This window comes from Pristis pectinata, chromosome 13 (genome assembly GCF_009764475.1).
Source record: "Pristis pectinata isolate sPriPec2 chromosome 13, sPriPec2.1.pri, whole genome shotgun sequence".
Lineage (NCBI taxonomy): Eukaryota > Metazoa > Chordata > Chondrichthyes > Rhinopristiformes > Pristidae > Pristis > Pristis pectinata.
Window position 1 is genome coordinate 38,946,009 of NC_067417.1, and position 121,717 is coordinate 39,067,725.

Here is a 121,717-nt window from a genome sequence, read left to right on the forward strand (position 1 = left end):
GCAGATATTCAGAGACTGATAGCTGGCCATTATGTGGTGAAGAGGGTGTTTGAGGAGGAGGTGTTAAAACAGTTTCCTGGCAGTGAACCAGCGATTTCTGAGGCACAGGTGCAGCTGGCAAAGATAGAGGCCAAACGAAGGAAACTAGAGTTAGAGGCTGAACGGGAACGGGAACTGATTTGGTTGAAGTTTGAAGCTGAGGTGGAGGAAAGGAAGGCCCAGATGGAAATGAGAAGGATGGAGCTGGATAGGGAGGAGAAGGAAAAACAGTGGCAGCATGAGTTAAAAATGAAGCGAAAGAGTTTGGAATCTGATTCTGATGATGGTTTTTTAGCCAGCAGGGAGGTTCGATTAGTCCCTTCTTTTGAGGAAGATCAGGTTGATCAGTATTTCCAACATTTTGAAAAGGTTGCTGTGAGTTCAAACTGGCCAAAGGAAGGATGGGCTCTTATGTTACAGGGTGTAATTAAAGGTACAGCTCAAAAAGCTTATTCTGCTTTGTCTGTTGAGGATGCAGCTGATTATACAAAGGTAAAACAAGCTGTGTTGAAGGCCTACGAATTAGTACCTGAAGCTTATAGACAAAAATTTAGAGACTTGAAGAAATCTGCAGTTCAGACATACATGGAATTTGCCAGTGGAAAGAGAATATGTTTTGAACGATGGTGCATGGCTAAAAATGTAGTTGGGGATTATGAGAAATTGGCAGAATTGATGTTAGTGGAAGACTCTAAAAGATGTGTTCCAGCTGAGATAACAACATATTTAAATGAAAAGGAAGTGGAAACATCACAAGAAACTGCTAGGTTGGCAGATGATTATGTCTTAACCCATAAATCCAAATGGGGACCACCTAAAACCTTTCAAAAGAGTTATAGGGACAATCTGGGTAAATTGGAGATTAAAGTGGGAGGTAATCAAAAAGGGAAGGATGAAAAGAAGCCAGTGCTGGAGAAACCTGTTGAGCGTACTTGTTATTACTGTAAGAAATCTGGCCATGTATTAGCTAATTGTGCCCTTTTGAAGAAAAGGAAGGAAGCTGTGCCCAATGCTTGCTTTCAGGTAATTAAAAATAAAAAAAATTTAGGAGATGTTGTTAAAGATCAGTCCTTGCCAAAGGTGAAAGCTGAAAAGTTGGAGGAGGTGAGAAAGGAATTCCGTTCCATGTATCAGAGGGTTTTGTTTCACTGAATGATGGGTCACCCCAGGTGCCAGTGAAAATCCTTAGAGATACTGGGGCTTGTCAATCTCTCTTGCTGGACAGTGTTTTAAATTTTGGTGAAGAAACTGACACTGGTGAGGTAAATCTAGTGCGAGGCGTTACAGGTGACACCATGTCTGTCCCTTTGCACAGGGTGATTTTAAAGTCAAAGTTCGTAGAAGGACCTTTCGATATAGGGATACAACCTAGTTTACCAGTGGAAGGAGTTTCTTTGTTATTGGGGAATGACCTTGCGGATCGAGAATTTGTCCCTGTGGTACGGTTAACGACCAAACCAAGGATTGATGAGTCTGAGGATAATCCAGATGTTTACTCATCCTGTGTGGTGACTCGAGCTAGAGCTAAAAAATTAGCCAAGGCCGACAGTCCTGTGCAGTTTGATGTGGTTCCTTGTGACAGTCCTAAACAGGAAGAAAATTATGATTCCTTGTCTGAGACTTTTCTGTCTTCACTGGAGGATCAAAATCCTTGTAGTGAGCCTGAATTTAAAGATTTGTCTTTGTCGAGGAAAGAATTTATGGTGGAACAGACGAAGGACCCTGAGCTTACAGAATTGAAAGAAAAAGCACTCTCATGTCATGAGATTGAAAAAGTACCAGTTGGATATTATGTCAAAAATGGAGTGTTAATGAGGAAATGGAGACCTCCTCATGTTCCTGTTACTGAGGAATGGGAAGTTATTCATCAGGTTGTGGTTCCAAAAGTTTGTAGGAATGAGATTTTAAATCTGGCCCATAGCATGCCTTTGGGTGGTCATTTTGGTGTGAATAAAACTGTAGGGAAGATCTTGAAACAATTCTATTGGCCTGGTTTGAGAAAAGATGTGGTGATGTTTTGTCGAACGCGTCACACATGTCAGATGGTAGGTAAACCAAATCAAAGACCCCCGTGGCTCCGCTGAAACCTATTCCTGCTTTTGGTGAACCCTTTTCGAAGGTGATTGTGGACTGTGTTGGCCCATTACCAAAGTCTAAGGCTGGAAATCAGTATTTGTTAACCATCATGTGTGCAACTTATAGATTTCCAGAGGCAATACCATGTGATGTGAATGTTGCTCCTAAGATATCTGATGTTGATATTGGGGAAGGCCAATTTAGACCAAATATTGTTCCAACAAAACTAAAAACCAAAATATCCTGGAGAATCTTGAAACAAAGTTGGACCATTTACAAGTTTCGCACAGACAACAGATGAGAGAATTAATTTTAAAATTTAAAAATTTGTTCCCAGATGTTCCAAACAGAACATCAATAATTACCCATGATGTTGATGTTGGGGACACAAAACCAATCAAACAACACCCATATCAAATGAATGTGGAAAAAAGTAAACTTGTTGATCAGGAGATTGAATACATGTTGGAAAATGATATTATTAGACATTCTACTTCAAACTGGAGTTCACCCTGTGTTATTGTACCTAAACCTGATGGAACTGTTAGATTTTGCACAGATTACAGGAAAGTGAATGCTGTAACGAAGTCAGATGCTTACCCTATTCCTAGGGTGGATGATTGCATAGACAAAGTGGGAAAGGCTAAATTTCTTACAAAGATTGACCTATTAAAAGGGTACTGGTGTGTACCATTAACAGATAGAGGAAAGGAGATTTCTGCCTTTGTAACCCCTTCTGGATTGTATGAATATAATGTTTTGCCATTTGGAATGAAAAATGCTCCGGCAGCATTTCAAAGAATGATTAATTCAGTGATTCATGGGTTAAAACATACAGATGCCTACATTGACGACTTAGTGACAGGGAATGACACATGGGAGGATCACATCTCTGCGTTAAAAAGGTTGTTTGAAAGACTTTCTGAAGCTAACCTTACAGTTAACTTGGTTAAAAGTGAATTTGGCCATGCCACTGTGACGTATCTTGGTTATGTTGTAGGTCAAGGCAAGCAAGCTTCTGTTCAGGCAAAAGTTCAAGCAATATCTGAGTTCCCTGTTCCCACAGGTACGAGGACTGTTTGAAGATTTTTGGGAATGGCTGGATATTATCGGAAATTTTGTAAAGATTTTGCTGATGTTGCTCTTCCCCTAACTAATCTTCTGAAGAAGGGAGTAAAGTTTGTTTGGACAGATTCTTGTCAAGAAGCATTTGAGAAGCTGAAAGCCATTTTGTGCTACCATCCTGTGCTCAAATCACCTGACTTTGAAAAGCCATTTTCATTAGCAGTAGATGCCAGTGATGAAGCTGCAGGAACTGTGTTGTTGTAGAAGGGTGACTTTGATGATATTGACCATCCGGTAGCTTACTTTTCAAAGAAATTTAATGAGCATCAAAAGAGTTATTCCACCATAGAGAAAGAATTATTGTCGCTTGTTTTAGCCTTGCAACATTTCAGTGTATATGTTTGCACCGCTCAGAAACCATTGACTGTGTATACAGATCATAACCCATTGGTGTTTTGGAGTTGAGTCAAAAACAAGAACAGAAGGCTGTTAAACTGGAGTTTAATTTTGCAGGAATTTGATCTCATGATAACTCACATTAAAGGCAAAGATAACGTGATTGCTGATTGTCTTTCCCGATGTTAAATGGGAAACATGTATGGTTACTAATCTGATATTCTGCAATTGTGTAGCATGACAATTATTAACATTACTAACTGTATGCGCGGCTAAATATTTTTGGGGGAAAAAATTCTTTTTAGGTGGGAGGTGTTACGGACTCAGTGAATGTCCCTTTAAAATAGAGTTAGTAGTGTGTGTGTGTGTGTGTGTGTGTGTGTGTGTGTGTGTGTGTGTGTGTGTGTGTGTGTGTGTGTGTGTGTGTGTGTGGCGTGCTTACATCAACCAAAGATAAAGGACGTAATGACGTTGTTGAAGAAGTCAGTCAGAAGAAAGAGAGAGAAAGGATAGAGAGACACCAGCCTGCTAGTTTCTCTATCGATGGATGAGAAACAATAACTGTGTCTGTCACTACAATCCATGTATGGAAATTGGAAGTAATCCGGTGGAGTTCACTTTGTCGTTAACCTGCAGAGAGAAACAGGTATTTGTGTGGACGGCCACGATTCGGATGCTTTTCAGGGTGAGGAAGTCACTGCCGAGTAAACACTGAGGTGTCATTTGGGTTCCATCGTGGAACATTTGGATTTCGTGATTACTCTCTCTATGTTCTCTATATCTACATCTTATCATCAGACAATGGCGGTTGTCGAAGAAGCCTTTGCTCATGTTTCACCTTATGGCTTGCTGAACTGAACTTTAAGAACCATTCCTGGACTTGGAGTTTGGGACTTTGCCACACACACACGAAGAATTGTTTTTGGGGTTAATGTTCAAGGTTTTACATTTTTACTTCTAACATTCTAACATTTTTACTTTTATTTTTCTTATTATCATAAGTAGTTATTAATAAAGTAGTTTTTAAACACTGAATCATGACTCAGTGTGTTTCTTTTGTTGCTGGTTCGTAACACCGACATTTAAAAGGTACTTGGTCAGGTACATAGATAGGAAAGGTTCAGTGGGATACGGGCCAAATGCAGACAAGTGGGACTGGTTTAGACAGGAATCTTGGTCAGCATGGACCAGTTGGGCTGAAGGGCCTGTTTCCGTGCTGTATGACTCTTAACCAAAATATGAATGCCATCCTTTATCTTGTAATCCACAGAAAATTCCAATCAGTGGAGTTGGTGATTTGATGTAGTGGGTCTCCTCTGTATTTTCCCCTTCGTTGCATCCAGGAATGGAAGTATTCTCTGGGAGCGGTGAACTAGATAACTCAACATTTAAGTCCACCTTAATTACTATGAATGCTGTAAGGTCACTACATCAGCCTTTTCAACACTCACAATTCAATGTTAGTGTCCTTGGATAAACCAGCACTCTTGACAACTCGTACAAAATGACACCTTCTACTTCCATTTGCAACACAGATTTTTGTTCTGTAGGGAAGGCAAGGGCTACAGGGATTAGAAAGGAAAGTGGAGCTGAGGCAAAGATCAGATCAGCCATGATCTTATTCAATGGTAGAGTGACCTTGAGGGGAGGGATGGCCTACTCTTGCTCACATTCTTATATAAAGTTACAATGCCTACTTTGCAGACATATTTTAGAACATAGAACAGTACAGCGCAGGAACAGGCCCTTCGGCTCACGATGTTGTCCCCAACTAACTAAATCAGTAATCAAATGCCCAACGAAACTAATCCCTTCTGCCTACACAATGTTCATATCCTTCCATTTTCTGCACATTCACGTGCCTATCTAAGCGCCTCTTGAACACCGCTATCGTATTTGCCTCCATCATCACCCCATTTTACATTAACATTCAGTGCAACATCAAACCTGATTGCACCAAAGCACAGGAACACAAGAAGCTACAGAGGGGGTGGACTCAGCCAGTTCCATCATGGGTACAGCTCTCCCAACCATCGAGGACATCTACATGAGGCGATGTCTCGGAAGGTGGCATCCATCATCAGGGACCCTCACCATCCGGGCCATGCCCTCTTCTTGATGCTGCCATCAGGCAGGAGGTACAGGAGCCTGAAGACCCGTACCTCAAAGTTCAACAACAGCTTCTTCCCCACTGCCTGAACTGACCTGAAAAACCTTAACAGTACCTTGGACTACAGTTTATTTTCTCTCTCTCAATCTAGCACTAGTGTCATTGTTTATTTTGCTAATGTGTAAGTTATGTATAATTTACATTAATTTAGGTTTATGTTATCTTATGTTTGTCCTCATCTTGTAACGTACTGTGCTGCTACTGCAAATAGCTAATTTTTCATGGCATTTATCCCGTGTATTGTTAGGTCTGGAGATGATGTTGTCCAGAAGGTTCTTTGAAAATCAGCAATGAGGCAAAAATCTTATGGTTACAGCTGTTTTATTAGGTGTTCATCAGAGGACAGGTTAGACAGGGTCAGCCTGTAGCAGCCAGCAAGGTAACAGTAACGAGAAGTAACAAAGGAACAGGAGCAAACACCTTCCTTTCATACTGCAAACCAGTCTGGACAGGTTTCAATAAGAAACCTGCTTACCAGGTACTGACCGAATCACACTTCAGCTTTGCAGACAAAGAAACTACAGAAGTATAGAACCAAATGTAATACAGGTTACTAAATGCTTACAGACAAATGGGTGATTATGCATACAGTACATATAAGCAGGCATGAAGAAAGCTAAAACTACAAGGAAAAACACGATAAAAACAACAATCTGGACCCTAATCCAACAGTATGTATTCCAATGCCAACAATAGACTTGAACACTTATATTGCATGTAAAAGAAGAGAAAATTAATTAGCCACATGAAACCAAAACAATAACCAGGTTTCCAAAATTAGAGTTCTACTGGCTGATATTGCTTGACCTTACACCTTTTGGTAGAAGTTTGTGTGCAATAAAAACCTCATTAAGAATAACATCACTCATGAAGGAAGGCAGGAAATAGTAAAGAATTTTTAGCACATCAACAATATACTCAGTGGTGTATCTAGGCTTAGGATGTTGTACTAACAAAGCAGTAACAATTGTTTCAATCACTGGATCTACATGCTGTCGGAATAAAGGACCAATTGTGAGAATGGCTTGCTTTAATTCAGCAAAATATTCTTCTCCGTAATCACGCAGAAGAGCTGGAGAGAGGTTCTCCACAAGTTTTCCATAATCTTGCTCCCAGACTTCAGCATTCCCAACTTGTCCTTAAATAGAAAATGTGAGAAAGGTTTACATTCTGTTATTATTATTATTATTATTCATCCTTGATATCACAAGGACCTTCCATGTCTATAGTTGTTAATGAGAAAACCTGCTTAGCAACGATCAAATCAGAGAGAAATATTCATAGTCAAGCAAATGTAACCGGAGCAAGCAAGTTGGCACTAAGTCACTGTAATCATAGTGTTCTTCAATTAAGTACTGAGGAAAAATAAATGCACTGTGCTTAATACCTATCAAAAACTCTGTATTCTTGACCTAGGATCCATGCTTCTCATAAAAGATCCTTGAAGCTCATGTCAGGTGGGGCTCAGTTGGTAGTAACCCTGCCTGAGTCAGAAGATTGCATATTCAAGTCCCACTCCAGAGGCATGGGCACAAAAAATTATACTACCAAGGGAGTGCTGTGTTACTTCAGGTACCATCTTTCTGAGGAGATATTAAGCCAAGGTCAACCTGCTCTGTCATGGAAAAAAAACACCGGCATTCTTCTGAAAAGCAGTAGGAAGGTTAAACTGAAGTCATGAATTATTCTTCAATCAACGTTGCTAAAAATGTCCTTGTTCCTACTACATTACTGTTTGTGGGAACTGGTTTTGTCAGGCCTACTCCCACAGACACCTCCCACCCTGCACATGCAGGCATCTCCCAGTCTCCACCCAGCTAATAGGGTTCACCTGATGCTCATTCCAGACTCATCACCTGCAGCCTATTTAACCCCAGTTCTCATCCACAGTTCTTGTTCACTTATTGAACCAGCTGGTCCCAGCCAGTTGCTCCTAGCTTTACTCTCCCTGCCTAAGGTTGCCTGTGGTGTTTCATTTCTATTCTCTCCTGTTTTGGGGCCCCTTGTGGCTTGTTATTTTGTGGTCTATTATTAAAGTCATCATACACTGCTAAATGGTCTCCACTGCTCTGCTTTTGGGTCAAGCTTCCTCTACAGTCATGACAGGTTTTGTAAAATTAGATGCCATGTTTCTTACAGTATACAATCTCAAGGAGTACTTCACTCATGATGAAGTGCTCTGGATGGTCAGAGGTTCTGAAAGGTGCTATAATAGATACAAAGCTTCATTTTTTGCATAAACAGGATCCATGAAATGATATACAGTCCATCACCTCTATCGTGGCTGACATCTACCAATTTTCCCAGCACCATTCAAAACATTCAACTCAGTTTACAAATTTCTCTGCAAAATTTCTTCTCACCTTACCCCCCCCCCCCCCCCCATCCCCTGCCTTGCAGAAGGAATACAATTGCTCCATATTTATTTTCTGCAACCTCTGTTAGGTTTGCAACACTGCTCTTCAGTTTTCCTGTGCACACCCTGATTTCCTTGGTGTTGAACTTTCAACCATATTAACCAACACTCCATATATCTTCACTTAATTACCTATGAAAAGCCTCTTCATTGAGATGTGAAGATCTTCCTTGCTGGTAACTATTTTGCAAACCACTTGGGATAATGTGGATACTTTATGAACTCAAGTTATTGTTGTTAGCCATATAAAAAACCTCGGCGGCTTCACTTTGGAGCAGATAAGTTTTTCTTTATCTTTTTATCAGGGTTTTAAGTTTAAGGCTTAGTTTTTTAATAGGGTTGTGATTTAGTAGGGTTAGTGTTTTAATAAGGTGTTTTTATAAGGGTTAGTAAAAGTTTAAAGTGGTAGAGTGGGGGCTGGACTGCGCAGGCACGGCGCGGGCAGTTTTAAAAAGCCAACCGCCACATCCAGTGGGCAGCGTCAGAGGGAGCAGAGTGTTCTGGGCTTTGGCTCAAGGGGCTTCGGCGTAAAAAGGTGAGGAAAGGTAGGTGACTTTAGTTAAGGAAGGAGTATGAGTGCAGTTTCCTGTACTCAGATGTGGGAGTTCCCGGAGTCTCCCTGCCTCCGGGAGGGCTACATTTGCGCCCGGTGTGTCGAGCTGCAGCTCCTGAGGGACCGTGTTAGGAAACTGGAGATGCAGCTCGATGACCTTCGTCTGGTTAGGGGAAAGTGGGGAGGTGATAGAGAGGAGTTATAGGCAGGTGGTCGCGCCGGGACCATCGGAATCAGGCAATTGGGTCACAGTCAGGCGGGGGAAGGGGAAGAGACAGGTACTAGAGAGTACCCCTGTGGCTGTACCCCTTGACAATAAGTACTCCTACTTGAGTACTGTTGGGGGAGACAGCCTACCTGGGGGAAGCAACAGTGGTGGTATCTCTGGCACAGAGCCTGGCCCTGTGGCTCAGGTGGGTGGGAAGGAGCGAGGAGGGCACTAGTGATGGGGGACTCCATAGTTAGGTGGCAGACAAGCAATTCTGTGGACGCAGGAAAGAAACTCGGAAGGTAGTTTGCCTCCCAGGTGCCATGGTCTGGGATGTTTCGGATCACGTCCAAGATATCCTGAAGGGAGAAAGAGAACAGCCAGAGGTCGTGGTACATATTGGTACCAATGACATAGGGAAAGGAATGAGGTCCTGAAAAGAGACTATAGAGAATTAGGAAGGAAGTTGAGAAGCAGGACCTCAAAGGTAGTAATTTCTGGATTACTGCCTGTGCTAAGCGACAGTGGGTATAGGAAACAGAATGAGGAGGTTAAATGCGTGGCTGAGGGATTGGAGTAAGGAGCAGGGATTCGGTTTTCTGGATCATTGGGGCCTCTTTTGGGGCAGGTATGATCTGTTCAAAGAGGATGGGTTGCACTTGAAATCCCAGGGGGACCAACATACTGGCTGGGAGGTTTGCTAAAGCTACTGGGGAGAGTTTAAACTAGAATTGTTGGGGGTGGGATCCGTATTGGAGAGACCGGGGAGGAGGTGTTTGGCTCTCGAGTGGAGGAGACTAGGAGTTGGTGCTGTGGGCAGGTGATAGAGAATGGACGTGTTCAGACAGGCTTGAGATGTGTCTATTTTAACACAAGGAGTGTTGTGAACAAGGCGGATGAGCTTAGAGCTTGGATCGATACTTGGAGCTATGATGTGGTGGCCATTACAGAGACTTGGATGGCTCCGGGGCTGGAATGGTTGATTCAAGTGCCGGGTCTTAGATCCTTCAGGAAGGACAGGGAGGGAGGCAAGAGAGGTGGCGGAGTGGCACTGCTGATCAGAGTGTCACAGCTGCGGAAAAGGTGGACGTTGTGGAAGGATTGTCTATGGAGTCTCTGTGGGTGGAGGTTAGGAACAGGAAGGGGTCGATAACTGTGCTGGGTGTTTTTTATAGGCCACCCAATAGTGACAGGGTTATTGAGGAGCAGATAGGGAAGCAGATCCTGGAAAGGTGAGAATAACAGAGTTGTGATGGGGGATTTTAATTTCCCAAACATCGATTGGCATCTCCAGACAGTGAGGGGTTTAGATGGGGTGGAGTTTGTTAGGTGTGTTCAGGAAGGGTTCTTGACACAGTATGTAGATAGACCTACAAGAGGAGAGGCTGTGCTTGATTTGATATTGGGAAATGAACCTGGTCAGGTGTCAGATCTCTCAGTGGGTGAACATTTTGGTGATAGTGATCATAATTCTATCTCCTTTGTTAGCACTAGAGAGGGATAGGAACAGACAGGCTAGAAAGGTGTTTACTTGGAGTAAAGGGAATTATGAGGCTCTTAGGCAGGAAATTGGAAGATTAAATTGGGAAAAGTACAGAAGATATGTGGCAAATATTCAGGGGATATTTGTGTGGAGCTCTGAACAGACATGTTCTGATGAGACAGGGGAGTCCTGATAGGATACAGGAACCGTGGTGTACGAAAGCTATAATAAATCTAGTCAAAGGGAAAAAAGTATACAAAGGTACAGAGGGCTAGGTAATGTTAGAGATCTGGAGGAGTTCAAGGCTAAAAGGAAGGAACTTAAGAAAGAGATTAGGAGAGACAGAAGGGGACATGAAGGCCTTGGAGGGCAGGATCAAGGAAAACCCCAAGGCGTTCTACAAGTATGTGAAGAGTAAGAGGATGAAATGTGAAAGGATAGGGCCTATCAAGTGCAGCAGCAGGAAAGTGTGTATGGATCCTGAAGAAATAGCGGAGGTACTTAATGAATACTTTACGTCAGTATTCACCACGGAAAAAGATCTGGGTGATTGCAGTGGGGACTTGCAGTGGCCTGAAAAGCTTGAGCATGTAGATATTAGAAAAGAGGTGGTGCTGAAACTTTTGTAAAGCATCAAGTTAGATAAGTCGCCGGGAGCGGATGAGATGTACCCCAGGTTGCTGTGGGAGGTGAGGGAGGAGATTGCGGAACCTCTGACGATGATCTTTGCGTTGTCCATGGAGACGGGAGAGGTTCCGGAAGATTGGAGGGTTGTGGATGTTGTTCCCTTATTCAAGAAGGGGAGTAGGGATAGCCCAGGAAATTATAGACTGGTGGGTCTTACCTCAGTGGTTGGTAAGCTGATGAAGATCCTGAGAGGCAGGATTTATGAACATTTGGAGAAGTATAATATGATTAGGAATAGTCAGGCATGGCTTTAAGGGCAGGTCCTGCCTTATGAACCTGATTGAATTTTTTGAGGATGTGACTAAGCACATCGATGAAGGGAGAGCAGTAGCTGTAGTGTATATGGATTTCAGCAAGAGTGTTTGATAAGGTACCCCATGCGAGGCTTATGGAGAAGGTGAGGAGACATGGGATCCAAGGGGACATTGCAGTGTGGATCCAGAACTGGCTGGCTCACAGAAGGCAGAGTGGTTGTTGGAGGGGTCGTATTCTGAGTGGAGGTCGGTGACCAGTGGTGTACTTCAGGGATCTGTACTGGGATCCTTACTATTTGTGATTTTTATAAATGACCTGGATGAGAAAGTGGAGGGGTGGGTTAGTAAGTTTGTGGATGACACGAAGGTTGGGTGTGTTATGGATAGTTTGGAGGACTCAGAGGTTACAGAGGGATATAGATAGGATGCAGAGTTGGACTGATAAGTGGCAGATGCAGTTCAACCCAGATAAGTGTGAAGTGGTTCATTTTGGTAGGTCAAATATGTTGGCGGAATATAGCCTTAATGGTAGGACTCTTGGCAGTGTGGAGGATCAGAGGGATCTTGGGGTCAGAGTCCATAGGATGCTCAAAGCAGCTGCGCAGGTTGACTGGTTAAGAAGGCACATGGTGTATTGTCCTTCATCAATCGGGGAATTAAATTTAGGAGCCAGGAGGTATTGTTGCAGCTAGAAAGGTTCCTGGTCAGACCCCACTTGGAGTACTGTGCTCAGTTCTGGTTGCCTCACTACAGGAAAGATGTGGAAGCCATAGAGAAGGTGCAGAGGAGATTTACAAGGATGCTGCCTGGAATGCGGAGCATGCCTTATGAAAGCAGGTTGAGGGAACTCAACCTTTTCTCCTTGGAGAGGCAGAGGATGAGGGAGGACCTGATAGAGGTATATAAGATGATGAGAGGTATTGATAGGGTAGATAGTCAGGCTTTTCCCCAGGGCTGAATTGGTGGCCACAAAGAGGACATAGGTTTAAGGTGCTGGGGAGTAGATATAGAGGAGATGTCAGGGGGTAAGTTTTTTACTCAGTGGTGAGTGCGTGGAATGGGCTGCCGGAGATGATGGTGGAGGCTGATATGATAGGGTCTTTCAAGAGACTGTTAGGTATATGGAGCTGAGTAAAATAGAGGGCTATGGGTAAGCCTAGTAATTTCTAGGGTAGGGACATGTTCAGCACAGCTTTGTGGGCCAAAAGGCCTGGATTGTGATGTAATTGTTCTATATTCTATATGTTGCACTAACTAATTGAAATGCATTCTACCTGTTTTAGTGGCACCTGGTTGGATGATCGATATTTGTACTTCCCAAGGTTTCATTTCTTGACGCAGAATATCCGCAAAAAGCTCCAGTGCTGCTTTGGATGTACTGTATGGTGACAATCTTCCAAATGGCAGTTCCCCTGTTGGCCATGAGATCATTAATAAGGCAATCTATATATACTTTTATTCTCAAATTAATCAGAGTGCAAAGAAATAATGATCAATGATGTATGGTTATACAAATGCATCTATGACTTTCTAGTTCTTTTGATACCAAATATTATCTCTTAGTGTGATCCTTCCAGTTTAGTGAGAGCATACAGGCCACCCCCGGGTTATGAATGCTCAACTTATGGACAACCCTACATATGAACAAACTCCCATAATATTATTAAATTCAAGTCTAATGTAAGTACATACATTTGTTCCTATGGACTGTAGATCTCTCTGTTCTTCCTCATCAGTCTTATGTGCTTTTGATACCATTCATTGCAATACTGTGGAGGTATGGTTACCATATTGAGTGATTTCCAACTTATGGACAAAATAGTTTGTAAAAATGGAATTGGTCCATCACCCAGGGAGGGTCTGGTTTATATTCATAGCTTGTTGAACTCAACTGATGGTAAAAAGCTAAAGAGAAAAGTCTATGCTGCCACACCATTCAAAATAAATTACCAAGATATTTCAATACTAATTGCAGTGGCCAACTGTTTAGATTTAATATCTTATATTTCCATACACCACAGAAGCAGGTCATTTGGCCCACTGAGTCTATGCCTGGCTCTCAGAATAACTCCATCAATCCCCCTCATTTCTCTGCAACCCACTACGTGCCCAATAACACCTCACTGATTCACCCAATAGCCACCTACATTATGGTTAATTTACAGTAGCCAATTAACAACAATGTCTTTGGGATGTGGGAGGAAACCAGAGCACCTGGACAAGTCCACAGAGGAGAATGTGCACATTCCACAGACAAGCGACAGAAGTCAGAATTGAACCTGGGTCACTGGACCTGTGAGGCAGCTGCACTACCTGTGCCACCCACTCCCACCCCATGCCAGTCTGATGCCAAAACAATAGTCTGGGGCTGGGGAGAAGGACATAGAGCATGGAAGCAGGTGGATACCACATGCACTCTAAATTAGCATCATCAGTTTTAATTAAGGCAGCAGCCAGGTGGTAAGAGGCAGCATTGCCAAGAACAATCACGGCAGGCTCGCATATAAAACAACTCTTCCACCTAGTTAAGACCAATGGTATTCTACTTTTGAATTTTATGACTGCCAGAATGACTGAAATTTCATGCTCCTGTGTTAAATTACAAAGTAGCAACAATTTAGAAATAAATCACATCAGAAATAGAGCATATTGATACAAAATAATGTAAATGGTTAAAGCTGGCAGTTTGCCAGATTTATTGAGCCTTCTCTTCATTGGGTCATGAAGACTGTTCCCTCCCTTCCACATGTCTGTATCAAGATTGTTGCTTTGACCAATCCAAAGATTTTTTTTTATATTGCAACTTGGTAGAATAATTCTACTATAATTAGAAAATACGGTGGGCTACAACTTCTATTTGATGCTGGTGATACTCAGAATTACAAGGTAAGGACTGCTATTTTAAATTTCCGGGTTTTGCCATGTGGAGGTGTGTGAAGGTTTGCTGCTCACCAGGGATCCTGCTCGTTATAAAAAGCTGTCACTGAGGGGCTGGAATGAGAGGTTGCCTGAGGCTTCCTGGATGTATTCTGGCTGAAATTTTCCACCCATGTTTTCTCATTATGACTTGGTGACAATGAGGCTCTCACTTGTATATATGAAGCACATACATCAATCTCCCTTCTCCAAGACTTCTTTCTTGATCACATTGGATTGCATAGAATTTACTTCAGGGAAACCAGCCAATCTCCTAAACTGATATTTATGCTCATCATGTGGCTGCTTCCTTCCTACATCTAACCCTATTAACTTATTTTTTCCCTTTCATATACTTATCTAGCTTCCTTTAAAAGGCAACAATGTAGCTTTCAATTGTTTTCATCCAACCATGTGCACCTCCTCAACATCTTCATGGTGCTGCTATATTGCATAAAAGTTTGGTGTATGCTTGGAATGAGTTATCAGTACAGAGAATGATAGCTCCTCATACCAAGAAATTCAACATAGTTAACTCAGTACCTGAAGTGATAAATGTGCATAGTAGATGGACTACAATAATCATTGCTGGACCTGTGCCCCCTCTAAGAGGCAATAAGTTACAATACTGTCTGGGAAACCATTTACTCAGTGAACCTTCTTTATCTATTGTATAAAAATACATTGTGGTGCAGATGTGAATTGGGGTTATTGCTTGTGTTGGCATATAATGCACATCTAAAGTGCTCATGGTATTTTTATTAGAAGCTGGACAGTTTATTAAGTGACTAATTTCAACATACAAGAGTTGTAAACAGAAATTTTTAATAGGTGGAATATTATTGTAACATTAAAAAATTGGCTTGACAGTGTGTGTGGCTTCAAATCTAATAAATATTATACCCAAAAGGTTAATGTAATTTATTTGTCCAGAACACAAGAATTTTCAGCTTTAATAGACAAATGCATTCAATATATGGCCTATGGCAAGATGATCTGCCAATCTTAGGGCCATAAAGATTCCAGACTTGGAGGAAATTCCTGTGCGTTGTGTGTCTTATAACGCATTATTTGTACCTAATGTTGTACTTGAGGGAATAAAAACTATGAACAAAATAAACCAAATTAATAAATTGTTTCTGCTGCAAATGAACAGATTTTGATGCATGATCATATGAATCACCTGGGACTTAATGAAGACAGGAATACAGAAATGTATTTCATTTCTGTGATGTATTATACTTGTTGCTATTTTGTGCCACAAATTTCATGTAAAATCCTGATTTTCTTTCCAACAACAACTATGCTCAAGGAGAGGATAATAAACCTCCCACGTTTGTCAAGAACAGGGCATTATAAGTTAAAATAACAGCACTGTATTTCCTTCCCGTTAGTAACTTAGTCCTGTCAGCTATTATTTTAACCACCAGGAATTATAAAGGCCCTTACTATGGGAGACAACAATGACTTGCATTTATATGTACACTTAATTTAAGAAAATATTGCCAAGATATTTCTCAGCAGAATTATGAACTTAAAGTTGACAGGCAATCAAGAGTTTGCATAAAGAGGCAAGTTTAAAAGCATACCTTAAGGGAGGAACTATTAACTCAGACATGGAATTACAGTCGTTAGGGATTTGTAAGCTAAGAACATGGTTGGCAATGACAGGGTGAGTAAAATTGAGGATGCACAAGAGGCTAGAATTGCAGGCGTACAGAATTTGAGAAATGTAGGATTGATGCAAATTTACAAAGAATAAGGAGGTAGGCTGATGAGGTGTTGAAAGCAGGAAAAGGAATTTTAAATTCAATGCATTGTTGAGTGAGGAACTACTGTAGTTCAGTGAGTGTATGTGTGGTAATTGGACAGGACTTGGTGCATTTCAAGACATGGGCCGATGAAAAACCTCATAAATATTCAAAAGATAGTAACGTTCTCTGGGTTCAATGAGAAATTTATGGGATTTCCATGCCTTGGCTTTCATTCTCCTCCTGTGGGCTGGAATTGTCTTAAACCTTTCTCAATCACTTGTCCCAGCTGTAGCCTCATGCCAAGTAATCTCCTGTACCAACCTGATGGCCATCCTCATTCCTACCAACCTTGGACAGCAGTCCAAACTGAAAACTTAAAGTACAATCTGGGAGTTAAAGTGGCGTGGGCTGATCGTGCCCTCACCACATGCTACACTCTCAACCACCCCAAACCAACTTCTTTTTCTCTGGAACATACAATCCAAGTCAGTCTGGAATTGGAGGATCCAGGCTTGGATCTCTGATGCTTTATTTCTGCCAAATGGATTAAATTGCACTTAGTATACCATCAATATACTTACTTGGTGGTCATAACGTAACTGTAGGGAAAAAGAACAAAGTGGTGACTGGCGACAGACTGCTGAAATAATGCCAGAAGGGCACAGGCTGCAACTGTTAAAATAATGTAACTGATCACATGCAATCCTCTTACTAGACATTAAAAAGCCAGGTTGTTCCCATTGAAAACGTGGGAAAGGAAAGGTTTTGTCTGTTTGAACCAGTGCCAATCCTGGAGAGTAAACCAGAGTTAACTATAGTTTATCACTAGAAGGCATAGCTCTATGCTCAGACTCTTGCTTCTGAATCAGATGACTGTGGGTTCAATTGCAGCTCCAGAGATCATTGAAGATTCATTCTGTACAGTACTAAATGAATTCTGCACTGTCAGAGGTGCTGTCTTTTGGAATGAGATATAAACTTAAGGTTCCACCTTCCACTCAGGTGCATATAACACCTGTGCAAAACAGCAGACTTCTCCCCTATATCATAACTAATATCTATGCCTCAATAAACATCACCAATACAGATTGTGTAGTCTTTATCTCATTGCTGCTAGTAGGATCTTGTGGTAGACTGATTTATAAATCCCAGATTGCAACAGTGACTATAGTTCAAATGCATTTTACTGGTATTAAGCACTTGGGAATTATTTTTTGTTGCTACACGTCTGCTGTTAAATGAGTGGACATTTCTAGTCTTCAGATAATAACAATAATGGCAGAGTTATGATTAACAGGTTCCTATCACATTTTGCACTCCACTGGTTGGAATATTGACAGGAAATCAAATTGTGTTGCTGAGGAGTTGCAAAGCAGAATTGAACATTGTGCAATCATCAGTGAACATCCCCAGTTTCTGACCTATGATGGAAGGAATGATCACAATGAAGCAACTGAAGATAGTTGGGCTGAGGAAGCTGCCTGGGGAACTTCTGCAATGGTCCCAGGACTAGGATGGTTCACATCCAATACCTATGCAATCTTCCTTTATGTGATGTACGATTTCAACCACTGGAGTGTTCTCCCTTTGATGCTCATTGTCTTCAGTTTTACTAGGGCTGTCTTGATGTCAAGGGCAGTCACTCTCATCTCACCTCTGGAAATTCAGCTCTTTGGTCCATATTTGGGCCAAGGCTGTGATGAGACCTTGAGGATAGGAGTCATGGCAAATCTAGGCATTGTTGAGCAGATTATTAGAGAGTAAATGCTGCTTTACAGCACTATCAGTGACACCTTCGATCACTTTGTTGATGATTGAACGTAGATTGATTGGAAAATAATTAGCTGGAATGGACTGGACCTACCTTTTGTGAACAGGACATTCCTGGGCAATTTTCTATATTGTCAGGTGAATGCCACTGTCTGACTGTTGGAACATTTTGGTTAGAGATACAATTGGTTCTGGAGTGCAGGCCTTCAATATTACAAGCTGGGATGTTTGTCTTGCCCAATTGCCTTTGCTATATCCAGTCCTATTGGTTGTTTCTTGATATCATATGGAGTGAATAAAGTTATCTGGAGACAATTTTCTACGATAGGATCTCAAGAAGATGCAGAGAAGGATTGTCTATTCAGCACTTCTGGCTGAACACGGTTGCAAATGCCTTAGTACCCACAATGCTGGGCCCTACCATCATTGTGGATGGGATATTCTTGGAGCAGCCTCCCTGCATTAGGTGCTTAATTGTACACCAGTACACTAAATCTACCCAGCAGCTTTCAGTAATTTGTGTATATGGATAGGCAACCCACTTTCCTCCTCCATCATTCCTGCTTTCCCACCTTTATCCTTCTTGGATCTAAAGTGGATGAACGTGCTCTTCTTCACATTGAACTCCATTTGTTCCAAATTACCCACTCACTTACTCTGTCTATGAACCTTTGTAACTTTCTGTTTCTAGCTGCACAATGAATCACAGAGTGTGTATCCTTTATCTCTATTATCTAGGGTAGGTGTCTGACTTTATATTTGGTGTAAAATGGTGACGTTGAGTTGGCAGGCCCCTTTTCATCATTCCTGTTTATAATTCTCATTAGCTTTTAAAACACTGCACCACTTTCTTCCAAGTAGATGACATTGACCCCCTGACTACTATCCTAGAGAGCTGTAAACTCATAAATAGACCTTCTCAATGAAGCATGACAGTCAACTCATATAGAATTGGTGGGTTGTAGAGGAGAAAGAAATTTGTTTTTTTTTTGAAAAACACAAGTGCTAAATGCTTGCACCAATGTTGGCTGCTGGTTGTACTCATGTGCAAACATTTGGTTTACTGAAGGTAAGCATTAGTGGCACGACACAAACGTTTATCACTGGCTACGCAAGATGAATATTCCCTCTCACCCCTTCCCTGCATTAAATGTTGACCAGGTTATTGGCTTTAGAAATGTTGCTTGATGTCTAAATATTGGACAGAAGACACAGAAAGATTGCATGTTTTTCTATTAATGCTACTATTGGGCCAAGGATAACACAGTAATGCAAAATCAAGCAAAAGGGCACTTAAAACACACTGGCTGCAAAAAGCCATGAGATCATTTAGACTGATATTAAACATTCAAATGCGCTATTTTTATCCATCTATTTCTTCTGGCTCCAAGCTTGCCATAGCTCACTCACCTACTTGTGGGCATTGTCTTGGTGAAATTCCTTGTGTTGCTGGAGCACTAGGCTGAGAAGGAAACTGAAGATTAGTTTTAAAAGGTAGTTTTTTGCAGCAGGCTGGAAGTTTAGAAGGTTGGTAATGGGTGTTCTTAGAGACAAAGTAACAAATGGCTTTGTGTCTTAAACAAAAATCATGCACCAGCACTTTTACGACACATCTTCACATGGAGAAACTGCCAAATAGACCAAGGTGTTGGATTCCACTGTTTAATTAGTTTTTTTTTAATATGTATAGTGTTTGATACACCTCGAGTGGTTGTACAAGGAATGGCCACTTCCTAGCTTATTGGTTCATCCATCAGGTGAATATGTGTTTTCTCATTGGTTGGTTTGGCCACAGGTATCTCATAGGTTTCCTGATTGGACTATTGTTAGCTAAGGAGTACCTCTTATCTCAGAAACAATGGAAGGAGTTGAGAACAACCGCAGCATCTCCAACTGAGAGAGAACTGATAACTGGGGTTTAAGTGCTTACTTGGATAAAGTATATGAATTTGATGTGATTAACGAAACAATCCTGAAGAAATGTGCTATTGATGCCGAGTCTAGTGAAGATTGGCTTATGAGTGATGTTGGAAAGATATGGAATAAGATTCAGAAAATGTGGTCAGGAAAGGCAAAAACTGGCTGGACGATTGCAGTATTAGCAGAGCTAAGAAAGCGTGAGCGTGCCAAGCTAAGAAGCCAAATCACTGAATCTGAGAGTGAGCGTGCAGAGCTATAAAGCCAAACCTGTGAACTAAAGCGAGCACATGGTGAATTGACTGAGCAAGCAAATAAATTAACTGAACAATTGGGGAAGAAATGTGTAACATGCTGAAGGAACAGTATGATAGAGACAGCAAAAAGTGTGAAGAACAACTTTCTGCATTAACTGAATGAGTGAGAAAACAAAGCAATATATGTAACCAACTTAATGCAAAATATGGGGAACTCCAGGGCAGACTGAATCAGCTTCAATACACAAAGTCAGGACTTTCAGTGGGCGGTCCTTCCAGAAGAAAAGGATCGAACAGACCCCAGGAACAGTGCCACCTTTGGAATTCTAAGGCACTGCGGAATGGATGTAACACTGACTCAGCAGAAAACCTCTGGTGACTCAGGTGATGACAGCAATGAGAGAATTGGTCTGGCAGCCACGTCACGACTTGCCCCAATAAAAAACGAAGGCAATCAAAGCACGCAAGAATGAGAATGGAGATTATGAAAGGAGACAAGAGGTTTACCATCAACCAGTAGAACCCAGAAAAGTTGACAATGGTCCAGAGAAATTCCACATCCTAAAAAAGGAAACTTAAGGACTTGGACTGAACTTCATTGAATCAAGAACATATACCAACTACATCTGTATGATGGCCTCCAAATTTTGGCCACTATGTGTTGTCTCAGCAAACCAGACAGTTGAGTGAGAGAATTGATGATGGCATGGGAGATGACAGACAGGACAGAAGAGGTGGTTGGAATGCAATTAAGAGGTGTGTGAAAGAACAGGCCCCAACACAGATCGATTGGAGGAAAGTGGCCGATTGCAAACAAAAGGCTTCAGAGGATGTTTCTGATACGAAGACCGGTCTAGGACAGTTTGGATCAGTTATTCAGGAGTTCAAGGAATAACTGAAGATAATATAGAGGAATCCAAATATGGCCCCCTCAAGTCAAGTCGCCATTCATGGATGGCTTGAAACCAGATGTTGCCAAAATGGTGAGGCTAACGAAAGCAATTGAGTGAAGCTGCCATTCCCTACAAACTGCCAAACAAGTAGAGTGAGATATCAGAACTTCAAATAAGATCGGTACAAATGAGCCAACTTTTCCACACCTGCTCACCAACAGGACAAGTGGGACTGCCAATGGACAGCAATATCGGTCTGGGTCACGACCACAAGGTAATAAAATGAGATGTTAACTCTGTGGTAAGAAGGGACACAGTGCAAAAAAGTGTTGGCATAAACAACCTCAACAACAACAATTCCAACCACAGCCTCAACCGTAAGTTCAGTCCCCTACCTCACAAAGAACAGGGCACTTTGATTGGATGGAGCAGGTTCAAAGTACAACTTTGGACACAGTGGACACGTGGACAACATTGTATGATAGTTTGGTCAATTATTGTGTGAAATTAACCCAAGCGGTTCAGTCTGCTTCCCAACAGGTTTTCTGTTGCTTGGGGTGGTCCATCGGAAGGAGGACACACCCTGATTCCTGGTGAGTGGGTCCTCGTCAAGAAACCACACAAGGAACCACTGTGAGCTCAGGTGGGAAGGCCTTTACCAAGTTCTGTGATTACCAATTCAGCAGTCCAGGTAGAAGGTAAAAGCAAGCGGATACACACGCCAGCCACTGCAAGCAGACTAAAGTGGCTCCAGACAAAGACAACAAGTGATGTGGTTAATGTGCTGGTAACCTCTTGGTCACAGTGCCTACGCTGCTGGTCGACTACAGTGAGCAAATCACTAACCAGCCAGAAGACTTCAAGCAAGACAACTACTAGACATCATGAAGTCTATTCTAGTATTAGTTGTAGTTGTTGTATTTTAGTCATAATGTTCATACTATAGGTCTTATAATAATTTATATCTTTATTACTTGTTTAAAGGTGATCATTAGTAGAATTATTCAAACTCGTGCAAGTGCATCCACTGATCTGCCTAACCATGACATAAAGCTACAAGTGCTTTGAAGGACACGTGTATATTATTGTACATATTTCAAGTCTTTTCTGCATCTGAATTTTCAGAGGTAATAATCCTAAATGGGTGATTTAGAATCAAAGGGGGGGATTGTTGGATTCGACTGTTTTAATTAGTTTTTTTAATATGTATAGTGTTTAATACACCTCGAGTGGCTGTACAAGGAATGGCCACTTCCTAGCTTATTGGTTCATCCATCAGGTGAATATGTGTTTTCTCATTGGTTGGTTTGGCCACAGGTATCTCATAGGTTTCCTGATTGGACTATTGTTAGGTAAGGAGTACCTCTTATCTCAGGTAATAAAAAAGTGTCATTTTTTGTTAATCTCTCTCTTGCTCTCTTCCCCCCCCACTCCCCAGATCATCTTTAGTTCCTTCTGTCTTGGCTCATCTCCTAGTAGTAAAGCTAGTGCCATGTGCTCTGTGACTGTTTCTTTGTTTTAAACTTTTCCAATAAAACTTTGTGAAGCACCAAGTTGTTTTCAACTCATTCCTGGACTCCTGACAAGAACCTGCAGATTCGAAAATAACCGGATCCGACAAAGGCAAGGAACAAGGTATTGAAAAGGAAGAAAAGATCCTGATATTTCAACAAAACCAATCTATAAACACGTCCAATGAAGATGTAGCAAAAGTAGGGCAGGAGTGGAATTGGATTGCTCATCTGGGAGCTGGAATGGATCTGATGAGCTGAATGGCCTCTTTCTGTGCCTGAGAGAGCGAGAGACTGCTTGCCCATTGGAAAAAATAGGTATTACCCTTCCAAAATATTCTTTACCACTAAACTGGCCCTACCACTGGCCCACGTAACATGCTGTTTCTGGGAGTACCTTTTTTCACATTTACATGGATACTGACGAGTCAGGGGCCATTTAGTTTTGCAAATGACAGTAGACCTTTCTAACTTGGAATTACAGTAGATCCCTATCTACATTTTTAAAGAAAGACCCTGTCAGCTTTGAGCAGGTACATCTTTAACCTGCTCAGTAAAGCAGGCCAGACTGATCTCCTGCAGGACTGATGGGTGATAGTGGACAGGGATAAAATTGTGGAGACACAAAAGACTGCAGATGCTGGAACCTGGTACAAGAAACAAACAGCTGGAGGAACTCAGTAGTTTGAGCAGCATCTGTTGGGCGAAAGGAATTGTCGAAGAATCAAATCAAGACCCTGCATCAGGATAAAATTGGATCCTGCGCTCTATGTACAAAACCCTGGGAGATCAACTAGCACCTGTCACCTGTAATCATTTACTGCCAAGTTCAAGTTCCCAGATAATTATTGTAAAATTACTGTGCAAATTTGTCATGCTGCGATAATACCATTCTCCAAAAATAGCAGTAAGTACAGGAAATGGAGAGTGCACTGGTGCCAATACTCTAGTCCATTGTCTCCCAATATCTAATCCCTCCTTACCTTGAATTACAATTATCTGCAATCCCATGGGAAGTTACTTAATCATTTATTATTTTCAGTACAATACTCAGATGCATTGGTGTCAATTTGTTTTACAGATGTCTTTTAAAACTGTTGTTCCGTGCTCTGTTAATTAAATGCAAAACAGAATGTTTTGGCAGAAGCAATAAGAGGCAGAATTGCAAGCTGGTTGAGTGCCAAGTCAGATGTTCCAGCAGGTGTTCTGTATGTTCATAGTCACTTTGGGCTGACACACCAATCCTACAAACTGCTTCAGTAGCAAAAGGAACATGTGCTCCTGGTTCTGATCAAAACAAGCAGTGTTTAAACTTTCAAATTACTGGCTGTCATAAACCAACTTATTTATGAGTCTGTCACAAAGTGTTTGGTAATCTTAATAATGCACTGTGTATATCTCAACTCCAAAATTATTTCTCTTTACTTAAAACCACTGGCACAAGCACTCTGAACCAATAGGATGTTGGAAACTATATTATACCAAGGAGGCAGAGCAAGACCAAGGTGAAACGAGATGTGGGACCAGTAATTTAGCTCTTGGTTGTTTTTTCTAACCTTCCAAATACCTCCGTGTTGCACAAGTCTTTTTTTTGGACATGCATATTCCTGGTTCAAATGAACATTCTACACAATTCCTTAGCAGCTTGTTACACAAGAAGATCAAACCAGGTGAAATGAACCACCCACTTTCAAAACACAAATCTGAGGGAAAAAAATTCCATGGAATGTTCTGCCACTCACTACTCAGTCCCAAAGTGACAGTTAACCATTTCATTTTAGTTTCATCATGCCTGCCCACAAAGACATCCCTGGAAGTTTTTTTTTACATCAGTCAAAATTTACTGTAAAGCAGTATGAACTCATGTCCCCCTTGTCTTACTAAAAAGCTATACCATGCCATAAAAGTAGTGCACTGATAATAAATCAATCAATTTAAACTTTAATAAAATATTCATTTTGATAGATGAAAAAAGTTTATTAAAATTTCCAATGAATCAGTTTACTTGGAAGTGGAGTTAACTGCCCACTGCGTGGACTGGAAAAGTTACCCCCATTGAATTTTGCTGTGCTTATTACAGTGATCCAGGATGCTAATAAGTCTACCATATTGTACAGCATATGTACAGCATATGTGCAGGAAACTTAGGAACACAGAAAGCCCAGAAGGCAAATGGCTAGCAAAACTATCTCAGCCATGGATCTGTTGAACAAGGTTAACAACAGGTAAAGCTAACTGCTAGGGAAGGTGCTACATGCGCCTTCTGGTAAACAAAGACCTGAAGGGAGAGTTAAAATGATTGGTGAATTATAAAGAAATTTGCGGTTCAGGAGCAATAAGTCATGGGTTTAGGGGCTCTCAGCATGCACCAGCAAGTTGTCTGAACATGCTACTCCGTGCCACTGAGTTTAGGTGAGGAGTAGCTGCCAGGTAAAAATAGTGGAAGAATGAAATTGTGGGCCACTCACCACAAACTATATTACATTTTAAGGGATCATTTTCAGAATGTGCGCTTCTTGGAATTGTCACTTTGGATTTCAAGTTGTGAATTCAAACTGTGCTATGCATATTCTCTTAGCCAATGAAATTGATTGGTGGAGGTTGATTGGTGATCTGCTCAAAATACCCCAACAGGCAAGATTTCTTGTTGAACTGTACCTCTTTACTGTCCTATTGTGAAAAATAGTTCACATTAAACTTTACATATGTCCAAGAAACATTCCCCAAACCAAAATCAAAACATACATTTTGATTCTGCAGACCCTAGTAACAGCAGAACTGATTGTTGAAAGTGAAAAAACAAATTAAAATGTATTAGTGCCAGAAGAATACATTATGCACATTAAATAACAAAAAGGTCTTGGTTGGCGATGTGTGTTCCAATTTCACACATAGGAATCTGAAAACTCCTTTACCCAGAGTTTACAGATATAAAACTTTAAAACTTATTTATACAGCACAGTAACAGGCCCTTCCGGCCCAACGAGCCCACACTGCCCAATTACACCCATATTAACCTACTAACCCATACGTCTTATGTGGGAGGAAACGGGAGCACCTGGAGGAAACCCACACAGTCACGGGGAGAACGTACAAACTCCTTACAGACAGCGGTGGGAATTGAACCCCGACTGCTGGTGCTGTAATAGTGTTATGCTAATGTGCCACCCTGCCTATAACCTTACTCACAATATCCCCTGCACCCACTAGCATAAATGCCAAAAATTTCAACTGTATGCCTAAGGAAAGGAAAATCTTCAAAATTAACATAAGAGAGACTACTTATCTTCAGGATAACTCATGAGGGTAAAGGAGCTCCAGACATTGGGCTGTGGACCTTATTTTCACACCAATAATGGTAAAAGAAGAGCCCACCCATGAGCGGAGGTAAATGATAGAAGTTCAGGCTGAAGCCATCAGCAACTCATCAGGTGACAGATCCACGAGACTCGGTGGGAAGTGAGGGTGTGTACATGGCTCACAGAGAAGTTACTGCTCCGGGAGGGATCACGGAAGAGGGAAAAACATGGAGCTGGAGATCATGCCCCCAGTTAAAGCAAGTCACAGGACTGGGGAATGCAGGAGCAGACATGCCACAAGGCACAAATCCAGAAAGGTTAAATAAATAATAAAAATTCTTCATCATCTTGAAGAAAAAACTCTCCAAATACAGCTCGTACACATTTCACTCAGATACACAAAACAAATGGAAAATGCCTGATAATTAATTGGGGGAATTGTGCATTAAAGTACAATCAGTGAGGTGAGTCTACTTGTGAGAGGGTGACATTTCTTACTGAGCCATAATAATCTCAGCAAGCCATTGCAACTGCCTGATCTACCTCACTGCACTAGATCTTAATTACAATCTTAGAGGTCTGTCAAGAGAAAATTACACATTTTAACCGCTTGACTGCACGTTCTGGAGCTACCTTTACAACCACTCAGCCAACCTAGTAAAGTGCTTTGAAAAAAAACCAGCCTGGTCAAATGTTCCTGAGCTTTTTGCTTAGATAAAAGACATTTTGCTGAAAGTGAATTTACCACTTTCCCTCTATCCTCTCTGACAGTTTGGCAATGTTTGCTTTGTAGCTAAGTGTTGATGATCTTATTGTGCTCTATTATTGTGGTGCAAGTATAAAACTGTGAAGGTAGTGGTTACTTTAAGGATGGTCACCTTAAGGACCATGTCAGGTGAAACATTGTTATACCGCTGTTGAAGATTGACAGTTACAATATGTTCAATTGATGACAGTCCTTAAGTGAGTGACCGAGTTAAAGTGATACTCAGCTCTAGACCATTTCAAAAGAAAACTACAGGAGCCATTTAACACAAAACATTAGAAACCATCCATTCTGAAAACAGTGGCACACAATAACCACCCAGATGGGATTTAAGGAAATCCCAGGTTATAGAAAGTAAGATTGGGTGAGTTTGTAAACTTGTAAAGGTGTAGTGAAACAGAAGGCTTTCGTCAAAAATAAAATAAAATTATCATATGCAAAAAGGGAGCTTGAACAAATGGAAAAGAATGAAAAACTCAGGAAAAGCACTAAAGCATAGGAGGTGTTTTGTATTTACTGAGAATATTTGAGCATGTTCACCAGGACTCATGGTGTGGTAGAGGCCACAAGTGGCAACGTTGCAGAGGAAAATATGGGGAGCCACGACCATATTATTAGCAGAGGCAGGTGTCAACTCCTTATGTGATATTACCAAATTTGTTGACAACAGAGTGCTATAGGCATCCCATTTGATGAAATAGTTGCAAAGTCAAAAGCACACTATGCTATGCTATGTTGGCACTGGAAGTGTGGCAACACTTGTGGGCTTGTAGTGTAAAAGGTCATGGCTGTCATGTGACCGTGACAACACTGACCCCTCTGGCTGGGATGACACCATTGAGCACATGGCCAAAAGTGACACCACTGTCAATCAAGGTTTGGCTCCACCCCATTAGGTAAACACCTTTGTCCTTGCTGGACCACTCGGATTGGTCTGTGCAAGCACCTTTGTCCTGGGCACACCGATCATTGGTCCGTTTAAACACCTTTGTCCTTGCTGGACCAACCAGCCACGCAGCAGTATAAAAGTGCTCCATGTTTGGTTCTCTCCCTCTCTCAGCGTTCGAGGATGTTGAGGTAAGCTGTGCACTACTTCAGGGCAGTTAGTTAAGGACTTCCGAGACCAAAGAACCAATGTTTGTCCAGAATCAAGGTGTTCAAACATTGTATTGTTTATTCCTTGATCATTTGTACCCAGTTATTTTTTGTGTGTGTGTGTGTGTGTGTGTGTGTGCACGCGCGCACCTCACCCCTGTTGCGATTCCCTTCACATTCGCGATCTCCTGCTTGAGAGTGTGTCAGTGTGTATTTGTTCCCATTCATTCCGTCCCCGCGTTTGTCTTTGTTAATAAACCATTTTTAAATTACAAAGACTGTGTCCAGAGTTCCTCTACCTTTAAGATGTCAAAGAACCGTTTCAGGGCTGCCCCCAGAACACTCTACACAAAAAGATGCATTTCACTGTGTTTTGATGTACATGTGACTAATAAAGATATCTTATCTAACTTGGCACCATCCATAAACATTCAGAATTACAGGTCTGGTACTCATCACTCACATGCCAGGCATTACATCGCGGATTACCTTCAGAGACTTAACAAGACATTATATTTTCAGGACATTCTTGAACAGACCATTAAGGAATGGCTACCATGTGGGTTAAGTGATAAGCAAATGCACACCAACTCTTTAACATTAAGCATCGCTAGTTTTGAGAACGTAATGGAAATTGTGGATTCAATGCAAACATGAATGAAAAACGTGAAGGAGTTTCAGCCAGCTCAAGATAACAGTGTGCTTTTACTGGGGAAAGCTACTGGGGTAAAAATGGTGGCATGAGTTATGCCTTTCCCATCAGGACCTAGTCACGTGGACATTGAGGGCAGTTTCAGCAGGAAACAGTTAACCCTGGAAGCCTGATGGGCAGGAAAACCATGGATCACAGAACTGTGAAAAGGCAGGTGGCCCTATCACTGATGCAAGGGAAATCATGACATTTCATTCTGCCTATTTGAAGCAGTCCATTAATAAAACAGTAAAAAAAATTGGACACCTGGAACAATTTGCAGAAGCAAGCAGGACGTGGCTGACATAAAGAATTGTTATCCACTGCTTGGAGGCAAGGAAATACACCTACTGAATACATCCAGAGAAATGCTTTGAATACCAGTGAGTTAATGATAATGTTGAGGAATGCATGTTGAATGGTATTTACTTCACAGCTGGCAACATAACATAAGACTACATGTGGCTCACAGCAACTATTAAAGTAAATGAGTCAGCATATTGTAATGAGTGCCGATGTAGCAGAATTCTGCTCAGTAGTGGGATGGGACACCCACCAGCACAACAATGGAAGTCTGGCTAATGAAGAGTCCTACTATGCCCAAACCCTGGAGACGTGTTGTCATCACTGGGAGGAATGAGTGCCCCATGGCCCAAGGCAATGGGAGTACAGTATGCTGCCAATAACTGTGGCAGCCTGCAGCCAGAAACTGACAGTGTTGGGCAGGGACTGGATTTGAGCACTTGGCTAAATACTCCGTTTAAGCACAACGCTTGGTGGAGCGAGAAAAGGTGAAAGCTAAACACGCAGGTCTTTCCCTCCAGTATCTCTTACTTTGGTGTGGCAGAGAGGAGGAGAAAAGAGTTACCTAAACAAAACAAAATGGAGGCAGGAAGTGTCCGGGCAGGTCAGAAGGGAAAGGATGTTGGTGTAGGGAAGGTGAACAGCAGCACAGACATTATGAGGAGCTGTGCAAAGGCAGACAGAGATGGAACTGATACGAGGCAAGCTAACTGCAGAATTGTAAGAGAAGTGGCTGAGTTGCTCAGAATAGTCAATTATACATTATACAAAGAACCACTTGATAATATGCCAGTTAAATCGACAAGATCTGAAAGAGAAGTGGGTATGAATGGGGGAGGCTTTCTATTGTCTGTGAAAAATCTGGACCAAGGGAAAAGGTCCAGAAAACTGAAAAAAAAAACCCTGAAAACTTTCTTTTCATATGAAGGACTGAAAATCCTGGATCATCAAATTAAGTCTGATCGAGGGCAGGGTAAGTAAGAGCATTTGGAAGGAGCACTTGAGCTTAGTGACACTGAAATACTGGGGCATGTAGTCAGTGTCACCAAGGCAATGAACAGACCCAACAGCAGAGAGCAGATACAAAAGTCAATATAAAAACACAGAAACAAGAGAGGAATCTGTATCAGGAAACTCAGTTTGGAAATGGGATGCAAGTTATGTTGCTAAATCAGGCAAATGGGAGGCTTTTGTTTTCATCTATTCATTTTTTCATGATCTGAGATTTTCCTTGCCTAAAATGCCCTTGAGAAAGTGGTGGCAAGGCACCTTCTTGAACTACTGTAGTCCTGCTGGTGAAGGTACTCCCAAAGTTCTGTTGAATGGAGAACTCCCTGATTTAGATTCCTCTAAGACATCAGAATGGAACTACTCAGAAAGGTCCTTTCAGAATTGAGAGAGTTTGGAAAAATAGGAGGGGCTTAGTAGATTCAGAGAAGCTAGAACAAATCCAACAAAAGCCTGCTAGCCATAGGGAAAGTCCATAGGAAGGCTGTCTAGGATTAAAGGCAAAGCTTGAAGTGAGACCACAATCAGCACCAGAGTACATCTGCCATGGATCATATGAAGTCACTGTTGGAATTTTTGCCCTCAACCAAACATTGCCAATTATAGTGCTTCTGACAGGGGTCAAGGTGTTCCAGATGGAACTGGACAAATTGAGAAAGAATGTGCAGCATTATGGCAATAACATCAGGATGCAAGACCCACAGTTAATCACTTCAATAAGACACAGGCTGATTTAATACTGGATTACATCTGCCCAATGAGCCACCGCCCAAGCATGGCAGAATTGGATTGGATGTGTTTTGCCACAGGCAAAGGCCAAAGAAGGGAAGGGTGATGAGGTCTGAAAGTTGAAGCTTCAAAGGAAAGCAGTGGAGGGGAGCAGTCTGAGAGGAGCAGCATCCGAGAAGATGAACACAAGTGTAGATTGGAGTATAGAGACACAGGAGAGAAGTCCATGAGGCAGTTGGAATGCAACAAAAGCACTGGGTGTGCATGTTTCTTCACAAATGTCCAAAGAGATACCACTGTGTGCAAAGGTGTCAATCAGTATGTAAATAACCAGGGACACAGTCTTCTGGCAGATCTGAAATAAAGAGAAGATACAGGGCAAAGGGATGCCATTAGAAGCCTCTGGAGAACAGGAGAGTTGCAATGTTGATGTGTACTTGTATGCAACCAGATTTACATGTTATACTTCTGAAAACCACTAAACAGATGGAATTACAATAGACTTATTTTGACTCATCTGTTCATATGTACCTGCAGTTCCCTTCTTTCTTTTCACCGAGAGAAGGGAGTAGTAGGGTTTATAATAGCTGTGATAGTAATGGTCACTTTAAGGATGGTGTAGTGCTATCATGTTAAGAACTATGTTACATGGTTAATCATTGAAACATTCTTTTACTGTACTTGCAGCTTTGATGACTAAATGCCACAATAAACAATTGTGTTTACTTGATGTTCTGTCTTTAGATGAGTAAACAGGTGAAAGGGATACTCAGCTCCAGACCTGTTCAGAAGAACCCACAGTGTACTAGAGTTATGATCACAAACAAACCTATTCGCTGCATCTGTAAAAATCACCCTGTGAATACATATTACTGGCTCACTGACGCCACCACAATGAACAAACTGATTTTCAGCTAACAGTGGAAGAGCTGGGTGCACTTTTTGGAAAGTTTATATAAACTTCTAAACACCAAGGGGCATATTTTGAAAATTTGGCTCATAATGGAGCATTGCTGGATTTCACAGGCAGACAATCAGTGTGGGGAACTTAATGTGACTTATTCAGCACCCTTCCAATTTTCAGTGCATCATGTCAGTGACCAAAAAACTGGGAGAGGAATAATGAGAAGCTCTGATGTCCAGGGCTGACTGTTCTGTAGGCCTTCCACCCAGCTCCAGTCCACAAGCTCCAACTGGAAAATTTAAACCAAAATTGCAATCATGCAATTTCCTATCACAGCCAATCTTTTTGCAATCTTGTTTACTTTCAGCCTTCTCCTTGATAAGGTTTTTGAAGCACAGCTTAGCAGGTGCCAGTGCCCCTCTGGTACCCTACCAGGTAAATGCCTGAAGAGCTGGATACCAGGAACGCCACTTGGCAGTTGAAGTCTTCATAGCTGAGCCCAATCATGCCTTGAATGATCCCCACACAACTGTATTATCAGCAAATGGGTAATAACTCTGACTGACACTTCCCCTTTTCAAAGCCCAAGGTGCTGAGACAAAGTGAATCCTCCAGAGAATTGATTGGCTATTACTTGCTCACTTGGCATGGCCCTAGTATCTTCTTGATCTTTTGGCTTTCCCCATTTCTTTCACCTCAGTTTTAGAACCTGGCTAGGCATGAGGTCTGGAGTTTCTTCTCTAAACCTCTTGCTATTCTACCCCTCTCTCCTCCTTTAAGACTTCAGTGCTCTTTGAGCAGGTCCTTGGTTACCTGTCCTATTATCTGCTTTTGTAGCTATTGCCGGACAACGATCCAGCAAAGCACCAAAGGAGATTTCATTATCTCAAAAAGCTCTGTAAACATGCCAGTGTTGAAATCGGTATACTTCAGCAACAGCACTTTGACTTCATTTATCAACTTTCACAATGGGCAGCTGTCGGTCAGTAAGATTTAGATGAGAGCTTTTAGCACTAGCATTTTCAGTATTCTGAGTGCCAGTGAGTGATCTTTCCCCACACAAAAAAAAATTCACAGCTGCAGCTGAAACTGTGTATGATTTCAATTCTCCAGACAGTCCAGTCAGACATGCACAAAACTTGGAGTCTATTCACCATGCCTGCAACAGCAGTCAAAGTAATTACGCTGTCAAAAATTAATCAAAGGGGAACAGAATTCCCCTTCTGGGGAGTGGAGATTAGTTATCTAAATGAAAAAATTTTACTGCCAACCACCTGCGTAATTAAACTACATGGTCAAAAAAACAAATTTTAAACAAGCAGCAGAGAAGGTGTGAGCATAAGTAAAAGAACACTCGAGGACACAACGGATCATCATCTTTGAGAACTCCATTGCAGACGTTCTACACTTAATACATTTTCAACAATACATTCAATTTCTCAGCAGCTTCAAGGACAAGGCAGATGCAATAGTTAGCTCACGAATTTTGAAGCACAGTTGATATTCAGAGATTTGACGTCCCAAGAACTGAGTCAGCAGTCTGCTACTTACTAACTATCTTGCTAGATTCCTCAACTAAAAAAGGCAGAATAGAATCAATTGGCTAACTAAGCCCCAGGAACTGACAGGGTGGGGTTGCAGGTGGGGAAGTTGGAAATTTAAACTTGTCCACCTGGCTTAATGATTTAATGAAGGAATATTTATCCATGTATTCATCAGTGAATCATGATATCAGGCAGTAGATCATTATTGTGAGGAGTGAATCGTTGTTATTCTAGCATTTTCTATCATCATTACAAACTATTACCTGTTGGCCAATAGATAATAGTTTGTAATAGAAACAGAAAATGCTGGAAATATTCAGTAGGTCAGGGCAGCATCTGTGGAGAGAGAAACAGAGTCTACGACCTTCCATCAGAATGCTCCCAGCTGTTTTTCTCAGTTTCCTCCAGCAAACATTTTGCAGAGTTCTTGTGATCACAGATATTTTTTTCAGAAATTTTAAAGATTTCAAACAGACATCGATCACCACAATGGATAGGGATGGAGAAAAATTTAGATAGATGATCAGTGAGACTGTCCACTATCTCTGATAGCAATGTGGTACTCTGGTGAGATCTGCAGATGCTCAAGGAGGAGGTACATCACATGACTCTGGGAAACACAACTCCAAGCAGAGCAGTGAACAACTGAGTAGAATAGTTGAGTGGCTGAAGCCATAGGAGATGAATATTGTATGAGAAGATCTACATTCAGAAGCTCAGATTCCTTGACCTATCAAACAAGCAATGATGCAACAGACGCAGGGAACATGCATGATTCTAGCCATTAGTACCTGGATCAGGTTACAACACATTGCCTGTTGTTGAGACTCAAATTTACCCTCAATTTCTTTGCCTTTAGCTCCTTCCAGTGCATTATTCAAAGGTCTCTCAGTCAGCCACACATGGTCACAGGTGGCTGTTTGCCAGGACGTCACCAACTTCTCCAAAACAACAATAGTCTGAACAAGGGAGAAGTCAGATTCACATCTATGGCTGGATGCCCACAGAACACAGAGTACCACTGATTGCACATTCATGCTCATCCAAAGACCAGCAGATCAACTGAGAGGTTTCACCAGCTACAATGGATCTCATTCCATTCTCCAACAGCTGCTTTACAACCTCAAGAAAGTTCATAGAGTGGATATGGCAGATTCCCCCAGAAACTGCTATGATGCCTTAACAATGTGCAAAATCTATCATTCTAAAGATCTTCCTATCAAGAAATAGAATGAAGAACTGGCATGCAATGGACAAGTGATGACTCCTTCAAATTTAGATTGTGAAATCAATGAGGAGAAGACCACTACAACAAGAGCCAAAAAAAGAGACCAGAAGGTATGACAACTGAGCAAGCTATCAGCATTACTGAAAATGCAGCTCAATTCCCTAAATGAATCAAGAGGCACCATCCTGTAACTTAATAATGAGGGTATTGATCGTGATGTGCTGTGTCCTGCCCATCCCTGCAGAACAGAGGAGATCAGAGCTGAAGAATTTTTTGATGATGAAATCACTGAAGGAAGAGTAATGAGGACAAACAATGAGGGTTGGAAAAATTAAGCAGCCATTGCAAGACCCATTGCTATCCGGGATACCAATGCTGCCATTAAAGTTCAGCCAGTGAACCCAACAGACTTAAAAAAAGAAAATAAAGAATGAAATTTTCAATCTTCTTGTCCACCATCACCTCCATTCCACTGCTGCACAACTGCACCGGTGCACCCAAAATAAGCAGACACCCTCTCTTTGCACAAAAAACAGCCCTTCAGCCAAACATGTTGCCATTTCCACACCTGTCCATGAGTTTCTCATGATCATTCATCTTGAAGCAACTGAAAAAAAGCAAGTTGTCACGTAGAAACATAAAAAAAAAGGGGCAGTAGCCTATTCAGCCCTTTGAGCCAACTTCATCATTCAATATGATCATGACTGATCAATAACATTTGGTTGTGACTAGAAAAGATATCTTACCTTATCTTAAGGAGTAACTGCCGTAGACATTGTAGACTACCACAGAATGCGAACACTCCCATCTCTCACTTACTCAAACTGTATACATCTGTTAGCTAATCAATGTACAGACAGACTCCCTTGGACTCTCTCAAAATCACATTCCTGCTCTCTCTCACACTGCTGGATATTTTCTATGCCAGACCACCCATCATTCCTTGATAACAGAGCCAACTGGTAAAGCCAGCCAAGATCAAGGGAATCAGCAAGGGATTAGGGTGGAGTCAGAATGGTGAGATTTCTGTAAAATAAAGGGCTCAAAGGGTTAAGAATTCAGGGCTAGAGCCACAAAAAGCTTTTAAAAAAAAGTGCTGAAAAAGATAGTGTACAGAAGTAAGGATATGGACACACAATATCAGAATAACAGGATATGTAAAGAATGAATAACAAGTCTTTGTCAAGACTTATCAGCAAGCTGTTGCAGATGTCCTTGTAGCCGAGGATAACAAGTACAGTAGTGTAGCTGTTAGCGTAACGCTGTGTTGGCACCAGAAGTGTGGCGACACTCACGGGGCTGGCCCCAGAACACTCTACGCAAAGATGTATTTCACTGTGTGTTTCGACGTACATGTGACTAATAAAGATATCTTACAGAGTAACTGCCGTAGACAAACCGCCATGGAATGTGAACACCCCATCTCTCACTTACTTGAACTATATAAATCTGTTAGCTAATCAATGTACAAAACAGAATTCCTTGGACTTTGACCAGCTGTAGCCAACGGTGAGTCGGGGTAACAACGGAGTTCTCTATCTCTGCAGAGAAATAAAGAAGTTTGGTCCTGAAAATGTTCCTGTGTGATGATCTCGGTTTATAGTAATTAAGAATTTGGCAATAACAAGAGAGGCACTGTAGCAGGCAACTGTCTCAGCGCTGACACCAGATCATGCAGAGCTGATGCCAACCTCATGTATATTTCTTGTCAAATATTTTTGACAATCTCCCAAATACAGATCTTTGCTACAGATATAAGAGTGCACAGGAGGAAGTCAGTGTGCCATTATTGTGATTTACTGGGCATTAGGACAACCTGCCTCAAAGGCGTACTTTAGGAAGAATCGCTCTTACTACCAACATAAAAGCACCCTAAGTTGAAATTAAAGACACTCTGGTTAAATGTCTTCCAGGGGCATGCTATTGGCACAGAGCAAGTTTGGCAAGTCAAGGGCCAGACCCTTTCTGTCATTTGAATCTCTCCCTTATTGGCAAGCTAAAAACATTGGGGTAAAGAAATGAGTGAAAGGCTTAGAAATCCTATTGCAAATCCCACATTCCTTAAACAAAATAGGACCGATTTTCTGTCTCAAATCAGTTGCAAACCCTAATCAGCATGTTTTATACTATGCCTCAAGGATAATTTAAAGATTTGATTGCATGATACTTTTCTGCAACTGCACACACATGCCTGAAGCATCCAGAGAAAGTAGAGCTATCTCCACAGATCAAGGACAACAGAATAGGTAGAAATGACAGTTAAAAAGACATGCAAGATGATTTCCCTAATTAGCCAGGCACCAAATACAAGCGAGCTGGGGTAATTTATACTGGAATAGTATTTTGCAGAGCAAATTTGTGAGGATCTCGTCAGGACTGGAAAAATTGTAGTCACGAGACAAGATTGGACAGACTGGGGATTTCTTTTTGAAAAAGAGGAAGTTGAAGGGAAGCTTAACTGAAATGTATAAAATTATGAGGGGCCTAGATAAAGAGAAAGGATCCATTTCCTTTAGCAAAAGGGTCAAAAACCAAGGGTGCAGATTTAAATTAATTGATAGAAGGATTTCATTGGAGAATACGAAGTTTTTCCTCCAGTAGGGTTCTGGAATTCATTGCCTGCAAAGGGCAGTAGAAAACAGAAAACCCTCACACCAAGAGTTGGGTGTTTTGCAAAAACTGGGTCAGGTTTAGGTGATACATTCCAGAACTCCCTTAACCTATATCCCAAAGGCTATTATTTTCAAAATCCAAAGACTTGTAGAGTCGGGTATACTTAGGGAACATGATGTTTAGTGTGCGAAATCATATCTCAACAATATTGACCTTGCACGTTTCGTCTATCTTTGCAGTTAGCATGTTATCAGTTCAAGAGGAAGTGCATGGAACTCATTTTGTAAGAATATAAAATAATCTACTCATTTTTTGCATCAATGTCTTTAAAGAAGCTCATTATTTTTCTTTAGAAGCTCTAACAGCAGAAAACCTGTTTGAGGCTTCCTCCAATTTACCGAGCAGTGGAATTATCAACTGATCCAAGTGCCTTGTATGTAGGCTAAATTCAGATAACTATCCCCTGCTTCTCTCTTTCTCCAAAACTCCACCATAACAGTGAGAATAGATACGGGAACAAAAGAACCAACCACTGACACTAGTCAAAACTGGCCATTTATAGTAGGACACATCAACCTCAACAGGGAAGACAAGAAATGATGGAAAGAAAAGTTCAAGTCTGCTTGTTAATACAGAGGGACAAGGAACTGAAACACACACAGTCTTATCTGTTTCCCAAGGCCTTGAAAATCAATGTCATGATTAGTATCCAGAATCAGTGGTACAGAGAAAAGGCAGCCTATGCAGTTTACAAGGCTAATAAAGACCATCACATGTCCACATCATTCCTCTTTTTATCGGCATAAATAAACAATAAAAGATAATTATAGATGTCTAGGCAAATAACTTTGTGAGAGAAGGCAAAGTCAATAATATAATTGGTATGTTCATTACTTGTCCACAGTAACAGGGGAAAAAAAGATGAGAGACAAGATCTAATTTAAAAAAAATTTAAGGCAAGTAAGAAGAAAAAGAGATAGAAGGGAAGCATATTCTTTAGTAGGATAGTATAAATGTAGATTAATTCATGCCTGGATAAAGAGGAGTTCAGTGCTCTAGTGAGACATGGCTTACACCGAGTTAAGTAGGTCAGTAGATAGAACAATGGAATGGTTAATATCATCATGAGGGCCATTCATGGCTTTGTGTGGGGCAAGTCGTGTCTTACTACTTGATTGAGTTTTGAGGAGGTGACGAAGGTGATTGCTGAAGTTAGAGCTGTGAATTGAGATCGATGTTATCTACATGGATTTTAGTAAAGGGGTCTGACAGGGTCCCTCGTGGTAGGCTCATCCAGGGATCCATGGTAACTTGGCTGTTTGGATTCAGAATTGGCTTTCCCATAGCAGACAGAGGGTAGTGGTCAATGGAACTGGCTGGAGGTCCATGACTAGAGGTGTTGTGCAGGGATCTGTACTGGGACCTCTGCTGTTTGTGATATATATAAAAATGACCTGGATAAAAATGTGGACACAAGAGATTCTGCAGATGCTGGAAATCTGGAGCAAACACACACAAAATGCTGGAGGAACTCAGCAGGGTCAGGCAGCATCTATGGAGGGAAATAAACAGTTGATGTCTGGGGCCGAGACTCTTCATCAGGACTGGAAAGGAGAGGGGCAGAAGCCAGAATAAGAAGGTTGGGGGAGGGGGAGGAGCACACGCTGGCAGGTGATAGGCGAGTCCAGGTGTGAGCCGGAAGGTAGGTGGGTGGGGGAGGAGGGATGAAAGGGAGTGATGGCTCTCTCACCCTCTCAAGCAGATCGCTCTCCCTGCGGCTCCCTTGTCCACTCGTCCCTCCAACTGATGACCCTCCCGGCACTTATCCCTGCAAACCGTACTAAGTGCTTCACTTGTCCCTACACCTCCTCCCTCACCAACCGTTCAGGGCCCCAGACAGTCCCTCCAGGTGAGGCAACCACTTCACCTGTGAATTCAAGGGAGTCATTTATTGCACCTGCCTGCAGCCTCCTCTACATCGGTGAGACCCGACGAAGCGGTCACCCAATCTGCGTTGAACACCTTTGCTCCGTCCACCGCAAAAGGCAAGGATCTCCCGGTGGCCACCCACTTCAATTCCACATCCCACTCCCATACTGACATGTCTATCCATGGCCTCCTCTACGGCCACCTTGAGGCCAGACGCAAGTTGGAGGAACAACACCTCATATTCCACCTTGGGAGTCTCCGACCTGATGGCCTCAACATCGATTTCTCTAACTTCTGGTAACCTTTCTCCTCTTCCCCCAGCTTTTTATCCCCTTTCCCTCCCCCTCCATTTATCCTCATTCCTTTAGCCCCCTCACCCCTTCCCTTCCCCTTTCCCCTCCCCCACCCGCATAACTTGTCCATCTATTCCCCACCTCCTTCCCTTTATTCCATGGTCTGCTGTCCTCTCCTACCAGATTCCTTCTTACTTCAGCCCTTTGCCCAGTTAGCGTAACGCTATTACAGCACCAGTGACCCAGGTTCCATCCGGCCGCTGTCTGTACATTCTCCCCGTGACTACGTGGGTTTCCTCTGGGTGCTCCAGTTTCCTCCCACATTCCAAAAGACTTACAGGTTAGGAGCTGTGGGCGTGCTATGTTGGTGCCTGAAGAGTGGCGACGCATTTCACTGTGTGCTTCAATGTACATGTGACTAATAAATAAATATCTTATTTTATATCTATCACCTCTCAGCTTCTTACATCGCTCCCTTTCATCCCCCCTCCTCCACCCATCTACATTCCCCTTCTCACTAGGACGCACCTATCACCTGCCAGCCTGTGCTCCTCCCACTCCCCTGACATTATAGCTTCTGCCCTCTTCCTTTCCAGTCCTGATGAAGGGTCTCAGCCCGAAACATTGACTGTTTATTTCCCTCCATAGATGCTGCCTGGCCTGCTGAGTTCCTCCAGCACTTTATGTGTCTGTTGCCAGATCAAAATGTGGGTGGATGGATTAATAAGTTTGCAGATAATACAAGGACTGGTGGTGTTGTGGATAGTGTAGAAGATTGCCAAGGGACACAGCGGGATATAGATCAACTACAGATATGGCCGGAGAAATGGCAGATGGAGTTTAATCCGGCCAAATGTGAGGTGTTGCACTTTGGGAGATCAAATGTAAAGAGGCAGCACACTGTTAATGGCAAGACCCTTAATAGTGTGCATGTACAGAGGAATCTTGCAGTCCAAGTCCATAGCTCCCTGAAAGTGGCTGCACAGGTTGATAGGGCAGTAAAGAAGGCATATGGCATGCTTGCCTTTATTAGTTGAGGCATTGAGTTCAAGAGTTGGGAAGTTATGTTGCAGCTTTAAAAAAGCTCTAGTTAGGCCACATCTGGAGTATTGCGTTCATTTCTGGTCTCCCCATTAGAGGAAGGATATGGAGGCTGCCAGGATTAGCAGGCATATACTATGAGGAGAGGTTGGAAAATTTTGAGTTGTGTTCTCTGGAGTGGTGGTGGTCAAGGGGAGACCTGAGAGAAGTTTATAAGATTATGAGAGGCATAGATAGAATAGACAGCCAGTATCATTATCCCAGGGTTGAAATGTCTAATACTAGAGGACGTGCATTTAAAGTGAGAGGGGGCAAGTTTTTTTTTACACACAGAGAGCAGTGGGTGCCTGGAATGCATTGCTAGGGTGGTAGTGGAGACAAATACAACAGAGGCGTTTAAGAAGCTCTTAGATAGGTACATGAACGTGCAGGGAATGGAGGGTTATGCACATTGTGTGGGCAGAAGGGATTAGTTTAGTTAGGCATTTAATTACTAATCTAATTTGTTCGGCACAACGTTGCGGGCTGAAGGGCCTGTTCTTGTGCTGTGCTCTTCTCTGTTCTATCAGAATGCACAGTTTTTTTTTACAACATTCTATTATGAAGTAGTGAATAGAAGGTAGTGATAGAACAACAAATTTCATGTCATATGAAACAGTGATAAAACCTGATTCTGATCCTGAGATGGCTGCAAGGAGATAATGGGAGTAACAAATGTGTAAGCAGAGAGAACCTCTAAGAATATAATCAGAATAGATATTAAAAAAGGCAAGAAAAAAGCAAAGTCAGAGTCAGAGACATCTGGAGTCAATGAACAAGAGGTGTAATAAATACTACACATGGAGGCTTAACATATCATTCCAAAAGTAAATCAGCGATTCATTCCAAATGACCATCCAACTGGTCTGGGCAATATTACATCTCTGCTCCAGTTGTAACTCTTTCTCTATACAAAAAAAAGCATATTATTTGCCAAACGCTTTGAATAAACCAGATTGCTCCTTACCATTAATGGTGTCACTCAAATTCAAGCTTTATACAATTCTTTCTTTATGAAGGATTTTACAACTGCAACAAATTGTATCAATATAACGTTGGGTTGGTTGCTTCACCATTTTATGAGGCTTCAGCTCAAAGACTGCTTGGAAATAGAGATTCAGAATTATTGGAAAATGATGTATCCAGACCTCATATATCAGCTAGAACAGAAATAGCAACTTGGAATTTATGATGTGTTTGGAAATATTATTCATTTTCTGTGCTCAAAGAAGTGGAGAACAACGTCTGTATCCTTGTTATATTGGATTTTCAGGCAGCTTGATTTGCACCATATGGGATTATAGCCCCTTAGCCATCTGTCAGGGCTAAGTTTTAAAAATAAGCTGCAGGAAGACTTGGAAAGTAAGGTATTTACCTTCTGCCAGTTATAATTGCGGGTTTTAACTGAACTATTCCTTTGATTATTTGTTTTCCAAGGTTTACAAAGTTTTCAACGCATTCTCAATGGATGAACTATTAACTCATTATAGATGTGACTCTATAAAGAATTCAACATTTTATGACTACATATCAATTAGGAAATGAACACATCAGCAACCACCTGTACAGTGGTTCTCTATTTCAATGGCATTACATCAAACTATGTGCTGCAATCTTCAAGTGGAATTAATTGTAACACAAAAAGAAAATGTAGAAACAATCTGGTTAAGTGGCACCTGTGGAAAGAGAAACTATTAATGTTTTGGGCCAGGAACCTTCATAAAAGTGGAGACACAAGAGACTGCAGATGCTGGAATCTAGAGCAACAAACAGTCTGCTGGAGAAACTCAGCGGGTCGAGTAGCATCTGTGGGAGGAAAGGAATTGTCAACTTTTCAGGTCAAAACCCTGCATTAGGACTATTGATCAGGACTACTCTCTCCACATTCCCATCAACTTGCCAGACCCTACCCCTCACCAAAACATAAGGGGCAATTCACAGTGCCAATCAACCTACTAACCCCCTCATCTTTGGGATATTTTGTCCTGATGCAGGGTTTCAACCTGAAATGTCGACATTTCCTTTCCTCCCATAGATGCTGCTCAACCTGTTGAGTTCCTCCAACAGATTGTTTGTGGCTCCCTTCATAAAAGAACTTGTTGTTTCCACAATTTTTGTCTTATTTCAGTTTTCCAGTATCTGCAATTTTTTTTTATTTTCATTTACAATAGAATTAGTTGTTACTGATACAGGAATATGGGATTAAAGGGTGTTTAGATTCTAGACTCTAAATGATCTCAAACTTTTCCTCGAAATGTTGTTTCTTCAGAATATGCTACTTTTGGATTCCCACACTTGCTTACAGCAACAGCAGTCCAACAAATGGCCACTTCATTTTATTGCTGCAACTGTGAAGGATTAGTGCCGAGACATAGCCGTCAAGATCATTATCTCTTATCCACTCTTTTACCATGGGCGTTCATACTAAACAAAAATGTAAATTTTATGCATTAAAATCCATTTTTACTACTCTTTAAATACTGACCTTAGCTAAACTGCAGTTTAATCAGTTTTCCAATCTGTGGTTGCATTATTTTAGTTTTATGTTTCCCTGATTAGAATTGGGGAAAACAATCATTGTGAAGTTAAGTTTTATTTAGAATTCTTGTTCTCTTCATCTGTGTATCTTCTACTGCAAAAACATTGTGCTGTGGTTAAGAACAAAGAGAGTCCTAAACCTATGCCCAAATAAATCATGCCATTCCAATAGTTGGATGCTTTTGACACAGTTGCAATTTCTGTGGCAAATCCTAGAAGATTTGGGTCTCTCTCATTATGGCAAACCTGGAAAGGTGAACATGTATATGTGAGTAGTGATAATTGGGAACAAGTCACACCTTCTTCCCAAAGGACAGACTGATTAAATTTTCATTTTGCCTTATAAAGGTACTATTTAAACACTATATTGTATTAATTCTTGCTGTTCTCAAATAAAATGATAATACTAAAACCAACCTAGTGAGAGTAATGAACAACTTAAAGGAAAACAAGATGGCAGCACTGTCCATCATCTACAAACACAAATCAGGTGCATGACAGAATAGTCTTCGCCTGCCCAAGTGTGTGTGGCTCCAAAAGTTCTCCAGATGCTCAATATCAGCAGCACAAAGCAGCCTCCTAGACTGGTACCCTGTCCAACACTAAACATTCATTCGCTCCACCACCAGCACCAGTGACTGCAGCGTTTATCATCTACAAAATGCATTGCTGTTAATTATTTGGACTCCTCTGGCAGCACCTGTTATCCCATAACCTCTACTACCAAGAAGGACAAAGGCAGCAGGTGCATAGGTAACACCATCACCTGCAGGTTCCTCGGCACATCGTCCTGATTTGTAAATATCTCACCAGTCCTCAACCACTGGCCTTGACAATGATGCCGATTTTCTGAAAAATGAATAAATAAAGGACACCTAGTTCCCTCTGAACAACAACACTTTTCAATTTCTCAGCTCCTCTACACCATGTCTCAAAGACCTTTGGTGCAAAGTCAGAAAGCCATAGGCACTTCCCCATGTTGTTCCATTCTTGAATGTCTCACAGGTCAGTTTCAGTATCAGAATCCCTGCTAACATTTGCTACAGCTACACTGGATCTCTATTTAAAAGTTGCAGGCTGAATTTCGCCAGAGTGGAGAGGGGTTTGCACCAGCTTGATGCGGCAGTTGTTATAAGGAATAGCGTGTATGATTTTACTGTGAAACTGATCACAAGAACACATGAAAACAGGAGCAGGTGTGGCTAGCTGGCCCCTCAGGCCTGCTCTACCATTCAATATGGCCATGACTGATCTGCTCCAGGCCTCAACTCCCCTTTTCTCTGCCAGTTCCCCACAGCTCTCAAAATACATCAGGTGACCTTGCCTCTACAACCCTCTGAAGTAGAGAACTACAGAGATTCACCACCCTCTGTGAGAATTTCCAAAGCATCTCAGTTTTAAATGATGATCCTTTATACTGGAACTATATTGCTTTGTGCAAGACTCTCCCAGTAGTGAAAACATCTCAACATCTACCCTGTCTTGTTTCCTTAGGATGTTATATGTTTGAATAAAATCAACCCTCATTCTCCTAAACAGTGAAGAATATAGATCCAGTCTCTTAAGCTGCATGTGACAGGATCTGATCCTGGGAATTATCTGAGTAAATTTGTTTCTGGACTGCCTCCATTGATAGCATATCCTTTCTCATAAAGCCTTCTGATCCCAGCAATTAGCCAAGTCAATTTCTTCTGGACTGCCTCTATTGCTAGTATATGCTTTCTTATATAAGGGAACCAAAACTGTGCACAATACTTCAGCTGGAGCCTCACCAACACCTTGTACAATTGTAATAATACTTCCCTATTTCTAAACTCCAACTTGCTTGCAATTAAGGCCAATATACCATTTGCCTTTGTAACTACACACTAAATCTGCCCGCTATCCCTTTGTAGTTCATGCACAAGAATATGCAGATCCCTCTGTAATCCACTCACTTGCAATTTCTCTCCATTTAGGTAATAATCAGCTTTTACTGAAGCGCATGGTCTCACACTTCCCCACATTGAACTCACTTGCCAGTTTTCACCCACTCACTCAATCTATCTATCTCCATCCTGTTGTGGAGTCCAAATATTCTTATCGCAACATTTGCTCCCATTTATTTTGCATCATTATCAAACTTGGATGCCTTACATTCCGCCCTCTCTGCCAGATCATTAACACAAATAGCAAATAAGTGTGGGCCAAGAGCTGATCCTAGAGATATTTTGCTATTTTATCATATTACAATATTTCTTTACAACATAGGAGGCCATTTTAGCCCATTGAGTCAATGCTGATTCATAGAGCAATCCCATTCTCCCGCTAATCTTCCCTGTAATATACTCTCCCCACATTCCCATCAACTCCCCCAGATTCTACCCCTCATCTACACACTAGGGGCAACTTACAGTGCCAATCAACCTACTAAGCCACTCACCTTTGAGATATGGAAGGAACCCAGGGCACCCAGGGGAAAACCAGGTCAGTGGAGCTGTGAGACAGCAGCAGCTCTACCAGCCTGAAGGATACCCATTTATTTCTTTGTGATAGCAAGTCTTCAATCCATGCTAACATGCTTCCCCTAATACCATGACCTCTTAACTTGTGCACCAGCCTTTTATGTAGCATCTTGCCAAATGCCTTCTGGAAGTCATCATGTTGAGCAGACATGGAGGTAATAGTGTACCTCGATCTGCTTGCCATCCGTGGGAGCTATCCATTTTAGCCCTCAATGATTTCAATTGCTTTCTCTTTAATATTAGTTTACTAACCATTTGCTTCTCCCATAATATAAGCTATTCAATAAATTAATGCAGTGGGTTTGCCAAGTTGTCATGTACTTTCTCTGCAGTTTGGAGAAAACTCAAGCTATAATCAAAAGCAATTCACTGAAAATTCTGACCATCAAGAAGGAACCTGGTAATTAATCAATCACAGACCGGACAAAATAGTTTCTTTTTCTCACAGTATGATATCAATGACCAAGAAACCATAGTGTGCCAGGAGATGCATGTCAAACAGGTGCAATAGGCCAATGTAGTTTGTGTGTGGGACTTCCGTTATAAAATATTATTACAACTAGAACCAAGGCACTCTGCATAACAGAACTAATCTTGCACGTGACTTGCATACAAAGGCCTTTTTTCTGTTCACTGCAGATGGGAGGTAGAATAATTGGGCTTAAGATCAGCTGGGGTGTCTGAAGGACTCTCATTGTAATGGGTAGAGAACTTAAAGGGGACCTACAGAGATGATTCAAAGTGCTATACTTGACAGCCTTTAAGTTGTGTTGAAGCAGGCCTTACATGCTACCTGAAGTTCTATTTCTACATCAGTAGTCTTTGCATTTCATAGGCGTGCACAATGGAGTTTTCCACAAGTGACATCCACTACATATGTCTGGGTGCTTCTGTGCATAAACACACCATGCATATACAGTACCCAAAGTATTTTAGTGAACTTCTTAATCCATGCAGTGGCCCAGTCGCTAACGATTTTGGTCAGGATTGTCAGCCTATATATATTTTTCCAGGTGAAGTAGTCCTGTTATATTCCTTTTATAACTGTTATCCTAAATACTATTGCCATTATTATTCATATCAATGCTATGTAATTTCCTGTAAATTCTATTTTAAAGGGGAAAGGTAATTAGTAATAATCAACTTCAATTTTACTTTGAATACCGTTAAAAAATGTGATTTCACTCACTTCCTCATATGGAACAAATAAACTTTACAGACCCTTAGTAATTCTAACTTGCACATTAGAAAAGAAAATGCCATCTGTAAATTAGTTACACATGGAATTGCTACGTTTGGTCCACAGAAACAACTCCCAGGCAATTGTAATTCATTATTGTTCAGGACAAAAAGTCTATTCATTACTCTGTATGCTGAGACGTTTCAACAATGATTGCTTACAGAAGCAAGTCAGAGAGCAGTTTATGGAAAGTTCAATTCTACAAATCTGCAACATGAAATGCAATTTTAATACATTGCCTTAATATATCAGAAGTTCCACTTGTCTATCATGTGCATTCTTGTTCCCAACGTCTAATCCATGCATCTGGTTCAACAACACCATTGTTATTAATGCATCCCTATGATCTGGAACTCAAAGAGTGTAATTGTTTCCGTTAATCAAACATTATTGCAATGAATGTTCACCCTGAATCAACATCAGCAAAGCTTCAACACTGGAGCACTGGATTTTAATATAGCCTGCAGGTGACCTTACTATCATGAGAAAATCTCAAGTTACTTTGGAATTTAAAACCGTATCACCAACTGCAGATAAGCACTGCCACTTTAAGAAATTTGTTTCCATAGGTCTTCATTGTGGAAGATTGATTTTGAGATGAGCATTGCAAAATAACTTATGAGTAGCTGTCAGTTACTTCCAGCAGGGTCCCATGTTTAACATCAATACCTCCACTTAAAGTGCATGCTATTACTATATAAAAGAACATACCTGATGGACTAGAAAGATTAATTATCCTCCCCTTTGCTCGACGAATCAAAGGTAAAAATGTTTTTGTAACTTCAACTACTCCCAGGAAATTGACTTCCATGCATTGCTTAAAAGCATTTGTTGGGATGATCTCTGCATCACCAACACAGGATATGATGCCAGCATTATTAACTAAAGCATAGAGTCCTACAGAAAGAGAAAGTGATAATTAGAGCTAAAAAAACAAAGTTCTCTGATGTCTTTGTTCTTCATGGAATAAAAATTGGTTTTATTTGGTAGCGTCTAACCGCTGTAATCTGCTCCTCCTCTGAACCCCTACGAGGTATCAAGCTTCTTGAACACCTGAATTTTAATCACTCCACCACTGGTAGTTGCCAATACCTTAAGCTCAGGAATTCACTCCCTAAACTTCACCACCACTGTTTTCTTGTTGAGATATTCCTTAAAATTTCCTGTTTGACCAAGTCTTCGATCAGCAGCATGAACATTATCTTTCGTGGTTCAATTTCATCTAATTTTATTTTTAAATGAACTTTTCAGGAATGTATTTCTTCATAACATTGCAGTATTTTGATCGGAGTATATGAGGAACAGAAATTAACAATGTGGACATCTCATCAAATTGTATTTCTGCATCTGCCCCTTAGCAATACTCACATCAAAGGAAGCTTGGATATTCATATTTACCAAAATGCTGGCTACCTTTAATCTATAAAAGGTAGGTTTCCTGCTGCAATCCATCACACAAAAAATCATGAAGACAAACAAGAGGATGAAAAATGCAAAGAAAACTAAGAGCAGCTAAAGAAATAGATAATTAAATATAAACACAGGGAAGCAAGAAGTATGATAACAATGTTTAGTTATGAATTTTCAACAAATAAAATTCATGTTGTGTAATAGAGGAGCACAAAAAATGTTTAGTATTTTGAGATCTTCACACAGAGATGCACAGAGGAAATAAAAGAATAATTGTATTCATTTGTAAGTAAAGCTAGGTGGAATCATTTGCTAAAATGTAAAGGATCCCGTTGGATATTGTTTGTGGAGTTTGTCTGTCTGGATATGACAGAGATGAGAGTGAAGCATCCCATTGAGGGTTTATTTTTTTTTACAGTTGTAGTAAAATTTTCTTGCCATTTCAAAAATATTTTTGTACAGTCCAAAACTCAAATTACATTCAACTGGAGAATTGGAGGTGTTTGAATTTACCCGATTACTTGGGTATCCTTTTTTATTGGACCTACTTTCAAAATTTGTAGGAACTCATGAATCATGCTGCCAAACAGCTGGTTCTGAAGTTAACTATCAAAAGATATTAATCATTTGTGCATTGTAAATCAACGCTGCTAGGCCTTGTAATCTTATGGATATCATGCCAATGAGGCCCAGTCTTAACCAAATTATCCAATTCAAAAAAGCTGGAATGTCAACCACATATTAACTGTGATCCTTGGAAATTCATTTTCCTCTGAACTTAAGAGTAATAACATCAGCAAAGCCAATGTCATGCCTACCTTTGAATTTAGGCAACAACTTTAGAATGGCTTTTAACTATGCTACAAACGGTGGAAGTTGTCTTCCCTAAACATTTTCAGAACAATGCTAAGTGTTAATGACATTAGCTAAAGGAAGACGGACAGTTCTGAATCTCTAAACTTATTAAAAGGGTAATGTCAAGAGTTTATCATTAAGGTGTAATTGTATTACGAAACCATGAGGGTTACTATTAATTTATGTACTAGTACTCATCAGGAAAGGGACATTTTGTACAAGCTTTGTTGCAACTCTTAAGATCAAAGAGACATAAGCAGCTTTTATTAGTCACAGCACAGAACTGTGTTACGGACTCAATGAATGTCCCTTTAAGATAAAGAGTGTGTGTGTATGTGTGTGTGGGGCGTGCTTACGTCAATAGAAGATAAAGGACGTAATGACGTTGTTGAAGAAGTCAGAAGAAGAAGGAGAGAGAGAGAGAAGGGAGAGAGACACCAGCCTGCTAGTTTTCTCTATCGATGGATGAGAAACAATAACTGTGTCTGCCACTGAAATCCATGTATGGAAGTTGGAAGTAATCCGGTGGAGTTCACTTTATTGCTGACCTGTAGAAGGAAACAGGTATTTGTGTGGACGACCACGATTCGGGTGCTTTTCGGGGTGAGGAAGTCACTACCGAGTAAACACTGGAGTGTCGTTTGGGTTCCATCGTGGAACATTTGGATTTCATATTTACTCTCTCTGTGTTTCTCTACGTCTACGTCTTATCTTCAGACAACGGTGGTTGTTGAAGAAGCCCTTGCTCATGTTTCACCTTATGGCTTGCGGAACTGAACTTTAAGAACCATTCCGGAACTTGGAGTTTGGGACTTTGTCACACACACACACACACACGAAGAGTTTAGTTTTGGGGTTAACGTTCGAGGTTTAACATTTTTGAATTCTAACATACTAACATTTTTACTTTTATTTTATGTATTATCATAAGTAGTGATTAATAAAATAGTTTTTAACACTGAATCATGCTCAGTGTGTTTCTTTTGTTGCTGGTTCGTGACAACTGAAATTTGTGTTAAGTTTATTTAAGCATTTTATACCTTTGGATACAGGACCAATTTAGAGCTAAGAAGGTAGCCTAGAATTAGAATCAATGACTGGTTTGGTTTAACCCTTGTGAATCCAGCACTTAAAAACAAAAGCTGCATAATAAAAGTAGGGGGAGACCATGTATCTTTAATAATGTACAAATATTAGTTACTAATTCTCTTCAAAGATCCAGATACTGATAGAATTGCTAATAAGAAGGATGTAATTAAGCCAGAGGAGGTGCAGAAAATATTGACAGGACTGTTGCCTGGACTGGAGGATTTGAGTTATAAAGAGAGATTAGATAAGCTGGGACCGTTTTCCCTGGAGCAAAGGAGACTGAGGGGTGACCTTACAGAGGTTTATAAAAATTATGAGGGGCATTTTTCCCAGGATAGGGGAATCTAAAACTAGAGGGCATAGGTTTAAGGTGAGAGGGGAAAGATTTAAATGGGATCTGAGGGACAAGTTTTTCCACACAGAGGGTGGTTGGTATATGGAACGAGCTGCCAGAGGATGTGGTGCAGATGGGTACAATTACATTTAAAAGATATTTGGACAGGTACATGGATAGGAACATTTTAGAGAGATACAGGCCAAACGCTAGCAAATGGGATTGATATACATAGACATCTTGGTCAGCCTGGATGAGTTGGGCCAAAAGGTCTGATTCTGTGCTATATCAATATACAAGAATATTAGAGGCACAGATAGGGCAGATAGTCAAAATCATTTTCCCATGTTAGGGTATTAAAAGCAAGAGGTAGGTAGGAGATTTAAAGAGGATCTTAGGTGTAGGTTGCTTTGGTTGATATCTGAAGCATGCTGCTGGAGGAGGTGGTGGAATCAGATACAATTACTATGTTTAGGAGGCATTTAGACAGACACTTAAATAGGCAAGGATATGATTCTACTGTGGGCAACTGGAATTAGTGTAGATGGACAAAAAGGTCGACATGGACATGATGGGCTGAAGGACCTGTTGCTGTGCTGTACAACTCTATGACACCATGACTGTATAATTTTCAAAATTAACAATTAGTTTATCAGATGTTATGCTCCATTGTACATCTCAGGCTTTAGCCAAATACCATACTCCAGAAGCTAAGATGTTGGGGCAAATATTCCATTGCCCATCTGTCCCTGGGGCAGAGTGTTTGCTCCAGCATGGCTAGATCTTCTGCAGGGGGCTCCCAGCACTTAGGCATGACTTACAGTGCAGCCATGTGCAACCTTCACAGTGCGGTACAGGGGCTGTCCACAGCACAGGCAGTCAGCTGCTCTCATAGAACAGCTGTGACGGTAGATGAAGCTCTGCCCCCAGGCTCAACATCAGTCAAAACTATTATTGTTGAAGCCACTGAATGTCTTTTACTTTCGCAGGCATTCTTTGAGACTGATTTTAAAAAATGTTAATAAATTAGAAATATTAAAATTTATCAGTTATCAACATAAAAACACATTCACCCAGTGAAGTGAATTAAAAACACTGAAACCAACTTAAATAAATAATGATGAAAAGTAACTGCCTACCTTACAATTAGCTGCAGATATATCACATTCATTTTAAAAGGGAACTACTGTGTTTGAGCCATGTTTAATTAGGCTCAGCAGGCAGACTCCATGAAGAGCCTACTGGTGCAGCAATGGGGCAGCAGGGAGCAGCTTTGGAAGGGCAGAACATGTCTTTGCTGACTTGAGCCCACACAGGAGCTAGAAACAGGGACTTCCATGGGCAAGTTCCAACACTACCATCAAGGCGGATATTCCAGCTGTTTATATATATCAAAAAATTGACTGGCTGAACTATTGAAGTCTTTTGCACATTGGCATCAACTACTAAACTCCTAAGATATTTTTTCCTGTTTGGAAATCCAAAATGAGGACCTAGTGCCTGAGATAGTGCCAACATTATAGATTTCGCATGTGGCATTTGATGATGTTGATCGAAGTTATTTTATGCATGTTTACATCATCTGGTGTAAAGTTATAACACTTCTTATAAGCAGTCATTGGCAGTAACCAATTGTTGTCCTTCAGAATAGCAGATTAATGTTTACTCTAATAGTATAGTGTTATAAATGTTGTGAACATTTCCAGGACCACGATGTGAAACATGGTAGAGTGTAACATCCTTTACATACCTTTGTTTTCCAACTGCTTTCCAATTTTTTTCTCAACTTCTTGTACCATTGCCCAGTTTGTAACATCCATTTGAATTACCATGAGTCGATCAGAACCAAAAGACTTGAGAACTCTTGCTCCATCTCCATCTTCATGAAGCACCGTGGCAAACACGTGGAAGCCAAGAGAATGCAGGCGCTTGGCCAAAGTGTGACCGAAGCCCAAGTCACAACCTAAATGGAAAATTGGTAATTGCTTTATTATTGTCACATGTACCAAATTAGTGTTTTGCTTACCATCCAGAAGGATCATTCCAAACACAAGTACACCGTGGTCGTCCACACACAAATACCTGTTTCCTTCTACAGGTCAGCAACAAAGTGAACTCCACCAGATTACTTCCAACTTCCATACATGGATTTCAGTAGCAGACTACAAAGATTGCTACAAGGTTAAACCTTACAGAAGTAAAGCAGTCTATGAGAGAGGCAGATATTCAGAGACTGATAGCTGGCCGTTATGTGGAAAAGAAGGTGTTTGAGAAGGAAGTGTTAAAACAGTTTCCTGGCAGTGAAATAGCAATTTCTGAGGCACAGGTGCAGCTGGCAAAGGTAGAGGCTGAACGAGAGCTAACTCGGATGAAGGTAGAGGCTGATCTAGCAATGAAGCAGATGGAATTGAAGAGGATGGAGCTGGATAGTGAGGAGAAGGAGAAACATAGAGAGAGTAAATACGAAATCCAAATGTTCCACGATGGAACCCAAATGACACTCCAGTGTTTACTCGGTAGTGACTTCCTCACCCCGAAAAGCATCCGAACCGTGGTCGTCCACACACAAATACCTGTTTCCTTCTACAGGTCAGCAACAAAGTGAACTCCACCGGATTACTTTCAACTTCCATACATGGATTTCAGTGGCAGACACAGTTATAGTTTCTCATCCATCGATAGAGAAAACTAGCAGGCTGGTGTCTCTCTCCCTTCTCTCTCTCTCTCTTCTTCTTCTTCTGACTTTTTCAACAACGTCATTATGTCCTTTATCTTCTATTGACGTAAGCACGCCCCACACACACATACACACACACTCTCTATCTTAAAGGGACTTTCACTGAGTCCGTAACACCTCCCACCTAAAAAAAAAAATTTTCCCAAGAAAAATTTAACCGCGCATACAGTTAGTAATGTTAATAGTTATCATTTTACACAACTACAGACTATCAGATTAATACAGATACATGTTTCCCATTTAACATCGGGAAAGACAATCAGCAATCACATTATCTTTGCCTTTAATGTGAGTTATCATGAGATCAAACTCATGCAAAATTAAACTCCAGTTTAACAGCCTTCTGTTCTTGTTTTTGACTCAGCTCAGAAATACCAATGGGTTATGATCTGTATATACAGTCAATGGTTTCTGAGCGGTGCAGACATATACACTGAAATGTTGCAAGGCTAAAACAAGCGACAGTAGTTCTTTCTCTATGGTGGAATAATTCTTTTGATGCTCATTAAATTTCTTTGAAAAGTAAGCTACAGGATGGTCAATATCATCAAGGTCACCCTTCTGCAACAACACAGCTCCTGCAGCTTCATCACTGGCATCTAATGCTAATGAAAATGGCTTTTCAAAGTCAGGTGATTTGAGCACAGGATGGTAGCATACAATGGCTTTCAGCTTCTCAAATGCTTCTTGACAAGAATCTGTCCAAACAAACTTTACTCCCTTCTTCAGAAGATTAGTTAGGGGAAGAGGAACATCAGCAAAATTTTTACAAAATTTTCGGTAATATCCAACCATTCCCAAAAATCTTCTAACAGTCCTCGTACCTGTGGGAATAGGGAACTCAGATATTGCTTGAACTTTTGCCTGAACAGGAGCTTGCTTGCCTTGACCTACAACATAACCAAGATACGTCACAGTGGCATGGCCAAATTCACTTTTAGCCAAGTTAACTGTAAGGTTAGCCTTGGAAAGTCTTTCAAACAATCTTTCTAACGCAGAGATGTGATCCTCCCAAGTATCATTCCCAGTCACTAAGTCGTCAATGTAGGCATCTGTATGTTTTAACCCATGAATCACTGAATTAATCATTCTTTGAAATGTTGCCGGAGCATTTTTCATTCCAAATGGCAAAACATTGTATTCATACAATCCAGAAGGGGTTACAAAGGCTGAAATCTCCCTTCCTCTATCTGTTAATGGAACACACCAGTACCCTTTTAATAGGTCAACCTTTGTAAGAAATTTTGCCTTTCCCACTCTATCTATGCAATCATCCACCCTAGGAATAGGGTAAGCATCTGACTTCGTTACAGCATTCACTTTCCTGTAATCTGTGCAAAATCTGACAGTTATTCATCAGGTTGTTGTTCCAAATGTTTATAGGAATGAGATTTTAAATTTGGCCCATAGTATGCCTTTGGGTGGTCATTTTGGTGTGAATAAAACTGAAGGGAAGATCTTGAAACAATTCTATTGGCCTGGTTTGAGAAAAGATGTGGTGATGTTTTGTCGAACCTGTCACACATGTCAGATGGTAGGTAAACCAAATCAAAAACCCCCTGTGGCTCCGTTGAAACCAATTCCTGCTTTTGGTGAACCATTTTCAAAGGTGATTGTGGACTGTGTTGGCCCATTACCAAAGTCTAAGACTGGAAATCAGTATTTGTTAACCATTATGTGTGCCACTTCTAGATTTCCAGAGGCAATACCCCTTAGAAATATTAAGGCCAAGACGGTGTCAAAGGCTCTTTTAAAATTTTTTTACCTTGTTTGGTTTGCCAAAAGAAATCCAATCTGATCAAGGTAGTAATTTTATGTCAAATTTTTTCAACAAATAGTCTATGAGCTGGGAGCAAAGCAGATTGTATCATCTGCATATCACCCAGAATCTCAAGGAGCTCTGGAGAGATTTCATTCTACTCTCAAAAATATGCTGAAGACTTATTGCTTTGAAAACACAAAGGATTGGGACGAAGGTATTCATTTACTTTTGTTTGCCGTTAGAGAATCAATCCAGGAGTCAATAGGATTTAGTCCGTTTGAGCTTGTATTTGGACATAGGGTGAGAGGACCTTTGGAGTTGTTGAGAGAGTAATGGGTTAATGAGGAAGTGCACTTGAGTCTGTTGGACTATGTCCAAAAATTTAAAACTCGGTTGGAGAGAGTCTGCCAGCTAGCGAGAGAGAATTGGAAAACTAGCCAGATAAGAATGAAGACATATTTTGATAGACGTGCTCGGCCTAGGACATTTGCAGTGGGGCAAAAGGTGTTGGTATTTTTCCCTAGCCAAAATAATCCCTTGCAATCTCGTTTTTCTGGACCCTATGTTATTGAATCTCGAGTGACTGATTTAACATATATAATCAAAACACCAGATAGACGCAAGAAAACACAACTCTGTCATGTAAATATGCTAAAGCCTTATTATGAGAGGGATTCAGTTGTGGCATTTTGCCTGCTCCTGTGGGCTGAAAGACAAGTAGCTTAAGTCTTCTCTCCTCAAAAAATGGGGTTTGGATGACCTCCCTCACGTATGGTGATCAGTAAACTGATTTGCGACATATATCAGACGTAAACTGGAATGATCCTGAGGCTAAGTACATGAGACTGAATGTAACCATTTCTTAAACTGAGAGAGCAGTGGAGGCACATGTGTGAGCTTGCATTTGTGGCTTTGAGAGATATGAGTGGAAGCTACATTGTGCAACTATGATCTGGGTAGACATTGGTGACCTAAGAAGTGGCTCCCTTTGAAGCCTAGGTGGATAAGGAGTTGCATGTTGAACCTCTGTATTGCTCCACCAAAGTAGTCCAGTGGTGCCTGAGAGGCACAGGTTCTGCCACAGTCATTCATGAAGAGGAGTATCACGTCCAGATAACTGACCTTTATACGTCAATATGAAGCACATTTTTTGAAGATTCTAGGGGAGGGGGAGTCAGTGCTGAGTGTGAGCAGAGTACAGAGTGCGCTGCGAGTACGTAGACTGGTGAGCAAAAATCTGCGAATGCAGATCAAATACGATTGCTTTCAAATAACGTTCCCTGTGGCTTTGAGCATTAGTAAATGCTTATTCTTCTGTGTGTGAATGGCATTGGTCATTAGTCTGATCAACGTGTTTGAACATCTCACAGGCGAAAGTTGATATCAATTTGGCAAGCTGACACTGGAAGAACAGAGCAAGGAACAAGAAAATCTTCCAAGAGAAAGATCATACAATTTAACAACTGGCAATAAGGCTAGAAACGTGCACAGGGTTACTTGAAATGTTGTTAAAGTGATTTGCAGTGCACAGTTTATATCTAGGCCACAATTTAAATGTGAAGGATAAAACTCAGAAATCTGATAAAGAGTGAGGAAAATAACAACAGACGTCAGGATGACTTTCATAACTGATGAGCAGCAGATATATGGCTAGTAAAACATAAAGCGGAGAGCATGAATTTTTTTTGATAGGAAGAGTCAAGTCAAGCAAATAAACTAAACTAGGCAATTTCCAAGTGAGTGTAGTTGAATCTGGGCTTGTGTGTACAAGTCTTTGAAGCTGAAAATTGAAAAGACTACTAAAATGCCAGATGGAGACACAAGAGGTGAGCAAAAAAAAACAAATTGCTGGAGACACTCAGCAGGTCAGGCAGAATCTGTGGAGGGTATTGGTATTCAGAGTGGCCCTCTATTTTTAAAGATCCCATATGGCATTTTAATAGCAAAAAACAAACTGCTGGAGGAGATGCATGTGAATCTCTGCCTCCGCAGGAGGTGTAACACCTGTCCCTACACCTCCTCCTTCACCACCAGCCAAGGCCCCAAACAGCCCTTCCAGGTGAGGCAGTGATTCATAAGCATCACCTCCAACCTTGTTTATTGCTCCACCCCTTCCCCTCACCCCTTTATACTGGTTATGTCCCCTCTATCTTTCAGTCCAGATGATGGGCATCAACCTGACACATCGATTGTTTATTTCCCTCCTGACCTGCTGAGTTTTTCCAGCAGTTTGTTTTTTGCTATTAAAATGCCATATGGGATCTTTAAAAATGAAGGTATAGAGTACAAAAGGAAACTATAGTAAATCGTTATGACTTACTGGTTAGGCCCCAACAAGAGTTTCGCAGCCACAGTTAAGAGTATTACAGCTATTTCTGGGCATCATAATTTAAGGAATATACAAGGTGGGGAGGAGACTTGCATGAATGTTTTACGAGATGAAAATGTTCAGTAACATGGGAAGACTGGAGAAACAGGGTTTACTCTCTGTAGAGCAGAGAAATCCTTTAAGGATTTTAATATAGCAAAATTGTAAACATTCTATCAAGCAGTGGAAAGGCCAATAACCAGAAGAGGAAAGTAATTGCCAAAAAAAACAAATGGAAATATTTTACTCATGTAGTGTGCTGTTACTATCTAAAATGCACTCCCTGAAAGGGTCACAGAAGCAGGTACAACAGTAACTTCAAAGAAGGAAATGGAATGAATGCATGAAAAGGAAACTTTTCTGGACCCCGATAAGAAACATAGTAGGATGGGACTAATTCAATGGCTTTTTCAAAAGGCCAGTACAGCTGGCACAATGGGCTGAGAAACAAATGGTTGTTGTCTAACAGGGTAATTTGTACAATAACAGAAAGGGTCTTTTGATTTGTACTGAATGATTCTACTAATATAACCCATTACTGCTAACTTTAATTAGAACTTCACTACATTTTTCACTTTCACTTGCGGAATATGGGCAACACTAGCAAGGCAAAAATTTACTGCCATCCCAATTATCCTTGAGATATCAGTGAAACACTTGAACCACTGCAGTCCTTGTGGTGAAGGCACTCTCAGAATAGTGTTATGAAGTTCCAGAATTTAGACATAATGATGGGATTCATGATATACTTCCATGTCAGAATGGTGTGCAACTTGGAGGAGAATTTGCATCTAGTAGAACTTTATGAACTTACTGCCCTTGTTTTTTTATGTGATAGAGACTGAAGGCTTGGCTGGTGTTGTCAAAGAAGTCTCCTGAGTTGCTACTATGCACCTTGTTGCTCATACAAATTACAGACTCAGTGTGTAATGGAGCAAGTGAAGGTTTAGGATGGTGGCTGCAGTGCCAATTAAATAAGCTGTTTTGCTCTGCATGGTGTCGACCTTCTTGACTGTTGTTGAAGTTGTACTCATCTAGACATGTAGAATGTATTCCATTAAACACCTGATAATAGTGAAAAGGCTTTGAAGAATTAGCTGTTTAGACACTGGTCGCAGGACACCCAGTCTGTACTGGAACCACAGTAGTTATGTGGCTGGTCCAGTTAGGGTCTGGGTATTTGGGGCCATCAGGATATTGAACATGGGCTCTCTGGTAATGGTGATGCCAATTGAATATCAAGGAGAAATAACTGGACTTTCTCTTCGTAGGGAAGGTTATTGCCTGACTCTTTTGCAGGTTAACATCACTTGCTAGCTAATGTTTTCTGGGTCTTTCTCATGTAGTCATGGATCACTTTGTTATCTGAAAAGTTACAAAGAGAAATGAACATTGCATTCATTAGTAAACATCCCCACTTCTGTCCTTGCAATGATGGCGTTTCATCATGAACTTCTAATAATTTATATACAATGGTATCAAGTTCTCTTTACTATTTTCCCCCCAGAGTATGACAATCTAAATTTACATTACTGTGTTAAAATCCCACCATGTCAGTTTGTGAACTTGACTACATTTGAAAAATATTCTAAAATGCCATTGTCAGTGATGGAGACCAAAAAGCTTTCAAACGTCACTTAGAAGTGTGGCCTGTTAATGATTTTCCCGAACTGAAACATTCAATACCACAGACCCACCCATCCCCATCCCTCCCATGTGTCCGACCTCACAATCATGTATGATCAGAAAGGAGAGGCCCTAAAATTCACGCACACAGACTGTGGAAAACTGTCAGAGTTTCTGCAATGTTCTCAAAAATTCCTGGAATGGGAACTTTAGGATGGAAACCTTACGGTCCTAGGGATTTCTCTCTTGTTATCAATGCTATTTCGCTTACACTGCTCCTGGTCAGCTCCCGTCCCCAATTCAACGTTAGTTCCCTTAAGATGTTCAGGATGCTACCATCTTCTCCACTGTAAACGCCAATTCATGCAATGGACTGCTCCTGCCTTACCCAAAGTAAGGCACCAATAAAAAAACATATTTAAAAAATGAAGCAGGATAGCAGATGGTCTGCATGATGCAGCAAATAAGTAATCAGAAGCTCATCTCAGTGACACAAATTAGAAACCATAAAACAGCGTGGTTCAGTTTCAAACAGTAACCAAAAAGAAGAGCAGATTATGGCAGGGAGGGAGTTTACGCAATATTTGGCATTAATATATGAATAAATGTATTGGTATTGGTTTATTATTGTCACTTGTACCGAGGTACAGTGAAAAGCTTGTCTTACAAACCGATCGTACAGGTCAGTTCATTACACAGTGCAGTTACAATGAGTCAGTACAGAGTGCATTGAGGTAGTACAGGTAAAAACAATAACAGTACAGAGTAAAGTGTCACAGCTACACAGAAAGTGCAGTGCAATAAGGGGACAGAGCCTCAGTCCTGTCAAAGTTATCAAGATGTTGTAAGAGTTTTTAAATGTCCTGGATATATTTAAAATTATTAAATTGTTTTAAATAATTGAAAAAATAAAAATGATTAAATCTAAAAAAATAGAAGTCCACTCTTCTAGAGCAGTTGTTTGGGATTGTGCATAACTTTTTTCCATTCCAGTTCTGTTAGTTCCCACGTAAGTTCTTAGGACCTGCAGGTAAGGCAGGTGGTGCTTGACAGGAAAGTAAGAAGGATAATTAGGAACACTGTGTGCTCCTCTGTTACAGGGAAAGATTGAACAGGTTAGGACTTTATTCCTTGGAACACAGAAGAATGAGGGGAGATTTGATAGAGGTTTACAAAATTATGAGGGGTATAGACCCCACCCACCCAGGACATTCTCTCTTCTCTCCTCTTCCATCGTGTAGAAGATACAGGAGCCTGAGGGCACGTACCACCAGACTTAAGGACAGCTTCTACCCCACTGTGATAAGACTATTGAACAGTTCCCTTATACAATGAGATGGACTATGACCTATGACCTCACAATCCACCTTGTTGTGACCTTGCACCTTATTGCATTGCACTTTCTCTGTAGCTGTGACACTTTACTCTGTACTGTTATTGGTTTTTTTTACCTGTACTACATCAATGCACTCTGTACTAACTTGATGTAACTGCACTGTGTAATGAATTGAGCTGTAAGATCGGTTTGTAAGATAAGTTTTTCACTGTACCTCAGTACAAGTGACAATAATACACCAATACCAGAGTTAATGCGAGTAGGCTCTTTCCACCTAGATTAATGCGAGAGGACATGGCTTTAGGGTGAAAGGGGAAAGGTTTGGGGGATCTTCTTCACTCAAAGAGTGGTAGGAGTATGGAACGGGCTGCCATCTGATGTAGTAAATGCGGGCTCACTCTTAAGTTTTAAGAATAAATTGGATAGATACATGGACGGGAGGGGTCTGGAGGGTTATGGACTGGGTGCAGGTAAATGGGACTAGCGGAATAACGTTTCGGCACAGACTAGAAGGGCCAAATGGTCTGTTTACTGTGCTGTAGTGTTCTATGGTCTTGCATAGCCTCTGTGAACTCCTTTCATAAGGTGCAAGGTCACAACAAGGTAGATCGTGAGGTCAAAGTCCATCTCATCGTATAAGGGAACCGTTTAATAGTCTTATCACAGTGGGGTAGAAGCTGTCCTTAGGTCTGGTGGTCAAAACTAATGCAAACGACAATCTACCCTAATGTCCTGCGAGATGTTGATATGAAAGTTTTGCTTACCTGTAATAAGAACAGCCTTCCCTTGTGGAGAAAGAATTGCATTAGAACGGATGGTTCGAAAAACTGTGTAACAGCACAGACCGAAAAATACGACCCCAGTGTATTGTGGTAGATAACTGTAAGACAGGAACAAGCCGAAAAATAACAGCAGCAAGTGCATACAAGTGCAGAGGTTTAAATTCAAAGTCGCTTTAGATTTCTTAAAATGAATGACGACTGCTGCCCCAAACGCCACAGTAATGAACCCATACAAAGCTAGAACTAAACTGCTGCCGCTCCCGATTTCTTCCAAAGTTTGCATTGCAGCGAGTTTTAAGGCCAAAGTTGCAAAGCAAACGGCCGAAAAGTATCACTTTCAACCACAGAGGCAGCACACAGAAGAGACTATATTTAAAACATGAAGTTTTAAATGTTTTAAAATGTGTTTTAAATATGCATATTCATATGCCCCTCCTCTCCCCCTCCCTCTACTCTCCCCCTCCCTCTCCTCTCCCCGCCTCTCCTCCACTCCCCTCCCCCCTCCCTCCCCCTCCCCCTCCCTCCCCTCCCTCCCCCCTCCCTCCCTCCCTCCCCTCCCTCCCCTCCCTCCCCTCCCTCCCCCTCCCTCCCTCCCCCTCTCTCCCTCTCCCCTCTCTCCCCTCCCCTCTCCCCTCTCTCCCCTCCCCTCTCCTCTCTCCCCCTCCCTCCCCCCTCTCTACTCCCCTCTCTCCCCCCTCCCTCCCCCTCCCTCCCCCCTCCCTCCCCCTCCCTCTCCCCCCTCCCTGCCCTCCCCTCCCCCCCTCCCCTCCCTCCCCTCCCCCTCCCCCTCCCTCCCCTCCCCCTCCCTCCCCTCCCTCACCCCCCTCCCTCCCCCCTCTCCCCCCTCCCTCTCCCCTCCCTCCCCCCTCCCTCTCCCTCCCCCCTCCCCCCCTCTCCCTCCCCCCTCCCTCTCCCCTCCCTCCCCCCTCCCTCTCCCTCCCCCCTCCCCCCCCCTCCCTCTCCCTCCCCCCTCCCCCCCTCTCCCTCCCCCCTCCCCCCCTCTCCCTCCCCCCTCCCCCCCCTCCCTCTCCCTCCCCCCTCCCCCCCTCTCCCTCCCCCCTCCCTCTCCCTCCCCCTCCCCCCCCTCCCTCTCCCTCCCCCCTCCCCCCCTCTCCCTCCCCCCTCCCTCTCCCTCCCCCTCCCCCCTCCCTCTCCCTCCCCCTCCCCCCTCCCTCTCCCTCCCCCTCCCCCCTCTCCCTCCCCCTCCCCCCTCTCCCTCCCCCTCCCCCCTCTCCCTCCCCCTCCCCCCTCCCTCTCCCTCCCCCCTCCCTCTCCCTCCCCCTCCCCCCTCTCCCTCCCCCTCCCCCCTCTCCCTCCCCCTCCCCCCTCCCCCTCCCCCCTCCCCCTCCCCCCTCCCCCCTCCCCCTCCCCCCTCCCCCTCCCCCTCCCTCCCCCCCTCCCCCTCCCCTCCCCCCTCCCCCTCCCTCCTCCCCCTCCCTCCTCCCTCCCCCCTCCCCCTCCCCCTCCCCTCCCCCTCCCCCTCCCCTCTCCCTCCCCCTCCCCTCCCTCCCCCTCCCCTCCCCCTCCCCTCCCTCCCTCCCCCCTCCCTCTCCCTCCCCCCTCCCTCTCCCTCCCCCCTCCCTCTCCTCTCCCTCCCCCCTCCCTCTCCTCTCCCTCCCCCTCTCCCCCCCTCCCCCCTCCCTCTCCTCTCCCTCCCCCTCTCCCCCCCTCCCCCCCTCTCCCTCCCTCCCCCCCTCTCCCTCCCCTCCCCCCCTCTCCCTCCCTCCCCTCCCCCCCTCTCCCTCCCTCCCCCTCCCTCTCCCTCCCCCCCTCTCCCTCCCCCCTCTCCCTCCCCCCTCTCCCTTCCCTCCACCTCCTCCCCCCCTCCCCTCCCCCCTTCCCCCCCCTCCCCCCCCTCCCCCCTTCCCCTCCCCTCCCTCCCCTCCCCCCCTCCCCTCCCTCCCCTCCCTCCCCTACCCCCCTCCCCTCCCTCCCCTCCCCCCTCCCCCCCCCCTCCCCCCTTCCCCTACCCCCCTCCCCTCCCCTCCCCCCCTCCCCTCCCCCCTCCCCCCCCTCCCCCCCTCCCCCCCCTTCCCCTTCCCCCCCCTCTCCCCCCCCTTCCCCCCCCTTCCCCTTCCCCCCCCTCTCCCCCCCCTCTCTCTCCCCCCCCTCTCTCCCCCCCATCTCCCTCCCCCCCATCTCCCTCTCCCCCCCCCATCTCCCCCCCCCTCTCCCCCCCCTCTCCCCCCCCCATCTCCCCCTCCCCCCCCCATCTCCCCCTCCCCCCCCATCTCCCCCTCTCCCCCCCCCATCTCCCCCTCCCCCCCCATCTCCCCCTCTCCCCCCCATCTCCCCCTCTCCCCCCCCATCTCCCCCTCTCCCCCCCCCCATCTCCCCCTCCCCCCCCCATCTCCCCCTCCCCCCCCATCTCCCCCTCCCCCCCCATCTCCCCCTCCCCCCCCCATCTCCCCCTCCCATCTCCCCCTCCCCCCCCATCTCCCCCTCCCCCCCCCCATCTCCCCCCCCCCATCTCCCCCTCCCCCCCCCATCTCCCCCCCCCCATCTCCCCCTCCCCCCCCCATCTCCCCCTCCCCCCCCATCTCCCCCTCCCCCCCCCCATCTCCCCCTCCCCCCCCCCCATCTCCCCCTCCCCCCCCCCATCTCCCCCTCCCCCCCCCCATCTCCCTCTCCCCCCCCCCATCTCCCTCTCCCCCCTCCCCGTCTCCCTCTCCCCCCTCCCCATCTCCCTCTCCCCCCCCCATCTCCCTCTCCCCCCCCCCATCTCCCTCTCCCCCCCCCCCATCTCCCTCCCCCCCCCCCCATCTCCCTCTCCCCCCCCCCATCTCCCTCTCCCCCCCCCCATCTCCCTCTCCCCCCCCCCATCTCCCTCTCCCCCCCCCATCTCCCTCTCCCCCCCCCCCATCTCCCTCTCCCCCCCCCCCATCTCCCTCTCCCCCCCCCCCCATCTCCCTCTCCCCCCCCCCCCATCTCCCTCTCCCCCCCCCCCATCTCCCTCTCCCCCCCCCCCCATCTCCCTCTCCCCCCCCCCATCTCCCTCTCCCCCCCCCCCATCTCCCTCTCCCCCCCCCCATCTCCCTCTCCCCCCCCCCCCATCTCCCTCTCCCCCCCCCCCATCTCCCTCTCCCCCCCCCCCATCTCCCTCTCCCCCCCCCCCATCTCCCTCTCCCCCCCCCCCCATCTCCCTCTCCCCCCCCCCCCATCTCCCTCTCCCCCCCCCCCCATCTCCCTCTCCCCCCCCCCCCATCTCCCTCTCCCCCCCCCCCCCATCTCCCTCTCCCCCCCCCCCCCATCTCCCTCTCCCCCCCCCCCCCATCTCCCTCTCCCCCCCCCCCATCTCCCTCTCCCCCCCCCCCATCTCCCTCTCCCCCCCCCCCCATCTCCCTCTCCCCCCCCCCCCATCTCCCTCTCCCCCCCCCCCCCCCATCTCCCTCTCCCCCCCCCCCCATCTCCCTCTCCCCCCCCCCCCATCTCCCTCTCCCCCCCCCCCCATCTCCCTCTCCCCCCCCCCCCCATCTCCCTCTCCCCCCCCCCCCCATCTCCCTCTCCCCCCCCCCCCCATCTCCCTCTCCCCCCCCCCCCATCTCCCTGAGACGCGCAGGCGCAGTGGGTTGCATTGACGCGTCATGAAAGGAGTTTTGTGACGTAGCCGGTGGTGACCATGGGTGATCGGGAGCCGAGCGGCTCGCATCCGCGGTGAAAGGTACCGGGGGGGCGGCTCAGAGGGGAGAGCGGGAGGGATGGCGGGCCGTCACCGCTCGCAGCCCGCTCGGCCTGCCCCATGGCGGTATCGTGCTGCGGTGTGAATGGACTGCTGGCCATTTCCCCCGGCGCGGTGGTGGGGGGCGGAGCGGCTCCGGCCAGGTCGGTGTGGGCAGCCCCGGGCCGGGCTGCGGGCGGGGTGCGAACTCGACGATGATGATCGCCTTCGCGGTCTTGAGGATCTCAGACCCCGAGCTTGTCACGGCCCAAGGCAGGAGGGTCACACCACGGGTGCTCCCTGATGCCAGTGGGTTCGAAGCCACGCTTGTCATGTCAGCCTTGCATTGCAAATGATAAAGTGTGCCTTGTATAAAGAATGAAACGAGGGTTGAATTGGTTATAGTACTGGAGACGTGTCTTCCGGAGCTACCCGTGTAGCCAAACTCTTGTAGTGCATTTACAACACAATCCGACAATGTGGAAAAGTGCCCAGGTATGGCGTTCACAAAAACAGGATAAATCCAATCCGGCGAATTGTATGTCAGTTTTCTCTGAATTGTGATAATAGTACTGTCAAATAGCACATATTCTCCAATAACCTGGGCGTTGATGCCCAGTCTGGATTTTGCCAGGATCACTCAGCAGATAGCCAGTAGTGAGGTGAGAGTGACTACCCTTAACGCAATTCAGCAACTGATGGTCTGTGGTATCAAGGAGTTCTGGTAAAACTGAAGCCAGTAACCATCAAAGGGAAAACGGCAAGCACAACGGAACATCTCTACAGGAGTTCCTTAGGGCAGTATCCCTCGCCCAAACATCTTGAGCTGCATCCTCAATGACTTCCTTCTGTCATAAGGCAGCAGTGGGTATATTTGTTGATGATTGTGCTATATTCAGTTCCATTTACATCTCTTCAATAAATGAAGCAGACCTAGGTAACAAAAATTTGAAGTGCATCTGAAATCTGACTTAAAATAGAAATAGAGTGCTGGAAGCACTCAGCAGGCCATAGAGTCGTACAGCATGGAAACAGGCCCTTTGGCCCAACCGGTCCATGCTGACCAAGATGCCCCGTCCAAGCTAATCCCATTTGTCGGCATTTGGACCATAAGATAAGATTTCTTTATTAGTCACATGTACATCGAAACACACAGTGAAATGCATCTTTTTGCGTAGTGTTCTGGGGGCAGCCTGCCAGTGTCGCCATGCTTCCAATGCCAACATAGCATGCCCACAACTTCCTAACCCGTACATCTTTGGAATGTTGTAGGAAACCGGAACACCCGGAAGAAACCCACACAGACACGGGGAGAATGTACAAGCTCCTTACAGACAGTGGCCGGAATTGAACCCAGGTCGCTGGCACTGTAAAGCATTATGCTAACCGCTACACTACCGTGATTCATGTACCTGTCCAACTATCTTTTAAAAGTTGTTAATGCACCTGCCTCAACCACTTCCTCTGGCAGCTCATTCCACATGGATACCACCCTTTGTGTAAAACAAAAAGTTGCCCCTCATTCTTGGTAAAATGTTTTTATCAAAATATGGCCATAAGATAAACGCTTTTATCTCTGATAAAAGTCCCCAGTTATGTGCTTGTTTCAGACGTAACACCACAATCTTAATCAGTGCCTTGGCTTTAACAATCTTCACGTTTTAAATATTGTCCTTCTGTGCTGGCACATTCTTTGCATTTAGCAAAATTTCTTGACTTAATGACCCTTCACGCTTTGCTTCTTGACTTTGTGCCACGGAGTATACTTGCAGTTCGTCAATCTTTATAACACTGTTCATTCTCAGTAATGATAGTAAAACACTGACATCAGGAACAATTTTAAATAAGGTTATATTTCTGAAATAGTTCACTACTTAAGCAACCTCTTACATATCCTTCCTTTTAATAACATGGCAGATCTTTTGCCTCAAGTCCGCTTCCTTGCCCAATAATATCCTTTAGTTACCTTCCAGTCCAAAATGCTGTCAGTCACAGCCTTGAATGTAGTAACTGACTAAGCATCTACAGCATCTGAGGCTGGGGAATTTCAATGATTTACTGTCTACTGAGTGAAAAGGTTTGTCCTTCACAAATGATGATAGTCCTCAATGATTATCCTCTTTTCCTGAGATATATGCCCCTAGTTCTAGCCTGTCCAGTAGGGAAACTGTTTCTCAGCACCTATCACATCAAGCATATCAGAATCTTAGAACATAGAACAGTACAGCATAGGAACAGATCCTTCTGCCCACAATGTTGTGCCAAACTAATTAAGCTAATGACACTGAATTAAACTAATCCCTTCTGCCTGCACATGCTCCATATCCCTCCACCTTCAGCATATTCATGTGCCTGTCTAAGAGCCTCTTAAATGCCTCTATTGCATCTGCCTCCACCACCACCCCTTGCATCGCATTCCAGGCAACCACTACTCTCTGTGTAAAAACAAAACTTGCCCTGCACATCTCCTTTGAACCTTGCCCCTCCCACCATAGTGTTAGACATTCAACTCTAGGGGGAAAGAAATACTGGTTGTCTACACTATTTATTCCTCTCATAATTTTATAAACCTATCAGGTCTTCCCTCTGTCTCTACCACTCCAGAGAAAACAACCCTAGTCTGTCTAACCTCTCCTTGTCGCACATGCCCTCCAATCCAGGCAGCATCCTGGTAAACCTCTTCTGCACCCTCTCCAAAGCCTCCACATCCTTCCTATAATGGGGCAACCAGAATTGAATGCAATAGTCCCAACCCTTCCCAGTTCTAGATAACACCACTAAAGGATAAAAACCTCTCAGCATCTATCTTGTCATTCCCACTCAGTATCTTATATTTTTCAAAAAGGTAACTTCTCATTGTTCTAAACTCTAAAATTCCCCTCTACCGTAGCTGACAGAGTTCTTGAATACATCCTGTCTATTTCCAGCATCGCTGCTTTCACCTCTTCACCTTCTAGTCAGGACAACGATAGAGTTCCTCTGCTCCTCACTTTTCACTCTACCAATCTCTGCATTCAAAGGATTATCCTTCACAATTTCCACCAGTTTGAATGAGATTTCATCACCAGACACATTTTCTGTTCCCTTGCCTTTCAGCATTGCAAAGGGACTGTTTTCTTTCTGACTGCCTGCTCCTACTACTCTCTCTACTAACCGCTCCCCTTCTATTCACTTTGCTTGCCTATTCACTTGCAGGAGATGCAACACCTCTTTCCGACCATCCAGGGACTTGCACAATCCTTCTAAATGAGACAGCCATTTATTTGCACTCCTTCCAATCTTGTGTAGTGCTCTTGGTGTCTTCTCTACATTGGAGAAACCGAATGCAGATTGGTTGCAAAGCTCCCAGTTACCTACCACTTTCATTCTGCATTACTCTCCCACTCTTGCCTATCTGGCTGTGGCCTCCTTCACTATTATAATGAGCATCTCATCTTCCCTCTCAACATGTTGCAGCTTCTGGACTCAGTGTTGAATTCTTTAATATCAGATAACTTGTTTTCTTTGTCTGCATCAGAACTGGCCATTTCTGCTGTAAGTCATCCACCTAAGATATTGGCTCAGTTTTTCTCTCTCCACAAGCACAGCCTGACTTGCTTGACATGCCTAACTGTATTTTATGTCATTTTACATTCCTTTGTATATATTCTCAGTCTTTAACTTACCCCAGTTCATGGCTTTTGTTCATTTTCTCTCTTTTTAACTGTTCTCATTAACCCATCAACTGAATATTCCCTGTAACTGATCACCATGGCAGCCCTCGCCTCACCCTGAAGGAAGTCTTTAAAATTAATATTATCAATCTACAGCATTTCATCTTTAATACTTGCAGGAAAGTATTATTTTACTCCATCATTTTCAAGTTCAAGCTTATTGTCATAGGCATACGACAGGGTATAAATGTCATGAAAATGAGCTTTTTGCAGCCAATACGCTGAAGGAAATAGAATTTACTAACAACTTAAAGAACTAATTGAAGGTTTACCGTCCAATTGCATTTGTTTAAATAGGTTTTATTGTTTTCCTGCTTGGTTGATTCTCCTGTTGCTTATTCATCTATGCCATATTCTGGATTACTGGCAATCAGAACTACTCAGTTAACCATGTATCAATGGAAAACAAAAGTTCTTCATGTTATGGTGGCCTTCACATTTTATTTTAATGGCGCTAATAATAAATTATTCCTGTTTGCAGTAACTAAATGTAACTATAAAGAAAACTATGCATTTACAGATGTAAGTGCTCTTAACAGCTTGTGTTGAATTTTACAATAGGCTTCTTACCGCATTGTAAGGGCTTCTGACACTTAAGGTCAGCATGTTATGTATTTAATTGGGTAGAGCAATTTCCAGGAATACCTAAAGGGCAGCAGTTTGTTATTGAAAGGAGATTTGTGTGGTGTCTTTCAATTGGATATATTCCCAGTGTGCCTCAGCAAAGCTATATGAGCTCCCTTGGATTCTGAAGAGTTGGACGTATTTGGAAGACGGGTGCACCAAAGGATAGAGTTCATGTTTGGAGCTGAGGCCACCTTGCATTCAGAATGCACGTGCAAGCTGCATGTTGGCCAACAGCTCCCTTGTACCCGATTTACAATGAGGAAGTATTTTTGGGAGCAGAAGCATGATGAATGTGTGTTCCTAGCTTTTCTTGTGGGGAAGTCTTCAACTATGATGGAGTCATAGAGTTGTACAGCATAGAAACAGGCCCTTCGGCCCACTGTGTCTATGCCGACCATCGTGCCTTTCTATTACTAAACTCACTTGCCTATATGAATTCCATATCCCTTGATGCCCTGCTCATTAAAGTACCTGTCCCGATACCTGTTAACTGCCTCTACCTCCTCCTCCTCCTCCTCAGGTAGTTCAGTTCTTTGTGTGAAAAGATTACACCCTTTAAACCTCCTTCTTCTCACCTAAAACCTATGCCTTCTAGTTTTAGACTCCTCTACTATAGGAAACAGATTCTGGCTAGATACCCTGTCTATGACTCTAATAATTTTATATACCTTTATCATGTCGCCTCTCAGCCTTCTTCATTCCAAGGAAAACGGACCTAACCTATCCAATCTCTCCCGATAATTCACATCCTCCAATCTAGGCAACAACCTTGTGAATCTTTTCTGGATCCTCTCTAGCTCACATCCTTCCTATAGTGCGGTGACCAGAACTGCTCAAAATACTCCCAACATTTGGTACAACTGTTACACAAACTCTTATACTTGTTGGCTTGGCCAATGAAGGCAAGCATGCTGTATGCCTTCCTCACCACCCTGTCTCCCTGTGTTCCCATTTTTAGGGAACGTGTGCTAGTACTCAAGGTCTCTCTGTTCAACAACACTCCCCAGAGCACTGTCACTTCACTGTGTATGTCCTGCCCTGGTTTAGCTTCTCAAAATGCATTATTTTGCACTTGCCCAAGTTAAATTCCATCTGCTATTCCCTTGCCGGTTTTCCTAGTTGATCTCTATTGTGTTGTAACTTGGATAACTTTGTTCACTATACCACCAGTTTTGGTGTCACCTGCAAACTTACTAATCACGTCACCCACATTCTCATTCAAATCTTTCATATATATGACAAACAACCAATGTGTTGGAAATTTTGGGAAGTGTCATTTACATCATTGTATACGAATTGTCAACTATTTGTAGACTTCCGTATTTGTCTCAAAATGCTTTGGGATGTTTTGTTCAAAGTGGCTGTAAGTCAATGAAAAAAATTGCTGAACTGGCCAGGTTGAAGTGTGCTTTATGCTTTAGTTGTTAGGAGGTTTCTCAGTAGGGCCAGCAATCCCAAAAGCGGGATATCGCCGAGCCCCTCTCCCCCAATGTTTACTCTTCATTATTTATTCTTCAGATAATGAATGCACCATGAAATACCTCTGACTGCCAAAAGTAGGACCTTTATTGTCTAGTCTGGATATTTATAGCACATGCCCTCTATACGGTTTACTAACCATTTTCCTTCGTAGATTGACCTATCCCTTTGCATTCGTATTTGCGTTCTCTCAGACTGAGTTACTCCTTGTGTGCGGAACTCTTGCAGTAATTGTCTCACATTTAGAACTTTTCCGAGCGAAAAGGTCCATTCTTCACTCAGTCCTAAATGATTGTCCTCTTAAGACTTGTGTTCCTAGTTCTGGACTATACAGCAGGGCAAATAGATTCTCAGCACCTTTTGCGTCAAGCATATCAGAATCTCATATGTTTCAACGTGGTCACCTCTCACTCTTTTAAACTGAGTGGGATGAGCCTGTTCTCATTAATGGAACAATTTCCTTATCTCAAGGAACAAGGATGTATTGAATGCTTTAGGAAAGAGGTTAAAATTAAGGAGAAGGTACAGAAAAATATTATTAATAGGAATGAAATGCTTTATTTGTTATGACAGACTGTTAAAAATGACTTGTTTTCACAAGAACAGAGAATGCTAAATGAAATCTAAATATGGTGTTCAAAATTGAGAGGTTTATCATGTTAAATAGGGGTGAGGGTGACTGGAAGATAAATATTTTCAGGTTACTAAAAGAACATGGGGAGATTATATTGGACTCTGCTCAACAAGGACTGTTTGGTTAGGCATTCAGCCAGCTCTCTTAGCATGACTTCATATCCCTTCATATTCTCCCTCTTCATTTCTATGTTAGCATTTTATTATTTTTTAGAATATTGGAACATTTTTAGCCCATTAGAATTTTATTGCTCTTCCTTCAATGTTGCACCAACTTTTTCTGTAATCTTCAGTTACTCTCCATGCATATCTTGTGGTTGAGTTGTTTCCTTACCTCTTTATACCCTGATATACATAATTTTTCCCAGAAAGCAGCCTTTCATTGTGCCCATTTCTATTTATTTCATTCCTTCAATAAGCTTAGTTCCATCCTAAAGTAAACTGTCCAGTCCTTTTAAAGTGATGGGGCAGTTAAATCAGCTCGAATTTTATTTAACATTCAGGTGGCTTAAAAATATTGATACAGCTTTTAGTTATTGGAATTTTATTTCAAAAGTTTGGAACATTGGAAGGTACATTTATTCCATGGGGAAATGCTTCTCCTTTTTGGTTAGAAATCCAAAAACTATCTATGACCTAAAATGGTTGATATCAATTGTCATTGTAGGAGACAAATACGCTTTTATTGGCATCTTATCAGTGCAGGAACAGTTGAGAACTAGTACAAAAATTGGAATAACTTCGATCTTGCTGTGCAAAGTTATATGAAAATGTTTGGTTGCATAAGGAAAATTCCTCTGCTCACAATAAATAAAATTGAGGTGTATGCAAATGGGAAAGTGAATTTAAAATATGTATGGAGACGATGAGGATTCATTTTACAATCATGACAGAGGCATAAGGTTAATGTAATGTAAACTGAATTGCCTCTACAGTGGAACTACATAAACTTCATTGCTATTTCAATATTAGCTTGCATGTGACTTTTTGATATTACATTGCAGATGAATTCCTTCAACAAGCGCAATAAAACAGGACCAAAGCTAAATCCGCCTACTTCAAGAACGTACGCCTTCCGGCCCTCAAGGACCAATGGCTGGAGCTGGCCACCACATCCATATCAGATAGCCTGTTGGATGTCCTACTTGTACTGTGCTACCGTTGTATTAGGCATACTTATCCCCCTTCTTCCAACTCACTGGTTACCTGCTGGCTATATTGTATCTTTTTTTATTATAACCATAAGACCTTACTGATATCCATTCAAGGAAGCAGTTGCCACTACTCCACAACCTCATCTGTTTCCGTTCAGTGTCACGTGTTTGATGACAATTTACTTCTTGCACCATAGTTGGTCCACGAATGGAATAGCAGACTCTAATTTTAGTGAGCATGAAAATTTAAATGAATTTGTGCTGAGAAAGAATTGTAATAGAAGTGGGCAATAATCACTTTGTAAAATATACTTGCATGCATTTTATAATTAAATTTATTCTTCTGATTTAGCACATGTTGTTGTAATAAAGCAGACCCTAAGACACTAAAGTGACTAGAAGACCAGGCAATCTTACTGCAAATGGCTGGCAAGGACCTCCTGACTCTGGAGGCACACAAATAAGAGAATCATATCATAGAATGGTTACAGCACAGAAGGAGGCCATTTGGAGAATTGTGTCCATGCCAGTTTTCTACCGGTGCAACTTGTTAGTTCCATCCACCAGCCCTTTCTCCATAGCCTTACAAGTTTTCCTTCGCCGTTCATTCATCCAATTCCCTCTTCAAGGCCACAATGGAACCTGCCTCCACCACATTTACGGATAGTACATTCCACATTCTAGCTATATGTTGCATTAAAAAAATCTTAATACTGGATTTTTCCTTACGAAACCTGTTCCAGGCAGTTGGCTGACTGCTGTTGATATTCAGAGTTGGTTAAAGAGTGGAGTTCTGATGATGGAGAGCAGGAATTAACTATTTGATGGACCTAAATACAAAGACAGAATGGAATCCATTTTCCCAATAAAAAAAATCTTAATCTTCTTTCCCTTAATTTTATAGCTGTGGCCTCTAGTTCTTGACCTCTTCACCAAAGGGAACAGCTTCCCACTATCCACCCTGTCCAGACCCCTCATTATTTTATATTTTACTATCAAAATCTCCACTCAGCTTTCTCTTCTCTAATATGTCTCAGTAATTATTGCCCCTCATTCCAGGAACTATTCTTGTAAATCATTCTTGAACTCTCTAAAACCCTCACATCTTTTCTATCATGTGGTGACCAGAATTGAATATGATACTCCAGCTGGTGCTGGACTGTTGTTTTGTAAAGTTTCAGCATGACTTCTGTTTCTTTTGATAAAACCCAAAGTCATGTGCAACTTACTTGAAACTTTCAATGACTGGTGCAAGCACACCACAGGTCGCTCTGCTCCTGCAAGCCTACATCTTAGGATCTTATCTGATACTGGTATGTTCCTTATGAAACCTGTTCCAGGCAGTTGGCTGACTGCAGTTGATATTCAGAGTTGGTCAAAGAATAGAGTTCTGATGATGGAGAGCAGGAATTAACTATTTGATGGACCTAAATACAAAGACAGAATGGAATCCATTTTCCCAAAATAAAAAAAGGAAATGTTTATGTCCCATTTATTCTAAAGGAAAGCTTTACAAATTGGTCATAAAAAAAGAAAGAACTTTCATGTATATTATGTTTTGTAAGACTTTGGGATTCCCCAGGGCACCTTAACACTAATTAAGTACTTTAACATGAACAACTCAAACTCCTTCTATGCCACAGCATCAAATTTGATAATGCTTCATTGAAGCACCTTTACTACAGTATTATTTATCTGCAAGTTGTTGACCAGGAGAGGTACCCTACTTGTAAAATAGATAGGGGCTTGATTTATTATTGTATCTAGAATAGTCACCCTCCCATGGCGTTATAATGAATGTAGTTTATTTGCTCAACTCTATTTGGACTTGAACATTCAACCTAATTTGAGAGTGCTACAACCAAGCCAAAGGTGGCAACTGAACGAAGTGTAATATTAATCGAATTATCTGTCAGATATAAGTGATACAAAAACATGAGAAATATTGCATGAATTATGTTGAGAGCTAGCAGTAATGTAGCAAAAATCAACTGGGGAACGAGGAAGCTGTTCCACAGGGCAGGCTTTACTTAAATCGGGGTTAATCACCATCATAATAAATCTAATAACTAGGGTTATAGTAAAGGCCTTAAATAGTGGATGGGGGGTGAATTGTAAAGAGTATAAGAGAAAAGACAAATAATAGTGTGGTATAGAAAGTGGGTATTGATATCTAGAGTCTGTCAGAAAGGGACAGTGCATACGAACATAAGAGCATAGTGGACTCGGAATCATAGCAAGGAAATATGGTAGAAAGACAAAATCCAAGGCTTTATCCGAATGTATACAGTATTTGCAACATAATAAGCAAATTAATGGCGCTAATAGAAATAAATGGATATGATAAGTTGCTATTACAGAGACATGGTTGCATAGTGATCAAGGTTGGGTATTAAATATTCCAGGAAAATTTTAAATGAGATAAACTGGAAGAGGAGGTATCCCTTATACTTTGGATAAGGGAAGTAGAATGGAAAGATTTTAGTTCAAAAAATGAAATAGAGTTAGTTTGGGTGTAGCTATGAAACCTCAAAGATGCGACTTCTCTGTAGGCCCTGAAACAGTAATGGCAATGTAGGTCATAGTAAATGTCAGGAATTTGCATTTATATGTTTTTGGAGTGATTTAGAAATTGACACAGGAGTCTAAGGAAGAGTGATCACAATATGATTGAATTTTTATAAAATAAAATTATCAGTGATTTGGTTCAATCTTAAATTTGAGTTGTAAATTTGAATAAGGTAAACTACAAAAAACATAGGCATATGTTGTCTGTAGTAGATGGGGAAACTACATTAAAAGATACGACTGTAAACAAACAATGGCTAACATTTAAAGAATTAATGCATAGATTACAACAAATGTATTTCCCTTTAAAGCACAGCAGGAAAACTGATTCATCCATGGCTATCAGAAAAGTTCTGTTAGATCAGAGGAAAGGTATATACTATTGCCAAAAGAAACAATAAGCCCAAAGACTGGGGACATAACAGAATTCAGCAAAAGAGGACAAGGTATTACTTAGGAAAAGTAAAGCCGAATATGACATGAGAGTGATTCAAGAAGAAAGTTAAACTGACTGTAAAGGCTTTCTTTGTAAAAGAAAATCATATTGACACTACACAATCCTGTTTTTTTTTGCACTCTATTGCCACTTCCTTAGTAATAGATTCCAGCATCCTCCATACAACTGATCTCAGGCTAAGTGGTCCACAGTTCCTTGTTTTCTCTCTCCCTTCTTTCTTAAATAGTGGGGTCACATTTCCTATATTCCAATCTGTGGAAACTGATCGAGAATCATTGAAATTTTGGAAGATGACAGCCAGTGCATTCATTGTCATCATCTTTAATAATTTTCCTGTGCTTTTTGTTAATAGAGCTGCAAATTATTGTACCCTTAACAAATTAGGGTTCTCAACAGGATCATTGTTTTTCTCTAAACATCCAACTAATTTATGCAATTGAAATGAAGGAATTATGGCAATAAAATCTGAACGTTAATCACGAAGAAAAAAACTACCATACTCCTGTACATTCAGAGGATTTTCATGTACCAAGTTTGTTTCAAGTCTTTGCATTCGCTTCTTAGATAAACAGCTAAAGCAGGTGCATATAGTAGCTTAATCACTTAAATGATAATGTACATAAATTTACTCGAGATTACATTGCACTCACCTAGATTACTGTTTTCTGGAGATGAAATCTTTATATGGCATGTAAAATCTCATGAAAACATAACTAATAATGTGAATAACAAAGTGAATTAGTGGAGCAGAGTTTAACACATGCAGCCTGATGATTTTGCCATCTTGGAAGAACTTCATTAGCCATTTTTTCCAAAATTCATGCATGCATTTCAGAATTATTCACTTATGTAATTCTAAGAAATTTTGGTGTGAATAAAATTTATTATATTATTTTACTTGGGTGATCGTATGTGTTAATTTTCAGCTTTGTAGCAATAATGCAAAATATTTGAATCGGATCAAAGCTGAGATGGCTGGTTTGAATAATGTGTGTCTTAATGTGTGTACAAAAGTACTGTGTTTGATACCATCAGCTATAAAATTCTAGGTAGTTATTTAGCTTTTTCATGTATAGTTTTATATCACAGTTTTAAAACTTATATGTAAAGTTTTACAATATGTCATCCATAATATTCGGAACTTTTTAACCTTAACCCTTTTTAGTGGTTTGGTATTGTGTTTACTTGCCACGTGGTTTTTCACCTGATTGCAGCCAGCATCGACCCAGCTGATGATAATGTTCGAGCCAAGAGCTATAAGAAAACACGTACAGTGTTTGACCGCAGCAGACATAAACATGTTATCGAAAATCGTCACTGCTTTCTTTGTGAAGTTGATGTGTAAGTGCTGGACAGAATAATGCTTTTATTGCTTAGAGCTGAAAAATATACAAAGTAGAGGATCATCTAAGTTCTTTTGATAGTCGGAGCAGGCTTGAGGGACGTTATATCCTACCTCTGACCATATTTCTTTGGTTCCTTATGATGGCCTAAGCCATTATAATAATACAAAGTCATGTATATTACCCAGTGCAGATTTAATTGAAATTGTCCAAACTGAATTCAGATTTAATTGGACAATTTCAACTGAATCTGTATTCTTTACAGTTAGCCATTATTATTAACAGTATTGGGCTCCAACAGGTGAAATTATTTTATACCTTTATAGTAATTGCAAATTATTGCAGTAGAGTTGTCAAATTGATTGAAAAACTTTGCAGTGATGAAATTGTTATTGCAACTGCTCCTAAGCAACCCAAGTTCACTACACTGCAGGTTTACCACAGTCAATTTTGATATTGAAGAAAAATATGCAAATGCTAAGTAAGCTTTTTAGAAAATATGATTTTCAGTACATTCTGAATAAAACTGCACATTAACAGTACTGTATTATCTATTGAACATTTCAGAAATACACGTAATAAGACAGTTTCATATATCCCTATAATATATTGGCAAAGAAATTCGTTTGCAATATAGCTGTTGAGAAAATGACTACACAAGAGTTGTTGGTGTTGAACTTGTCAGTATTATTGAATTCATTTCCCTTGTCAGCATGCCTATAATGTGTAAGCTATAAAATTTTAGTACAATTACACAATCTCATTTAACTATACAAAGTAATGCATTTATTTTCAGCATTTAATAGTTTATTTTGTAAGTTTTTACCCATAATTGCCCACCCTTAGAGTCAAATTGTCTTTCTATGACTCAATTTATGTAAATACATTTGTGTTGGACTGATGCATGAGATTGGTGCAGAAGTTGCATTTAAATTCCGATCGTATTTACATAGTATTACAAATTGTAAAAGCTTCATTGATACCGTATTGTTTGCTGAGTTATGGTTCCCTTTGATTCACTGGTAGTTAACTTAATTTTGACAGTCAAGCAATGGATTCCGGTCTGAAGGAGGAGAATGTTAGATGTGAGGCAAAAAATTTAAAATATTACATCAATAAAGCAGTCAGCAGAGGTGTAGAGTGAAATGTTTCAAGTACCCTATCCAATTAATGGCAATAAAACAAATACGGTAATTGCCTTTTAAGGATGCGGAAAGTTAAACAGGGAAATGAAATATTGTGGCCTTAATATATCTTAAAATAATTTTTCAATTTTTCAGAATGAAGGAAACTTGCTGAAGAAAGCCTAGTGCCGGGCTGCAGCTATTCATTCTTTGACGTCATTTGGACTTTTCAGTCCACTTACTGTTATGACTCCCAGATATTTATAATTTATTACATAATCAGTTTTGCAGATTTTGTTCCCCATGTCAATAGAAGTGTGTGTGTGTGGGGGGGGGGGGGTGGGGTGGGGTGGGGTGGGGTGGTGGGGAAGGGATAGGAGAGAAAGGAAGTATGGAGGAAATTGCAGGTGCATTTGTGTTACTTCATTGCCCATTTTTCTGTTTGTACAGTACGCCTTCCTATGAATATCCCAATCTGTGCTCTTGAAAAGGCACTCCTTAAAACTTTGTTCATCAGTCCTAACTTCCCTACATGTTGTTTGGCTACAGATTTTGTTTTAGAATACGCTGCAATTTGTTGTAGGTTATTTTCACTGCATTAGTGATGCTATGTTAGTGTAATTTGTTTCTATTTTGACCAACTTAGAAGCACACTAGGAGCCTATATTCCTCTTTTGTGGAAAAAGTAAAGAGGTATTTATTTTTTCACATCTATCATAATTTTTGGATCATAGTTAATGATAGATTTTATTATATCTGTTTCACAGAGGTTTAAAGTCCAAGCACTGCAGTCGGTGTAACAAGTGTGTAGCTGTATTTGATCATCATTGTAAATGGCTCAACAATTGTGTAGGAGGCAGGAATTACTGGTAAGTCTGACTTTCATGTGTTTGTATTAATAAAAATAATATAGCTAATTTCTAATGTGCTTGTCTGGAACAAAAACTAAATTTAACTGTATAACAGCCATATATCTGATTCGAGGCTGTGGTTGGGTTGGGTTTTAATATCATTAAATTGAAATTCAGTCCAACCAGAACCATTCCAAACCCAGACCAAGCTAAAGTACTTAAATTTTACGACCAGAACCTGACCAGTAAATATAAGTCTCATGCGTGCTAGTCATTTGGTGGTAATGATGTATTAATGGTCCTGATGTATTAAGTGGTGTGAATGTTTAGAAGGTTTGGTCTAGTTCCTAGCATTCAATTGCATTGAACTTTATTTCAGTACATCTGTTAAGGTTTTCATTCCGTAAGATGCAGGTGGTTTAAACTAGTCTTGTGTTGTTGGACTCTCTGGTGCCAGTTTCCTTCACTCTTTGGAGTGTTGGGTTCCAAGCACATCTCCACAGTATGTTCAAAAACATATAACTGTACTTTGCATCTTGACATTTTTTAAATGGTTGTTTTGAGGGTGCACAGAAACGTAATGTAGAAGGTAATTTTCCTATGATAGACAATGTAATGTTCACTATGCATTGGACTCTTTGTTGATAAATATTGAAAAAGCAGAGCTAGAAAATGATTGCCTCTTTGTTTTGGAGATCTGATCTGTGGGTACCATGAGAGCAGGACATTTAACCTCCTGTTTGATTGTGGTACAAGAATACCATTTTATTTTGTAATAATTCATGGGTGTCATTTTGCTTTTACTGATTAAGCTGACACCATCTCAGCCTTTGCTCCAGTTCCCAGGTCATTCCTCCGTGACAGTTTCCCTAATTTTGATACATTGTACCTTCTTTGAAGGTGTTCCAAACTTCTTTGACCATATTATATGCACGGGGCTCCCTTGGGTTACAAATGACCTGACTTGTGTAAATCCAAAATTATGCAAATTCTTGCACATGTATTTAAAGCATTTTTCACATGTTTTTATTAAAAATAAAATGTTTCATGGCATTCACTAATGACTGGATAGAGTATGTATTCTATTACTTTAATTATGGGTAGTGTTTGGGTGAATATTTGATGAAATGAAAGAATTATAGCAAGTGTATGATACAACATAGGTTGCAATAGAAAACACAGGTTTCTGACTTAAGGAGAAATCGGCTCATGGACATTTCTCAGGAATGGAACCCATAGATAACCCGGGAACTGCCTGTACCAGGAAAACTCGGGCCAAGGGCAGCTGTTTGGTCTCAGATTGTTCTTAAGTTTTCCAGCAGGGGATCCAATCTCATCTGTGTGAGACCTGCGCAGCTCTGGTCTCCTTAAGCTCTTTTTCAGTTACTACATTACCATAGGCATCTCGCTGCTTCCTCTGAATATCAGAAAAAGTCTTTCTTTGGTTTTGGGTATTTTTATTTGTCTCTTTACATATTAAATCTATTAATCATGATCATGTGTGATTAAGAGCTGAGTTGCTGTTTTCTTTCCACACTGTCTTGAGACTTGAGTCTCGAGCATCCAGACACTCAGCACCCATCACAGTTGCTGAAAGTAATGTTAGAAAGTGATTATTACACTACTTGTGATGTTCACTGACATTGTGTAAAAAATATTTCAAATGGGCGATAACCTGACATTTAAAAATTATGCCATGGTATTGAATCAGTTCAGAAATTTTGCTTTGGAAGTGTGTGTTCAATTCTATTGTTCAGCATCCTTGCCATTGAGGGTGCAAAATATGGCACTCTATGACAGAAATACAGTGTTGTTTCTATCATAGGGTGCCATATTTTGTTCTCCTAAATGCCAAGAGAAAGTGTACTAATAATGTGGGTACTTTGAAAACAAACTTCTTAACTCTAAGTACTGCAAAAAAAATTCCCGACGCCACCATTATAGTTGCATGACTTTGATATCTGAAAATTGCTGTAGAATTTGCAATTTTCTATTTCTACTAGAGGCTGTCTCATTTCATGGATGGATAAATGTGTATAGCTCACTAACGAGATCTGCTGGCTGAAATTTCATGCTGCAACAGTTGCTGAAAAATAGTTCTGCCAATTGAAGATAGTCGAAGGCTTCCCTATAATAATTCAGTAGTCTGTAGATATTCAGCCACATCAGCCTTCATGGCTGGCTGACAGCTCCATGCATGTTCCAAACATTCGCTCCTGCACACTGCAGTGCAGAAATGTGGAATGAGTTGGAGATCAGATGCCAGTGGATATGACCTCCTACTGTGATCCTGAACTCAGCGCTGAGTCTACAGATGGTTTCTAATCTTTATATGGTGAGAGGTCGGATACACATTATATTTGCCCTAACATGCTGGCACTGTGAAGCAGCAGCTCTACCAGTGGCATAGTGGTTTGGTGAGTGAAGCTGCTGCCTCACAGTGCCAGAGACCTGGATTCAATCCTAACCTCGGGTGCGTCTGTGTGGAGTTTGCACTTTCTCCCTGTGACTGCATGGGTTTCGTCAGGGTGTTCCAATTTCCTCCCACGTCCCAAAGATGTGTTTGTTGATGGGTCAATTAGCTGCTGTAAATTGCCCATAATGTATAGGTGAGGGGTACAATCTGGGGGGAGTTGGTGAGTATGTGGGGAGAATAAAAGTGGGATTATTGCAGGATTAATTTTAATTTGTGGTTGATGGTGCAGATCTGCTGGTCAAAGAGCCTGTTTCTGTGCTGTATCTCTTTATGACTGTAAATGTATTTTTTCAAGTTTGTGTTTTTTATTTATTTTAATTATTTATGTATTTCCATGATTTTAATTTCTGTGATCATCAGAAGCATTTAAAAAGAGTAGAAAGGGCATCCTGACAGCATAAATATTAAAAGGATATCAGGGCAATCAATGAGCCAGGCCTCAGTTTGCACTGCCTGGAGAATACTTGTGGCTGCAGGGCCTGGACTTTGCTAGCCGCATGGCTGCAAAAGTCAGATGCAACCTGTGAGCATTCCATACCATCTATTCTGAGGATACTGGTTTATATGTTGACTGGTTGCAAGGAAATTCAGTAATTCTGTGTTGAGTCGGGCCCTTTCTTTTAAATAATGTGTTATTCACATTATTTGCTTATATTTTTCTTACTGTAGGATATTGAAGAGAAAGTTCATACTTCTTTAATCTTTGCTAATAATGCTCAGCCATCCCTATGTACCACATCAGTTAATTCTACTCTTTGACAGCGAGAAACCACAATAAAGTTGTTCTGATGAATAGAAGAGTTAACAATTGTAACAGTTTCAGAGCACTGGTCTTTACAGCATACATTGTTGAATACTCATATACTTCATATTATGCAGTGTTATTTTTAATTTTCTTTCTTATGTAGGTACTTCCTGAGCTCTATTATCTCTGCTCTCCTTGGTGCTCTGGTAATTGTCTCCATTTCAACCTTTGTGTTAATTGGATACTCTGCGGATGCAAATCTGCTTCGGAGCAACCCAAAATTTGCACGTAAGTTTACCTTGCTGAATTTTAATTTCCAACAATGTGATGTCCCTGATGCTTTGTACAACTATAAGTTATTTTGCTACCTGTTTTAATTAACTGTCTGAATAATGTGAGAACTCTTTCAGGAGTCACTTCTATTTTGAATCTTTTTCTTCCATTTTCTGTCTTTTTCTTGTATGTTTACTTGAGTGACTCAATTATGTTTATGAATAGAGTTGTATGATTTATTGCTTTCTTCCCATTGCTAGGATCCCAAGACCATGTATAAAGACACTGCAGTTCCATTGGCTCATATTAGTGAATTTGCCAGAGATGATTTCAATTTCCCCATTAAGAATTTCATTTCAATATTTAGTAATAACATAGGATGCCCAAAAGAAAATGCTTTTTGTTTAAAAATCATGCATACAGGAAAGGTAGTCTCAAGGTATTGCACTTAGTGTTTAATATTCAATATACATGATGGATTTACAAAATATTTATTTATTTGCAGTGTCATGAATATACACATTACATAGAATACATATATTTACTGCAAACAGATATTTATAAAATCTGCTTTTACCATAAATATTGGGTTTTTGCTGATCATTCTCTTTGAGAGACTGATTTCTTGTGCCGTTTGAGTTTCTTCATGACATAAGAGAAGAGGAATTGTCTGTTTAGCTCCTCAGGCCAGTCCCCATTACTTAATGCTGATCTTTTAGGATGACATAATTACATTTTCCCAAGTCTCTAAATATCTTTGGTTAAATATCAATCTCAAATTCAAATTAACATTTGCCCTACTATTAATCGCAGAAGTTTGCAGAAGCATGTTCCAAATTCCTACCACACTCTACATGTAGATGTGTTTCCTATCTTTCCTCTTGCTGGGAAAAACAAGAAATACTTTAAATATTCAGCAAGTTAGGCGGTATCTATAGAGAGAGAAACTGAGTTGACATTTTATGTTGATACCCTTTCATTTGAACTTTGCATAAGACTAAATTATTTGTTCAAGTCTAAGATTTGCCTGATCATTTCTCTGCAACCACCTATTTCATTTGCCATAATAACTTTGATCAAATTACCCCCTCCTCTTCTAAATTCCAGGGAATGCAACCTGTTTTGTGGAAGAAATGAACTAAATTTAGCAAGAAATACAAAACTGAGTGTCAACAATAAAAAAAGTGTATAGCAAAATATATGTGGCTTCCTCAGAGGGATAGGGAAGAGAAATTATAATGGAGAATAAAGAAGATGCTGAAGAATTAAACAGATTTTGTATCTATAGGAAAGGTAATATGTGTAGCAGAAAGAGTGAAGAAAGAAAATACTAATAGTGTAAAACTGAAAGTAATTATTACTAAAAAGAAAGTACTGGAAAAATTATGGGGACTAAGAGCTGACAAATGCACTGGACTTTAATAGCCATGTCCCTGGATTGTAAATTTTGTAGCTGATGATTTTCTAAAATTCCCTAGATCTGGAACATACATTGCAATTCTACCACTGCTAATCATTAAACAATTTAGGCAGAATTGGTACAGTTTAACACAAAAGAAATTGCATTGGACTTACCTAATTGAATAATTTGAGAATTTAAGCAGCAAGCTGGATAAGGGAAAATCAGTGGATGCGGTACACCTGAATTTTCAAAAGTTATTTGGTAAGGAACTTCACCAAAGGTTATTACCTTATGTAAGGACCTGCAGAATTGTGATTAATATACTAGTATTAGGGACAGAGGATTGGTTAAGAGAGAGGGAAAACTGAATAGGACTATGAGCCATTTTCAGGTTGGCAGGTGGTGACTCATGAGATGCAAGAGGGATCAGTACCAGGCCCTCAGCTGTTACAATTGATATCAATGAATTGTCGGGGATGATAGAAAACTGGGTGGGAAATCAAGCATGAAGAAAGCTTCGAGTCTGTAAAGAGTTGTAAACGAGACAAGAGGAGACTAGAAGATATATAATGCAGGATTTTTTTCTTAAATTATCCATGCACAGGATTGGATGTCTCTGACAAGGCTGGCATTTATTTTCCATCCCCAATTGCTCCTAAATTGAGGAGGCATTTAAGAGTTAGTCAGATTGGTAGGTCTAGAGTCCCATATAGGCCAGAATGGTTAGGATAATAGATTTCCTTCCCTGAAGAGCATTCGTGAACCAGACAGATTTTACTGACAATCCAGTAGTTTCATAATTACTGTCCAGATGAAGGGTCTCGACAGGAAATGTCGACTGTCCACTTCTCTCTACAGATGCTGCCTGACCCACTGAGTTCCTCCAGCAGTTTGTTTTTTGCTTCATAATTATCAATATTGAGACAAATTATTTTTGACTTCTGTTTATTTATTTAATTATTTAATTTATGTCTGTAGCTTACTGGTCCAGAACTATGCTTGCATGTCCAGTAAACTAAACATTACACTATTATACCCACAAATATGCTACTTTTCTTGCCATTGCAGGTAAATTACAAACATGATTATTTAGTGGGGTTTTGGTGTGCGGGTTTGTGAAAAGTAGGGAGTAAATATGAAGGTGCATCAAGCTGTTAGTAGGGCAAATTGTGCTTTGGCCTTTATTGTAAAGGGGTTGGACAGAAGTAAGGATATCTTACAGTTGTTACTTATTACAGGACCTTTTGTGCGGGCCACACCTGACATACTATGTACAGTTTCAGTCTCCATTCCTATGGAAAGTTATCTGTAGAATTGGTGCAATTTAAGTTTGGAAGATTGATTCCTAGGGCAAGAGTTTTTTTTCCCAGTGATGGGTCCATTTTCAAGGAAGATTAGAAGAATGTGAGCTGACATCATTGAAACACTAGATTTTGAGAAAGGTTCTCAGAGTTCATGGGAAGGGGCTGCTTTTGCAGTGCAGAGATTCCAAAGTCAGGGAAGTATAGACATAGGATCGTGGGTTTGTCATTTAGGGCAGTAATGACAATAAATGTCTATGCAAAGAAAGTTGTGAATCATTGGAATTATCTATTTCCAAGGGCCAAGAATGTTCAGTCATTGAGTGCATTCAAGTCTGAAATTCATAGAATAAGGGGATTTATGGGGATTGTATGGGGAAAATGATGTTGAGGTAAATGATGATCTTGATATTGAATGGTCAAGCTAACTCAAAGGGGCAAATAGTATAAACTGCCATTCTTCTAGTTCTTGAGTAATAACTCCTCTTAATTTAAGTTTTAAAATTCAAAACCTTCAAAGGCCAATGAATCCTTCCTAAGGTGAACTGCTTGCAGCACTCCTGACGTGGTCTAGACAGGACTTCAAATAGCTGCAGTGTAAACTTTTCCCCTTTGTACCCTAGTACTGTTAATTTAGCCATTGTGGTTGTTTTCTGCATTTGTACTTGACATTTAATCCATGTTAGAGAGGAGGGGCGGTTGCGTTTTTGATTAGGGAGAACATTACACAAGTAGTTAGAGAGGTTATTCCTGGGGGATTGTGCAGTGAGACTATATGGGTAGAACTTAGAAATAAGAAGGGGGTGATCATTTTGCTGAGATTGTACTGTAGGCCCTCATTAGTCAGCAGGAATTAGAGGAGCAAATATGTTGAGAAATTCTCAGAATAATAGGCTTGTAATTGTAGGTGATTTTAACTTCCCTAATATTGACTGGGGCTACCACAGTGCTAAGGAATTGGATGGGGCAGAATATGTTAAGTGTGTCCAGGAAAGTTCTCTCAATCAATATCTAGATGGCCCAACGGGATAACGGGCAACACTTGATCTCCTATTGGGAAATGAGGCTGGGCAAGTGGCTGAAGTGTCAGTTGGGCAGCATTTTGGGACACGTGATCAGACTTATCTTTTTCCATAATTATTCTAGAGCTAAGAAATTAGTTTTAGAATAGTTATGGAAAAAGATAAGACTGATCCACAAGTTAGTCCTAAATTGGGTCAAAGCTCATTTTGATGGCATTAGAAAGGAAGTTGCATAGGTTGACTGGGAGAGGCTGTTAGCAGGTAAAGAGACGTTTGGCAAGTGGGATGCTTTTAACAGTGAGGTAGGGAGAGTTTGAGGCCAACATGTTCCTGTCAGAGTGAAGGGCAAGGCTGGCAGTATTAGGGAACCCTGATTGATGAGGGGTATTGAGGCTCTGGTCAGGAAAAAAGGAGGCATAACAGATCCAGGCAGCTGAGGTCAAGCGAATCCCTTGAGGAGCATAGGGGATGTTGGAGTGTACATAAGGGGGAAATCAGGAGGGCAAAAAGAGGACATGAGATAGCTTTGGCAGACGAAGTAAAGGAGAATCCTGAAAGATTTTATATTAAAAGCAAAAGGGTAACTTAGGGAGAACCCTTAAGGTTCAATGTGGTTGTCTATGTGTGGAGCTACAGGAAATGATCAAGGTCTAAAATGAATATTTCTCATCTATACAGCAGAGAAGGTCATGAAAGCTAGGGAATTTAGGGAAGAGAACAGTGATGTCTGAAAGATATCCAGATTACAAAAGAGGTGCTGGCAGTCTTAGGGCACATAAAGGTGGATAAATCCCTGGGGCCTGATCAAGTGTATCCTTGGACATTGTGGGAAGCCAGGGAAGAAATTGCTTGGGCCCTGGTGAAATGTTTGTATCATCATTACCATGGGTGAGGTACTGGAAAACCAGAGAATGGCTAATGATATGCCTTTACTTAAGAAGTGCTACAAGGACAAGTCGGGAAACTATAGGCCGGTGAGCCTAAGATCAGTGGTGGGAAAGTTACTGGAGGGATTCTGAGAGAGAGGATCTACCTGCACTTGGAAAGACAAGGACTAATTAAGGTTAGTCAGCAGGGCTTTGTTCATGGGAAATCATGTCTTGCGAATCTGAAGAGGTGACCAAGAGGATTGATGAGAGCGGGGTGGTAGATGTTGTCTGCATGGACTTCAGCAAGCCCTTTGACAAGGTCCCTTGTGGTAGGCTGATCCAGAAGGTTCAGTCATATGGGATCCAGAGGGATCATATTGGATACAAAATTGGCTTGGTGGTAGGAGCTAGAGGTGTTAGCAGAGGCTTGTTTTTCAGATTAGAGGCTCCTACCTACTATTTTAGTCAGTTCTTAAAAAAAAAATTAAATCAAGTTGGTCGTCCTTTAATGTGCCCTTCACAAATCTGTCCTGTTTCTTTCTGATTAACTAACTATTTTCAAGGCTTTTAGTTGCTCTGTATTTAATGATGGATTCTAATGATTTCCTAAAAAGGGATGTTGGACAAATTGGTCTATCCCCTGGTTTCCCAAGCTTGCCTTTTCTTTAAATAGTGGAATAACATGCACAAATTGTCCAATCTAAAGAATGGTTTCTGAATCAAGAGGACTTTGAAAGATTATGGTTGAAGCATCTGTAATGTCCATTATATTCATAGGGATCTTTCAGAGTTTTTTTTAATTCTCATGTTTTGTCAGTAGCATGGATTTTTAAATAGAAGAAACAACTGCTGTTTGCTGCCATTGCTCTTTGATATTAATATCATATCTGATATTCCTTAATTAAAAATGCTACACGGAAATGTCAGTGATTCTGCTCTCCATCTCCAAAAGAATCAAAGGAAATTGTATGAACTGATATAAATTTATACTGTTATCAAACTAGTCCTGCTTTAAGATATCCTGAAAGCATTATGGTTTTTTGCAAAAGCTCTATGAATTTCTTAATGGTACACTAAACCATGACCACAGTCCTCTGGCTCAAAAATAACAAATTTGAAATATTTTAATTAATTTGAAGTATTTTCACTCTATCATGGAAATATTTCAAAATCTAAGGAATTTAATATTTTTGATGTTTTATAAAGTTGTTTATTTGATATTTCAGCTTTCACCTTAATAATTTGCATGTGCCAACCTTTATTTAGAGCTTAACATAACATTTCTAAAGCTCCATTTTTATTCCTTCCTGGTTTGATGTGTTTGAAAATTGTTTAATGTGATTGGCAGTTCAGCCAACTAGACAACATCACAGTTGCTGAACATTTGGGGTCATCTTGAAATGAGACCTGACAGCAATACAGGCGACCCCCACCTTTCAGAGGGATTGCATTCCTCGAAAGCAGTCGCAGTTTTTGTAATGCAAAAGCCCTTTGCCCAATGAATCCCATGTTAGAAATGGAGATGCATTCCTACAGGATAAGCCATTTTAAGCCATTTTATCGGCGAATACAAAGTGACCCACCGCTGTTATTTATTAGCTGAGGCCAACATTAGACTCGGGATGGAGCAGGCTTGTGTGAAAGAAGCAACAAATATTGTCAATTTTTCTTTTTAGTCACTCTGCTGTGGGGCAATAAGATTTGGACATGAGTCACCACTTCGAGTGGATTGGCAGTCACAGCCAAGGCCCTCCTTTGCTGCGCCCTCTCCAGTCCAAGGACGTGAAGGTGTGAAGAGACATCTCAGAGTGTAGTGCTGCTGCACTGTTTGTCTGTGAGGCATTTTCCCTGACACACAAGGTCCGTGCATTAGGAAAGGGTTCAGGAAATGGGGATATCAGGGAAAGGGATGGAATCCAAAAATTGGTGGAGGGGGTTCATGGGAGAAAAATGTGTAGAGGGAGATCAGGAGGGTAATGGGTTAAAGTGCGGTGACTTAGTGCAAGTGTAGTAAAGGCTGAGGGAGTACTTTAAGGAGTTGGTCATGGCTACTGCAGCTTCCCACAATGCAGCACATCAGGGAAAATGCCTCGCAGATCAAGGGCTCGACAGCGCTGCACTCTGTGATGTCTGTTCCCATGTCCTCTTACTGGAGGAACTCGGTCATAACTGCCAACGCAACCTATGTGGTGACATCATATCCAAATCTTATTGCCCAACTGTATTGAGTGACTAAAAAGAAAAAACGACAAAATTTGTGGTTTATTTTGCATTTTGTGTTTATTTTTTTCCAACATAAATTCCATATGAGCAAACTTTATTCTACATCTCAAATTTTTGGGTATGATTTGTGAATTCAGTAAGAGTGAATTTCTGTAACCCAAACGACCATGATGCGAGAGGTCGCCTGTACATGTCAAAAGAGAGGAAATTCTCGCTATGGGATCTTTATGAGAATATTTCTTTGAGGTCAGCAGTGAGCACTGTTGTTGGTGACTCTAAATTCAGACCATTATGTTAACACACAGAATGAGTGCATTGGAGCTCAATACAGGGGACCCACATGTTAGGGCAGTTTGGGTAATGGAAATCCTCCCTTACAGAATTCATAAACATTACCACAAATTCTGATACGCGGAGTAAAAATTTGCTCTTATGAAATTTACATGGGGAAAGAAAAGTAAATAAATAAACACAAATATTTTTCACCTTTCATTTTTTGATGCATCTGCAGATAATGCGGTTTCATGTTACGTAAAATAGTCATGCAGACCATTTCCTAGGAATGCAATCCCCCTTCCTTCCCATAATGTGGGGGTCACCTGTATTCATGAGCTGCTGATTTAAAAATTCAGTTTGATTGGCAGCTTCATTGCATATTTTTAATTTTTCAAATTTATCCCACAATAAATGAAGTTTTAAACAGGCTCTCATCTTGAATTATACCTGGAACCATGAAAACAAGGGCAGATGGGGAGAGAACTGGTGGAGATTAAATCCAATTAAAACATTATACTCTTAATTCCAACAGTCATAAACGACACAAAGACCTGGCTTGCATTTTTGCCACATCTTCCTGTTCATACTACCACAGCTGCTATTCTTACTATCACTGTGATCACCAACGGACTAAGTCTGACTGCAGTAGTACTTTTGGGCCAACTTCTGTGCTTCCATTTCTACCTCTGTAAGTAATATACAAAATGTCTGCTCGAATCTTTTCGTCAGTCAGATTCACCACTTGTATACTGCTTTTTTTTAAGGAAATTAGACCTGTTGAACTTTAAATTATGTGTTAAAGATTCTGTTATAATTGAATGATTGCTTAAATGTTGAACTTGATCAAATCTCTACTACAAATTAGTTAAGCATCTACTTTGACAGGTCATAGAAAGTATGACAGACCATACAAAATAGGCTTAGCATATGGCATTGAAATTAAAGCCTTTACCACAGTAGAGCAGACTGATCTGACTTTACCAGAAGAGTAATTCATTTAAAAGAGTAGTTAGTCCTGGACTGTTCCTTGTGAAGTTGTCAGTTGCAGTATGCTGCTAAACAATTTTATTTTTACCACTTCTATATTGTTTCAAGGGAACCAGACAGTGCAGACTTCAAAGCTTATATTCCCTCGTATTTATCTTCATGTGCTAATTGAAGGGAAGACAGATATTTTGTAAGACTCACCCTGTGGGCAGCATAATGTAACAGTTAATTGGACTACTAATCCAGGAGTCTGATGCCTGGACAAATGCAGACAATATGAATTATGATTCAATCAGGGCAGTTTAAAAATTTGAAACAGATTCAAGAATGTGGAAATAAAAATAAGTAGAATTGGCCTTTACTCTTTTCATTCATGTTCAATTGATTGGCAGATCACTTTTATGTCCCATTCTTTTACTGCTCTTGGTTGTATTCAGACTTCAAGGCCAATTAATGCCATCCTTATTAGCAAGGTGCACATTCTGAGATTGATTTTTTTTAAATACAGAAATTAATTTATTATAGAAATCTAAATATAATCACCAAACACTATAAATAGTAATGTATAAAATGATGCCGAGAGGTAAAATGTGTTCTGAATTGAAGACTTTTACAACTAAGCAAAGTGGAAAAATATCTTTCAGCAATATCTGTAGGTAAGTCATTCTGGAAAATGGTTTTGTGATGTCAGTTACCCTTTACAAACCAGAGCCCAATTGATAAATGTTGACAGGCGGTTTCCTTTGAGGGACCTCTCAACAGAGTTGAATCCTAATGTCTACCATGAAGCAGTTTCCAGTGTGGGTCACAGGAGTACCAGTTAGGAATGGCAATCAATTTGATTAGTCCCATGGAATCTTTCATGACCTGCACAGCAGGCAGAGCTGACCTTGATTTAATATATCATGCAAAACACTCCCTCAGCAGATAAAGCACTTCAATCTTGCAGTGAGGTTGAAGAGGTTTGAACTAATAACCCTTCTGAAATAAAACTTGTATTTCTATAATTACCACAGTTACTGCATTCCAGAAGTACTTCACTGGCTTCAAGTTATGGCCTGAGGCTGTAAAAGATGGTACATATGTGCAAAAGAAGTCTTACTGATGGCTCATATGTTTTGCCTGTGATTTTTCTGTCCATTAAATTATGGCCAGGGTTACCTTTTTTTCTCCAAGGTGTACTGCATGTGTGCCAATAATCCAGGCACAAGCATATAATTGGAAAATATCTTTGTAATATTCCTTCTAATGAAGTTTTTGTATGGAAGCAGTTTGCTTGGCAATTCAAAAATGAGGCTTTATGAATGAATGTGAAAGTAGTGCATGCATCCAAAACCACTGATATTTCATGTAGAAGCAAAATGAACCTTTTAGCATTCATCAGATGAACTTCACAAAGTTTCCTTGATAAAAGTAGGGTCTAATAGTATTTTGTACAAAGAACAAATGTTGATTTTCTTTGTAAATTATCAAGAGCTTGTAAGGCACTTTGCAGATATTTTTCAGTTTACTGCCTTAACACATTTTACTTATAAATTAGATTTTTCATTCATGTCCAAAGCTATCACTAACATCAGCAATGAATTTTATTAGCATTGCTCATCTTCCAAGAGATTCAGTGTTGAAATTGCAGGTGGCACATAACTGGGATATGTTCTTTTCCTGACAGTGTGGAACCGACTAAGCACTTATGAATATATAGTACGCCAGCGTCAACGGCGAATGTCAAAAGTCTCACCCATAGATGATGTAGAAGAATTGCCATCGAGATCTATTCAGGTAGCAAGGTGTCAGTTTTCTATAGATGATGCATGCATTTTATAATTTTGGATACTGTCCTGTGCCTGTTCAGAAAATTTTGCTTATTTTCTCATGTTAAGCTGATTAAAATATTGCAAGTGGATGAATAATGGGTTGTAAATTATGAAGGAGTGGCAGCAGTGGGAAGACTTTTGTTTGTAAGAATAAATAGAAGTTAATAGATTCTAGCTAATAAAATAATGTTAAGGGTTGGAAATCAGTAGATAAGTAGCCTAGGCAAAATCTGTGTAAAAGAAAGAAATGGTAAAATGTGGAGGTGTACAAAACATTGGGTCATCATGCTACAGTTGTACAAAACATGTTGTACAACTGTGCTACAGTTATGGGTAGTGAGGAAGGTTGTCGAAGGATACAGAAATGTGGGCAAAGAAATGGCAAGTGGAGTTTAATCCGGACAAGTGGGAGGTGTTGCACTTTGGAAGGTGAAATGTAAGAGGAAAGTATACAGTAAAATAGAAGGACCCTTAACAGCATTGATATACAGAGGGATCTTGGGATGCAAGTCCATAGTTCCCTGAAAGTGGCACCACAAGCAAGTAGGGTGGTAAAGTAGGTATGACATACTCACCTTCATCAGTTGTGGTGTTGAGTATAAAAGTTGAGAAGTAATGTTGCAGCTGTATAAAACTTTGGTTAGGCCACATTTGGAGTATTGTGTGCAGTTGGTTGCCTCATTGCGGGAAGGATGTGGAGGCTTTGGACAGGGTGCAGATGAGGTTCACCAGGATGTTGCCTGGATTAGAGAGATAATCTATAAGGAGAGGTTGGACAAACTTGGATTGTTTATTTTGGAGCGTTGGAGGCTGAGGGGCAACCTGATTGAAGTATACTGTCTGGATGGAATGTCTGGATGGCATGCTTTTCACTGTATCTTGATACATGTGACAATAATAAATCGATTACCAATATAACATAGTGAGGCATAGACAGTGTAGATAGTCAGAATCTGTTTCCCAGGGTGGAAATGTCAAATACTAATAGGCATAGCTTTAAGGTGAGGGGGGGGGTGGTGGGGAAACTTAATGAAGATTAATGTGACAAGTTTTTTTACACAGCAATGATTCAGCAATAAGATAGTGGTCGAATAATCGATTTAAGTGATGTTGACTGAGGAACAAACAGAGGAATTCTCTTTATACCTGAGAGAATTTCTATTGTCATCTTAAAGATAGTTTCATGGTATCTTTTGTATGTACTTGCAAGCAGGCATACCATACCTCACCCAAATGACACCACCTCCTCCAGTATTGCACCATATTATTGTCTTGGTTTTTTGTGGACAGAAGAGATAAAAAGACCACTAACCATAATTTTTCTAAAATTACTTTAAGTATAAAAATGTTTTCAAAGACCGGAGGGTGAGAAATGTTAACCACGTTAAAAATTTTAATCAAGAAATAGGAAATAGATAATGAGAAAATAATAGGTCAGTTAGTTTCTCCTCACTTATGGTTGGACAAGTTCAAGAATTTGTGCAAATGGCACCAGCTGATCAAATCTGGTCAGTGGTGATGTTTAACTAATTATATTTTGTGAAGAAAAGAACATGAACTTATGTCAAGTTTCAAAAGGCAGTTGATAAGGTACTATATAATAGATATGTGTGGACTTGAGGAAAAATATCTGGGTAAATTGCTTTTTAGATTTGCATAATGTGTCTATTGGTGTCCCACAGTATCAATGCTGGGACTTATTTTGTTTTTTGAATATTGGCGCAATGGAAGATAATAAAGTTTATTAATAACCACTTAAAAAAGTCTTTCAAAATGAGAAAGACTCCAGAAGTTTATATACAAGTTAAAAGAATAGATGGCAAATGTAGTTCAGTGCGAGAAATTCAATGCAATTTAAGAAGAGACAGGGACAGGAAGTATGCCCTAAATGGTATAGTCAAGGGTTGAGGTTGGCGAACATATTAAAGATGAATTTGCAAATAGATAAAATCTGAAATGGATCTGCTTAAGACAAGGATGTCTATCTGCGAATAGTTACTTTTGTATTTCTTGAATACAGTATAACAGGCAATCTGCTTAAGGTGTTAGTAGAGGCAAAGTTGGTTGAGGACTTAAGAATAAAAGGACAATTTTAAAATTAGAGTTCAACCATTTAAAGGCAAAATAAGAAAGCATCTTTCTACAAAATAAGGCAAAATAAGAAAGTTTCTCTGGTACAATCTGTACCTCAGTTTAAAAGTAAATTGGATAAGCTTCTTGGAGGAAGTGACCAAGGGAGGTGAAACAGAATAAAAGTAGTTATCTCCAACTAAGGAAGCAATATCATTGGCTGAAATAAAATTCTGTAATTTTTATGCAGTTGCTGGTCATAGATGTAACAGTTATTGGTTCTGAACTTGATATTTATTTTTCAAATATTGTCATTTATGTTCCAGTACAGCTTTTGCAATTGGACAAATTATTTAAGCATTTGTTCTTTTCCTAAAGATAATGACTCTGGTGGGAATTCAGTTCTAAGGGCAAATATTCTTAAACCTAGACAAGTTACACCCAGCCTCTGCTATCCAAGCATGTGCACCTTCCAGCAGAGCTTCTTGTGAATGGCAGTTTGTATGAGCTCAGCAGGGTTGGCCTGTGACCTTACTAATCTGTACCATTCCTAGCAGTATGTTGATCATCAAACTTTGAAAGAAACTGAAATTCTGCCATTTTACCTTTTAGTGGTATATTCATGAACATATAACTGTACTGATAAAAAGCTTTGCTTCCATCCTAAGAGACCATTAGAGAAAAGCTTAATTACAAGAATGTGTTTCTGCCTGGGTCACTTTGAAAGAAGCATGCCTTTGGTGAAGATTGCATTAAAGAAGCAGAAGCTCAAATGGTATTATCTCTATTTTTTCCAGAATATAGAAAGCACAAGATCTTTTGGATACACTAATAATGGAATTCACTTTGAAGCCACCTCATTAACTGGGTCAGTTACAAAGGAATAAGTCCTCATTCTAACTTTTCTCAGCACCTGAAGTTAAGTCCTAACTATTTTAGTAGAAATGCTATAACAAGTATATGAAATAACATGATGTAAATTGCAATGTTTAATCAAATTAATTCAAATTAATTTATCATGAGATTGCAATTCAGAAAGAGGAATTGGATAAAAGATAACAGAAAAATTATTAGTAGCGTTAATATTCTCTATATATTTAAAGATTCAAAATTAATCTGACTGGGAGGTTGTATGTGGTCAAGTGAGCCATTGTGGTAGATGTAGTTTACAGTGTCAATGCATAGGAGGGTATTGTGACCCTTCGGAAGTCACAATACCCTGCCTGCCATGGGCATTCCATCAATGCCTCTCACTCTTAGATTGTATGGATCCTAGACATTACTTTGAGTGCAAGAACTTTGGATATGAAAATCAGAACAAAAAATACAGTTGTTGGAAATTCAGAGAACAGAAAATGCTGTAAACACTCAGAAAATCAAGCAGCATCTGTGGGAAAGAGAACCAGGAAACGCTTCAGGACTGAGACTCTTCATTGGAACATGAGGGTATGGGGTTTCCTATCCTTATTCAGGGTGAAAGGAAGAGAGTGGGAGCTGGTGCAAGAAATGGAACATTCAAGGTTGAGAGCCAATCAACTATGGTGATGGGGAAATCAAGGGTTGAGGAAAAAAAGAAGGTAAATCAGAAATGCTGGTGTGCAAGGTAGTGTCTCAGAGCAGATATGATGGAGTCAAGCAATTGGGAAAATGGAATTATGGAATGGACCCCATTCTAATGGAGCTCCTTGGGTTACTCCCACTTCCCACCTCTCAGCCTGCAACCTTAATAGTTATGGCTGTTGAAGTGTTCGTTCAACTGCCTTTTATTGTGATGGGGTTTTCTGACCTCTCTATTCTTTCAGGCAGTGAGTTTCAGACTCTTTATGCAGTTTGGTGAAATAGTACATACCTCACTCCCATATCCTACCAATTCAAAAATCTATCCCCCCCCGGTTGTCAACCTTTCATCAAAGGGGAATAGGTCATTCCTACTCACCCTGCCTAGGCCTCTCATAGTTCTATGTATCTCAATTAAATCTCCCCAAGCTACTGCACTGAAAATAGTCTGTCTCATAACTATAGATCTCCAGCCCTGACAACATCCTCAAAATTTATTTAAACCCTCTAAATGCTGATTTATGCTGTCCCTCTGCATTATCCAGTAATTGTCTCCCTTTCAATGCTAGGCTGATCGTTGTAACTCATTCCATCCCATCTTTCCTTTAGAGTGCTGTCCAGAACTGTACCTAATTCTAAAGCTGTGGCCTAACCACTGTGTTATATATACCTTTCCAGCATGATGTCCCTATTCTTGTATGCTGCAGTCAGTACAGGTTAGTATCTCATATGCCTTGTCCTGTTACCGTCAGGGGTCTGTAGACATCCTCGCACTTCCCAAATACGTTACTTCACACCTCCAGACTGAATTCCATTTCTCACAATAATGCCTGTCTAACCAGCCATTGATATCTTCCTGGAGTTTAAAACTTTCTGTCCCATGACCTATCTCTTTGCCAGTTTTTGTATCATTAACAAATTTCTGAAGTGTCACAAAAAGTTAGGAAACTAGTACTGAGCTCTACGGGACACCACTGCAGACAACTCTCCAGCCACTGAAAACTCCCTTTAGCCACTAGTCTTGGCTTTCTTCCACTGGGCTATTGTTTAAAGCATCTTGCCATTTTTTCATGACTCCCACGGGCTTTAACTTTCCTGATTAATCTGCAATGCGTGGCTTTGTCAAGCAACCAGCTAAATCTACATAGGCTACATTAAATGCACTGCTATCATCACCCTTCATTGCAAAAGCCTGAAAGCACTTACCACCAGGTTCAAGGACGGCTTCTATCCCACTGTTTATGACTATTACGATAAGATCGACTCCTGACCTCACAATCTACCTCATCATGGCCTTGCACCTTATTGATCTGCCTGCACTGCACTTTCTCTTTAACTGTAACACCATATTCTGCATTCTGTTATTGCTTTTCCCTTGTACTCCCCTGATGTACTGATGTGATGAAATGATCTGTTTGGATGGCATGCAAAACAAAGTTTTTCACTGTACCTCGGTACATGTGACAATAATAAACCAATCCAATCGTTGCTACCTCATGAAATTTAGTTAAGCTAATCAGATGAGACCTTTCTATTAGGGGTCTATGCTGATTAAACCTGTGCCTCTCTATAAAGCTAACTCGTGCTTCAGAATTTTTTTTTCCAGTAATTGGTCCACTATCAACGTTAGGCCAATTGGCCTGTAATAAGTCAGTCTATATCTTCTTAAACAATGCTACCAATATATTAGTTATCTTCTAGTCCTCCAGCCCCATGCCTGTAGACAAAGAGTAATGGAAAATGATAGGCAGAGCCTGTGCCGTTTCCTTTCTTTTAAAATCCCCCTATGATACATTCTATGTTCCCACCTTTAAAGATGTAGGGTCTCTTGCGATGTCCTTTCAAGTTTTCTTTTCCAATAGTTCACATTCATCCTCCTTAATGTCTTCCCTACTTCCACAAAGAAAAAAGCAAAAGGTTCATTTAGCACTCTAAATGTCTTCCAACTCCACACTCAGGCTATCGTTTTGAATTGTAATTGATCCTACTCTTTCCCTTGTTATCCTTGTTCTCCTCACACATAAATAGAAAAAAAATCTTGGGTTTGCCTTGATTTTACCTGCTAGTATTTATTCATGCACCAACACTGCCAGACTAATTTCCTTTTTGGTTTCATGCTTGTGCCTTCTGTGCTGCAGGCTATCTATTGTGTTGAACTCTTGATATCAGTCATAAGCTTCCCTTTCATGCTTTATCCTACTTTATAACTTCCCAGACATCCATGGATATTTAGAATTGGGAGTTCCTAAATTTGATTGGAACACATTTTAGCTGACTCCTTTCTACGTACTTGAATGCCTCCCACTGCTCCAACAAGGATTTATCTTCATTAGTTTCCTCCAGTCCACTTTTGCTAAATTGTATCTTAGCCTGGTGAAGTTGGCCTTACCATAACTTAAAGTTTTTATAAGAAAAAGTATGACAGAGAAGGCCTTTCAGCTCATCATGTCTGTGCCAGCCCAAACAGAGCTACTCAGTCTAGTCCAGCTTTCCAGGACTGGCAATTCAACCATGGGTCTTCCAAGTATGCATCCAGTACTTTTACCACCCATTTGGGTAGAGTCCGAAACCATGAATCAAAAAACCTTACCTAATCGTCTCTCTGATTCATTTACCAAAACTTTAAATCCCCTGGATTTTGACTGCACAAATAAGGGAAATAAATGCTTCCTATACTGTACACCCTTGATAATTGTTATAATCACTGTCTTACTCTGCCGTCATAGCAAGCTCCAAAAATTTATTTTGGGGTTCTCCATATAGCATCTTAGAGGATCATTCTTTAGAGGTAAAAATAATTTACTGGATAAGTATTATGTATGGTTGAGAATGGTGCTCTGTCTTTAAATGGGTCCTCCCCAGGTTACAGCAGGGTTCCATTCCTGAGAACTGTTGTAACCTGAACAGTTCACAAATCGGAAATGTGACTGCCCGCCAATATATTTAAATAAAATCATAGGCCAACCAAGGGCATTGTGTAGTTAAACCAGGGTTTTTAACTTGATCATTCAAATTTCCCTGTGAGGTGCAATAATACTGCCGCAAACTGAGTTCCCACATGACAGAAGACTCCTGCAGCAGCCGACAAATCCATCCCGCCAGTCTCCCAAATGCTCGTTCATGTGTATGGCCTCTCCTGGAGTTGGGTGTTTGTAATCCGGGGAGGACCTGTAGATTTTAATGTCATGGAGTTGAACTATTCAGTCTTGGAGAATGCATAGCCCCTGGGTCCAGCTAAGTCAGTCCCAATTGTACTTGTATTTCTCAAGTGCCAGATGGCTCTGTTTGAGCTTTGTGGGCTCAGAAGGTGGAAAAGGTTCTTTTAAAACACAATATTTTCAATCAAAACACAGATCAGTTAGTATGAGCAGCTTAAGAATATGTACATTTCAGTGGGAGCATGAGTTTAATCTGTTTATACCTTCCTGAGGTTCATGCTTCATCCAAGCACAGCTGGTGAAGATTAAAGTTTGGATGGATACCCATGCCATTCAAGGTACTGAATGACAGCAGGTACTTTAAATACCCACTGCCTTTCCGATTGATTTTTCTATATATAATACCCACTATGGGAATTAGCAAATTTGAATATTATCTTATTATTTTATCATGATAAATTGTGCCAAGTTATCACTCTCCTGTATAAATAAATTGGTTGTGGTGCAGTTCTATGAAGATCTTATTCCCTAGCAACAAACATTAAGTTAACGCCCTAGCGCAAAGATCCTTTGTGCAGAGAACCAGATGCATTGGTCATGCCATAAAGAGAATCTAATGGTTAAATTCTAGTGATTCTTTCCAGTAACTAAGCAAATATAGAAAGCACTTACATAGAAACACAATCAACCATGCTCATTTAAGTTTGATTACTAAATTTGATTTGGTCCAGAAATGCCAAGCTGCTCCGATAAGTATAAACAGATTTGCAACAATGTAGATCACAGCAGGGGACTATTGTATCTGAGGTATATTTTGTTTCCTGCTCTTGAAAGCCACAAAAAGTTATACTCAGCTCAGGAGTAAATAGATCATCTTCTGTGTTATGAGAGAAATAATTCTATTAGTTGATTTGAAAGTTCCATAGGAAACTCTACAAGTAAAGTTTGTAAGATCATTTAATTTGCTTTAGGAAAAGCCAATTTAATTTTCTAAAGTGGAGGCAATAAACCTCTCTGCATTTTACAGACAATCACCTCCATATCAGTTCCTTGTTCTAGTAGTGGTTAAAATATAGTTCTGAGATGATGCTTAATCATTGCAATTTTATCACTGACGACATAATTAACTTTCTCTTTCGTGGGTAAGAAAAAAATCATGATTGGGCTATGGGAAGTCATCTTCTTCCAAAGCTTAAAAAAAGTGTTTAAATGGAAACAAACGAACATACCCAGTTGAATGAACTTTCCAATGTTGTATTGTGGTTATTTTTCTCTGTTTAAAACATCTTAGTAATTTCTAATATAGGAACTACTACATTAAAAAACATAATTTGGTATCAGAATTGATCAGGCTGCCTAGGGACCTAATGGTTCCAATCAGAAGCTTTCCACTGAAAATAGTCGGGATACTGGTAATTTTGAAGATGAGTTGGTCCATTTGATGGGGAGTAAATCGTCTTTAGATTGTCTGGGTGAGATAATTTTGGAGTGTCCTGTCATTGGCAAAAATATATTCTTAACATGACTTAGTGTATTTCTGTTGCCCTACCACTAAAGCCATCTCTGAAATTGCTGGTAATACAGGTGACCCCTGCGTTATAGCTGTTTGCGTAATGGAGATTCCCCCTTTACAGAATTCACAAATGATTCCCCAAAAATTTGAGATGCAGAAAAGAATTTGCTCTCATGGAATCTATGTGAAAAAAGGAAATAAATAAACACAAGATTAATTTTGTTTCAACTCACTTTTCATGATGCATGCGCAGATGACAGAGCTTCACGTTATGGAAAGTTAAAACATGGACCGTTTTCTAGGAATGCTAACACCCCCCCCCCCCCCCACCAACAATCCTCTGGGGGTCCCCTGTATTATGGAACCTTGGTATAAATATCATGTTATTAGAAATATCTAACATTTTTAAAATATTTTCTCCATCAATCAGCTCATTATTTGAAATAATAAAAAAGCCTTTATAAATTCATCTCACTGTAATTACACCTGCTAATTTTGTAGTACATCAGTTTTGTCTTTTTTGGCTCTTTAGCCAACATTGTAAAGAAATTCCAAAGCTGCAACTCGTATACTAAATTAAAATGAAGTCTGAAATTGTGACCTTAAAATGGGAGCTGAAATATCAGTGCATGCCAGATTCAATTATTTTCTGACTTCACTTCACCGAAAGAGTTGATTTGATTTTGGTCACTTGTTTTAAATTCCAGCTAGTGACAATGAAGGATGCTGCCATATAAAGTGCCAAATTGTGTCTTAGCATAAAAAATATATTTGTACCAACATGTAACATCTTAATTTGCTCATGTTATCTAACTAGTGATTATTATAACCCCGCCGTGGTTGTCTTATTGAAATTGTGTGTATAATTTTTTTTACAACAAAGTATTCTTTTAAATAAGCTTGCTGGTTTTTGGATAATTACTTTTATTACTTTAATAAACCAATCCTCTTTGTTTAAGAGGAGCCAAAGATGGAGTTTCCAAAATATAGTTTGATAGTTTATAAAGAGAGTTGTGCATGGCTGATTAAAATCTTGATGTAATGCACGTGGTATAAGAGTATGGGTTTATTTCCCTGATTTGTTATGTGTTGCCTTCCTCTTTGCTTTTATGCTTGTGGGAAGGTGTCAAATGGGGCCAAAGCAGGGAGGGAGAATCTTGCCCACCTTAAGCAGTGAGTTATGAGCAATGGAAGAAACGTGTAAGGAAGCTGATTTTCTGCCCCATAAGCTCTATTTAGGGTATAACATGGCAAACCAACCAAGTGGAAAGGGAGAGGACTCAAATTAAAGATGACCACTCACTGCTTAAAAACCACAGGAATCTTGGAGAAAACAAGGATAATGTTGGTGTTTTGACAAAAGGATAGCATTGTTTTATTTTAATTCTTTAAGATTTAACCCTTTTTCTTCATGTGAGTTAAATACTACCTTTCAGAATGTAAACTTTGCAGCTGTCAGCAGAAGGTATTTCCTATTAATATGTTCAGGATGTAAGTGCAATCTTAGGCACATACATATTACAAAATGGACAAACACTTTTGCAAAGGAAACATGCGTTTTAGGATTTGAGGATACTGGGCAAAGTAAGTGAAGTAGACATTTAGGGTGTCTAAGCAGAGAGCAACAGCCTAGGCAGGGTAAGTTTACTTGCTGATTTTGCAAGTAGGTCACAATGTTCTGCACTCCTGTGACTGGTTTCGATAAATGTTATTTTGACCCAACGACTAAACCGCAATAATGAAGTTATATGGACTTGACAAAGTTACATGGACTTGTGGTCATCATTTTGAAATGCTGTATTTGAGGAAGATGTAACAGGAAATTCTATGAATAGTATAAAGGTTGAACAATTGCGTACCTCAGGAGAACTACCTAGGGACGGCCTGGTTCATTCTCCTAATGCATCAGCCATATTGAGCTATGAATACAGCACTAGAGACCCGGGTTCAATTCCAGCTGCTGCCTGTAAGGAGTTTGTACGTTCTCCCCATGTCTGCGTGGGTTTCCTCCGGGTGGTCCAGTTTCCTCCCACATTCCAAAGACGTATGGGTTAGGAAGTTGTAGGAATGCTATGTTGGCGCCAGAAGCGTGGCAACACTTGCAGGCTGCCCCCAGAGCACATTACGCAAAAGATGCATTTCACTGTGTGTTTCGATTTACATGTGACTAATAAAGATCTTACCTTATCTAATAAACCATCTTTCTTCTAAAGGTTTGTGCCTCTGAACAGTTCCACTCCTACAGTAAGGTACAGGGTTTTTGGCACCATGCTCAAAGCTGTCATTAAATAGAACTGTTTAACTCGGCATTATGCTTTCCTCCTTTGGCAAAGTCCAAATAAATAAGTGGGTGGGGAGTGAGGAGAAGGGTAGGGAAATGGTGCATATTCATTAGGCAAATTTTGGGGACACTTTTAGAATGAATGGCTAGTTTGGCATAACATAATAGTTCTCAGATAAATATTGATAGTGGAGCAGGAAGCAGATATAAAGTTTTTAAGTTGGAGGTGTTAAATGTTTACTGCAAATTAAATCAGGTATGAAAAACACCTTGGAAAATCTGATAGGATCTAGAAGAACTGATTTTGTTCTGTTTCCCAAGTGCTTGGAACATTGTGTACATCAGAAGTAAATTACAGTGAGACACCTAAACAGGGGAATGATAGAATGATAGATACAGTTCTGTAAAGAGGGAAAGAGAAAAGTCAGAAACATCAACCTGTTAGCCTGAATCAGTATTTGGGAAAATGCTGGAATCTATCTTAAAGGATGTGCTATCAGAATACGTAAACTATAATAATATTGAACAGAGTCAACAGGGAAAGAATGCTTGACTGATGTGTGAATCTTAGAGTAATAAAGGGAAACCAGTGGTTGTTGGGCATTTGGCTTTTCGGAAGGTTCTTCGTAAAGTACCATACAGGTGGTTGCTGAACAAAGGTAGACCACAGATACAGGATTGAATATGTCGACTTACTGGTTTATCATAATTATCATACCACAAGGTGGATTTATCTGTCATTTCCTTCTTTACTAGTGTAAAAAATCCCGCACCTTATTGCTGAACTGCACAGGTTGCCTAGACAACATTTTTTCTTTCTATCCTGCTGTCCATTTCATTATAGGACTACATCAGAATATCGTCAGGATGATGACTTGAAATTACCCACTTTCAAGATAGAGAATGAATTTTTGCCGACAATTTCTGCTCACCTTCAGCAAGCCAGGGTAAAGAAATCTTCGCAGGTAAAGGAGGCTGGTGCACAGAAAATTTCAAAATATGTATATTACAGAATTCAGAGAGTAACTTGAACAACTGGATTATTGATTTCCAAATAGAAGGCCCTACAATTAACCTGAAACCAATATATAGGTAATGTAACTTCCCTAGTCAGTGAGATGTAATAAGTTCCTAACTCAACCGACATGTGGTAAGCATTCCATTTGGAGACAATGAAACTCACTCCATGCAGTTTAGTTCTGAGGTAGTCATAGAACTCCAGCATTAAGCCACGAGAGGATGAGAATTGGTTCATTCCCCACATTACATATTGATAATTTTCTTGTACTGTTAGGTTCCTTATCAGAAACAATGTGTAGTCCCGTCAAAATGGCAATCTTCCAATACACAATTCTTGCATTTATATAACACCGTAAACATTGTGAACTCAACACTATAGTGGAGTAGTTAGCAAATTTGCAGTCTGTACTCAATTGCACATTAGTGATGTGATAAAAAAAAACTGTGTATTGTTTACAATCCACCCGTTCTGCACCCAAACAGCATTCCAAAGTGTGCTAGAGTGCAGTAACTTTTCTGGAAGCATCCTGTGTCATAATTATTTCCTTGCCTGCAATGTTTTCAACTGGAATCTGGATAAATCTGGAGCTTGGAATATGACTGTAGTAGTTAGGTGTTGCTTGGTGCTGTGGTCTACATAGCAAAAATGTGTCAGGTTCTATAGCAACCACAAAATTCTGCCTAATTTTATCAGCAGACCCTTGTTTGCTTTAACAATATTTAAGTTAATTTGGAGAAAGGGAGAACATGAGTTGTTGATGGGAATTGGAATTCCATAAGTCATAAGACTAAAAGTAAGCAAAATATTTGTTCAGTTAGCAGCCATAAAACTGACATTTTACTGTACCATTGTATCTACAGTATGGTATGCCCAGTACTGTAAGTCTAATGACCGATAAATAAGTCTAATAACAATGCAACATACTGAGATTCTTTCACATCAGTAACTGCAAAACAATTAAAGTATTTCTTAAGTGGTTTTGAATAAAGTTTTGAGAATATGAAATAATTTTTGCATGAAAGCAGCTCTGCCAAATTTCTAAATAGGGTGTATATATCCCTCTGGCAGAGCTTTGTATTGGGTGACTGATCTGAGTTACTGATGTTAATCTTCTTATAGTTGAGAAAAAAGAGAAAACGCAAAGTATCCGCAAGCGTAAATAATGACAAGGCTTCAACCAGCACCACTAAACTACCATCTGCACCTCCTCTATCACAACCAGGTAAGGATTAACTAATTAAATAACTAAGCAATAAAGCTTAAAAAATATAACTTTTTTTGTATTTATGCCAAGTTTCAGGAATTGTGAACTATTATACTCTCCTAATAGCCTGATTGTCTAATTTTTCATAATTTGAAATGAGCTAATATATACATCAAAAGAAAAACATTTGCCTAATTGGTGTCAACTTCCTGCAATGAAATTAATATAAATTACATTTATTTTAATTAATAGATACCTAAAGCATCATATTTACTGCACTTTGTTTCAGTCTAATGAAATATATTCAGCTATATGAGTCATCAGGTCCAATATTAATTTTCATCTTGTGTTGAGTTACTCTACTAAGTTTTATTTGTGGTTTCTTTCATTGTGGTTCAATTGGCCTTCATCCGGTTAGGTAAAGGGGGAGAGAAATCAGTCTGGCTCCTAACCTCCCCATGAATCTGGTGACGTCTGCTAGACAGTGATGTGCTTGGATGTTACATGAGTTTAGCTATGAACTTCTATTTTGAAAAGCACCTGACATTGCCTGAGCTAACTGTAGTCTTGTAAAACTTATTGTTTTCAAAATAAAGATGAAGGTAGTCTTGAAAAGCATTCTGTTTAAAATCCAAATGATCTTGAATCCAAAGAAAACTTGTGTCCAAATAAGTAAACAAAAACAAAGTTGAATTTATGAACACACTTTTCACTGCAACTTATTCTTCATTTTTGGGTTAGACTACTCAGCTTAAGTTAACCATATGATCAAGGCAACTTTTAAGCAATCAGTTACAACTGATCAAGATTTTTATATTCAAATTTAAAATTAATGTTATCAATTATATTTCACAATAACAAAAAGTACCTATAGAGTGCAGCAAAGATGGCTCAAACTGTGCAATGGCACAGTTCCAAAGGATATGAAGGAATGCAGATGTTATACGTATGTAATCTTTGAAAGTGCCAGGGTATATAGAGAGTATTGTTAATAGAGCATATAGAATCCTCACCTTCATAAATAGGGGCATAAGGGTATAAAAGTTCAACATAACCTCCCTGTATAACAGATCGCATCTAGAGTATTGCACCCAGTTCTGGTTACTATACTTGGGGAACTATGTGAAGGCCCTCAAAAGTATAGAAAAGATTTACTGGAATGCTCCCAGGGATGAGGGATTTTTTGCTTCAAGATTAGATTAGAGAAGCTGGAATTCTCTTTACACTGAAGAAAATTGAGAGGAGATTTGATGGAGATTTACAAGACCGTGACTGAATTTAGACAGGAAAAACAGAGAAAAGCTCTCCCATTAATAGATGGTTCAATGATCATGTGGGGCACATTTGAAATGAAAGGCAAAAAAAATGTAAAGGAGGGGTATAAGGAAAAACATTGTAACACAGAGAGCTGATGATCTACAACACTAGAGTACTATAGCACGGAAATAGGCCCTTCAGCCCATCTAGTCCATGCCGGCCTGGTTTTCTGCCTAGTCCCATCTACCTGCACCCAGACCATAGCCCTCCAAAACTGCAGAGGTATGGTTAGCATATCAAGTGATTTTTGTGTATTTTCTGACGCTATGGACAATTTTCACTTATGGGTGTCTGTAAAAGCAGAACCCATTTGTTACCTAGGGATGGCCTGTATTAGAAAGGAGTATGTCATAATGCAACATGATGATCAATGTCACATTATTATCAGAGAAGTGCAACTGGCCAAGAAGTATTGTAGAAATGAAAATTTTGATTTGTCACCAGTTTATTTAGCTTAAGCTGGGAAAAAAAAACATCAGTATTGATTTGCATGTGGGCCTTGACAATATCTCAAAGAGAAATGTTTGTGTTGAGGAAGTTTGAGACACTTTGATCCCAAGTCTGGAGGTAGCAGCAGAGTACATTAGTTAGTCAACCACATGTGGACTGTGGCAAAATAGCCATCTGTTTATCATCCAGGTCACTGGAGACTCTGTCTTTCCTGATGCAATGTTACACCAATGACAGCTTCAGTAAAAGCCACAGGTACACTGTGGAAAGTAAAGAAATTGGGAAGAGGAGAAATACTTTTTGTAATCTCGTACCTTCAATGGTGTCAGTGACCTGGGCAATCCTCACCTCAAACACTGTCTGTGTGGACTTTGCATGGGTTTCCCTTGGATGCTTGGGATTCCTCCCACATTTCAAAGATGTGTTAATTGCCTTTAATGTGTAGTTGAGTGAGAGCATCTGAGGGGAGCTGATGAGAATGTGGAGAGAATAAAGTGGGTTGGGTATATTATTGTAAATAGGTGCTTGATGGTTGGCTAGGACAAGGTGGGCCGAAGGGCCTGTTTCCATGCTGTATCTCCATATGACTCATATGACTCAAACCCCTCCCATCCATGCACATGTACAAACTTCTCTTAAATGTTACAATTGAACCCACATCCACCACTTCTGCTGGCAGCTCGTTGCACACTTGCACCCTCTGAGTGAAGAAGTTTCCCCTCAGATTCCCCTTAAATATTTCACCTTTCACCCTAAACCTATGACCTCTAGTTCTAGTCTCACCCAACCTGAGGGGAAAAAGCCTGCATGCATTCACCCTATCTATACCCCTCATAATTTTGTATACCTCTATAAGATCTCCCCTCATTCTCCTGTGCTCCAGGGAATAAAGTCCTAACCTATTCAACCTTTCCCTATAATTCAAGTCCTGAAGTCCTGGCAACATTTGTGTAAATTTTCTCTGCACTCTTTCAAGCTTATGGATATCTTTCCTGCAGGTAGGTGACCGGAACTGCACACAGTACTCTAAGTTTGGCCTCACCAATGTCTTACACAACTTCAACATAACATCCCAACACCTGTACTTCGTGCCCTAGTTTATGAAGGCCAAAGTGTCAAAAGTTCTCTTTACAACCCTATCTACCTGTGATGCCACTTTCAAGGAATTATGGATCTATATTCCCAGGTCCCTTTGTTCTACCGCACACCTCAGTGCCCTACCATTCTCTGTGTAAGTCTTACCCTGGTTTGTCCTCTGAAAGTGCATCACCTCACACTTGTCTACGTTAAATTCCATCTGCCATTTTTCAGCCCATTTTCCCAGCTGGTCCAGATCACTTTGCAAGCTTTGATAGCCTTCCTCGCTGTCCACTACACCCGAAATCTTGATGTCATCCGCAAATTTGCTGATCCAGTTTACCACATTATTACCTAAATCATTAATATAGATGATTAAACAACAATGAGCCCAACACCGATCCCTGTGGCACACCATTAGTCACAGGCCTCCAATCAGAGAGACAACCATCTACTACCACTCTCTGGCTTCTCCCGCCAAGCCAATGTTGAATCCAATTGAGTACTTCATCGTGAATGCCAAGCAACTTAACCTTCTGGAGCTGATGAGATTTTTGTAAAATAAGGGGCTCAAAGGGTTAAGAATTCAGGGCTAGAGCTGCGAAAAGCTTAAGAAGTGGTGAAAAAGATGATGTACAGAAGTAAGGGTATTGACACACAATATCGGGATAACAGGATGTGTAAACAATGAATAACAAGTCCTTGTTTGGTAAGAACTTGTCAACAAGTGGCTGCAGATGTCCTCATAGCCGAGGATAACAAGAAGTACAGATTAAGGAGTAACTGCCGTAGACTGCCATGGAATGTGAACACCCCCACCTCTCACTTACTCGAACTGTATAAATCTGTTAGCTAATCAATGTACAGACAGACTCCCTCGGACTTTGACCAGCTGTAGCCAACAGTGAGTTGGGGTAACAATGGAGTTCTCTATCTCTGCAGAGAAATCAAGAAGCTTGGTCCTGAAAATGTTTCTGAGTGATGATCTCGGTTTACAGTAATTAAGAATTTGGCGATAACAGAGCAGCCTCCCATGCAGGACTTTGTCAAAGGCCTTGCTAAAGTCTATGTAGACAACGTCCACTGCCTTCCTGGTAACCTCCTGGAAAAACTCTATAAGATTGGTTAGATATGACCTGCCACGCACAAAGCCATGTTGACTATCCCTAATCAGGCCCTGTCTATCCAAATACTTAAATATCCTGTCCCTCAGAATACCTTCCAATAATTTACCCATGACTAACGTCAGGCCCACCGGCTTATAATTTTCTGGCTTATTCTTAGAGCCTTTCTCAAACAATGGAACGACATTAGCTATCCTCCAGATTGGGATAGGTGACAGAGGAGTCTATAAGCTGTTCTTGTAGTTGAGGGTGAAGGAGGTAGTTGAGAGGGGTTTAGGAAGACAACTTGCACTGGATAAAAGCAGCTGAGGTAATCTTTACACTCTAGTATGAAATTGGAGTAGTGACCAGTTTTGGTAGCTGGAAGCAGAGTCAAAATAATTCTTCATCCAGTTTAACCAGATCAGATACTAAATGACTAAACAGTTTTACCACATCCATTCAGGATCCTCATTGTGTGGTGAGGAGTGCTGTGCCAGGCAAGGGCAAAGGAAGTGGTTTTAACGGGAACTAGAGAAAGGAGGCAGCAATTTGGCTGCACATGTTAGAGGTTGCAGAACCGCTGTAGGTGAATGGAGAGTGAAATGCTGAAATTGGAGCTCACAGATGGAAATAGAATTATCCTTGTCTGCCTAGGCAGTCCAGCAGAACTGAGGATGACTCGCTTCCTCTCCACCTTTGTGGGTTTTGAGGTGGCTAGTAAACTTTTCTACTGATGAGGCAGGTAGGTGAGTAGTTTGTGACAGGTAGGTGGGTAGTTTGCGAGGTGTGCTCCTTGCACTGCTGCTGCTTGACCTGCTGAGTTCCTCCAACAGTGTTTTTTGCTTTAGATTACAGCATCTGTAGTCTCTTCTGTCTGCAAACAAGAGAACTGGTAGAAATGCGTTCAATCTACTTTTCTGCTCTCTTTTAGTGACAACACTCCTTGAAACTATGGCAGGTTCATAAGTGAAGGGCAGAGTTATTGTGTGTGGGATCGGGATGCAGCTGCAATATTAGCTGATAAATCAGTGATCACACCACAAGCTAATTTTCATAGCAGAACCTGAAAGTGAGATGAGTAGTCTGGGGAAAACCATGCATTCAGCATAATGGCAATCAGCAGCATAATCTGTGACTATCAGTGGGGTGCATTTGGTCTTCCACTACTGCACTAAGTGGATGATAGCAAGTCAGTCACTCATGTTCCACCAGATCGATGAAAAAGCAAACCAGGCAGCAGTAGACTGGGCTGCTGATTTAGTTTCTAAGGTCCAGTCTCATCCCCTGATACTTCGTATGATCTGTGGTAAAGTCGGGTGTTTCTCCATTATGGCAGATAAACAGGTTTCACTGCATAACACAGTAAATAGTCAAGCAGGTTTGAAAAATAGTCTGGAAATAATTTAATTTTGCTCGTATAAATTTACAAATATCAGATCATTACAAAATTACATATTTCTTATTTTACAGGATGTATGTTTTCAGTAGCACACTGGTGGTTCAGTTTTGTTTTCCTATTTTCCTTCCCTGTTGTCTCACATCTCCCACACCCCCTCCATACCCTCCCTCACTTGTACCCTGTTTTATGGATTCTTCTAGAGTCTTTGAGTAATTTGAGCCCACTTACAAGCTGCGAAGGAAGGAAGACAATGGGAATCTTCCATGGATCATGGTTGAGAAATAAGACTTGGGGGGGGGGGGGGGGCGGTGCAGCTGAGGTGGACAGGGGCACGAGTATGTGACCAGTGTACTTGACCCTGACCATCACTAGACCCAGTCCTGACCATAATCATACCAAATCCTGAAGGTTAAAGCTTCCAAAGACATATGGGCAGGTTAATATGGGTGTAAAATGGGCGGCGCGGACTCATTGGGTCGGAAGGGCCTGTTACCACGCTGTAAATAACATTTAAAAACATTTTTAAAAAAATTTACATTTGGATATCCTTTAGCCTTTCAACCATGTAATATTCTAGAACAAGTACAATTTTAACAAAGAATTTCTGTAATGCTTCAGTTGTGTAATTCCACTTGCTTACTCCATTCCACAGATCTAACTGCTGCTTTTCGGAGTTCAGGGCTCCCTCTCCAAGCCTTCCCACCAATGGTTACTTTACCTTCTTTATTAGTGAGCGGCATTAACCTCGTGCAGGCCGCAGGACCTCCAGCTGAGTACCATTCTGATTCTGCAGAGTCCATGAACGAAATTCCAGTGGTCCAGACAAGACTTGGCAGTGCAGCAGTGGTCAAGCACACCAAGACAACCTTTCACAGCACAAAGGACAACTTTGAAAATTCTCTTCAGACTCTGATTCCCAAACAGCAGTGTGATGAAGAACCGGTGCCATCTTCTGCTGTGCGGCCAATTTTAAGGAAAAGCGTTAAAAAATCTGAAGGCTTGGATCCAAAAGTTGAACTGCTTCACAGTGTTCCGCCTGTGAATGTTAGTCACAAGAATGGCAAACTTCCCCTACCGGAACTATTGCATAGTCCTAGATCTGGATCTGTGAACCAGAAACTGTCCAGTTAAAAATTACCCAGATTTGCCTGTGTTCTTTCGCCTTGCCAGGGATAACTTGGATCCAAAACCAAACACAGCTCCTGGATGAGTTTGATGTTCAATTGGTTTCAAGGTACACATGTTAAAACTGGGTCCCCAGCAATCATTCAGTTTAGGTGTACGAGGATGGCAACCACAGGAAGTGGTCTGTGATACTACTTGTCCATTGTGGCCTAAAACTGGGCACGACTTTGGAATTTAAATGATTAGCATATTTTTTCCTTTTTATATCCGTATATAAATGAGAGCTGATATGTTCTATGGAAATATCACTCCTACAGAGGTTTTAATATATTTTGCTGTTATTTTTATATTAATGTAATTTGTCACTATCATCTATATAAATATCTGATATACATATATACTGTATATCATCTCTGTAAATCATTTGGCCAATCCTTAATAGAACTGTTTCTCAGGGACAGGTTCAGTACTGTGTTTTAGCAGGTATCACATCAGATTTTCTTTTAAACATTCTGCCTACTCTACAAATTGGAAATCGTGACAATCTGGGAAAAAAAAGCATCATTTAGCAGATTCTTTCAACACCTGAAAATGTAGCATTTATTTTGTGTGGCCTTGGCATTCTGTTAAAGGTAGTGTGACATTACTTTTTTTATGTAAATTTTATTTCTATGTAATTCAATGGTTTATTCTCTTAAGTGCCAATCACTTTATCGATGTAATTTTAATTAAATCTTTTTAAGACTATGGCACTGTTTTTGTACTGAAATAAATCATTTTAAGTTATACCTTTTGTAAAGACCATAAGAATTAGGCCATCTGGCCCATCGAGTCTGCTCCGCCATTTGACCATGGCTGATTTGTTCTTCCCTCTCAACCCCATCCTCCTGCCTTCTCCCCGTAACCTTTGACGCCCTCACTAATCAAGTTACTGTGGAATAACTACATCACTAAAATATCATGTCATATATGCTTAAGAGTTGTTTCCTCCTCCTGTTTTCTACTAAGCCTCCACACTAGAATTAAATATTGGGAAGACCAAAATGATCATCTTCAGCTCCTTACCACAAGCTGCAACCCTTTTTTCTCAACTCACGTTTGTGGAGATTAGAATTACTCCACCACAAATTATTGTGCACCTCAGTGGATACGCAGCCATCACGCCAAGAAACAAGGCCACATACTATGATCAGAGCATTGAATTCAACAGCCATTGACTGTGTCCCAACATTAGCAAACACAGATTTTAGAAGGGAAGCATCTGTTTCCTTCTACATTAATTATATCCCTGCAAACCCAGCACACTTGTTCCATCATAGGATGGAGAACATGCAAGGATTACGGATTAAACCAAGACAATCATGGTGAGAGAAATTCCAATGATATACCCGATTTAATGGTGAAGGACAATGGCGCTCTCTCTGGAACAATGTCATGAATAAAATATAAATTGCTGTAAATTTGTTATGAACCATACAAGGAGGATGTAGCCATCATTTACACCAGTGGAAACTCTACTAAGCCATTGTGTCATTCAGTCTGTCTTGCTCTCCTTCCTATCACAAACATCCCCTTTGTTCTCGACCCTTCTGCAGAACAACCAAAACAATGTTTGATCTCAAACGTTTCTCAGTACCTGAAGCATTAACTCTGTTTCTCCACAGATGCTGCCTGACCTTCTGTATTTCCAGCATCTTCTGTTTTTATTTCAACTTTCCAACAACAGGAGATGTTTGCTTTTCATATGTTCCCTGTTGTGATTGCAGCAAAGGAAGTCAAACAAATGAATATATCATCAAAGGTGGCCCCCTCAGTCTTTCCAGGGCATGTGACCAATATCCATTAGCCAAACCAGATCTGCACATCAATATATCTGTTGCTGTCACTGCCTTATAAGAGGATTGGTAGAGATCTAGTTATGGTCCTATCAACTGCAGATAGTACTTGGCATGACGAGGCCATTAGAAAGGGAGGGTGGTAGAGCACAAAACCTTTGCTTTGGCTCGGCTATAGGGGGTTAAGTTGGAAGGATGAGAAGGGATCCCACTTTCTTGCTGAAATCTGTGCTGGGTTAACAGATCTCAAGCAGTGGTGGATATCCTGCAGTTTGCCTCTGCATCATCAAGTGGGTGAAAAGGTAGAAATCAGACACGGTTTCTTTTATGTGCTCACAAACTCTTGCTGGAAATGCATGCGTGGATGTTGGATAATAACAGCTTCATCTCTGAGAGGGTGTTCCCACCCAACAGAAAATGTCCAGGTTCATAATGAGCAATGGCTGCATGGGTAAAGCACCAGAGGACAGAGAGTGTCCATTGAACTACCTGAGCAGGAACTTGACACCATCATGGAGTGAGAAGGAAACAAAGAAAAAGATAAATTGGATGAGCAGTATCTTCATTATTCTGTTTTATAAAGTTAGTACATATGGTGGTCAGTAAGTACAATAAAGAATTTCCCATGGATTAAGATCCCCTATTTGCTCTCAGCAGTCTGAAGTTGTGGACTAGCTGAGGTAGAAAAGAGGTCCTTAACCTCTAAACCTATCCCCCTCAATGATACCTGGTCTCTGTGGTACAGTAGCTTTCACTTTGGTTTTATCTCTTCCATGGTGGTCAACATAAATTGAAAAGGAGAGAAGGTAAGAACACCTGTATTAATGTGTATTCGAATACTGATGTTCCTGCCAGCTTTAGTTCTAGTATAAGCAGACTGCCTTTATGTGGAATATGATTGCTAGCTCACTTTGTTCCTAGATTGCAGTTGTGTCATCTTAATAGTTATACTGTGTATCCCGTGAGAAACGCTCCATCGGGTGCATGTAATAGCAGTTTATTCTTGGAAAGATTTTTATGGGCCCTCTTTAAACTCAACGGCAAATAAGTTGCAATTATAAAGTATTTTCTCATAAACATGCATACTTGATCCAATGTAACAATGTTTACTACAAAATAAATGATAAAATGAGTGCAATAACATGATAATTAATAGCAATGTAAAATGAGTAATTCATGCATTCCTCAAGCAATCAATTTAAAAGTAAACCATTTCTTAAGAAGTCTCTAACATTTTTGGAGATGTTAATTTCATCTTGATGACTGAGAAAGTGTATAAGGTATAATGAAGGGTTAGGAGAGTAAAAGATTGTGAGCCCTGAGACGTGATTTAAAGGGTACATCACTATGGCTGTAATAGACTGCTTGAAATAGCTGTGCTTCGCTTTGCAGTGCCTTGCTTCAGAGATTTTGCTTTCTTCAGTTAGTTTTCTTCAGCCTTGAGGTATGATAATACCAAGTACAATCAGTTCCTGTCTCAGCAAGTCTGCACAATTGACTCTTGCGCCACCAAACTGACCCTGAGCCCACCACAATAAACCTTATGTATACAAAGATAACCGGTGGAACAAGATGGTTTGAAAAGATTAAGGAACTTTAGCATTAGTAGAAATAGTAACTTTTTTAAGTAAATTCCTTTGTCTGTAACCAATCACGGTGTAGAAAATAAGTGCCATGCTGCCTGACTAATGCATGATCATTCCTTGTATGGTAATTGTTTGCACCTCTGAAAAAGTATAAGAATGTATGTAGATCAATGTGTCTCAGAGACCACCCGGTCCGGGATGTAGGTGCCTGCTTGGTGCTCTCTCCTCAGATCAAGTAATAAAGAGATTGAACGAGAACAGTGGTCTTTTGAGTCTTCTCTCCGACCGAACTCGACAATTTTGGCGAGCCAGCCAGGAGTCCAAACGGCACCCAGCGGTGAATCGGTGTAAGTGGAAGAGGCAGAAACTCGCGATTGGAGACGAGACGGGCCCACAGGGCAATTTGATCCTGGTCTCCTCTCAGCCGCGATTCTGTAGCTCTCCCCCTTCGATCCCCGACTGGAGTGACCTAAGGACTCCTTGAACCAGAGAAGGGGAAATCGGTCGGTAAGACCTATTTATTTAAGTATTATTAATCTGGCTCGGCGCAGAGCAGGGTAACCAGGCCCTGCCTGCTGACAAAGGTTTGAACGATTCGATTAGGCGTCGAGTGAGGTAACCAGGCCTCACCAGCTGACGATTAGTGAGACAAGGAGAACGAATGGGGGAAATTGGGCCCCGATAAGACCCGATAAAGAGTTGAAGGTAAGAGATTGTGAGCGCTCGGGGAAAAGAGAAGGGGAGGAGGAGATAAGAGTCACCAAAACAGCATCCTGCCTTAAACCGGTTGTCAAGAGGGGAAATCCCCCACGCGAAGGTCAGGATCTGAAGTGGATGCCAGAGTAGAGTGACAAAATGGGTCAAACTTTAGACAAAGGGGATGTTAAAACACCCTTGGGAAAATTGTGTAAAGAAAATCCAGATCTAGAAAAGAGTTTTCATCAACTTAGTGCACGATTGAACAAGAAATTGGGGGACTATAATTGGCCATTGGGGGGGGACTTGGGATTTAGAAAAATGTACGCGTGCTGAAACAGAGGTTTGGAAAACAAATTGTTCGCAAAATTGGAAGGATCTCATTACTTAAATGGGAAGGGGTGGCAGAGAAATTGAATGAGAAATCTAAACAGACCTCTTGGGAAGTAAAGGCTAAAAGGAGGGATATCCCTATTACAGATGACCAGGGTATACCCCGTCCATATATAGTCCTTAAAGCCTTGTCTGAATTGTATGATAAAAAAGGAATTAAAGCAAAGGGGGAAACTGGTAAACGAATGGCGCCTTTGGACATGTCTGGACTTCAACTACTTTTTGAGAGTGGGGGAGACACTGATATGGAAGAGGTAATTGCCTCCGCCCCTCCCTTACCCCAACGAGGTGCGGCTTTTGCCCCATTGTATCCCCAATTCCCCTCCCAACTTCCCACCTACTCAGGATTGGAGGAACAGAGAGCTGAGAAAGTTCGACCTAGTAGGGAGAATTTTTTTGACCGCATCGCTTGTCATACTAGGTCGTGATAATAAGGGAAACCTTCAAACTCCCCCGGAAAGTAACCCAGGAGCTAGGGAGATAAAGACTCTCTAGGGCGCAAAGCCCAAGACTCCAGCAACCCATCATCAGACCTTGGCACCCAACCTCAGGCAGGTCCATAGCAAACCCACAGGGAAGGGAGTGCATTTTAAACCGCCCTGAGAATGGGCAGAATAGCGACCCTGAGGATACGGACTCAGATACAGATGATAACCATTCAGGGAGGCATTGGCTAGAACCGTCCCCTGATCGGCCATACCTAAGTGGCAGTGATCCCTCGGAAAAGTCTCTGAAGGCCCTGGGTAAACGACAACTTCCCATACGAAGGGCTCCAAACCCCAGGGCGGGTCAAAATGGTCAGGGTAACACGGTTGAAGTATATACCCCCTGGAAACCCCAGGAGATGTATATGATCATGAATGGGGCCCCCGATAGGAAAACAAAACCCGAAGATTTTATTGAGCACATAATGAGTACCATTAGAATCTATCAGGCTACACCCAGGGACCTATACAGCCTTTGCTGTATGTCCCTTTCTGTGCACAAGAGGGACAAATGGCAACAGAATTTGCAACATAATACATGGGAGGAATTTGAGGTCATCCACCCCAACTTAGGTGATCAGGTGCGCCTAATAAGGGAAGCCCTTCAAAAAACGCTGCAACAACTGATAGATTTAATGAGAGTGATGCCCTGTAAGCCAAAGAAAGATGAGGATGGCCCAGATTTTTTCAATAGGTTCTGCTCCACCTATGCGACCTATGCGGGTGATGAGAATTTCCAGAGGGGAAATACAATGACCACAATGGTACCTGCTATTTTGAGTTGATCATTTCCATATCACCAGATGCTATGCGTTTCCTCATGACCGAGTATTCTGTTGTGTGTGAATAATGCCCATCAGATTAATTACCAACACATGATTGCTGTGTTTGTGGCAAACAAATCAAACACCTTAGGAGAGAGATGGAGTGAAGAAAAAGACTATGCAGGGGACCCCCGCGTTACAGTCATTTTGGGTTACGGAAATTTACCCTTGCAGAATTCACAAATCACTACCCAAAAATCTGATATACGGAATAAAACTTGCTCACAGAATTAGTGCGGGGGAAAAGAAACTTAATAAATAAACACAAAATTTTGTTTTCAACTTGTGTTTCTTGATGCATGCGCAGATGACGTGGCTTTGCATTGCAGAAAGTCGCAATACAGCCCAATTTCTCAGAACACAAACCCCCGTAACGCAGGGACTGCCTGTATGTGTGAGAAATCTCTTGCAGGCCACAATGTTCTTTGGTCAGTATATTTATAGAAACATTTGCTATATGACATGGCAGAAACAACATAAGTAGATTTTGGGTTTTTTTTCCACAAACATAATAAATTCTTGTTTATTCCTAAAGTGGTCAATTTATTAGGTGAGTACTGATGACGTCTTTTCTCTTCTAGATGTGGATTAACCTGCTGCCCAGTTCAAAATTGTTCTGTTTTTCCAAGTCTCAAGATTTAGGGTTAGTAATAATTGTGAATGCAGCCCTTCAGTGTGACTTTCAGCTATATTAATGAAGGCAGTAATAATTCACGGATTTGATTGGTTCTGATAGTCTCCAGGTCTGTTCTCCAATTAATCTGATTGATTAATCACCAGTCTCTCTGCCAGTCTAATTCAACCGAACCAGAGTGACTGTGGATTCTGTTTCTTCAATGCAGTTTGTTTTTTCAATTGTGCATCCAGTCTGTTCATTCAGTGCCTTTTAGCTGTACAGTTGAATTTTATCTTGCTGCTGAATTTACCTGCAGAACACAGCTTACAGATGTTTCCTGGGTATGTGTGCTTTAACACACATTACGTCCATTGTCAGAGAAGAAAATACCTGCATTTATAGAGCATCTAATCACTTTAAACATTTTTAAGTGACTGTGGATTGTCGGCAGATGGTTGGAATAATGTAAGACATGAGTTCAAGGTGCTTGTGCTAACATTTAAAATCCTAGCCTGTCTAGAATTCAACATCCCTAGATTAAAAGGTTCTTGTGTCACTTTCTGGTGCTCAAGGAGCTTGTTATCCAGGACAAAGTAGTCTGCTTAATTGGCACTCAAACCATCACACTGAACATTCACTCCCTTCACCACCAGCCAAACATAGGCACAATGCATACTAAAAAATACGCTGTAATCACTGGTCATTTCTGCATCTTGCAAGCCCATGATCTTGACCACCCACAAAGACAAGGGCATCAGGCACATGGGATTACCATCACCTGCAAATTTCCTGATGAGCAAATTATCTTGACTTGGAAATATAGCTGTTATTTACTCCATCACTGGATCTAAGTCCTGAAACTCCCAACTCAATAGCACTATAGGGATACCTTCACCATTATATGCGAATGGAATAGTATCAGAGAACATCTGCACTTCTGAATGGTCATAGTTGAAGCAGCTGAAGATGGTTGGGCGAAGGACATAGTTCTGAGGAATTCTAGCAGTAACATTCTGGGAGTGAGATGCCTCTAACAACATTCCTTCATGTGCAATGTGTGTCCACAGCCAGTGGAGATATTTCTCCTCGGTTTCCATTGATTTCAGTGTTACTAACATGAGGAAAGATTAAATTGAGGTGTATAAAATAATGAGTACTGGAGTTGTTTGTTTCAACACATTTCCTTTGGCAAGGAGGTCAAACCTATGTATGTGGGCATGGCCATTGGTAAAGTAATTGGTAAAAAGATTGAAGGGTAGTTGAAGAAAAGTTTGAGGTTAGGAAATTGGGACATACATGAAGTAACCTACAGGCTACAGCTCCAGAACTGAAAAGTGAATTTTGGATGGGCATCTCTTTTACAGCTGGCATAGGAACAGTGGGGTTAATGGCCACAAATTTCTGTGAACCATTATCTCAGCCATCAGGGTTCTGTTGCACCGCATACCTGCATGGCTTTTGTTGCATACGTACTGTCATAAGCCCATATATGCTTGGGTTGTTTCCCAGAGTTATAGACCATGTATTCTGCACATAACAATTATCATCTACTCTGATTTCTCAAGATGCAGGTGGTAGTTCACACTGAAGCATCATAGAGGTTTTGTGACATCAGGCAAAGCACCATGCACTGAACTGCATGCTTCATTAATTGTTGACCGCAATTGTGCTGGGTGGAGGTGATTGTTCCAAACAGAAGAACCAGCATTTGGCCAACCCCTCTCCTGTCCCTGGCTTGTATAGATGTGCTGTCAGGTCTGGCACAGAATTAGGATTGGCATTCATTTGAACATGAGGAAAAGGGAAGTTATAATGCTTTCAATTATTTCTTAGTGTTTTAATACGTTTTAAATTATTTTTTAATTTGTTTACTGAAATTTGAGTTGTTTTGAAATCCCTCTGAATAAGGCCTTCCTGACTGCAGAATATTTGCTCAATCTGCCCTCATCATCCATCTCAGATGATTGCAATCACTTTTTAATGGTTCACATTAACCATAACTGCCGTCACACTCTCTCTCTCCTCATCGTTCTCCCTCTCTCTCCTCTTCTCCCCATCGCCGTCTCTGTCCGTCGCGCGCTCTCTCTCTCTCCCCCTCTCCCTTTCCCTCTCCCTCTCTGCTCTGTCTCCCCTTCCTCCAACATGTACATGCTCTGCTTATTATTCTTTGACAAGGGAGTATGAAATCCATTGAAATCCCTTTGCAAAGAGGCTACCAATGACCCTTCTAATATAAAATCTTCAGAACTGATAAATGTTCCAAGTATCTAGCCTGGAGGGAGCCTGAGTCAACAGTCGTCTTGACACCCATGAGCAATATGGTCCTTGCCCGACCTTACTGTTGCAATTGCAGCTGCAGTAGGTGGCAGCTTTCAGTGAATGAATCATGGATATTTCACACACTTGTCACGTATGTGTGATTGAGAAAAGGATGTTACTTGGAATATTGAGTTCCAATATGGCAGTGCTGTCATGCTGTCAAATAATACACACTGATTGATATGATCCGCCTACTCTGCATACATTGAGCAGACATTAGCTGTGATTCTGGCATCACAAATATGTGCATATACAGTACATTGGATGCCACTCTTCAAACCTGCAACACTATGGGTGCTATTTTGGTTGCACGTTTCACTGTATGCTGCAGTCACTAACTGACCTAGCTGTCTCCAAAGATCATTGTAAAGTTGAGTAATTGGGTCATAATGTCCTTGTTATTTCTGTGGTCCTCTTTCTGCTGCCTTAGTAACAATAACTGTTGGCCTTTTGTTGACAATGATCAAGTGCTGTAACTGAAATGCCAGTGGAGATGGCTGAATTCAGACATTATGTAAGCCCTAAACCTTGCAATGATTTATGTGTTGTTGGCAACATCTCCAGCATTCACTCAAAGGAACCCTTTACTGTGCAGCAGATCACCTCTATCTGCAATTTTCCTGCAAGCTGTCCTTTAAATTTCAAATCTCTTTTAATTCTAGATTTTGAACACGTCATTCCAGTGATTACTCAAGTGAAGTATTCCCGTGTGCACAGGGGATTAGTCTCATCCACAGGTGCCTCCAAGTTGCGAGGTTTGCTTTGAATCCTCCTTACTTTCTCAAGCAGCTATTTAGTTCCCTCTTACCATATCAGGAAAGAAAATGGTAGACTTTGTGCAGTCTATGGTAAATCACAAATTTATTTTTGTATTGTAGCGGCTGCTACCGCGATGCGAAAGTAAGACACTAGTCGATCAGTTGCAGAACAAAAACTGATTTATTTTCCCGCCTTGCGCGGGCCTTTTAAAAGGAATGGTTCCCACCCACCAAAAATGGAAATGATGTATGCGCTACGTCATCAAACTTTTCCCACACGCGATTTCTCCCCGTCGCTCAGGGAAGAAGAAGGCCCAGTGCCACCTTGGGCCTCGCCGCTCCGACGATGCGCGACTCAACCACCGAGCCAGTTCGCTTGCTCAGACGGTGAGTCGCTACACAACTCCCGCCCCCCCCCCCCCCACCCCAAGAACTAGCGATACGGTCCCCAAGGTTCGCGGGCTATGCTAGCCGTTGCTTAGGAGGTCAGGCTCTGCGTCGCGGTGTTGGGACCTCGACCGGTTGTTGTAGGTCTAAATGGGCTGGTTTGAGGCAGTCCGTCGTGAAGACCTCTTCCTTGCCCTCAATGTCCAACATAAAGGTGGACCCATTATTCCTGATGATCCAGAACGGCCCCTCGTATGGTTGTTGCAACGGTGCCCGGGGTGTGCCCCTGTGAATGAAAACGAACTTACAGTCTCGTAGTTCCTTGGGCTCACAGGATGGGGCTCGACCATGCCGCAAAGTGAGATGGGTGCCAAGCTACCGAGCCTCTCGCACAGTCTTTCCAGGACTGCCACAGGTTGTTCCTCTTGGCCCCGAAGGGCGGGTATGAACTCCCCTGGGACAACCGGGGCGCACTGTACACGAGTTCAGCAGATGAAGCATGGAAATCTTCCTTGGGGGCAGTGCATATGCCGAGCAGGACCCAAGGCAGTTTGTTGACCCGGTTAGGATCTTTCAGGCGGGCCATCAGGGCTGATTTCAGATGGCGGTGGAAACGTTCCACCAACCCGTTTGATTGAGGGTGGTAGGCCGTGGTGGTGTGCAGCTGCATCCCTAGCATGTTCGCTAATGCAGACCAGAGGCTAGAGGTAAACTGGGTGCCCCTGTCTGAAGTGATGTGGGCCAGAACACCAAAAGGCGAGATCCAAGTTGTGAGCAGCACCCGGGCGCAGGAATCAGTCGTGATGTTGGATAGAGGGGTTGCCTCTGGCCACCTCCTGAACCGGTCCACGATGGTAAGGAGGTACCGGGCTCCTCTTGAAACTGGCAGAGGACCAACGAGGTCGACGTGGATGTGGTCGAACCTCCTATGGGTAGGCTCGAACTGCTGTGGTGGGACCTTGGTGTGTCATTGGATTTTTGATGTCTGGCAGTGCGGACAAGTCCTGGCCCACTCACTGACCTGTTTGTGCAGGCCGTGCCAGACAAACTTGCTGGCGACCAGTCGGACAGTTGATCTGATGGACGGGTGCACCAAATCATGTACCGTCGAAAACGC

At 41.3% G+C, this 121,717-nt stretch overlaps 2 protein-coding genes across 4 annotated transcripts; one reads left to right on the plus strand and one right to left on the minus strand.

Moving 5' to 3' along the window:
* Nucleotides 1-6,060: 6,060 nt before the first annotated feature.
* LOC127577106 (11-beta-hydroxysteroid dehydrogenase type 2-like) lies at nucleotides 6,061-60,839 on the minus strand. Of its 2 annotated transcripts, XM_052027999.1 has the most exons (5): nucleotides 60,411-60,839; nucleotides 51,568-51,780; nucleotides 46,841-47,026; nucleotides 12,622-12,759; nucleotides 6,061-6,884 (listed from the first exon to the last, which is right to left on the minus strand). In XM_052027999.1, the coding sequence occupies exons 1-5, from the start codon at nucleotides 60,709-60,711 to the stop codon at nucleotides 6,532-6,534; spliced, it is 1,191 nt and encodes a 396-aa protein (XP_051883959.1). In that variant the 5' UTR covers nucleotides 60,712-60,839; the 3' UTR covers nucleotides 6,061-6,531. The 2 variants fall into 2 exon arrangements, with proteins under 2 accessions (XP_051883959.1, XP_051883960.1); XM_052028000.1 differs by lacking the exon at nucleotides 46,841-47,026.
* A 3,157-nt stretch (nucleotides 60,840-63,996) lies between these two features.
* On the plus strand, nucleotides 63,997-111,487 carry zdhhc1 (zinc finger DHHC-type containing 1). 2 transcript variants are annotated; one of them, XM_052028674.1, is made up of 11 exons: nucleotides 63,997-64,089; nucleotides 71,543-71,758; nucleotides 75,883-76,058; nucleotides 77,952-78,053; nucleotides 81,420-81,544; nucleotides 89,155-89,310; nucleotides 91,279-91,388; nucleotides 94,291-94,361; nucleotides 102,847-102,967; nucleotides 104,143-104,245; nucleotides 110,229-111,487. In XM_052028674.1, exons 2-11 carry the CDS (start codon nucleotides 71,543-71,545, stop codon nucleotides 110,705-110,707), a joined length of 1,659 nt encoding a protein of 552 aa, XP_051884634.1. In that variant the 5' UTR covers nucleotides 63,997-64,089; the 3' UTR covers nucleotides 110,708-111,487. The 2 variants fall into 2 exon arrangements, with proteins under 2 accessions (XP_051884634.1, XP_051884635.1); XM_052028675.1 differs by lacking the exon at nucleotides 63,997-64,089 and adding an exon at nucleotides 64,109-64,250 and having other exon boundaries at nucleotides 110,229-111,400.
* The last annotated feature ends 10,230 nt before the right edge of the window (nucleotides 111,488-121,717 follow it).

Bases quoted from the DNA above. Each gene is read 5' to 3' on its own strand.
- LOC127577106 (XM_052027999.1), bottom strand. From the start codon at position 60,711: ATGCAAACTTTGGAAGAAATCGGGAGCGGCAGCAGTTTAGTTCTAGCT. The intron at 12,760-46,840 runs GTATGTTCTTTT...CATGGCCAACAG, and splicing joins TAATCTTTCTAGTCCATCAG to GGGAACTGCCATTTGGAAGA. The intron at 6,885-12,621 runs GTAGAATGCATT...TTTCTATTTAAG, and splicing joins ACCAGGTGCCACTAAAACAG to GACAAGTTGGGAATGCTGAA.
- zdhhc1 (XM_052028674.1), top strand. From the start codon at position 71,543: ATGAATTCCTTCAACAAGCGCAATAAAACAGGACCAAAGCTAAATCCG. The intron at 81,545-89,154 runs GTAAGTTTACCT...TAATTCCAACAG, and splicing joins GAGCAACCCAAAATTTGCAC to TCATAAACGACACAAAGACC. The intron at 102,968-104,142 runs GTAAAGGAGGCT...ATCTTCTTATAG, and splicing joins GGGTAAAGAAATCTTCGCAG to TTGAGAAAAAAGAGAAAACG.